General features: G+C 45.2%; 2 protein-coding genes across 11 annotated transcripts; one reads left to right on the forward strand and one right to left on the reverse strand.

The window, feature by feature from the left end:
• Window positions 1-12,225: 12,225 nt before the first annotated feature.
• Window positions 12,226-73,523, forward strand: RELL1 (RELT like 1). 3 transcript variants are annotated; one of them, XM_045573485.1, is made up of 7 exons: window positions 12,226-12,423; window positions 42,533-42,754; window positions 44,772-44,843; window positions 50,493-50,550; window positions 54,118-54,354; window positions 57,142-57,280; window positions 67,156-67,561. In XM_045573485.1, exons 1-6 carry the CDS (start codon window positions 12,336-12,338, stop codon window positions 57,275-57,277), a joined length of 813 nt encoding a protein of 270 aa, XP_045429441.1. In that variant the 5' UTR covers window positions 12,226-12,335; the 3' UTR covers window positions 57,278-57,280; window positions 67,156-67,561. The 3 variants fall into 3 exon arrangements, with proteins under 3 accessions (XP_045429441.1, XP_036274682.1, XP_036274675.1); XM_036418789.2 differs by having other exon boundaries at window positions 67,175-67,561; XM_036418782.2 differs by lacking the exon at window positions 67,156-67,561 and adding an exon at window positions 71,525-73,523 and having other exon boundaries at window positions 12,228-12,423.
• A 9,763-nt stretch (window positions 73,524-83,286) lies between these two features.
• Window positions 83,287-119,122, reverse strand: CUNH4orf19 (chromosome unknown C4orf19 homolog). 8 transcript variants are annotated; one of them, XM_045573460.1, is made up of 5 exons: window positions 113,852-114,011; window positions 95,408-95,457; window positions 91,299-91,567; window positions 85,956-86,009; window positions 83,287-84,435 (listed from the first exon to the last, which is right to left on the reverse strand). In XM_045573460.1, exons 4-5 carry the CDS (start codon window positions 85,985-85,987, stop codon window positions 83,499-83,501), a joined length of 969 nt encoding a protein of 322 aa, XP_045429416.1. In that variant the 5' UTR covers window positions 85,988-86,009; window positions 91,299-91,567; window positions 95,408-95,457; window positions 113,852-114,011; the 3' UTR covers window positions 83,287-83,498. The 8 variants fall into 8 exon arrangements, with proteins under 8 accessions (XP_045429416.1, XP_045429419.1, XP_045429399.1 ...); XM_045573463.1 differs by lacking the exon at window positions 113,852-114,011 and adding an exon at window positions 100,201-100,318; XM_045573443.1 differs by lacking the exons at window positions 91,299-91,567; window positions 113,852-114,011 and adding an exon at window positions 119,017-119,122 and having other exon boundaries at window positions 85,956-86,023.
• Between the last annotated feature and the right edge of the window lie 2,774 nt (window positions 119,123-121,896).

Consider the following 121,896-nt stretch of genomic DNA (forward strand, 5'->3'; position numbering starts at 1 on the left):
TGTGGGCACATCCCCAGTGGCGGGTGTGCAGGAGGCTGCTGATGGATGTTTCTCTCTCATTGATGTTTCTAACTCTCTATCCTCTCCCTTCCTCTCTGTAAAAAAAATCAAATATATATATATATATATATATATATATATATATATATATATATATATATATATATATATTTTATACACACACACATACACACACAGACACACACACAAATATTTAAGGTTTGGAGCAGGTAGTGAATAAAATCTAAAGCGCAAAACAAACTATGGATGAATTCCTATTTTTGTTTCAGTGAGTAATGGAAAGGTTGCTGACATTAAAAGCGTTTTGATAGCAATCTCCAGGTCTAGGATCTGTCTTCAGGCTGAGTTCATTCTTGTTACCCATCAGGGATCTAATAAGTGTGACTCAGATAACAAGTTTGTGAGCTGGCAGCACTGCAGAAGGTGATATTAAAGCAAATAGCAATGTGCCAGGCCATCTGTAGACCAGAAGAAGAAAATGGTTTCAAACAGAGAATTCAAAGTGTCACAGCATAAAAAGCAACTTAGTCCAAAAGCTCACCTTTATTGCACTAAAAATAATCAAGTCACTTAAAAAAATCATTTTCTTTACCTAACTTTGATGATTTCAAGATTTACATCTTAACTTTTTTTTTACAGGTAATTTTGATACAATCAGCTTTAGCAAGCCCTTTCTCAATGCACAGGCAGTTCTTAACTGCCTCTTCACAAATAATTCAGCCTTGTTGAAATCTTAGCAGCTTTATGATGGATCTCACACACTCTGCATTTTAGATATATTTATAACATACATACATACATATGTATATGATTTCTATAAAGACAAATGGGACATGTACAGTTTAAGTACTTTAATGTTTGTTATTATAAATCAAACTTTATATAATTTCATTCAACCTTTCCTTTTCAATGACTGTATCACATACATGGACATTTTGGAGTTACTTAGAGAATGTCAAAATGTAATCACTTGCAAACATTATTAATGAGATGAGTTGTTTAAAAGTTAAATTCCTAGTGAAAATAAGAATACCTATTGGGAGAACCAACAGTCAGCTATTGAATCCCCTTTCATCTGGCTCTGACCTTTTGAGTTAAGAGCGGGAAAAGGCATAATTTTAGGCTGGAGACACTTCTTGAGGACAGACAGCGGAATGATTAGAAGAGAGTGAATCAAGCAAATTGTGAAGAGAGTGAATCAAGCAATTTGTGAAGACCCTAAAAGCACATTTCCTCCATTTTGCAGTGTTCCTCCAAACCATGATGAGTGCAATTTCCTGCCCTGATGCTAAAAGTCATCTCACCTTGGCGCTGCATGTCTGCCTGCTGGGAGTATGGCATCATCCAGACAAAGGACCTCTCCCATCAATGCTGAGCCTGCCAAGTCATCTTCAGGTCATTGGATGGTCGAATAATTTAAAGTTCTCATTTTAATCTCATTGTGGAGATGTTGGTTCCATTTCACAACTAAACAACATTCCAATCCCCCCACTCACCTACCATCACCACCTCCACCTTAGATGCCAACTGCTTAAGAAGGAACAGACTTCTCCAGGCAGCATTTTGCTCCTTCGTGGCCATGACCAGATTGCTCCTCACTTCTTTTTTATTTATTTTTTATTTTTTAATTTATTTTATTATTATTTTTAAAATATATTTTATTGATTTTTTTTTGCCCATCTCCCTCCCATACATACCCTCCCTCCCCAGAGTTTTATGTCCATTGGTTGTACTTATATGCATGTATACAAGTCCTTCGGTTGATCTATTATCTCCCCCAAATCTCCCTCCCCTCCCTGTTGTAATTTGACAGTCTGCTTGTTGCTTTACTGTCTCTATATCTATCTTTTGGTTCTTCAGTTTATAATGTTCTTTATTATCCATACTGACAGTCCCCAACTCTAAGAGAAGGAATGAAAAAACAAGCTGCAAATTGATCGTACCTTCGCTACTGCATTTGCAAATGGCAATTTTGAGTATAAAGCTTTAATCAGTGGAATACAGGTGTTAGGAATATTAGACCTAATTTTTTTTTCTTTATGCTTCCAACTCAGAAATTATGATAAGAGTTAGCAGAGAAAAACATCATTATTCATCCCTTTGTGAGTTTCCTGAAACTTGGCTTAGGTTGTCAATTAAAGTCACGCGGCTTATCACGGATCTGCTGCATTTATTTACAAAGAAAGTCTGAGACACTATGGCAACACATTTTTATTGGGTGCACGGTGGGTTTATGGGGCTGTGCTCAATACCAGGACTGCAATGACAGATAAAACCTGCTTCGGCATTTGTAACCTGATGCTGTTTTTCTCATAATTTGGGTGACACAATATGGGGATCATCTTCTAATTTCTTGAGAGAGGGAATAGGGAAAAAAGAGCGTCTGGTCAGTGCATCTATATCTTTGTTTTGGTCCCTGCATCAGAATTGATGATGACTGGCCTCTTTGAAAGTTGTGGATCCTCTTCCAAGACTCTGTGAGCCCTTGGTGGTCTAGACCCCAGCACTATGTTGATTTTCAAAGGCAATAGCTTTCAATCCATGCTGACACACCCAGGCTTTCTTTTCAGAGTAAGACCCATGGAGCTGGGTTTAAGAAGTTTCCAGTCTTGTCTCTCTCCACTAACCCTCCAAGAACCATCGCAGAGGTTGAGTTACCTAGGTGTATTAGTTTCTTATTGCTGCTGTGACAAGTAAATTTAGCAACTTTCCTAGAACAAATTTAGTACCTTACAGTTTTGTAGGTTGGAAATAGGAAGTGGGTCTCCCAGGGGTAAATGGAAGCATGAACAAGGCTCCTTTCCTTCCTGGGGGCTCCAGGAGCTAAAGGGCTCCCTTGCCCTTTCTAGTGCATAGAGGCCTCCCACGTTCTTTGGCTCCTGGCCTTGTGCCCCTGTCTTCAAAGCCAGCAACATTGCACTTCTCTGTGTCTTCCTTCTCTCTGATTAGTCACATATATCTCTGATTACTGTTATTGTTTGGCTGGCCTCTTTCCCCTTCTGCCCTGGCCGGGTTGGCTCAGTTGGTTGGGCATGATCCTGTACACCAAAGTGTTGCCGGTTCGATTCCTCATCATAGCACATGCTGGGTTGCCAGCTTGATCCCTAGGGACAGCAGATTGATGTTTTGCTCTCACATCAACGTTTCTCTCTCTTTCTCGCTCCCTCTCTCTTTCTCTCTAAAAATCAATAAAAATGGTCTGGAGCCAGCTCCCTTTTGCTGAGGACAATTTCCAGAGAGCCCTGGGCTGAGGACCTTGAGGGCCATTCTTCCAGCAGCAAGGGGAAACTAGACAGGCCCCTGGGCGCCTCCTCACAGTGTCACTGCACTGATGACACCACCTTTCCAGGGCAGGCATCCTGTGTGCAGGGGCGGGAACAGGGGCGAGGGAGGAGTGTGTAATATTTCAGACAACTGGATTTCTAATTCATGCCTGAATTAGGGTGACAATCAGAAGATGATCCCCATATTGTGTCACCCAAATTATAAGAAAATTATTACCTTGAAGGTAGCAGGAAAATCTTGCTCTATTTTTCATCCATGGGCAAGGAAAGAAATACCCTCACAGAAGGAATGTACAAAAACGTGTATCTAGATAACTAGCTAGATAAGCTTGCCAACATCCCCCAAGCCTTGGTTATAACGGCAGCTGTTTCTAGAGAAGCAGCATCAGGGAAGATAATCTTTGCATAGGAACATTCCTGTGAGTGTGGTTATACAGAGGCAGGCCCTGGCGCAGTGCTTCCACATGTGTATATGTGTGTGTGTGTGTGTGTGTGTGTGTGTGTGTGTGTGTGCATGTGCCTATGTGCCCTTTGGCACCTTGGAAGCCTGCCTCGTTCTATGGAAGCTCTTCTCAGAGCCATATTTTCAAATACATAAAACAGAATACTGTTACAAGGAAAACCAACTTTAAAAAAAAATTGTGATATGGTGATACCATACTATATTAGTATAGTTTTGGTAATTTTATTATACTTAAAATTCTTTTATTCTTGAAATATTAATTGCATGTACTATTATTGTATATAAGATAATTTTTCTTGAATAATTGGTGTTTATTGCATGTAACATTATTATATTTAAAATTGTTTTTCTTGAGACATTAAAAAAATTGTGAGTCCTGACCGGTTTGGCTTGGTGGATGGAGCGTCCATCTATGGACTGAAGGGTCCCAGGTTTGATTCCGGTCAAGGTCATGTACCTTGGTTGGTTGCGGGCACATCCCCAGTGGGAGGTGTGCAGGAGGCTGCTGATCAATGTTTCTCTTTCATTGATGTTTCTAACTCTCTGTCCCTCTCCCTTCCTCTCTGTAGAAAAGCAATAAAATATATTTTTTAAAGAATTGTGATATGTATGCAGCATCACACATTAAATGACAAGATTTTCAGTAAAAATCTTGTCATTTAACATGTCATTTTAAGTTTCAAAATAATTTCAAAATAATAATGGGCATACATAATATCTAGAGTACCTGCATAACTATAATTAATATGAAAGTATCTTTGATCTTTATGGGTGTTGTTGGCATGGTGGTCTGTTGCCTACATTCATAGTTGAATGAAATGCTAAATTCCACTTCAAGATTACCGAAAATAGAGATGTAAGCACCTAAACCTGGATCCATCCCCTAAGCTGCCTTCTTCATTTCTGTCCCGGGGCTGCTCGGCACAGTTCAAGAGCACCGTTCCATTCCATCGTGCAGATTGGCCCATCAAAAATTCATGGCTCCAACCCCAGTTTACCCTCGTGATGCACAGCAGTGTACACACTGGGCAGCTCTCCAGTTCCCTTTGGTGGCCACTCTCAGAATCTCCGAGAATCAGCAGAAGTGCCCCTTCCTCCAGCTAGTTCGTTTTGATGTTATTGCACAATCTGGAGACCTCTGCCCTGAGAGTGAGGGAAACAGGATTGCCACAGTCCCAAGGGGAAGCATCCCTGGCTGCACACATATTTGTGCCCAAATTCTTTTGATCCATAACCCCCCCCCTCCCCTGACTTTGGGTCCCCACTGCACATTGTATGCGTCCTCTGTCCCCATCCCCAGGGAAAGAGAAGCAGGGGTGGAGTCTGGCCAGCATGAATCAGACTTGTGTGGCTCAGAGAAGAAATCTCAAGGGATACTCAGAGCGTGATGGACATAGGACACAGGCATATGTGTGCATGAGCAGCAGTGAGAGTGCACGTGTATATGCTTCTGACTGTGCATGGCCTTGTGTGCAGTGTGGGTTTTTATGCAGGTAGAGGCTCTCCCTCTGCTTTTCCAAGATTTAATCAAGAGGTTGGAATCTCTTGCCATCACATCCTGGGATAAATTAATAAATGACGCTCCTGTGCAGTACACAACCTGGACACCTGCATTGGTGACTCGGACCATGGTCTCTTCAACATCCTCGTGTCATTCCCATCCCTTCCACTGTCAGGGGATGGCTTGGCCTCTGTTAATGTGAACATCCTCAGCTTCCTCCTCTATCGCTCCCTGCAATGCTCATTCACAAGGGTCCTCCATAGCCTCCATGTTGCCTGATTTGCTGGGTAGCTTTTCAGTCCTTATTTTACGGGACTCCTCTGCTCATTTGACATTGTTTCTGCAGGAAGCTCTTGACTCTGTAGGCTTCCATGATACCTTTCCGCACAGAACCTAACAGCCCAACGACCCTGTCTGATGGGCAGCTCCATGTTTCAAGACACAGAAAACCTATGCACAGCCAATCTGTGGAGGTCATGCCAAGCAGGGCCTGGGTGGGAAGCTGCCATGGAGAGCCCTGGCCAAGACAAATAAGCAATAAATACACAGAAGATGGGAGAGAGAGAGAGAGGGGGGTGGGGAGGGAGAGAGGGAGAGAGGGAGAGGGAGAAGGAGAGAGAGAGAGAGAGAGGGAGAAAGGGAGAGCGAGAGGGAGAGAGAGAGAGAGAGAGAGAGAAAGAGAGAGAGAGAAAGAGAGAGAGAGAGAGAAATGGGGAGAGGGAGAGAGACACAGAGACAGAGAGAGATAGAGAGACAGGGAAACAGGCTCAGAGATAGACAGAGAAAGATGGAGATAGACAGAGAAGAAGTATGTTCTTGCTAATAGGTAGGAGTGGGAATAATGTGTCAGCCCACAGAGATGGATAGGGAAACCTCATTTTCTATATTTACTGATTACTGTTCCCAGTTCTGAATTGTTTGAGGACCTGAGGCCTGCCCCTTTTCATATCCATGAGAGTGCTTTACCCCTATAATAAACCTACTGTTTATTGAGCTAGTGTTTAGGTTCCTGTTAATTATAAATCCAAAGGAAGCTTGTCTAGGACAGACAAGTTGAACTTCATAATTTGTCCTCTTAAATGTACATTGTGGGTTTTATTGGGCCGGAACCACAAGATTCCACACTGTGATTCTCTTCTGCTCTTCCATGAGAACAACTGTATCAATGTGCAGACACCTGATTCTGAGGCCCTACCAGCAAATGCTCTGAGTTCCTTAAGCGAAATTTTCAGAAGAACATGTGCTCATGAAACAAAACCCAATGTGGTGGCCCAGGCAATGAGGCCGAGGTGATGGACACCATCACTAACCTAAGGATCAAATTTCTCGATGTCTACTGAATATGTCAGCAAAATTTGGACTGCTCTATGTATAGCTTCCTGATGTGTGAAGAAAAATAGCTAATTGAATAATGTACATTTTTTTTCTAACTATCCTTAAAACAATCTATGTTGGTGATAGAACCCTTTATTATACTCACGATAATTCATGAAGATGTGAAATACTCAGTTCTCCAAAACTATCACATTCATCTATGACCCACAGTCATTGCCGACCCATTCTCTCCTTTCCCTCATGCATAGTCATCACTGTGCAAATTCTTTCACTCTGTGCTCATACACTCCCTCACCTCTCCATTCATTCCTGTACTTTCTTCAGGCCCAGCTCAAATCTCACTTTCTCCACGAGGCCTTGCTCAGAGCCTCCAGTTACAATCCTTATAATCATCTTGGCATTCCTTTAGTCCAGCGGTATTCAATTGGAATCAATTTTGTCCCTCAGGGACATTTGGTAATGTCTGGAGATATTTTTGATTGTCACAACTGGAGGGGCAGTGCCACTGGCATTTAGTTGGTAGAGGCCAAGGATGTTGCTAAATTTCCTACAATCCACAGAAGAGCCACCCAACAATGCCAATAATGTTAAGAAGCCAACAGTCTAGCCTGACTTTGGCACCATCAACCTTATCCTTTGGTTACTCACTATGGTGTGAACTCTAAGGGTTGGATGGGAACTTTAAGAAACCAGCCAGTTGCCCCCCCTGAATTTTGTGGGTACGAAGACAGATGGAAGAGAAGCTGCTGAAAGGCACAGAGAGTACCATTGGCAGGGCTTTATTCAATGACCCCTGTGCCTTTGATTAGTTCCATTTCATTCTGCTGTTGTTTTCTTTCCCCAGGAAGATTGAAAAAACTTCTGTAAGCAAGGATAGGGTCTCTAATTGAATGTGCAGTGACCCTCCTCTCCAACCTCCTACCCTCAGCCTAGTACTAAGAACGCAGAACATACATGTTAGGTCAAAATAACCCGAGGTTTTATAAACTATCATTTTATTCCCCTGGAAATGTATTTTCTTAAAGAACTGCAAGCTTTTCTCCTGGGTATAACCTCTCAAAAATAAAGATGACTACATCTAAATCACAGGAAAAAGAAACTCTACAGAGACCTTCTGCGGAAGTGTTTTTCAACATTAGAGTAAATAGCAGCTGACTGAGTCTTACACATTTAAACGATGGTGATGAAAATTACCACCTTAGCAGCACAGAGCAAAACAGGAAAGGTTTTTACTAAGGGGAATAATTAAATAAATTCTTAGAGAGAACTGGAAAATCACCCCCTTAAAAAAAAATCAACAAAGTTCTGAACCTTATTCATCACCCATTCCCATAGCTACATTTTTCTCCGTGGAGATAAAAAATGTGTAAGTAATTATTGACAGAATTCACAAAGGCTAGGTTAAGCATGCAATGACAGAACAAGACTTTACATTGGAAAAGGAGGGCTGACTGACCAGTATTCTGCATTTTAGAGGCAGAACAGTAAAAGTAGATGAAGTGCAGGCCTGTAGCAAACTGATCCTGAACTGGAGTCTTGGCAGTGCTGCGAGCAGCTGTGTGACATAGGTTAAGTGCCTGAATCCCTCAAATCCTGGTCTCCATCCACAGCTTTGAAGTGAGGATCTATATCAATACTTCCCAAATTATGAACTTGTGAGGATGTGATGAAGGAACACAGGAAAGGTGCTCACCACAGGATCAGGCTAAATCCACACTGTCAGTAAAAGACAGCTACTACAATAGTATTGTTGCAATGATTTCTACCTACTATCCTTTAAACTTATTTCTGAAGTAATGGAAAGATCATTTAGTCTTGTGATGTCAATTTTTACTTCCTTAGAAGAAATAAGAGAACTCCTTCATAATATAGAAAATAACTTTCATGGAATAGGAATTGTTGGCCAATCTATACTAACAAAAGGGTAATATACAAATTGGTCATGATGCCCTCACAGTAACATCAGGCTGCATGGGGTGACCAGGCTGGCAGGGGGAGGTAGTGAGGGACAACCAAACTACTGACCAGCATGTTGTGTGGAGTGATCAGGATGGCAGAAGGGGTCAGTGAAGGGCAAGCAGGCCAGTAGAGGGGGTGGCCAGGCTGGCAGGGGGGACAGTTGGGGGCAATCAGGCTGGTGGTGGTGGCGGTGGGGGGGGCAGTTAGGATCCAGCAGTCCTGGATTGTGAGAGAGATGTCTGATTGATGATTTTGGCCCTATCCCTGGGATTGGGCAGAAACTGGCAGTTGGACATCCTCCCAAGGGTCCTGGATTGGAAAGGATGCAGGCTGGGCTGAGGGGACTACCCTTCCCTCCATGCACAAATTTTGTGCACCAGGCCTCTAGTTTAAAATCCTATATAATAAAAGGCTAATATGCAAATCAACTGAACGGGTGGAATGACCCATCACTATGATGCACATTGACCACCAGGGAGCAGACACTCAATATTGGAACTTTCCCCTGGTAGTCAGTGCACTCCCACACGGGGAACACCGCTCAGCCAGAAACTGGGCTCATGGCTGGTGAGTGTAGCAGTGGTGGCGGGAGCCTCTCCTACCTCCAGGGTAGCACTTAGGATGTCTGACTGATGGCTTAGGCCCTCTCCCTATAGCCATCAGTCAGACATCCCCGAGGACTCCTGGACTGTGAAAGGGCACAGGCCGGACTGAGGGGACACACACACACACACACCCTGAGTGCACAAATTTTGTTCACGGGGCCTCTATTAAATAGTAAGCAAAAGCTTTTAAATATGCATATTTGAGGCTTTTAAATTGTGTAAACAAGTCTGTAGTTGCAAGTACAGACTTAATTTAAGCTTCAGCTCCTTAATTAATTAATTAATTAATTAATATATTTATTTATCCTTCCTTCCTTTTTTCCTTCCTTCCTTCCTTCCTTCCTTCTTTCCTTCCTTCCTTCCTTCCTTCCTTCCTTCCTTCCTTCCTTCCTTCCTTCCTTTGTTCCTTTGTTCCTTCCTTCTTTCCTTTCCTTCCTCAGTCGTTCCTTTCTCCCTTTCTTTAGCAAGATGTGCAAATGCAAGTATTTGGGGTTGTGTGACAGTATAAGATAACTATAGAGTGTCAAGCATCAAGTGTTACGGAAAAGTCTGAGAAGCTAAATTTCAGCAACTTGGTTTCCAGCCCTGGCTCTTACTAGGTATGAGATGTCAGGCAAGCCACTTAACTATTCCTCAACTATAAAATAAGGGGCTTGGTAGATGATTACTGAGATTTCCTCCAGTTTTAGATACTGGGTTGCATTTTTATTTTTGGAAAGTCACAGCAGACATCCAATTCAAATATGTTGTTAACAATGATTTTGTCTTTAAAAATTTTTTTAAAAAAATTGATTCCAGAGAGAGGAAGTGAGAAGGAGAGAGAGATAGAAACATCAACGATGAAAGAGAATCATCAGTTGGCTGCCTTTTGCACACCTCCTACTGGGGATTGAGCCTGCAGCAATCTGGACATGTGCCCTGACTGGAATTAAACCTGGACCTCCTGGTTCATGGGTCCATGCTCAACCATTGAGCCCCACTGGCCAGGCTGATCTTCCCTTTTTAATTGAAAGTTCAGTCTCTGAGGAAAGAGTGAAACACCATTAGTTTTAAAATGATATTTTACATTTGGAATAGATCTTTTGGTCCAAGCATTTTGCATCTTTAGTTCCCAAGCCAGGGCTGGCTTTCTGGGTGCAGTTGCACAGGTCTCTACACTGAGAAGGGCTCCATAATTGATTTATGCTCCACTATTGCCGTCTTGAAATTTTTCATGTTTGAACAAAAGGCCCTGTGTTTTGGTTTTACACTGGGCTCTGCAAAGTTATATGTCTGGTTCTGGCTACCTCTTACAATTTACAGTGTAAATTCTAAGCACAGGGCTCTCTCCTTTTTTGGTGAGAAGCCTACACTGACCTCTTTCCTCTGCAGCCATTCTGTTTTTATGTTGGTTATAAAACTGCTTCACCAGCCAGGCTGCAGGATGTGAGGACAACTGTGCTCAGAACATACAGTGCCTGCCTTTGACTTCAAAGGGCAGAGGCTTCATCACTCAGCCCAGCCATCTGCAGGGGTAGAGCCTCTTGTCAGCAGCAATTCCCACATTAGTGCAAATGTTTGCAAGGGCCTAGTAGAAGGCATGGAGGACTCAGAGAGAAGATAAGAAGTCCTTTGAATATTAAAGGCTGTCCCTCAGGCCAAGGAAGTGCTCCATTCTGTAAACACCCCCAGTTCCCACTCCATGGCCTTATTCATGTTCTTAGTATTTTCTCAAGGCCTGGCCACCCTGCTTCAGAAGTCTCTACAGTGAAATAAGAAGTAACTACTCAGAGACAGGATCTAAGATCAGTGCTTGGGATGACAATTCAACTTGAAAAATAACTTCTGACCCCTTAGTGTATGCTATCAGTAATCCATCAGGAAGCAAACATAATGAAGATGAGCTAATTCCAATTTGTTCCTGTGGCCTGGCCATCATGGGTTTACTCCCAGCCTGTGAAATGGGGATACTATCATTGAGCTTTATTAAATTTATTATCTATAGATTATAAAAAAAAAAAAAAAACATAATATGCTAACTAGACCAGATAGCCAAACGACCCTTCTGGATGAATCTGCTGTAGCAAGGGCCGAGGCAGAGGCAGTTAGGGTGATCAGGCAGCAGGCAGGGGTGTTAGGGGTGATCAGGCAGGCAGAGGGGTTAGGAGCCAGAGGTACCAGATTGTGAGAGGAATGTCCAACTGCCGGTTTAGGCCTGATCCCACAGGGGTCCCTTTAGGATCGGGCTTAAACCAGCAGTTGGACATTCCCCAAGGGGTCCCCAATTACAAGAGGTTGCAGGTGGGGCTGAGGAGCTCCCCTTTCCCCCTTGCATGAATTTCGTACACCAGGCCTCTAGTAAGGATATGAAGAGATAATCACTGACTAAGCACTAGAAGAAATACTTTGTGGATGTATTTGCAAGGAGTAGAGTAGCAAACAATTTTTAAAAAAGGTGATTTATTCCTGGAGGTATGTACAGGTCACCCCCACCCCACCCCTGCAATAGGAGTAGCTTAAATGGAAGCAGAGATAGGAAGACATTTAAATGATTTGCCTTCTCTCAATTTTCAAACAGTGGAATCTGACATCCAGAGCAGCACCGAGGGGTAGGTATGCCAGCTGAATAGAGATGCCACCAGAGGAAAAAAAAGATCGTGCCCACGCCCATGCTGGCCATGTCTGCATCCAGAGCTTCCCGACCCTCTGTTTTCCTTTTCCCACGCCCGCCCGGTACCAGAGCCTGGGCGGGTAAGCTGACTCAGCCCCTGCCCTGGGCTCCCGCGCAATCCTCCTCGCAGTTGCGGTAAAACCCGGCTCAGAAAGGAAGCGGGGAGGCGAGAGGGGGCGTGACCTGAACCCAATGGGCGTGGCCTGGACGCTGTGGGCGGGGAATAGGGGGCGGGGCCTTTCCGAATCGGGCCGTTGAAGCTGTGACCATACAGAAAACTAGCAAGCGGGAGGCGGGGCCAGCGGCGGTGGGCGGGGCCACGTAGCTGGGTGCGGAGACGCAGGGCGGAGCCCCGGTGGGTGGGGCCGGAGGGGCGGGGCCCGGGCGGGGTCCGCCGCGCGCGCGGGGGCCGAGCTCCGCCAGTCCGCGCGCCCGCCCGCCGGCTCTGGAGCAGCCTGCGCGGTCCGCCAGGTCCCGGGACGCGGCGCCCCAGGGGAGAGGGCGAAGGGACGCGGCGATGGCCTCGCGGGGACTCCCGGATTTCGCCGTCCTCGCCGCTGCGGTCTTGGTGGCGGGCACCGTGAGCTCGCCGCTCGTGGCCCCGGGTGAGTTTCTCGCCGGGGTTGGGGCTCGCGGCGGAGGGGGGGAGGGAGCGAGAAGGCGAGGGATCCAGATCGCAACCCCCTCTGCGCCCCGCTGCGCCCCGCGCGCTCTAGTCCGGGCTCGGCCCCCGGTGCCGGCGCTGAACTTCGGGCGGTTCGGGCGGCCCGGGCGGATTCGATCCCTCCGTTTCCCGCCGGCGGGGCTCCCGCCTTCATTCCCCTCGCCGCCTCCTCTGAGGACCTGTTTCCCCCGTGTCTCCACCTCCGAGTTGTCCCCGGTGCAGGGACCCGGCCTGGCCTCGCCTTCCTCGGGGGCGCCTCCTCCAGGCAGGCTCCCCGGAGCCCCGCTTGTCCTCAAAGGCTCCGCGAGCGGAAGATCGTGACACCGGAGACCGACCAACCGGGTGCGCTATCGCCGCCATCCTTTCCCCCCCCCCCCTCCCGTCCTTTTATAGTTTAAAACCTTGGGCCGAGTTTCCATGTCTTCACTTTCCAAGTTTTCATTTATTTTTAGTGGTTGCATGCATTCTGGTAACAGGTTGGGGATTTCAGATATCTTCTCACATGTTCCTGTAGAAATCAGGCTTGGGGGGAAAAAAAGGGAAGACGCGTTCGTGGACTTGACAGTTTTTGTTTGCTTTCTCTCGAGAGGATCCCTGTCACCACAAAAGGAACCTTCTGCGGTCAGGGCAGGAAGCCCCCGCGGAGATGATAAAAGTGTCATCGCCCACGATGAGCCTATTAGAGCAGGAATGTTTCATGGAAACCTGAGAGGGATATGCAACTTGTCCTTGCCTCAAAACTCTTGTGTTTATGCAACTTGTAGGCACCAGGGAGTCCTCACCACCATCCATTCCCTTTCTTTTTAAAAATTTTATTATTTATTTATTTATTTATTTACTTTCATTTTTTTTATTAAGGTATTATATGTGTACATATCTTACCAATTCCCCCCCCTCCTGTGCATGCCCTCCCACCCCAGAGTTTTGTGTCCATTGGTTATGCTTATTATGCATGCATACAAGTCCTTCTTAATTGCTACCTCGTTGAGTGTTTTAAAAAAAATAATCATACACGAATACCTTCTGGGCCAATTGGGGTTACCACCATCTGGAACCTTACATTCAGGAGCTCCTCTAAGCTGGAGCAGCTCCTCTCCAGGTCCCCATAAATAAGCATCTGGAAGCCTTCCCACTGTGACCGTCTCCTCCATAAAAACACACACTGCTGTTCCTCACCCCGGAGAAGCTTCCAGTGACAGCTTTTAAACTGGCTTGTCACTCTGGCCTTGACTTTTTCATAGAAACCAGAACACGTGAGGCAGGAAGCAGCGTGGATAATCTGTCTCCCGAGTCTTTATGAGCAGACCTGTGTATTTCCTTCCGCCATCCTTTCCTCCCGGGGACTGCAGCTAGGGACATGCATTATATTGTAGATGGGCTGGGAGATTTCCGTGTATAGCCTGCGTTTCACTGCTGAGACAGGTAGGTGCGTTACCAGGTTCAAAGGAGACCCGAGGTGGTAGCCAGCCGTGAGAGATACAGAGCCAGCTGCTCCCGAATTTGAAGAGTTTAAAACTGGGAGTAAAATTCAGCACCTGATATGCATGTAATCCTCCATCCACACGAGAAATCCACCCCCCGGGAGGAAGATTGTGTTTCCATGGATCTCTGGTCTGCACCCAGGAACGTGAGAAAAGCTCATTGATTTTGCACAGTCACCTTTTTGATGAGAGAGAACACATCATAAGCATAAGGTATCTAAAAAGGAAAGGGAACCGAGTACAGGTTTGTCAGGATGCCCTGAGGCCTCACGAGTCAATAGCTGGCCACCCGTTGACATGTAAGACAGTGTTCGTGTTTGCTGGGCATGTTGGGAAGTCGGGAGAAAGCAAAGGGAAGTAATGTTGATTGCCTGCGACGTGCCAGGCTTCAAGTTGTGCACTTTATATGCATTTTTGCACTTATAGCTCATAACCCTGGGAAGCTGTAGTTTCCAGGGAGGCAACGGAGGCCCAGAGCAGTTACAGTTGAGCCAGCGTCACATAGCTAAGATACCAGTCAGCATTGAATCAGAGAAGCAGAATCCCTAGGAGGTGAGTGTTCCTCTCTATCTATGTATCTTTATCTTTGATCACCTAGCCAGCCTACTTCCAAAGTTCATTCATTCTCTTTCCTCTATACCCACTGGTCCCCAGAGAGAAAAATAGAGCAGGAATCTTGTTGAGATGGTAAGACAGGGAATTTGGGACATTTTAAAGTTGTAGGCATGGGCTTATCAGAAGGTGGGAAGCAGATGGAAGATCAGATAGCTACCTGGTGGGTTGTGGCAGTGTCTTTCACTTCCTGCCTCGTAGGTGAATCTCATTAAATGTCTGTCTTCTTAGTAGCAGCGTTTGAAACGAAATACCCCAAGCAGCAGAAGGGACGATTTTCCACACCTTGGCTTATTCATGTCCTTCAGTTCTCTGGTTACTCAGCCTTTGGGCTTATTCGTTTCTCTTCTGGCAGTGGGCACAGCCTCCTGGTAAGGAGAGAGCGGCGAAGGTCCAAGGGCTGGTGAATGAGAAGTGCCTCTTCCTGTGCTCTGAGGGCTGCCCTCCAGCCTCCTCACTCCTCATTGAGATGCTAAAGATAAACTTTATTAAATTCTGTTTCTCCTCTGGCCAGGTAGCTACCCAGATGTGCATACACATCAGTAGACAGAATATTTGAAAAAGCACCCCTTGGAATTTGGGCTTTCCAAGTCCAAATTTAATTTAAAGAGGAAATGAAAAATTTGAGAAGTGCTTGTTGTTCCCTCTCCTCTCCTGTTTTCACCCTGGCCCCCCAGATAAATCAATCAATCATCTATTTGGGAGTAATTGAATTTGAATGAGAGAGGTCAAAGCTCTAAGTCAGTGATTGGCAAACTCATTAGTCAACAGAGCCAAATAGCAACAGGACAACCATGGAAATTTCTTTGGAGAGCCAAATTTTTTAAACTTTAAACTCCTTCTAAGGCCACTTCTTCAAAATAGACTCGCCCAGTCCGCGGTATTTTGTGGAAGAGCCACACTCAAAGGGCCAAAGAGCCACATGTGGCTTGTGAGTTGAGGTTTGCAGACCACTGTTCTAGGTGATAGAAGCAAAAATTTTCATTGTTACTTCAAATGGGAAGTCCGCATTACTTCAAATTGTTTGGCTTGGATATTGAAGTTTAATTATATATTGAGAAGTTATTTAAAAAGTACAACAGTGATTTAAATTGTCATTGGTTAAAACTATTATGTGAGTGGTTTCTAATTATTTTAGGGCACTTTGGCAGTGGGTAAAGATTTGATAGGCTGCTGAAAGCAGGTGGAATAAGGCGTGTGGTGTGGCTACCAAAGACTAAAATTGGAGTGTGGGGTTAATTCACTGTGGGCACTCTTTAGAGGAAGGAATGGCATGTTTATTCTGTTTTATGACAGGTTCTTGTCTGTGTACTCAGGTTATTTAATTGTTACAACACCCTGTCCTATTCTAAATACTAGAATATTTTTTTAGATTTATTGATTTCAGAGAGAGAAACATCAGTTTGTTGTTTCACTTATTCATGCATTCATTGTTTGATCCTTTAAGTACTAGGATAATTTAAATATTCGTTTTTTTAATAGATGAAGAAATTTCATCTCTGACAAGTTAGCTTAAAAAAGTCACTTAATAAAGTATTTGACTGTCTAACCACTATTCTATACACCTGAAACTAATAGTCAATAATATTGAATGTAAACTGTACTTGAAAAGTAAAAAAAAGAAAAAAGAAAAAAAGAAAAGAAAAAAAACCACGAAAAGAAAAAGTCACTCAATTATCCTAAGTGAAATAAACCAGTTAGAGAAAGACAAATATCACATGATCTCACATATGTGGAATCTAATGAACAGAATAAACTAACAAACAAATAGACCCAGAGAAATTGAATCATGCAACAGACTGACATATTTCAGAGGTAAGGGGTCAGGGTGTGAAGAGATTAACCAAAGGGGGAGGGGAAAAAATATATATATATATATATCCATCCCACAGACACTGATAATAGTGTGTTGAAGGCCTGGAGAAAAGGTGGAGGGGGTCAATGGGGGAAAAAGGGGACATCTGTAATACTTTCAATAATAAAGATTTTTATAAAGAAAAGAAAAAGTCACTCAAATGTATGTTGGGTTTTGACCTTGGTCAGATCTACTCGATTCTGAAGCCTGTTCATATTATATTACAAAATCATTTTGTTTTTCTTTCAAGTGAGAAATTTACTTTTTTTCTAAGATATTTATAAAAGAACACTAAGGGTAATGGCAGGATACAGTGGAAAGAGCATCAGGCTCTAAGTCAGAGACCTGGACTTGAAGTGAAAAGTCAAGAGCCCCTACTGCTTTCCGCAGTGTGGCTCTCTGCCTCCATTTTCTCACCTGTGAAATGGACCTGTGCCAACTCCTATCTTTATCTGCCTTATTGGTCACCAGTAGGGATCAAATGCGCTATTGTCTCTGAAAAGTCTTAGCAAATGGCAAAGTGGCATATACCTTTTATCCTGTGTATCTTTTTTTCTGTATTTCTTCCACAAAGTGCCCATCAGGTTGGACTTATATTACAATGTCAATCAAACTAATAAATGTATACTACCCATACTGTAAGGATTTCATTCTTTAAGTGGTGATGCTTTTGCAATGATGGGTTCATTGGAAATATATAAAAGCCCAAAGTGATGCTTCAGATTCATGAGTTTGCTGCCACTGACTGGGAGCAAATCTTTTCCCACTTTCCCTCTGCTAAAATACAGTGCTCTGGGTATTTTGGGAAATCTCCACAAGATTTAAAGTTTGGGGGGAGGGTGAAAATTGGTACCTTGATTGTTTGAATTTGTATGTTCTCGATTACTAGTATATTGACTGTTTTTCTAGTATTTGAGCCATTTGCATGTGTCTGTAATCTTTTATGGACAATTCTGAAATCTGAAAATCTTTGAAAACCAAAAGGTGTTTTTTTTTAGGTTTTTTGCATACCCGGTTGGTGGTAAACCTTAATCTGAACCAGTGTGAGATTCTATAGTATATATTTATCCCACTCAGTGTGAATACTGCTAAGTTTTGCTGCAATTATGTTAGTGAGTTTGATTTCTGAGTGTTACATAATGTGTGCTAAATGCATTACAGTACTTTTTTGGAATCACGGTCAGACTTTCGAGGCATGTCTGACCCCCAGGTTTTCAGATAAGGGATCATGGTCCTGCAGTTTCCTCTTTGCGACTCATCTGTTCTTGTCTGTGGGCAGCCAACTGTAAAACTGCTCGAAACAGTAAAGTATCCTATGGAGAAAATAACTCCTCAAAGGAGTGGTATGTCGTGAAAAGAAGCATTATTTCAGTATTCTGGTGTGGAATCGAGTAAGATACAGATGTCTGGGGAAAGCAGGAGTTTTGTTGATTCTAGATGGCTTTAGGGATGGGTGCCCATTATCCTGGAGACAGATGGAGGAGTTAGGCCAATTTCTCCCCTGCCAGTCATTGACATACCTCTCTTCATGAGGGAGAAAAGGAATGGAATCCACCCAAGAAACTTTTGGGGGAAGGAGGGGTGGGTAGAGGGTGGCAGATACTCAGGCAAACAGTTCCTGTGCCCAGTCATCCCACCTTGAGGATCCTTTTGCCAAACTAGCTGAACTCGGGGAACTGGTTTTCTGTTCCCCCTTTGAGGTACCCCAAGGCCCCATCTTGTTGTTGCTCATGCCAGAGTCCAAACAGTCGTGCTCTTCCTGGCTCCCCTTCCATTTGGTTTGTACATCCCGGGGGTATGAGCACCAATAAAGTGCCTGTGGTGCAGAGGGGAGAAAGTCTTTGAACCATTTTTCTCCTCTGTAGCATGGAACAAACATGGCAGAGTTGCCTTGTGGATTGTTTTGAGATAAAACATGCATAGGTTACAGTCCTATCACCCTGAACACGCCTGATCTTGTCTGATCTCGGAGGCTAAGCAGGGTCGGGCCTAGTGAGTCCTTGGATGGGAGATAAAACATGTTTGGCATGAAGTGCTCAAAAAGTATATTATTGTTTTGTTCTTAACTAAATTCTAACCTGCCCAGTTATCAGAGGGCACAAAGTTCTGAACTGCCCCAGAGGTTTCTTTTCAGGTGCCCTCTCTCTTCCTGCTCTTGAGCCCTGGATGCTGAGGGTGGTGGGCAGTGGGCTACGGGGAGGGTGAGGAATAGGGTCTGGCAGGGAATTCTCTTGGGATGCAGGGGAAACATAGGACTGAGCCTATGTTTAGCTCCTAAAATTAGGCAAGGAAAGAGAGAAAGAAAAAAAAAAAAAAAGGAAAGAAACTGTTTCCTTATGTGACACATTTTGGGGGGGAGAATTTTGGAAGATTCACCAATTGGTTTATTTCTAGCCAGTCCAACAATAGGGATAGCCATAAAATTTTGATAGTTTCCCCCTAAGATTGGATGTAATTATTGGCATGATTTCTTATTATCCAGCTTTTGAACCTATGCTAATGAGTGACTTAGGGTGGTACAGCCTCCTGATGTAGGTCTAAGCAGTGCTGTAGATCTGAGACCTTTACCTGAGGGGTCTAATGCTGTCTCCCTGTAGACAGTGTCAGAACTAATTACTTGGTGGTGCTGGAAAAAACAGAAAAAATTAGAATGAGCAGAATCCTGTGGCCCTAGGGCTGGAAGGGACCTTGATAATCTCCCTAAAGCTGCTTATTTTTAAACTAGAGGCCCAGTGCATGCGATTCATGCATGGAGGGGGCGTGTCCCTCAGCCCAGCCTGCACCCTCTCTAATCTGGAACCCCTCAAGGGATGTCCGATGTCTCTCTCACAATCCAGGACCTCTGGCTCCCAACCACTCACCTGCCTGCCTGCCTGATTGCCCCTAACTGCTTCTGCCTGCCAGCCTGATCACCCCCTAACCACTCCCCTGCCAACCTGCCTTCCCCTGTCGGCCTGGTCACCCCTAACTGCCCTCCCCTGCGGGCTTGGTTGCCTGTAACTGCCCTCCATTGCAGGCCTGATCACCCACAACTGCCCTCCCTTTTAGGCCTGATTGCCCACAACTGCCCTCCCTTGCCTGTCATCTTGTGGCGGCTGTCTTGTGTCCACATGGGGGTGGCCATCTTGTGTATTGGAGTGATGGTAAATTTGCATATTATGCTTTTACTAGATGGGATTTTACTTATTAAATTGATCGGGGTGACATGGTCAACTTTCAGGTATGCGTTTCTGTGTTATAAAATCTGTATAATGTACTGTATGCCCACCACCCAAAGTCAAATCTCCTGTCACCTTATGTTCGGACCCCCTTCTCTCCCAGCCTGCTTCCCTCCAGCAACCACCACACTGCTGTTTGTGTTCACAAGGTTCAGTTTTATATCCCACATATGAGTGAAATCATAATGGTTCTTAGCTTTTTCTGAAAAACTTACTAGTATTTCACTCAGGGTAATGTTGCTATTTCATCCTCTCTCATGACCGAGTAGTGTTTAGTAGATGAGAAAGCTGAGTTAGCAAAGCCAGGACTCTTCCCTTGCGTCTCAGCCGGCCCTCCACTGAAGTGGCCCAGCAATGCTGCTCCTGGCAAAGCTCCTGGGCCTGCATTGGCCCTCGGTCCTCACACTCCAGGGCTTGGCGTCTCAGCTCTGGATCTGGGGTGAGTGGCCCTGAGGAGAGTAACTTTGGCTGCCTAACTTCTGAGACGAATTGTGTTGTTTTCAGTTGTGTAATTTTAGGGTCAGAGGGGACTTGGTGGCCATCTTGTAATGAATTCCTGTCTTTGCAGATAGAGAAACTGAGCCTGAGAGGTTCAGTGGCCTGTGGAAGGCAGTGAGGGCCGTGGTTTGCCAAGCAGCAGAGGAGCAGACATTAGGTTTGGTGAGGGAGGGCCTGTGTGTGTGTGAGTTTTGGTCACGGTCCAAGACTCAGATTCAAGCACAGGACCCAGAACAGAGCAGACATTTAAAGACTGGAAGGAAGGAAGGAAGAGAGGAAGGAGGGAAGCCATTGCTGGAATCCAGGTGTTTTTGCTGGCAGTGGCGAGAATGGCACCAGGTGCTAGGCCGGTGGGGTCAGACCGGGCCTTGGTTTAGCAACCTCGGTCCTGGCTAGGAAAGAATTCAGAGCTGAGACTCAAGCTATAAGATCAAGTTTAGTTAGAAGGTCAGACATGGAAGAAGTGAGTGGTAGAAGAATGGGCTTAGGAAACAAGTTACCGAGGTGAAAGAAGGGGCCTTTGTTGCTTAGGAGAAAGAAGGGTAAGGTAAGGCGGCAGCAGGAGAGCTGGGGAGGCAGGGGAGGGGAAAGGCATGGGTGTGCTTCTGAGAGGGAGCGCTGGCTGGGCCCTCCAGCCCAAGGGCTTTTAAGGGTGGGGATTTCAGGGGAGGTCCCAGGGGAGGATCTCAATAGAATATTCATCAGTTTTCCAGGTGTGTCTTTTCAGAGCCGTGGTCTCCACTGATTGATTGGTTAGTGTAAGGGCAGGGGGTTCTGAGTCAATGCAGCAGGTCCTGAGTCAGCCATGGCATTGCTTGTCTGGTTTTGCTGCTTTTCTAGGCCTGGCCCCGAAACACCATTGAGGCCTAGAAGTAATTTGAGGTGGGCCAGCACCTCACTGTCCTGGTGGCTTAATGCCCAAGGGCTGTTCTCTGGCTCCCTTGTTTGTACTCCCTCTAAAGGGGTCTGACCTTCATGACTAGCAACATGTCAGGGTAGGAAAGGTCAGGGGAGGGTCCAAACTGCATGAGCACTATGTGAAAGGTCAGGGGAGGGTCCACACCGCCAGACCAGAGAGAGATGCTAGGGGAGGAAAGGTCACCCTGGGGGTGAGAGCCTTGATTTTGAAGTTTTGCCCGCTGCTGGGCACCTGGAGCTTTCTGCCGTGATGACCTTCTGTACCTGGCCCATCGTCCTTGCTCTGCTCTTGTCTGTCTAATTGCCTACTACGTTCTGACTCTGTCAAGGCTTTTTCTTTATAATAAAGCAAACAGTTAGGCTTTCCCACAAATCTTGGCTTCCCAAATTGGTGGTCAGCCAGACTAGAGGCCATGGAGATAAAAAGAAAGGACAATAAAAAGGAAGCAGGTACTGCTTTTATCAGGTGAGCATGGTGAGACGTTGATAACGATTGGAGTCAGTACAAAGGTTTTCAAATTCATTCATGAAGCTCTTTTCAAAGACAAACTAAGTTCAGTTGTGTTTCTATAACCAGTATTTCAAATGTACTTATTAATTGAATATCTATCATATTTCATATTTTATACCTTCTCTTTATACCTTTGTTTCATGGGTTAAGTTTCTGATTTCTTTATTAATTCAGCAAATATCTGCCTAACTGTGTGTGTGTGTGTGTGTGTGTGTGTGTGTGTGTGTGTGTGTTTGTGTGCACACGTGGGGATGTGAATGAAATAGACTCAGACTATGCTTTTATGGAGTTTTAACAGGTTATCAGGGAAGACAATTAAACAGGCAATCATGATAAAGTGTCATTGGCACCTCCATAAGGAAACTGTGGCCCAGAGCCAGAGTATCTAACCTGTGGCTGGGGGTGGGGTGAGAGTCCAGTAAAGGCTGAGCAAGACTTTCTGGAGGAAATGAAGTTTAAACTTGTAAAAATGTCAATTGTAAGCCAGGTGAAGGTAACTAGAAGTCACGGAAGAGAGGTGGTGAGAGCAAGCAAAGCTATAGCAGTGGTTCCTAAACTTGAGCGTGTATCCGAATGTACCAGAGGGCTGTCAAAACCCAGGTGGCTGGGCTTCACCCCATTAGGTCTGGGAAGGGCCCAGAGAATTTTTCTAGCACATTCCCAAGTGATGCTGCCTAAGGATCACATGTGAGTGAGTGAGGGTGATCAGAGGTGGAAGAAATAGTGGGTTGTGTTTCTTTTAACCTGGAATCCCACCCCTCCATGTGGGCTATGCATATCCTGCCCTCTATCCATCCTGCAAACAGATCTGGGGTAACACATCCAGCCCTAGCCGGTTTGGCTCAGTGGAGATAGCACATCGGCCTGTGGACTGACGGGTCCCGGGTTTGATTCTGGCTAAGGACACATGCCTGGGTTGTGGGCTTGATCTCCAGTAGGGGGTGTGCAGGAGGCAACCGATCAGTGGTTCTCTCTCATCATTGATGTTTCTATCTCTCCTTCTCCCCTCCTCTCTGAAATAAAAATATATTTAAAAGAAAGAAAGAAAGAAAGGGTGACACTTCCAGGAAACCTTTCCTAGGTCGTCGCACTGATGTTATCTCCTTGGAATCCATGAATACATGTTGCATCCATTCCATGTTATTTAATAGAAAATTACATGCAGTTGTTACCACTGTGCTTGCTCTCACGAGAGCTCCTCGAGGCAGCGGCACATAGAAGACAAGACAAGCACAGATCAGATTTACGTCTTGCAACCTCAACAAGGACAGACTGCTGTATTCTCTGTGTTGTAGAGATGATGAAACCAAGCCCAGGTAGCCAAGATGAAGAGAAGTGAAATGTCTCCCTCAAGTCACAGATGAGGGGAAGCCAAAGCTAGATGTATGTTCATGTTCACAATTGTTCTGTGTGTGTTATGTGCAATTGCATGTGTTCCATGCTCAGCTCCTCTGGTAAAAAGAAGGTTTTCTACTTCTCTACTTGTTTTACTTTTTTATTGCAGGTCCATCTACTTAACAAGAGTACCAAGGCACCTTATAAATTGAATGTAGCTTTTGTTTTTAGTAAAAAATGGGCAGTTACCCAAGGAATTCTTCAAGAATTGTTTATTTGCGCTTAGAATAAATATTTGAAGGAAGTAAGTCAATGTACAGGTCATTAGGTTTATGAATGATTTTTATAGAATTTTGGCATGAGGTAGATATTAAGAGAAAAGCTATTTCAGTTTCCGGAAAAGACACAAATAAGGCTTCTTGACTGGCCAGATGAGGTTAGCCAAGTGGAGACTTATAAAGAAACTTGTATATGAAATGTTATGTAACAGATAAGGTTGAAAACAAACAAATTCTTTTCAGTATCCATAACATGCCCAGCCTTTCTTCCTCATGCTCATACACAAACAGAAAGTGATTTTCTGAGACTCCTGTCAGGGGTGGAGCTTTGAAGAATTCACTGGGCTTTCCGTCTCACAATATAACTCTAACAACAATTTCCAAATGCTCTAACAGCTCTTCATAGCTGGAAGTCTCCAGCACAATCATGTGAATTATTCACATTTTAAAAAACAGCAGCCGGAATTTCCTGGCATTGGCGAAGTGGCAGATGGCTATTGAACAGGCATTCCTTGGGTTTTCTTTGCTTGTTTGTGCTATACGCTTTGTGTGGCCTGAATGCTTCCGCGCCTTCCTTAATTCCTTCCATCATCCGCCCCCTCTATTAAAGGCAAAACACAAAGCCACCACTGATAGCAAAAAAAAGAGGCTGTGGACATTGCTCACAGCTAGGTGAGAGGGCCAAGAAGCTGGATGTGGAAGATAAAACTCATTTCCCATGCATGATTGCCAAAGTGATGTCCTAATAGTCTTTGCAGATAAAACTAATAGATATTTCTTACAGTGTGTCTGTGATTCATTTTCACATGAGGACCTCATTTGAGTCACTGTTGGGTGTTGTGTAAATATGAAAAATGAAGAACAAACTTGGGTTGAGAAGGGAAGATAAACTATGAATACATTGTGGAATGAGGGAGAATGCGTTTGGTGTAACCCGAGAACCACAGACAAGGTGCTGTGCGGGGTCACCGAAGAGACACTTTCCTTCTGATCAGAGGGATGGAGAAGCCTTATTTGACATTTTATTTTATTTTTTATTTTAAAAAATATATTTTATTGATTTTTTACTGAGAGGAAGGAAGAAGGATAGAGAGTTAGAAACATCAATGAGAGAGAAACATTGATCAGCTGCCTCCTGCACACTCCCCACTGGGGATGTGCTCGCAACCAAGGTACACGCCCTTGACTGGAATCAAACCTGGGACCTTTCAGTCCGCAGGCCGATGCTCTATCCACTGAGCCAAACCGGTTTTGGCTAAAACTTGGCATTTTAAATGGACCTGGAAGGGAGTGTAGGGAAGGGAATAGCCTGTGCAAAGGTGTGGAGGTAGGAAAGGGAACGTCAGTGCAGCCCTGGTACGGCTGCAGAGGGGAGGCGGAGGCCAGGCTGGGAAGCTCCTGAAACTACGCACTTCACTGTAGGGGCCTGGGGGCTGAGGATGGAGTGGGGTGGAGGGTGGGGGGCAGTAGAAGGTCGGGGTCCTCAGGCTTTGTGATGTGATGGAAAGAGCTCAGAATCTTTATGAATTTGTTTGAGCCATGGCCGCATAACTTCAGCAAGGCAGTTCCTATTTTTTTTTCCCTGGGGGAGGAGGAGGAAGAGAGGAGAGGAGATAAGATCTATTTTTTTTATACACTTCAGAGTTTGAAGGATCAAACACATAATATAACCCTTTGTAAATAATATAAATATGACCTGTATAAGTATATAGGTTTCATATAATACCTATAGTATGTTGATAGAAATAGTTTTTCAAAGTTAAAGAAGTGTTGAGAAACTGGAATCATGAAATAAGCATAGTTATAAACTTGGTGTGAAGGCCAAGAAGTGTTCATTAGTGGTAAAAGCAAGCTAATTGTGTATTTGTCTTACATCAGAGTAAACCCTCTGAGATTGTACAAATCACCTTGATTCCTGGATTCTGTGCTAAACATTTGTTTTTAGAAGGCTGTTGTGCATTTCCGTCAGCCTATTGCTGTTCAAGTCTTTTCTCTCCTGGCGAGGAGGATGTCAGTGTAAGAAGCATAGAGAATTTTTATGAGTTTATTTGAGCCAAACTGAGGACTATGCCAGGGAACAAGATCTCAAATGCTCCTGTGGAATAACAGTTTTGCAGTTTCTTTTTTGCTTTTGAAATCAAGGAGGGGACACGCGTCAATGTGGGAATTGGATTACAGGATATTTAACAAGATTATGTGCTCTTTTGAGGGTTAATGCCCCCTTCGAGGGATATTACTTCTGGTATTTCAAAGGCACATTAACCTAGATGCACAAGAATGATGGACAGGTCTGGCCAATGTTGCTCAGTGGTTGAGCATGGACCCATAACCCAGGAGGCCACAGTTCGATTGTAGACCAAAGGTTTCATAGCATTGTCTCTGCCTCTAGTCAGTGGGAATATCTTATATGTAAATTTTATGGATTTCACTTATAGGTAGTCTTCTTACTGAGGGGTTTCCGGTATTCTGGTTTACTCTACAGCATTAATTTTAGTGTTAGGTTGACCTGTAATTTATAATCTTACCACTCAGAGATAACTAGTGTGAACATTTTGGCATCTTTTCCAACAAAATAAATCAAACTACTGTTTCATATTTGTTTGTTCACTTTAACATTTTTCATTAACAAGCTAGATCGTTTTGGACAAAGTTAACTATATATGGCAAATCTGTTTCTTTTGTGCAAATTATTTCTGTTGTTGTAAGTCAAAGGGAAGTTTAGGGTTTCTGAGAAGAAATGAACAATTTCAACACTGTAAAATGTAAATTAGGAGGGTCTTTTGATTTTGCTTTTTATAAATGGTAGCAGGATTTTATTTTATTTTTTGAAATTTGTAGTTGATGCAAAAAGAAAATAGATAAATTGACTTGGAGAAAATATAACGTCAATACACCATCCTTTCCCAATAATTCACTCACTAGGATAAACCATTCTGTCATTCTAGATTTATTTACTGAATTTCTCCTCAAGACTCTAACTCAACTAGAGATGAGCTGTGGGTAAATCAATTTCATGGAACTTTAGTGAATATCAAAAGTGTTAGGGATAATAGAGCACAGAGTATGAGCTTTGCACCCTGGCTGCCTGGATTAAAATCTCACCTCTGCCACTTGCTAACTGTGGCCTGATGCAGGTTACTCATCTCTCTGTGCTTTAGTTTTCACATCTGTAAAATGGGCTGCAAATAATGGTGCCTACCCCATAGGGTTATTGTAAGGGTTAAATGAGTTCATACCTGTAAAGTACTTTGGATAGTAACTAACTGTACAATGTGTTCCAAACATGTGACGGTTGTTAATAGTATTTTTCTTGCTACTGGTGTTTTGAGAGTTCTTACTGAGTTTAATGCTGTCACTTTCACGTTTATTTCTTCCCCTTAAAATCAAATTTTCTATGTGCAGTGTTTTCCTAATTCTGTTTCATCTTTCCTTTGCTTTGCTTGCCTTTTCTGAAGTGATCTCTATTTTCTGTCCTAGTCCCTCTTCTGCTTTGCTCTTTCTCTGACAGCATTAGCGGAGACTTCACATCAGAGGACTTCTCGTGACAGAACATTTACTAATCTTTGTTTTTCTGCCCCCATATTCCCAGAAGGCAGGCCACATGCCTGGCTGCACCTGTGACTAACGGGAAAACCCTGTGTTTAGGAGTTCTGCCGTGTTCTGTTTAATCGGTGTCCACTTCCTGTTCCTGGAAGAAAAAGAAACTGCGGGGCTGGTGACAGTGTGGGAGCTGCATGAGTGACAGCTGCCCTCTCACCTCCGGGCTTGCGTAGTTATTCTGTCCCGACATTTACCTCTGCCTTCTCCAGTCTGGCTCACGTGGCTCCCCGTCCTTCCCTGCCTGTCGCTTGGGCATCAGCTGAGCTGTAAGCGTGGTGAGGATAGCCGTGTTTACCGTTATTAGCACTGATAGCAGTTGTCATGGCAACGGCAGCTAACTTTTATTGAGCACTGACCGTGCTAGGCACTCTGGCAAACCCAGGTTCATCTCTCTTAAGACTCAGGAACAATTCTGTTCTTATTTTCCTTTTAGAGATGAGGACACTGAGGCACAGGGTAGTTAACTGACCTGCCTGGGGTCACACAGCTAGCAACCAAGTAGAATGAACATAGTGCAGCCAAGAGACAGCTGGCTTCCGCTCTAGCCTCCTTGCTTCCTGGGCCGCAGCTTTAGCTCAGAGCTTGGGCCCTGATGGCAACAGACCTGGGTTCCAATGCTGGCCGCTCTCCAGAGGAGCCGCCTTGGTTTCAATACTCTGTTCTTTAATGTGTCCAGTAAAAAGCGCCAGGCACACAAATAAGCACTTGAGGTTTCAGTGCAAATTCGCTGCCATTAGCAGCTGGTGTTGGAGTAGTTCCATGTCCCAGAGGCCTTGGGTGTATCAGGGCAATCCCTTTCCGGCCAATGCTGGGCCATCTTCCTCTTCGAAGGCCTTGCTGAGCCCCCACCAGCTCGTCATCCCTGTTGTTGTCCCACGTGGTTGGCTGTGTTTCTTCCTGCCCTGTGGACATTAGTTGGCTGCCGTCTGGCCCTGCAGGGGCAGGTTGAACCCAGAAACCAGGGATCCAGCTCCCCGAGGCTGAGTCCTCTGCGCCAGCTCTTTCTCTGTGTGATGCTCCAGGGGAGTCACTAGGGGAACCTCCTAAATCTGGTCTTGTTGTCTCTGCCTGAAACAGGCCATCTGGGCCTGTTCTCTTCCCATTTGGTGGTTTTACTCTGGCACTTGCCGCTTAGCTTCCTCCCATAGTTTAAATAATTCCTAACCTACTCCCTGCTTGGCCTTGCCCGAGGAATGTGCATGAGGAGATCAGTTAAGGATCACGACCCCGTGGAAAGAAGGCAGAGCGTTTGGCCAGGGTGTGTCAGCTTGGCCCCTTCAGCCCCTCCGCGGTTTGGAATGTGACGGTGTTCCCCAAAAATCAGTTAGAGGGCCAATCCCCAAAGCTGGTCTTAGGAATGTGCAGCTATTTGCGGTCTTCTTATGAATCTTTGCTAAATGGATGAGCACAGGGCTTCCTGGTATAGTTAGATCTTTCGGAAAGGGCTTTATCTAACAAGGGTGTAAAGCTATGGGATGTATCAGTTCTGCTTTCAAAAGAGTTGTGTTTTTAAAAACTGTCGGCATTTGGGGGTATAAGTACATTGGACATTCTATCCCACCAAATAGTACCTTAAAACCGCTTACTAAGTGGGGGTGGGCACCTGATCAGTTACCAGGGGCCCTTCAGAAGGTTGGGGTTTGCTTGTACAGGGTCCATTAGCAGGTGTTTAAGATGCTCCCACTGTGTTCCAGGAACTGTGATAGGGATTAGAGGTACAAAGACACCTGTACCTGGGGAAGCAGGGGAGTTGGACATAAATGAGGATTTCCCTGTGGAATCAGTGTTGCCCATAGAATGCCGGAGTGATGTGTGTTGTAGTGAGATGGGTGGGGAAGATGTCAGCGGCTCTGAGTTTTGGTTCCGCCTGGCTTGTTTCTCTGTTTAGTGATGTCGTGTTAGGCCACTGATTTATTTGCAAAATAATATCTCATCCAGCCACTTGACTACTTCCTTGGGACTCGAGGTTTCAGACAAAAGAATGACTGTCAAAATATCAATGGCATTTGGGTGGGAACTTTCTGTCTTTTATTAGAGGCCCGGTGCACGGATTTGTGCACTGGTGGGGTCCCTCAGCCTGGTCTGCAGGAGTTGGGTCGAAACTGGCTTTCCGACATCCCTCAGGGGTCCCAGATTGTGAGGGTGTAGGCCAGGCTGAAGGACCCTACCCGTGCATGATAGGGCCTGGGAAGGGGCCATGCAGGGGCTCCAGGACATGTTTGGCCCATCTTGCCTAGTCCTGATCTGTCAGACCCCAGCAGCAAGCTAACTTACCAGACAGAGCATCTGCTCCCTGGTGGTCAGAGCATGGCATAGCGACTGGTCAAACAGTCAAACAGTTGGAGGGACAGTTAGCATATTAGGCTTTTATGTATATATTAGATGGTGTCTTTAGCTACTGAGTGTGATTGAAGATTTTCTTCCTTCTTTCTCTTCCTTTCCTTTTTCTCCCTTCTGAAAGATTTTCAGATATCACATAATTAACATGTTTAGTACAAATTATGTTTGTGGCAAGTATTGAATTGCTTCCAAGTATAATAGTTTGTGAATAATAATGTGCAAACACATATATGGACGGGGTGCTTTTTTCATAGATAGAAAATATCTTCCTTTACCTTCATAAAAGTTTTGGAAGGGTAAAATAGAGCTAGTCTTTAGAGTGAGTTTTTGCTTTATGCAGTTAATAATGGGAGATTTTATGCTGCTGAGATTTTTTTTTTTTAAATGAAGTCAATACAAAGTTTATCTTGCTTTAGCTGATTTTAATAATTTTTCATGCATTTGATTTTTACATTAAAAATGCATGAACATTACAATGTTTATCATACATAATAGGGTCATATGTATGATTGAGGCAGATGAAGAGAAGCAGATTTCTTGGGTTTAAAGATATTAGGCTGGGTGGGTGTGGACCTGGGCTCCAGCCCAGCCCAGTGGTTAGTTGGTGATGATTTAACCCACCTGTTTACTGTGAGGCACGTGTCACTCACTAGATAGAATTGAAGGCTGCCTCTGCTCTCACAGACACTGTGGCTGAGAGTGTGAGGCCTGGGGCCACGTTGCCTGGGTTAGATCCTGCCCCACCTCGCACATTGGGGCTTGTTATTGAACCTTCTATGCATCGTTTTCCTCATCTTTGGATGGGAGTAATTGCTGGAAGCCAATGCTAGCATGTTATAATTGCAAGAGTTTCATCGAAAGGTTAATGGAACTTGGGGACTAACAAGGGCCGAGTCACATGTGTTGTCACCTGTTGGGAATGGCTAGCAGCATTTCCCCAAACCTGAAAAGGATGCATTAAGATGATTGTTTGCTGCCAGACAGTTCAGGGCATTTTAATCTACATGTTATTGGCTGCTGTTGGCCAAACACCTGAACAGCTGAAGGCAATTCCCCAGTCTGACAATGCTTTTGTATGAAACCCTATCCTTTGATGTGTATATCTCCACCTTGCCTTAGGACAATTTGTGTTAATAAAAAGCAAGGGGTCCTGAGACAAGGAGAACTTGGTTTTCTTCAGCCAGGCTCCTCTGACCCCCAGTGCCTTTTAAAATTATCTTTAGTCTCTTGACTCTTATTTAGTCTACCCACAGCCTTTCTCCAGATTCCTGAACCCTTCTAGATGCCCGATCAAGACCACCAGCATTAAATGACACCCAACGTCTGACATTAGGTAGTGAGAAAACCTACCTTACCGATGTTGTAGAAATGAAATGAGATTGTAAAGAGGCATCTAGAACAGTGCCTGGTACACTGCAAATACCCAGTAAATGCTGTCTTATAATTGTTTTAACGTAGCAACTCATTCATTCTTCATAAGACACCACCTTTTGAAAAGAATCTGAAGTGAGCATTAGCTTTCTTACGTTCTTTTGCTTTATGGTCACTTCAAACAGATGACTTTTTATTTTATTTTAAAAATACATTTTTATTGATTTCAGAGAGTGAGAAAAAGTGTTAGAAACATCAGGGATGAGAGAGAATCATTGATGAGCTGCCTCCTGCATGCCCTCTACTGAAATCCTAGCATGAGCCCTTACTGGGAATTAGGTTGACGCTTAACCACACCAACCAGGCCAAATGACTTTTTAAAAAAAAACCCCTTTTTTTTTCTTGAATGGCCATCACTTAGACTCTTCAAGGTGCAGAAAGGTCTATCAAGTCTTTCTCCACTCTGTCCTCCAGCCACCCAGGCCCTCTGCTGGATACACAGTGCCATCAGTAAGTAAAGATTTTTAAAAAATGCTCCAAATGGACAACACAAAAATAACAAGAGGAGGAGGAAAGGCAAGGGAAGGGAAGGGAAAGGGTAGAAGGACAGGAAAAGCGGATGGGGGGATTCAGGGAGGTCCTGAGCTCTCCTGGTCCCTGCAGCCCCTGGCTGACACCCCTCTCTGAGGACCTCGTGATGGGTCTTCCTGTGTGGGATCTGCCTTCTCTGCCTTAGAGGCCGGGTTGGTGGCTTCCTGGCCTGTGTCCCAGGCAAATACTGGTGAGCTGACCGTGCTCTGGTCTGGGGTGAGGTCAGGTCAGATGAGCCTTCTGCTGTCTTCTAAATGGAAACCATTGTTTGAGGTGCTTTGGGAGGTTCAGGAAGAGCCCAGAAGTTGAGATCCTTGGCTTCTCACCACACGGGGATCCTAAAGTGAATCAGTCCCCTCCCAAGGAGCAGCTGTGGGGCTGTTAGTACGTAGATATCTGTGTGCAATCCTTTGGTGCCCTTAGGGGAATTGTGTTTGGTCAGGGAGTTTCGAGGTCTTAAGAAATCACTTCAGTCTCGCTGGTGTGGCTCAGTGGTTGTGTCAACCTATGAAGCAGGAGGTCACAGTGAGATTCCCAGTCAGGGCACATGCCCGGCTTTCGGGCTGGATTCGCAGCCCATAAATGATTCCATCCATTATCCTTTCTCCTCATGGATGTTTCTATCTCTCTCTTCCTCTCTCTTCCTCTCTGAAATCATTAAAAAATATAATCAATCATTCAATCAATCAATCATTTCAAAGGGTCGACCTGAGACAGTTGCAGAGAATGCTGGGAACTTTCTCCGAAGGCCAAGATGTTTCCCCCGCTCTGGTTTAAATGAAAACCTACAATGGTGACTTTTTGTAGTTTCCATCGTTATTTTTAAGTGGCTTTGTTTCCTTATGCTGACATCACCCTCCTCTCAGCCCTTTGTTCCGGTAGCTCTCTGGGGTTCAGGAGTGGTTCCAGTTGTTCTCCAATTTCCTGCCTGTCAAGAATGTTTCCTTTTTGTCCACCCAAATTCAGTTTTTCTTTTGAAATCTAAGCTGAAGTCCCTTTTCTGTCCTGGATCACACTATTTACTTCTTTTCTCAACTCCCACGAAACACAGAGAGAGAAACCACAGCTTAAGTATGGCTTGTGCTTCAAACACGCCTTATTGAGTAATTGGGTTGGAAATTAAAATGCATTTTCCCATTAAAAATGATTACGAGGCTCCCACAAAGGGTATTTAAAAAGAATGATAAAATAATATTTTGTGAACATTTATTACAGAAAAGTTGAAAGAATAGTAAAATGGGTACTTGTATACTAGCCACTTAGATTCAACATGTTGCCATATTTGAGTTCTCACCCTACTTGTCTGTCTGTCTACCTATCTACTTTTTTCTGCTAAACTAGTTGAAATCAAGTTGCAGCATTTCCCCTTCTAATGTGTACCTATCTCGTAGGATTGACTTCCTGTACATAACCTCAATACCATTATTATCCCTAAGAAAATAAATAGCTTTTAATACTGTCTAATCCAGTTTCCTCAATTGTCCTCAAAATATCCTTTGTAGCTATTTAAATTTTTTTTTTTTTTATTGTTTAAAAATTTCAGTCAGGCTCCAATCAAGGTTTACTTGATGGCATTTGGTTTTATTAGTTCTAACAAAAGCTATTTGAATGCACATTTAGCTACTAGGTACGGTTGGAGGGGGTGGGGGGGGCGGGGAGAGGAAGGAACTGTATTGGGCACAGGCATTATTTTGAAACTTCTGGCTTCTTACTCTATCCCTTACTCTTAATGCCTGTCTCCTTCCCCGAGCTCTCCATTTTGGCATCCCCAAGGGTGCAGCTGAGCTTACACAGATATTAGCAGAAACCTCAGACAGCTGCATTTTTCAAGGGGCGTCTTAGCCGAATGCATCTGTCAGTCATGAGTTCATGGCCAGGCATTATTGATGTAGAAGAGCTTTTCTGGGAAAGCTGTCTAGGCCTCCATCTGTTTCCAAAGTAGTCTTTCTACCCAGAATCAGAGTGCTGTGGCCTGGATTGTGGTAGCATTTCAAGGACTTTGACAAAATGAAGGTAACTGGCTGTGCACATTGGGAGGGGTTTTGTGTCATGGGTGGGTAAACTCTGAGCAGGCAGGTCCCGTCTGCATGTCCCCTCCCTGCCTTGTCACAGCTGCTGAGTGGGGGAGGGTGGGGCTGTAGCAGTTGCTTATCTGGGAGGTGTTTGGAAGTTTTGTTTCACAACGACATTTAGCACTTATTTATATACTGACTTTCATTGTTTTCCCATTTGTGCTCTCCACACATTTTTAGCTTTATGAATTTGTCTGGGAAAATGCTGTCTTAATAACTGGTGCCGAGGCGAATGATCTTAAAAGCTCTGTGACTTTGGTTATCTCTGCAGCCAAAAATAGGAATAATCTGGGGATAATTTTGTTTTGTAGAATTTGCTTTGCTTTCTCTTCTTTTGTTAGTGTAGCTAATTGATTTCTCCTCTTTTGTTAGTGTAGCTAATTGATTTAAACTGTGTTTAACCAGTTAACTTAATTAAGGAGCTTGTTTTGCAGGAGCTAGTTGATCTGGTTGTGAGCACCGTCCTGAAACATGATCTGCCTGAGGTTTCCACCAGGCTCTTACCAGCTGTGACCTTGGGCAAATGATTTACCCTCCTGAACGTCTGTTTCCTGTTCTCTAAAATAATAGTACCCACCTCATAGTTGTGACCATCTGAAACCATTGGGTCCATGGCCTAAACCCTGGGGAATCTAAGCAAATATATTAAATATTTATGCAGTAAACTCAGTGGAATAGAGGTTCTAAATAGTCTCACATTACATCAGGATAGGCTTTGCTACCAATGGGTTTGGCAGATTTGTTTTGTTACCAGTCCAAAAGCCATATATGCCTAATGCTTTGAAAATGCCAAAACTGAAAATGTCAGAGCCCGGAGTGGGAAAGGTTTATTGATAGAGAAGATGCCAAATGGAGAAGACAGGCACCTTAGTGGTTCCTCTAACCCACCTTAAGGAAGCACAGAGTTCAGGCTTCTTTTATGCCAAGGGAAGGGAAAATGGGAGGGGCTGGTTTTATAAAACTCTGACGCCCTCAGCAGAATTTCTCTAATGATTAATATGTTTAGAGTGGGAACCATTAGCCTGAAGGCCATGGGAAGAACGCAAGCCCACACAAGAAGGGGTCAGAGAGACTGAGCATTTCACTTTATTACAGTTTTATTAGGAAATGAGAATTTATTTTTAGATAGTTTTGGATCTTGGTTTGTGGACATGGCAGAGGTGGTCTTATGTTTTTCTCTCTGGTAGCATCAACCCAGAGTGAATTGTGGATGGGGCTGTAGACAGTGTGGGAAATTTTGGAATTTTGAGAACCACAGAGGACATCAGTACTAGCTCATTAATTGTTCAGCTAACCAAATCAAGGCCCAGAGAGATAAAGTATCTTGTTCATGGAGGTAGCAGGTGGCAAAACTGGATAAGGAAAAATACATTTAGAGAAATGCATATCTAATGATGTTAGTCAGTAATCCAGACCAAAAATAGATTGCTCTTGGGTACTGTGATTTGAATGTTTAACAAAGAAAAAACGTAGGAGTGTGTGTGTGTGTGTGTGTGTGTGTGTGTGTGTTTAAAAGTTCTTTTCCAACAAGCTTGGTGTGGGTTATCAACTTACTAACCAAGCCCCTTTCCCATCACAGAGTTGCTGGGTCACTCTGCTGGGAAACTCTAGCTTCTGGGAATGCAACCCCTTTCCTGATAAAGGGGAAAGAATAGCTATCAGAACCATCAAAATTCTCGTTTGACCTTGATTGGAACAGAGCTGCTTGGGAGAAGTCACAAGGTCTTCTTACCTGGAGTCCATGATTAGTACCTTCGTCTTCCCCATTATTATAGTAGCCCCCAAGTGATGCCCACTGGCTTTGAGGAATGCCATTTCTGCACCATTTCATCCCAGCACCTCTTGTTACTGGTCCATGTGCCCAGTGGTTCAAAAGGTCAATATTTAAAACATCAGTATTTGAATTAAGAAAAGATTTATTGATTGAGAAGGCTCCCAGTTGAGAAGATGGGGGATTTACGAGGTTCCTCGAATCTGTCTTTTGGGAGTGCAGAAGTCAGGCTTCCTTTATGTGAAGGGAAAGGAGAATGGGAGGGGCAAGAGGTAATTGAGGACCACAGACATGTGGGTACCAGTGGGTTCCAAGGAAGGGTGCACAATTTCTAAATCTCTTTGTTTCCGGCCCATTGACCCCTGATTATCTGAGTCTGGTCTTGAGGCTCCTGAAAATGTTTAATAAACAATCTTTTTTTTTTGTACATTTTCCCCCACCTCCTCAGGAGTGGTACCTTCTGGCAAGGGGTTGGCTATATTTCCAAAACCTCAAGCCTCAAGCAGAATTCCTCTAATGTTAGCATATTGATTAGCAGGAGTCATTTGCCTGAAAGCCACAGGAAAAATGCAGACTAGAATTACTGGGAAGACAGAATCAGAGAGACATAAGCATTTTTCACCCGTTACACTGCCAAGCATGTCAAACTCATTTATTTAAACAAGGCGTGCGGCCCGCCGGCCTTGAGTTTGACATGCTTGCAGTGCCATTGGAGTCAGTTGTAAATACAAATATTACTTGGAAACAAGCTAGAAAACGGCTTTTGGTTGAGGGTAGGAGGGAGATGACTCTTAGCCAGTCCTTACACTTTTTCCTCAGTTCCTTGCAGTCTTCAGTCTTTTTTATTTCACGTCTTCTTTTCTGACCTTCTCCACAGGATCTTGGCAAAACATGGTGACTCCTCAAAACACACTAAAGCTAGTGTAGGTAACTAAATACGCCGGTCTGGGCCAAGGAAAACCCCATGGGTTTTGATAAATGCTGTCTTTGTTGGACTTTTTTTCCCCTTGTAATGTTGTGGAAGGGAATCACACGCAGAGGTACTGGAGATGAGGTGGGGGCCTCTTTTTGGAGAGGCTAAAGGGACCTCTGGAGGGAGGTCAGAGATGGCGGACAAAGAGTAAAGTTTTGCAATTCATCTCATAAACTGCTTTGGAGTCTGGTGTTGGGCATTTTCAGAACATACTCTATTTCTTACTGTTCTAATTGGAACCCATTGTTTTGAAGTTTGGAGATCATTTAAGCCTTGAAGGGAAAAGGAGACTATGAGAGCAAATGAGTATTCAATATTTTAACAGAAAAGTAGGTAAATGTTGAAATACTATTGGGGGGAAAAATTGAAATATACCTTAAGCAGACATTTGTAGTTGGATGGTGCTCTGTTACAAGCCCTGCTTTCCATATTGTTAAACAAAAACCCTCCTGGCTGAAAGTTATTCTGAAAGAAAGGGTTGATTGAGCCAGAAAAACGACCAGGTCCTGGGACATACAGCACCAGCAGCTGGGCTCATGGAGGACAGACATGTCCACCATCTTGGGGTTGACGGGCCTCTTTGGGGGAAGAAAGATGCAGGTTGCTTTGAAAGAATTTACGTTAGCTATAGATTGGGGGTGAGAGGTAGTTGGGAGAGGTGAAGCAGAGAGAATTCTGGGATAGGTGACTAAGCTCCTAAGGAAGAAGTATTTGATGCTCCTGGATCAGTTGTGGGCAATACCTGGAAAGTTCATGCCTTAAGCAAGAGTGATGGCATCTGGTGGTGTGTGCGTTTTAGATAAGAGCTGAAATAGCTGCCTGAAGGTTGATTCAAAAGTTCAACATACATTCAGGAATGTGACCAATCTTTTGTTGGTTTCAGCCTATGGCTCTGTTGATTAACTTCTCTTGACTTCCTCCCACCCTCCTGCCATAATTTAATTGGGGACAGCTCAGAATTTTTCTCTTGCCACCATGCAGATAAGCAGGCTTTGAGAAGGAAGAGGAAGCAGGGTACCTCAGGCAGGACACAGGCTGCCTGGTTTGAATCCAGGCTCTGCTACCCAGTGTGTCCTTGGGAAGCTTGCTTTACCTTTCTGGGCCTCCTAGTCCATTGGTAACGTGGGAATCATACCACTATCTGTGTCATAAGTTAATGTGAAGATTCAGTGGTTTGCATTGTGCTGGCTCCTGAATGCTCCATACATGTGGTAGTTGTTGTTAATAGTAACAAGAGTAATAAACTCTGCACCAAACTTCTCTCCCTTATGGAACCCTCCCCCCAACAGACACCATCTCTTATATGTTAAGAGAAAATAGAGGGTATTGGGCACCTGCTCCCTCAACTTCCTTGTGCCCACCACACAGGACTCTAACTCATCACCCTGCTTCTGGAACCAGTGTCTTTTTTCCCCTATTCAAATGTTTAATCCGTCTCCTTCATGTGGAAATCATTCCTTCTGGCTTCTAGTTATCACTCTCTATTCCCTCTCACTCTCCCATTTGCTCTTTCTGCATATACACTGAGTGGCCTGATTATTAGGATTTTTGAACACATAATAATCTGGCCACTCAGAGTGTGTGTGTGTGTGTGTGTGTGTGTGTATACATGTGTGTGTATATATATATATATATATACACACATGTATACACACACACACACACACACGGACATACACACACATACACAAATATTAGAAGCCTGGTGCATGAATTTGTTCATGGGTGGGGTCCGTCCAGCTTGGCCAGGGGGAGGAGACATGGGCTGTTGGCTGGCCTGTCTGCTGATCGAACTCCTGGGTGAGGGGACAGTTTGCATATTAGCCTTTTATTATATAGGATATACTCCGAGTGGCCAGATTATTATGCATTCAGAGATCATAATAATCTGGCCACTCAGTGTAAATAGGTGGGTTCCGCCACTTAAAAACAACCATAACAACAAAGCTCCAAATCAAAATGCCTTCTCCCCCTCTATCACTCTCACTCATAATTGGCTCCTAGAAAGAGTGAACTGAGTCCAGTCTGTATTTGTCCTCCCAGGGAATCCCGCCTTACCTTAAGCCTGTTGAAAAACTGCCCCCTCCAAGGCCACAAGGATCTCCCTGTACTGTTTTTCTGTCCTACTTTATTTTCAAATGTATTTGTTCATTTTATGTATATATGTATGTATGTACGTACGTACTTATGTTAGGATTTTAAAGTGTATTTCAAAGAAATGACAAACAGGGAGTAAAACATAGCAAGGAGAAACTTAAAAAAAATTCTAAGTTGCTTCCTAAATTCGAAACTAAAGGTATCCCATGTATTCTTAGAAACAACTTCGTGGCCTCATTTGTCTTAGTTCTACATTATCTCTACAGATACTTCTTAGGTTCTTTTTCTTTTCGTTGTGGTGAGAACATTAACATGAGGTTTACCCTCTTCACAGACGGTCAGGCGTATACGCGGTGCTGTTACCTACAGACAGTGCTGACAGCAGGTCTCAAGAATGTACTCCTCTTGTGTAACTAATGCTTTATACCATGGGAGCAAAAACTGCCCCTGGCAGCCAGTGCTCTGTCCTCTGCTTCTGAAAGTTTAACTACTTTAGTATCTCGTGTAAGCGGAATCAGGCAGTGTGTGTTCTGTGACTGGTGTACTTCACTCCGCATACTGTTCTCCAGGTTCATCCTGTTGTCACTTGTGACAGACTTCCTTCTCTTTTAAGGCTGACTGGGATTCAATGGTAGGTGTACACCCCATTTTCTTGAACCATTTATTAACCGATGGGCATTTACGTTGTTTCCATAGTGTGGCTATTGTGCATAATGCTGCAATGAAGTACAGGTATCTCTTCAAGATCCTGATTTTAGTTCTTTTGGATAAATACCCAGACACGGGACTGTTAGATCATATGGTAGTTCTATTTTTAAGTTTTGAGGAACCTCCATACTGCTTTTCCATAGCAGCTACACCATTTTACATTTCCTTCTTATTTTAGTTCTCTCTTGCAGCATTTGACCTCACCAACTTCCCATTCCTTCTGGAAACTCCTTCCTTTGTGCCCCAGGGTGGCACCCTGGCTTCTCTTCCTCTGCTTCCTCATGGAGTAGATCTAATTGCTCAATAAATATTTCCATCTCAATGTCCCCGGTCTGCCTCTATCTCCACATGCTCAAAACTAAGCTCGTGACCGTGCCCTCTCCATGCCAAGTATATTAGTTTGCTAGAGCTGTAACAAAGTACCACAAAGTAGGTGGCTTAAAATAGAGAAATGTATTGTCTCCATTCTAGAGGCTAGAAATCCAAGATCAAGGTTGACAGAGTTGTTTTCTTCTGAGGGCTGTGAGGAGGGATCTGTCTCATGCCTCTCTCCTAGCTTCTGGTGGTCTGCTGGCAGTCTTTGGCTTATTTTGGCTTGTAGAAGAAGCATCACCCCAATTTCTGCCTTTTTTATTCACACGGTGTTTTTCCCGTGTGAATGTCTGTCTACACATTTCTCCAGTCATGTGGAATTAGGGTCCACTGTAATGACCTCATTTTAAGTTATCCTTGTAAAGATATCTCCTAATGAGGTCACATTCCAAGATGCTTGGGGTTAAGACTTCAACTTATGAATTGAGAGGGAGGTAAAATTCAACCCATAATACCAAGTGAACTTTTTTCTAGATTTTTCTAATCTCAATGAATTAAACCAATGTCCACCGTGTTGCTCGAGCAGAAATGTGAGCATCATCTGTGTCATGCCACTTGCTCGTGTGTGTATATACATATATATATATATATATATATATATATATATATATTTTTTTTTTTTTAATATATTTTATTGATTTTTCTTACAGAGAGGAAGGGAGAGGGATAGAGAGCTAGAAACGTCGATGAGAGAGAAACATTGACCAGCTGCCTCTTGCACACCCCCTACCGGGGATGTGCCCGCAACCAATGTACATGCCCTTGACCAGAATCGAACCTGGGACCTTTCAGTCCGCAGATCGATGCTCTACCGCTGAGCCAAACTGGTTTCAGCCACTTGCTCGTATATTAACTAGGGTTCAGAGCTCACAAAAATTGGAGGCAAAATTTTGGAATAGGAACTATGGCATCCAATAGGTTTACAAAGAGGTCTGGGACTCCCCAACTGGCTGACAACCTCTGCTCTCTATCTCTCTCTTTTTTAAAAAGCATTGACCACCTTGGTACAAAAGTAGTATGTATGTACAAATTTTGGAAAATTATAGAAAAGTATACAAATAAAATTTAAAATTATCCTATTATCCACGTACCCAGAATTATTTTTTTGTCTGTTTTATGCCTTTATGCATTTTTTTTTTTTTTTTTTTTACTAGTTGGGTCATACTGTATGTAAGATTTTTGAATCTAACATAAAATTCAACATTGGCTCATAAGTGTTTTCCCATAAATAGTTTTAAATGATGCATTTCATTACATTAAATGATAGATGCTTGACTTCAATGTTTTCTTACCATCCCATTGTCAAACATGTAGATGCTGCCAATTTTTGACTTTTATAAATATCTATAAACCCATGAAATATGTGCACGGGTGGGGTCCCTAGGCCTGGCCCACAATCAGGACCGATCAGAGCCTTCCTTCCTGTCAGCTGCCGGCTGCCAGCTGCCAGCTGCCAGCTGCCAGCCTGCCGGATTGGGGGAGAGGGACCGAGGGAGGTTGGCTGTTGGGGTGCACTGCCCACTAGGGGTCAGCTCCTGCATTGAGTGTCTGGCCTCTTGTGGTCAGTGCATATCATAGTGACTGGTTGTTCCCGCATTCCGGTCTCTTAGGCTTTTATGTATGGAGATGCTGCAACACCTTTGCTATTAATTTGGACTCAAATAATTTATTCATAATTCAAATACACTTCAGCTGGAGGTGAAGGAGAAAGGTAGACAGTGTCTTTAAGCAAATTATTAGTGTTAATTGAAGGAAAGTTAAACTTATCTATGTTTACAAATGATTTAGGCATTATCTGTGAATAGTTACTTAGGATTTAAAATTTACTCTTCATTGAATTGCTAAGGTGGATCATAATAGAATCTCCAGTCAACATTTTCTTTTTTAGTGATTCTTGGTAGTCTATTGAGCTGTCAAATGGAACTTTTGGAATGATGGAAATATTCTCTTTATTTGATCCATCCAATATACTAGCCAATTAGCCATATATGACTATTGAACACTTGAAATGTGGTAAGGGCAACCAAGGGACTGAATTTTTAATTATATCTAATTTTAATTGACTTAAGTTTAAATAGCTACCATGTTTCCTCGAAAATAAGACATCTTCCAAAAATAAGACCTAGTGCATGGAAAGATAAGACATCCCTTGAAAATAAGACCTAGTGCAACTTTGGGAGAAAAAATTAATATAAGACACTGTCTTATTTTCGGGGAAACAGGGTACTTGTGGCTGGTGGTAACCATATTGGATACTGTTGTTTCTGTCAAGACAATGACTAAACACTTCTATAGTGTTTTATCTTTTCTTAGACACTTTTACATGCTTTACCTATTAATATATTTAATCCTCATAATGACTCCATGAGGAAGTCTTCCATGAGGAAGCATATTTCTCCTTTTATCCAAAAGATGTTCCCTTCCCAGCTGCCTTATTGTTGAAGTCATAGAATAAGTACTCATTGTCATGTTTTTCTTCTGAAAATGGCATGTCTTCCATGGCATTTCTCCTAATCTGCCATGATCCGCCCATGTGTTGACTTGTTTGATGGCTGTTTCCGATGCTGCCCTGCAAGCTCTGAGGTGGCACTGGCTAAGCAACGTGGTTTATCACGTTCTATATCCGGCTCCCAGCAGAGAGCTTGTCACAGAAAGGGCATTCGTAAATGTTAATTCGGATCAGTGAACGAATAAACAGATGCATATGCTTTAAATTTTATCCTTGCACCCCCGGGCCAACATCTTAATGCCACCCTGGGTTCACTTCCTTTTCATACTGTACTAGTACATCTTTCAGTTGACTAAATCCTAGGAGGCTCCTTGAGACAGGGTTCTTTGTTCTGCTTGCCCAGCGATATGGCACAGGTGCCTCGAATGGTGGCATGTGGTGAGCATGTCCTATGCTGCAGAAGCGGTTCTAAATGTCCCACACGCATTAAATTTACTTCATCTTCATAACAAGCGTACGAGGGCGGTAGTTTCACAGTATGCCCGTTTCACAGTGAGGCCGAGGCATCGCTTTTGTCATCGGTCAGTGTCACACAGCTGCTAAGAGGTGGGCCTGTGCGTGAACCCGCGTCTCCTGAGTCCAAGCCAGTAACACCACCCAGTGAGCATGTGTGTGCTCTGGGCTGGGCACCTCACTCCCTGGGCTTTTATCCCATGCTGTGCAGGTGCTCTTACAGTGAAGAAGCAGAGGACGGCTTGGAGAGCTTTAGAAACGTTATCCATGGTGGGACCCAGTTTATGAGGGGCAGGGACAGGCTGGCACTGAGTCAGCCCAAACCGGGGCCCTCGCCTTTGTGCCTGGACTGCCAGACCCACCGGAGGCTGCATGGCCCATGGCTTTGGGCTCAGACTGGGGTTTAATGTGAACATTTCCCAAGGTCGTGGGGCTGTCCTTGCTCCCTGCAGACGTCTAACGCAGCCCTGCGTGTGTCTTCCCGCAGACAGTGGTGGCAGCCACTCACTGCACTCCAAAGCAGAGACGACCCCGTCGCCCACTGACAGTGCCGGGAGTGGGCACCCCGAATACATTGCCTATGCGCTTGTCCCCGTGTTCTTCATCATGGGGCTGTTTGGCGTCCTCATCTGCCACCTGCTGAAGAAGAAAGGCTACCGTTGTACCACAGAAGCCGAGCAAGATGAGGAGGAGAAGGTTGAAAAGATAGGTGAGTGCTCTGGATTCTCTCTCTCTCTCTTTCTCTCTTTCCCTCTCTCTCTCTCTCTCTCTTTCTCTCTCTCTCTCTCTCTCACACACACACACACACACACACACACCCTCCATCCCTGTGAGGCAAGCTGATGCATGCTAACTGCAGGTGGTGTGGTATCAGTGTAGATGTCACCATAATAATACCGACCGTTTTAAACCTGGCTTTCAACTATTAAATACTCACCAGGTAATGACTCTTACCTGCCTTGTGGTCTTGGGCAGGTTACATTTGCTTTGAAACTCTGCTATGTATAATTGAACTGAAATTTAATTAAAGTTTTATTTCATTTATATGAGTATAGTAAACTCTACCTCATAGGATTATTGTGAAAGATGATGTGTGACCCAGATGGCCACTCTTAAATATTAACACTCTCTACTATTATTGAATTAGATTCTAACTAAATTGATGGGAAAATTCATTAGATCTCACCATTTGGGGGTATTACTTTGGCTAGGTGAGCTCTGTGTTTAATCTATGAGATTGGAGGTTTTGTGTTTAAATTAATGATTGTGTGAATAGTGCAGCATAAGAATGGCACACCAGTGCCTTAGTTAACTTTAGGGCAACCCAAGGGCAACTCACCTTTCCTCTCAAGGAGTTCCCGGATGGTATTGAGAAACACCTAAGAGGTGTTTACTCCGTGGATGTTCTTTCTGGCTGTCCGTTAGGGACGCTTCCTAAGTTGAGTCGCGGGGAGTGGTAGGTAACTGTCCAGATGCCTGTCAGCTCCTCAAAGGGCCGTTTTTGCAGAAGGTGACATTTGCAGTAAGTAGGTCGCCCTTCAAGCCAGCCCAAGGGTGGAGTGGGGGGAGCTTCCTCATTCCTTGCCAGCTTGCCGGCCTGTTGGTTTTTCCCACCCCCACTGACCTTTGAGGCAGAGAAAGAACACGGCTGCAGGATGAGTCATGAGCAAGCTTATGAGCTGGGTGTTTGTCAACAGACAGCGGAGCCGCCCACGCTTCTTCTCCCTAGACACTCTGAGGTGGTCTTAGCAGTCAGCATTCACATGGCCAACCAGACACACATTCTCATGGAGGAAGCACTTCTCCAGGTTTGTGCTCTGAACTGCCACGGAGTGTTTCAACCCTCCTCTTCCTTCTTGTTTATTGAGACAAATTATACAGACCAATTTCAGAGTAAAGGTTTGATTCTCCCCCTCCTCCCCCCCAAAGACTAGCACATACACAGTCTCCCAGAGTAAACTGATTTTGTGGGCAGATAACCATGGCCAAAATCAAGGTCATCTGGAAGTGCATTTAAAAGAAAGGAGAGTCTTATGAACATGGATGAATATTTCTTTTTCTTTTTCTTTTTTTTAATATATTTTATTGATTTTGACAGAGAGGAATTGAGAGGGATAGAGAGTTAGAAATGTCGATGAGAGAGAAACAGCGACCAGCTGCCCCCCGCACATCTCCCACTGGGGATGTGCCAGCAACCAATGCACATGCCCTTGACCGGAATCGAACCCGGGACCCTTCGGTCCCCAGGCTGACGCTCTTCCACTGAGCCAAACCGGCTTCGGCATGAACATGGATGAATATTTCATTGCCCAATTAAAACAAACCCCCCACACATTAAAACCCTACAGTTCCACTGCAATTAAAATAACCCAAGAATAATTTTTTTTCCTTTCCTTTCAATTAGCTTTTTTCCATTTCCCCTAAGGGTTTAACAAAATCTTGAGAGAGAGATAATAGTGGTGTGGGCTGATATCAACGCATGAAGCGGTCGCCTTGGAGAGTGAGTGGGTGTTTGGACTTGAGACTGAGGGACAACTGCGACTCGCCACTCGGGGGCTGCCCCAGGCAGCCGGGCTGCAGGGAGGGAGCCTGGGCGCTCGGCACCTGGGTGACCAGCTGAGCTTCCGAAGACTGCTCAGTGAGGCCTCCAGCTCCAAGACGGAATGTCTCCTCCACTTGGTGCAGGCGACCAATGGTAACATCGTCCCCTCCCCTTTCTCTTTCAGAGCTGAATGACAGTATGAATGAAAATAGTGATACTGTGGGGCGAATCGTCCACTACATCATGAAGAATGAAGGTATGTTTTAGTGCTCCGGAGCCAATCAGTATCCCATGTTTTATTAAGAACCTGCTCGGAAGAGTGGGGATTTGTGTGGACTTTCCTCTCGATTTTCTGACGTTATCTGCAGCTTTTACCTAAGCTCAGCTTCCGGCATTATCCAACCATGAACGGTTCAAATAAGTGAGCTTTCTAAGAGCCAGTTGGCCTGAGGGCTGTGGAGTCAGGCCTGGAGGTGGCAGCTTACCTTGTCATCCTGGCCTCACCTCTCAATTACCTCAGTTCCCCTCTGTAATAACAACACTTTTCTGGTAGCACTGTTGTGACATACCGCACATTAAGTATGAAGTATAATAAACACTCAAATATTATCTACTCCTTCTTGTGCTTTATGTGAAATACACACAATGCGAAATTTACCATCATAGCCATGTTAACGTGCCTAATCTATTGGCATTAGGTACATTCACAGCGTTGTACAACCATCACCACTCTCTAGTTCTAGAACGTCTTCACCTCAGACTGAAGCTCTGTGCCCATTCAGCAGTTACCCCTCTCCCCCAAGCTTTAGCCCCTTCCCCTTCCACCCGCTGGCCACCATTACTCTGCTTTCTGTTTCTATGCAGTTGGTCTGTTCTGTGATCCATTCTTAAATATACAAACTTTTATTTATTTATTTATTTATTTATTTATTAATATATTTTATTGATTTTGTACAGAGAGGAAGGGACAAAGATAGAGAGTTAGAAACATTGATGAGAGAGAGGCATCGATCAGCTGCCTCTTGCACACCCCCTACTGGGGATATGCCTGCAACCAAGGTACATGCCCTTGACTGGAATCGAACCCGGGTCCCTTCAGTCCCCAAGCCGACACTCTATCCATTGAGCCAAACTGGTTTCGGCTTAAACGTACAAACTTTTAAAATGTTTAACCTTTATGGATTTAAGCATTCCCCCTCTCCTCTGAAATGTATTCTAAACCACCACCTTCTTTCATGGAGGGTTAATTTAATGGGATCAGATACGTTGGGGTCATCACCATGGGATGGTTCCGTGCCCTCGGCGACTTTGGAGGTTTGTGCCGCTCCTTGCCCAATAGCTGCAGATCCCACACTTCACATTCCCACGAGGACTGAAAAGAAAACGTTCTCCGTGGGCACTGTATTTGCCTCTCGGTGCTGACTCACACGGTGTGCACTGATGCCGCTGAGCCATTTGTCCGGGAGTGAAATGCCTCCGTCTGGCCCAGTGAATGCCTGCTCTTCGGCCCCAGCCTTTCCCTGGGAACTCCACCTCCACATCTTCCCTGTCAGCAGGAGCTGCTGCCTGGCCCAGGCTGTTGGTCAACGCTTTTGACTTAGAGGAACAGCCATTCCGTAGGACTCGGCATAATTTTCATTATTCTTTACAAGTGTGCTTCATGCATTTGATGTAGATCTTGGTGCTTTATGTGTATGATTTCATTTACCGTATTTTTCGGACCATAAGACGCACCGGACCATAAGACGCACCAGTTTTTAGAGAAGGGAAATGAAGAAAAAAAGATTCTGAAACAAATAGTGTCCTAAAATATTTTATGTGCATTAAAACCCAACATCACAGTCATAAACACATGTAATCAACCCTGTAAAGTAAACAGCAGCATTTAGAACCATTTTAGAGCCGGGCAAGCACACAGAGACCACACAGAGCCGGGCAAGTAAAAAAACTTTTTTTTTAAAGTATATGTGTAGGCTATATTTGGACCCTAAGACGCAGGGACTTTTTCCCCCCACTTCTGGGGGGAAAAAAGTGCGTCTTATGGTCCGAAAAATACGGTATTCCTCAAAAGGTCTCTAAAGTTAGCATCTTAGAAGGCTCCAGGTAGTTGAGTTCACGTGGTGAGTGAGCAGCCTAGTTCTACCTGGGTCTCTCTCAATGTTTCTTTCAGTTTCTGTAAAACCAGATAACCAGACTTAGTAGAATGGCTTTTACAAGAACAAAAAAGACCAGAACACTTGGATTTTGAGCTGTCTTCCAGAGATCTTTCTTCAGGGAACAGTATTTGGCGATGCTATTCTTGACATTCCATGGTGCATGTTTTCCTTCACATAGAAAAGTGGTTTATAATTTGCACAAGAAATACACAGATATGTTCTCGGCGTCACAGAAGTGCCCAGTGGGGTGTGGACAGCCCTTCATTGCTCCCATGCCTATGGCTTTGAGAGCTGGGAGGCCTCTGGGCCTGCGCTTCTGAGAGCGAAAGCAGCTCCTAAACTAGTGAGGACGGACGAGGCGCTGAGTCAATTGAAGTCAGTCACCTGTGGAAACTCTTCCAGGGGCTGAAGTTCTTATATATGACTTCACAGTGCGCCCTGAATGTTGGCTCTGTGCCAGGCCTGTTCCTAGGGCTTTTCAGGGACTAGTAACTCCGTGATTCAGGTACTTTATTGCCATTTTACAGGTGAGAGACTGAGGCTCCTAGTGCTTAACTAACTTGCTGGAAAGTGGCAGAACTGGGGTTGGAACTCTGGCTTCTGACTTCAGAGTCTATACTTAACTGCTCGCTGTTGCTGCCTCCTTCGTGGTTGCAGTAACAGCAAGTGGTTTACATAGCGGTGGTAAACCTTCTTTCAAAGGGGTAGCTGGTAAAACTCTAGAAACATGAAAGCATTGACTTCTCAGAACGACCCAATGAGGTAGGCCCATTTTGCAGATGAGGTAGCTGAGAGTCAGAGGGTAAGGAACTTGCCCAAGAGCCCACAGCCAGGGTGGCAGGATGGTGCCTGCAGGGGCCCTTCTTTTGAGTCCAGCAGCCAGGAGCACCTGGGCCCCTGGGGCAGGCGCCCTGTGTCATTTCCTTACCTCCCACACGCAAGGGCAAATTGGTCTGTCCTTTTGGTTTTTAATTATGTCCTGTCCTTTTGGAGAATAGCCTTTTTGTTTCAGCTCTGCTAATTCCCAGTAGGTATGTCAGATAATACCCAAGCCTCTGATTTCCATCTGATTCTTTTTAAAAAAAATATATCTTCATTGATTTGTTTTTTTTAAGAGAGAGAGAAGAAGGGATAAGGATAGAGAGATGGAAACATAGAACATCATCAATCGGCTGCCTCCTGCACATCTCCTACTGGGGATCAAGCCCAAAACCCGGGCATGTGCCCTGATTTGGAATCAAACTGGCGACCTCATGGTTCTTGGGTCAACACTCAACCATTGAGCCACACTGGCCTGACTCTATCTGATTCTTTTTTATTTTTTTATTTTTTATTTTGTTGATTTTTTTACAGAGAAGAAGAGAGAGGGATAGAGAGTTAGAAACATCGATGAGAGAGAATCATCGAACTGCCTCTTGCACACCCCCTACTGAGGATGTGCCCGCAACCAAGGTATATGCCCTTGACCGGAATCGAACCCGGAACCTTTCAATCCGCAGGCTGACGCTCTATCCACTGACCCAAACAAGTTTCAGCAATTTATCTGATTCTTTACCCTCCTCCCTTGTCACTGCCTTCATCTGTCTGTCTGTTGTGTGGTTAGTGACATTACCTGTGAGAATGGGTGCGGATTCTGGTCCTCCTTGGCCACAAGGAAACATCTGATCTCCCAGGACATCCCTCTCCTGCCATGGCCCCTCCAGCTTCCAGCCTGTGCCCAAACCACAGCTGGGTGGTTGGTTACATACCTGGTCTCTTACCACTTATAAGCTGGCTTTTTTCCAGTTTGCCTTTGAGACTTAAATCCTCTATTGAACACGTTTATTTTTATTTTCCTTTGTCTCTGTCATTAAGAGGTTCTGAACTTCCTATCAGTTTACACCTCTCTGTTGGTGTTACATTTATAATTCTTTTTCATTGTAAGCACACCATAGCATAACCTTTAACATTGGGGGGGGAAAAAGGGAGGGGGGAGTAAATTAATTGCAATTCATCCAGTACCATCTCCCACATTTATTTAGGTTTACTTTGCCTATGTTTAAATATTTTAAGCCATTTGCAATCCTGATGTATATGATGAGTCTTTTGCTTTGCATTTTTAATTTGGCTAACGGGGTAGGATTTCCCCTGTGCTCATGGTGACAGTCTTGTTTATGGCTTACACATATCATGGCTTGAATGTTGCAATTCAGGTTACTCTAGATAAGTATCTCTTGAAGGATGCCTTTCTCAGCTGACCTGAGCACTGATTATTTTCCTCCTAATCTCAAGTCTTGGATTAGCTGGCGTGTTACCTTTAAGTTTTCTTTCAAGTGAGGCTGAATGGAGGAGTGTTTGCGAGGTCATCGGGGTGCTTTTCATTATGGAGTTTGGAAAGTACCTGCCGCTCCATAGCTGAGCTCCTCTTGCAAGCCTTTCACGGTCTGACGGAGTAACAATGAGGAGTACTGTGACTGTTCTCCAAGCGCCCCTGGTGAAATTCTTACCGCAATTTATATTATGGCCCAAAGGACTCCTTTACAAACTCTTGAAGGTCTCTGCAACTTGCTGTAGTGGTTATGCAAACCTGTTGACTATTGAACTATTAATCATTGGGGTAGAGACCTGGACGAGTAGGAAGACCATCAGGTGAAACAGAGTCAGGTAGACCAGTGTGTGCCCGGGCCTGTTGCTGTGCCCGTGTGACTCTGGCTGTTCAGTTATAGGCTCTAGGCCTCAGTCTCTATTTGTAAAATGGGGTGGCAGTTCTGTCTATTGTTAGGGTTGTCGGGAGAGTCCAGCATGGTGAGGTCTGTAAAGCTTTTGGCCAGGGACTGGCGCATACCAGTACTCTCATTTTGCTGATGGCAATAGTAATTCTTACTTGGGAAATTTTCCTTGCTTGTAAGGGAAAAAGCTGAAGAGAGTAGTGGTGGGAGAGGAAATTACCTTTCTTTCCTCCTTCCTTCTTTCCTCTCTACCTTCCTTCTTTCTTTCTTCCCTCCTCCCTCCCTTCCTCCCTTCCACTCTCGCTCCCTCCCTTCCGTCCGTCCTTCCTTTCTTCTCACCTGAGGATAATATTTTTTCTCTCTCTCTCTCTGTCTCCCACCTCCCCCCATCCTCTCTCCCTTCTATTTTCTGAAAAGCAATGGAAAAAAATAACATTAGGAGTGTAATGTAACTTAGTCCATGCTAGGTAACTTGTATGTGTGACCAACATGAAGTTTTAAGCCGTCTGTCCTGTGTGGTTAAGGATGCAGAGGCAAGCCAAACGGCACACGTGGAAATCCTATTACGCGTGGGGTTTACATGGGATAGACTTGGAACGACATGGCACCCAGGGTTGGGAGGTTATTATTTGGGCACATAGAAGTCATTAGCACACAGCCTCCTGAGACATACGTGATCTTACACACTCGGCAGAGAGCTGGGTGCGGGGAGCATGCCGCGCTCCCTCCGGTGAGAGGAGACGCGGTGTCTTCCGTGTCACACTGGGGCGATGTGTAGGGGACAGCTCTCTGTTGGAGCTGCTTCCTCCGTGTGATTCCCCGTCACTCATCCTAAGTTCCCGCCTGGTGAAAGCCATTGGCAGTGGTGCCCGGTCCTGGGGCTCCTTTGGGAAAGTCCCTCCCTTCTCCGGGGCCCCGGGGCCTCCTCTGTGACCTGAATGAGCTCAGTCAGGTGCCATTCCAGCAGCTTTTCTGATGTGACAATTCTGTGATTCCCCTCCTTCTCCTGCTGTCCTAATTCTGCACATTTATTCCCCTCAGCAAACGCTGACGTGTTGAAGGCCATGGTAGCAGACAGCACCATCTGTGACCCTGAGAGGTGAGTGCTCCGTCCAGGTCTGGGCCGTTTCCTGCAGGGTGTGCCGAGCAGGTTTCCCAGCCTCGCGCTGTGACACTGGCCAGAGAGTTACTTGCTGTGAGGAAGGCCCTGTGGTTTTGGGTGTTGGACAGCATTCTTGGCCTCCGATCCCTGGATGCCAGTGCCCCCCTCCCTCCAGAATGTCTGACACATTGTCTGTGTCCCCAGGAGGCAGAGGCCCCAGGGCGAACCGCTGTGGGAGAGAATGGGGGGGGGGGTAGTGGCAGCCTTGGGTGGGGGCCTGGGTAGGGTCTCACCTCCAGAACTTACTGAGCATCTTCTTGGGGAAGTTACTGACCACTCCGAGGACAAGTTTCAGCTCCTGTAAGATGGAGATGACCACTGCACCCACTTCACTGGGTTATTGTAAGGAATAGGAAATACCTCAGGCCCCGAGAGACTTCACAGGACTGTATTTCTGTACAATTTCTGTATAATCTGTCATTGTCCAATAAGGAGCATTCATGGAGTGCCGGCTGTGTGCTGGGTACTGTGCTGGAGCTGGGCACTCAGCTCTTTGCCCCGGAGGACTGGATCTCGTGGGGACTGGAGATGTGTGAGCCCCGTGGTGGGTGCTGTAGAAGTAAGGGCCCAGGGTGCCAGGGGTGCCGTGGGGCCTGCCGGAGGCCAGGGAAGGTCCAGAGAAGTGCCATCTGAGTCAGGCATGCAGCAAGCAGAGGGAAGAGGCAGGGGCTGCGTGTAGAAAGTCCAGGAGAAAAGGCCCTGGAGCACGAACGTGTGGGACGCAGCTGGGAAGGTCCAGTCGGGTGGCCAGAGAACGTGCTGCGGACAGTAGCGAGAAGGGCCAGGAGGCCAGTTGGGACTGTTTAGACTTTCCTCCTTATTTACCCTGTGGGTTGTGCACCCAGCATATTTTATTTTTTATTTTATTTTATGTGCATTTACATATATATGCATCTCTCTCTTTCTATGTGTATATATATATATATAAAATTGATTTTTAGAGAGAGAGGAAGTGGGGGAGAGAGAGAGAGAGAGAGAGAGAGAGAGAAGATTGAAACATTGATCGGCTGCCTTCTGCACACCCCCTCCCTGGGGATTGAAGCTGTTGATACAACCCGGGCTTGTGCCCTGACGGGGAATCTTACCAGCAACCTTTGGTGCATGGGGGAAAACACCCAACCAACTGAACCACACTGGCCAGGGCGTATCCTGCATATTTTAAAGATTTCATACGTGCTTGTCAAACTGGCCATGTTAGCTTTGCACTTTTGCGAGATAACTGGGTGCCAGGAAGGCCAGCTTAGGAAGCTCTGGTGGTGTCATCCACAGAGACATGAGCTGTGATTTCTTCCGAGTTCCTGCTCTGAGCACAGATGCCTGGTGGTAGGACCCGGTTAGCATGTGGGATCTTTGCCTCCGTTATCTGTGTGCATCACACGGGCTTTATATACAGCGGGTACTTGATAAATGTTGGTTGAATGAATGTTGTTAAACTTTTGAATTCAGCCTTCTACTATTTGGTGTTAATTTAACATTGTTTTGCCCCAGAAAGCTGCTGCTGCTGCTTATGCTGTGTGTGGGTGTGTGTGTGTTTAATTTTATTGATTTTCCACAGAGAGAAAGGGAGAGGAATAGAGAGCTAGAAATGTCGATGAGAGAGAAACATCAACCAGCTACCTCTTGCACACCCCCCACTGGGGATGTGCCTGCAACCAATGTATATGCCCTTGACCAGAATCGAACCTGGGACCTTTCAGTCCACAGACCGACGCTCTGTCCACTGAGCCAAACAGGTTTCGGTTGTGTGTGTTTTTTTAACCACATAAGGAGCATCCCTGAAGAGCACCAGGAAGCTACTGGTTGTCTGTGACATTTGAGAGTATCTTTTCAACCCAGGGCCACGCTTCTAAATGTGCACGCTGGCTGTTCCAGCATAAAGGCTGGGCTGTGCAGCCGCAGACTTCCTGGTGCCCTGGGGCTCTGACGCAGCCTTAGGTGTCAGGCTCTGAGGGGACGGATCACCTCACCTGCATCCACTTACACCGGATCAGAGGCTGATTCCCTGTCAGGCTGGCCTGGCCTGTTTCATTCCTCCTTTTCTGGTGGACCAGAGCCCTGCCATGTGCCTTTTGAGAGGAGCCAATCCCCAGCCTGCATACTTCTGCTTTTTTTTGATCTTAGAGAGGAAGGGAGAGGGGGAGAGAGAGAAACATCAATGATGAGAGAGAATCATTGATCACAACCCAGGCATGTGCCCTTGACCGGAATCGAAACCGGGACCCTTCAGTCTACAGGCCTACGCTCTATCCACTGAGCCAAACCAGCTAGAGCGTTACCTCTGCTTTTTAATATTTTGGGTGATCTCCCTGCTTCTGAAGCACTATGGGATGATTAAGATCATGGTTTCTAGAATTAGACTTCCTAGATTTGGACCTCAGATTATTACTTATAGCTGTGTGATCTTTGGTAATTTATTAAGCTTTCCTGAGCCTCCAAGTTTTTTAACGAAGAAATTGATACCTACTTCATAAGGTCTGATGAGTTAAATGAACATATATCAAACGCTTAGGTTACTATGTTAGCTATTTTTATTGCTATTATCAACTCCAGCATTTCTTTGGAGCATCACCTTTGATATCTCAACCTAAAAGCTTTCTTTTTCTTCTCTCAAGGATTCTATTTTTTTTTTTTTCTTAGAGAGGATAAGGGAGGGAGAGAAAGAAACATCTATGTGATAGAAAAATTGATTGCCTCTCTCCTATGTGTCCCAACCAGGGACCGAAGCCACAACCTAGTTATATGTCCCAACTGGGAATTGAACCCGCGACCCTTCGGTGTATGGGATGATGCTTCCATCAACTAAAACACAGTAGCCAGGGATACGTTTATTTTTTTAATGCAGTAGTCAATTGGGTCAAATATTCTATCGTAAGTCATTAGGTAGTTTGATTGGAATTTAAGTTTCTCAATCCTCCAGGGCAGGCGTCTTCAAACTACGGCCCTCGGGCCGCATGCAGCCCGCAGAGGAGTCTAATCCGGCCAGCCAGGTTTTTTGGGCAGTGAGCGCAGCCGAGGTGTTACAGTAGGAATTAGTAGTTCATATAGTCCGGCCCTCCAGCTCTCTGAGGGACCGTGATCTGGCCCCCACTTTAAAAAGTTTGAGGACCCCTGCTCCAGGGTATGCATCTCTTTGCTTAGAAATCTGGGCAGGCACTTTGCTCTGTGTGAGAAATTAGTGTGATCACATGAGAATGGAGATCAGCTGTTTAGAATGAAATCTAATACCTCAAAGACAAACAGTGCATCATCGTTGGAAGCAGTGTTTAATTCCATTCGTGAAGTGGTAAATCACGTTATTGCTATTTAAAACGAGCTGTCATTGCATAGTCCTAAGAGAAATTTGCTGCCTAAGACTAGTACTCAAAGCTCATTTGTTTAATAGGAAGAGGCATTATTTTCTTTTGATTCAAACCTGCTTCTTATGTAGCAGGGGGAAAGATTGCCTTAGCTGGTGTTCCCTTTAAGTAACCATTTCTACCTTTTTTTTTTTCCTTCCCATCTTAGCCCCAGGACCCCCAGCACCCCCGGAAGCCCACCCGTGAGCCCCGGGCCCTTGTCCCCAGGTGGCACGCCAGGGAAGCACGTCTGCGGTCACCATCTGCACACAGTGGGCGGCGCTGTCGAGAGAGATGTGTGTAATCGGTGTAGACACAAGAGATGGCACTTCATAAAACCGACCAGCAAGTCCAAAGAAGGCCGCCCGAAGCGCCAGGGGGAGGTCACCGTTCTGTCTGTGGGCAGGTGAGATTCCTGTGGACGCTCTGGGTGTGTGTGACGTGGTTGCTGTGCTGTGCGGGTCCGTCCTGAACTGTTCTCCTTAGCCTGGATCAAGTCACCTCTCTGGACTTTTTTAGGAGTTTTCAGGTCTGAGTTCTATATTTTCCCAACAGCAGAGGAATCTAAGAGGCGGCTATTGCTAGATCAGGTGTCAGCTGTATTAATTGAGGTAAAAAAAAAAATTACTTACTTGCTGTATTAGGGTTCTTCAGAGAAGCAAAACCAATAAGATAGCTATAAATAGAAATAAGTGGAGATTTATTATAGGAATTGGCTCATGTGATTATAGAGGTCAAGAAGTCCCTTGATCTGCTGGCTGGGACCTGGAGACCCAGGGAAGCTGGAGGTGTAGTTTGGTTCAGTCCAAAGGCCCGAGGCCCAGGGGAGCCGATGGAGTAAGGCCCGATCCCAGCCTGAAGGCCTGGGGACCAGTAGGCTGATGTCAGGGCAGGAGAGACGCCTGGCCCAGCTCCAGCAGGAAGCAAACAGCCTCCCGCTGCCTTCCTGTTGTACTCAAGCCCTCCGGGGATCGGTCGGTGCCCACCCACACGGGGGAGGGTGATCCTTCCTCAGACTGCAGGTGCCACTGCTAATCTGATCCGAAACTGCCTCCCAGACACACCCGAAATAACGGTTTCCCCCGGTCAAGGTGTCACATAAAGTTAACGCACACTTACAATAATGAAGAAGAGAAAACCCATGGGCATGGAGAACAGTGTGGTGATTGCAGGGTGGAGAGGGAAGAGGGTGAGAGGCGATAAATGGTGACGGGGGAAGGGGGAAAAAGCCCAGTCCGAACTACTTGCAAAATAGGAGTTTGGATTTCCTATGTGGAGATGGAAAGGTCGGTAGGTGGCTCTTCAAGCAGTCACCCAGAGCCCCCGCTTCTCCATTGGCACTCTGCCAGGCTTGCCGGCAGAAGGAGGAAGTGCCGGAGGACCGCTCCTAAGAGGTGTTGGTGAGATGGGCCGGGAGATGGCACATTTTCTTCCACTCACATGCCACTGCCTAGAGCTCAGCTCCTGGGCCACACCTCACGGCCAGGCCAGGAGTCCGCACCTCAGCTCCGTGTGCGTTCCTGAGACTGTTTCCTTTGAGCTCACCTCACCCGGGCCCTGGTACGATTTACTGTGACTCACGTGATGCGGAGATCTTGCAGTTCAAGTAACGAATGACTATGGGTAGAGCATTTTCGCAGTGTCTGCAGTTTTGGTTTTGAGTCTCATGCAGGAACTGCGCTGCTGCCACCGCATCAGTTAAGAGCGTGCGTGCTGGACCAGGCCCTGCAGCACCAAGCAGAGCTGTCGTTTGGGCATACAGGATCCTCCTTTCCCTGCTGACAGACTGGGAAGAGGAGCCTGGACGCATTGAGTCTTGGCACCAGCACTTAAAAACTCGCTTCTCTCTGTGCCTCATTCCCCCTTAGTAATTGGGAGTGACAGTACCACTCACCTCATTGGGTTGCTGTGAGACCAAACAGGATGATTCATGTAAAAGTTTAGGCCAGTTTTTGGCACTTACAACGCACTCAAGCAATGTTGGCTGTCATTCCTGTTTGTTTAATTCGATTGAATTTCATCATGTGTTGCACCAGCAACGAGGGGAAAACGGCCAGGCTGTCTGCCGCTTCCAGCAAAACAGTGCGGCCCATGGCCGCACTGCTTACTAAGAGGCAGAGGCATGGGAACTTATGACTGTGGGATCCGACGAGGACTTGTAGCTTGTTTGGACAAAGTGAACGTTGTTTGCTTTAAAGGAAAATCGGCTGAAATTTTAACTCCGGTTCAATTAAATGCCCCCAGTGCAACTCTCCTTCTGCAGAATGCTAGGAGTGTCAGCGTGGGTTACTTAGCGTGTTACAGTGCGACAGAACAGAGTTCTGGTGACACCAACCCCCTACCCCACCACCCCACCCCAGTCCTCACTGCCTCAGCCTCCTCCTCCTGATGGTGGGTGATCTCATTTTGGACAAAGAAGAGTTTATTTGAGATACTTTTAAGGGAACTTAAAGCCAGAAATAGAAATTATGAGATAGACCTTAGGGATTTCATGATGATAGACTAGAAATGGAAAAACAGTCAAATTGAGTAAATTTCTTTACCTTCTCTCTTAATCTTAATGAAAAATATCTTCTTTAATTTTCTTAAAATTTCCCATAATCCTTAGCGAAAATTAATCCAAATTGCTTTAAACACACACACACACACACAAAAAAAAAAACAAACAAACAAAAAAAACAAAAAACTAGGCACAAAAACCCTGCTTCCGATACTGATAAAATACATAGTTGGAGCTTCCATGGTTTTGTGTGTGTGTGTGTGTGTGTGTGGAGAGAGAGAAAGCTGACCCTCTGACAAATGTGTCTTTGACTCAGGCAGTTTCTGAGTAAACATTTTGGTTATGTCATTACATTAGTCTAATTTACAAACCAGTTATGTTTTTCTCCAGCCAGATGTTAAAGCCCATGTCATTGTTAGAAGCAGCAACTCAGAGGCTGTGTAATATTTGGGTACCGTATCTGTAATGCATTTTCCACGCTCTGGAATGCATTTTCAGCATCGTCTGTGATGTGCTGACTGAAATGAACCGGGAAGTTGGGCAGGGACAGGGGGATTTACTGTTGACTAAGGTGTCTTCTGTTGCTGTGCTAACTTTCTGCTGAGTTCATTTGGAATCCTCTAGGTGGGTGGTTTTTGATTCACTCACCATTCTGTTTCCTGGAAGAGCAAACATATCCTCTTTGCCCCTCAGGTTTAGAGTTACGAAGGTGGAACACAAATCCAATCACAAGGAGCGGAGAAGTTTGATGTCCGTCAGTGGGGCTGAGAGTGTCAATGGGGAGTTGCCTGTGACCCCTCAGAAGAGAGAACGGAGAGGCACAGAGTAGCAGGTGAGTTGTAGTTGTGTGTGTATGTTTGTACTGATATAAATAATCCTATCTAATAAAAGAGTAATATGCAAATTAACTGTCACTCTAACACACAAGATGGCCACCCCCATGTGGACACAAGATGGCCACCACAAGATGGCTAGCAGGAGAGGGCAGTTGGGGGCGACCAGGATGGCAAGAGAGGGCAGTTAGGGGTGACTGGGCCAGCAGGGGAGGGCAGTTGGGAGGGACAAGGCCTGCAGGGGAGGGCAGTTGGGAGGGACAAGGCCTGCAGGGGAGGGCAGTTGGGAGGGACAAGGCCTGCAGGGGAGGACAGTTGGGGGCGACCAGGTTAGCAAGGGAGGGCAGTTAGGGGTGACCAGGCTGGCAGAGAAGGGCAGTTAGGGGCAATTGTGCCAGGAGGGGGGCAGCTAGACATCAATCAGCCTGGCAGGGGAATGGTTAAGTGGTATTCAGGCTGTTAGGCAGAAGCGGTGAGGGGCAATCAGGCAGGCAGGCAGGCTAGTGGTTGGGAGCCAGCAGTCCTGGATTGTAAGAGGGATCCGATTGCCCGTTAGGCCCGATCCCACTGGGCAGTTGGACATCCCTCAAGGAGTCCCAGATTGGAGAAGGTGCAGGCTGGGCTGAGGGATAACCCCCCTCCCATGCATGAATTTCTAGTATAATAAATAAGTAAATAGAAGAGACAAATTTTCCTTACAGAATTCCAATAGTATATTTAGATACTCTTCTCTATAGAAGGTGAAGCGTAATTCCCTAGGGGATGGCTAGGTTCAGTGATATGCTTTCTGAAAATTGAACAGGGAAAGGGAAAAATATTAACTTTATTATTTTATTTGCTAATTTCACTATATTTTCATTTATACTGATACAAAAACGTACAGGTAGAGATGGAGAGTGATCATTTGGTAGTCATGGAGATGAGGACATTTTATTTACAAATCTTCCCCCATCTCAACCATCTCACTGATGGCCCATCAGGGTTGCCATTGCTGTCTGGTTCTAGATAGAATGTTGGGATGTCACTGGTCTCTTGTTCCGGAGGCTCCATGGTGACCGGGCAGTCCCTGAGTGGCTGGTCCATGGAGGGGCTGAGGTCCTCTGTAGAGCTGGGCTCTGGGCCATCTTTGGGAAGCTGGGTGAGGAGGTGGTGGAGCTTCTGCCCAATGGCCAGTGTCCATGCCTCCCTCTGTCTGTCCTCCCATGGGAGGTGGGAGTGTGTCCACCTGTAGGTGAGTGCAGTTTTGGTGGCATTGGGGCTGGGGCGGAGCTTGGTGGGGATGGGGTTCTGGGAGCCTCCCCGAGGTGTGCGAGAGATTAGGAATGACTTGGCAGGAAATGAGAATGCTTTCCTGCAACTGGTCGGACTGGAGAGGACTGAATGTGATTACTCATGTGGCCTGAGCTTCCCATAATGAGGCCACAAACGTGGGTGCCTCCTGGAGCTTGGCCTACATGCTAAAGAGGCAATGTGGAGTGGTGGGGATTGTGGCAAACCAGAAATCACATAAGCCATTTATCGGTTTGCATTACTAGAAGCCACTTAATGTTGCTAGATCTTATGCAAAAAAATAAAAAATAAAATAAATTAAGTATAGGCTTTTTAATTGTGAAATCACCACAGGTTTTAATTTTTTTATTTTTTATTTTTAAATTAAAATATATTTTATTGATTTTGTACAGAGAGGAAGGGAGAGAGATAGAGAGTTAGAAACATCTATGAGAGAGAGTCATCGATCAGCTGCCTCTTGCACACTCCCTACTGGGGATGTGCCTGAAACCAAGGTACATGCCCTTGACCGGAATCGAACCTGGGACCCTTCAGTCCCCAAGCCGACGCTCTTTCCATTGAGCCAAACCGGTTTCGGCTCACCACAGGTTTTTAAACATTAGCAGCATTTTAAGATTTCTTTTGAAAAACCATGCAGGCCAAATGAAATGTAACCTTGTCATTATGTCTAGGTGAACCATGATTTGTTAAAGGCTAGAGCAAGCTTCTTCCAACTATTTAAAAAAAAGAAGCCCATGATAATTTGGTATTGGTTTAGCTTTAATCTTACCCCTTTCTTTCTATTCTGGCTTGAATAGCATTCATCCTTTTCATGTTTCTTATACGTAAAAGGGACTCCGGAGCGATCTCGGCCCAGAGCTCTGATGTGAGCCTGGACATGAAGGCAAAGGGAGGGGAGGGCAGCCGTGAGGCGGTGGGCTGCTGGGGTCTCTGAAGGCCCCGGCAAATAGCAAGGTGGGGCCTGAGCCCCCGGCCAGGCGGCCAGGCTCAAATCCCAGTTTGCCACTCACCTGCACCAGGACCTGGGCAAGGTGCTTTGGCTTTAAAGAATGGTTTATTGACTGATTGATTTTAGAGAGAGAGAAAGAGAGGCATCGATTTATTGTTCCACTTGTTCATGGAGTCACTGGTTGTCTCTTGTATATATGTCCTGAGCGGGTGTCGAACCCTCGACCTTGGCACACTGGGGCGGCGTTCTAACCGGCTGGGCTACCCTGCCAGGGTTTGGTTCTTTGGCTTTTCACGCCTCACTTTCTTCACCAGAAAAGGGAGATGGTGTTACCTGCTCCGAGAGTGGCAGTGAGATTTCCGTGAAATAACTTGAGGCCCAGGGCCCGGCGTATGGAAATCTCAGTCATTGGTGCCGGTCAGTGTTTGTTCCTGCACTTCTGGTCGGTGTGCCTGAGTTCGGGGAAGAAGTGGCTTTTGATAATCTCCCAGGTCCGAGGGGTTGGGCGTGGCCTGGGAATGAATACTCTGGGAGAATGCACTCCTGAATTCTGTAGGCATAGGCTTTCTGGTGCTAGAAATTAAAAGTTTCTCCCTCACATCAATGTTTCTCTCTCTCTCCTTCCACCTTCTTCTCTCTCTCAAATCAATAAAAACATTTTTGGGGAAAAACTAGGGTGTGCTCTATTGGGCAGTGCAGACAGAACATGCCCATCGCTGCAGACAGCTTTACGGGACAGACAGCAGACGGTAGCTGGTTCCTAAGATGTGGGGATTGGAATCCTAAGTGACTCCGGGGAATGAGAGAAGCATTCTGAGTAGGCGTGGGGGCCATCTGGCCGCAACGAGAAGCCTCTGGCCATGCAAGTCTAGGTGAGGAAGGCCCAGCCAGCTTAGCTGTAAAGTGAGCTTGGCTTTAGCGCGTCTGCAAGTCACAGCGTGTGGGGAGATGGATCAGACCATGCGGGAGAAGGCACTGCTCACCTTGAGGCAGGAAGTGCGAGGCTCAGCCTGATGAGAGCCGAGTCAGGGTGCCCTGGCCCGCTGCCTGGAGAGAGGGCCTGGAGCTTTAGGGAGATTAAAAGGATGAGGATTGTTCAGCTGGTGTTCTTAGTCCAGCTATAGGAATTGGACTATACCTGACTATAGGAATGTGATCTAAGCATCTGCCATCCTGGCCACATTATACTGGTTTCAATGTGACGTTCCCTGCAAAGCACATAACCATCCACCGGGATTTTGTGAGAGAGCGTTGAGTCTGGTCAGAAGAAAGATGCTCACATCCTCACTTCTGCACTAGGAACCTGTACTTGTCTGCCCTGTCCCCCGCCCCCTTGATGTGAATAGAACATTTACTGATTAAGGCAGGTGCCAGGAGAGCGTCTGGCCTGCGGTTGGCTCTCAGCAGACCATAGTCGTACTGTGCTGCACCGTCCAGATCAGCACAGGAACGATTCAAGAAGGGAATGCGATACGCTCTCCTAGCTCTCAACTGGTATTCATTTTGAAATTAAAGTTAAAAACTCGTTACGGAAGTTTTCACACAAACTCAGAAGTAGAGAGAATACTGTGGATGCTCTTGTTTCATGGAACCAGAGTTCCCAGCAAGCATGTGGGGAGTTTAGAATCCAACCCAGGCAGCCTGGCCCGGAGCCTGCACTTCCCGGCTCCGCTGGGTCCGGGGCAGCAGGTCCCGTGGGAGGGTCTGCTGGGGCTGGGACCCGGTGAGTGACCTTGTCTGAGGACCCAGCAGAGAGTGGACTCTGAACAAGGAGGGAGGGGAATATTCACTGACCTTTAGAAAAACGTATGTGTTCATTCAAAGTTTTCTTGCTGGTTTTTATATTTCTCATCCCCAGAGTGTTTGACATATTTAACGACTTTATTTTCCAAGAGGCCACATCCTGGGCCCGAGTCTCTGGCTCTGGACTGAATTGAAGATTTGCCCTAAACTATGACTGCAACAGCAGGGCAGGAGTATCACGTGTTTTTTGTGCGGTCTAATACGGTGTTTAGAGTTTTTCTTTTCCCTGAAAAATATTTTTGTTTACATTTGGATTTTTGGCCAAATCATTTTACTGTTGTGCCTGGTTTACTGTAGAATTGATTCAGATATTCAAAATATGTCTATTCATTGGTTAGGCTTCTTTTTTTCTTTTTTTCTTTCTTTTTTCTTTTTTTTTTTTTTTTTAAATAGGTGTCTGGTTCTAGAAACCAGACTTATTCTAAACAGAACGTTATCAAGACTGGGGCAGAATTTCTCTCTCTTTCCTTCTCTTTTTTAAAAACAAAATCAGTTGATTCTTTCCGCCGGTCTCTTTGGCCTGTGCAGCAGAGATCTGCCTTGCCCCTGCCTGGTTTATTTTGGCAGCACAGTTACTGTGGTTTCTTTTTTCCACAGAAAATGTGTTTGGATTTCTTCTTAGAAGAATACACTTTTGTTCTTCAAAGCTGCATAAATCGAATTGCTTTCAGGCTGCAGACGCCACTGCCTTGCCTTCGTTATCACCAGTTTCCACTTCTTAACGGTGACACGGTCGTGCCCTGGCCGGGTGGCTCAATGGTTGAGTGTTGTCCCGTGGCACCAAAGCGTCGCAGGTTTGATTCTCCGTCAGGGCACATACCTACGTTGCCTGTTCGAACCCAATAAGGGCGAGTACAGTAGGCAACTAGTTGATGTTTCTCTCTCTCTCTTTATCTTCCTTCCTTTCTTAAAATAATAAAAGTAAAAACATATCCTTGGGTGAGGATTTAAAAAACAACAACATTTAGACATATAAGCATATGCTGAAATGGACTATAGGAAAAAAAATGATACTATTGTAAGCATTCTGTATTGCACATTTCTGAAGTGTATACTCTTTTTCCCACGTTGCACATGAGGAATGCGCTCAGAGGGATTTACTGTTCCCAGATCCCAGGCCAGGCAGTGAGAGGGCCTGGAGGGGGAGAAATCCATACTTTGGAGCTAACATGCTCAAGGACTCTGAAGTTCAGGGAAGTAAGTGGGGAAGCTCCTTGTTCCGCTTAGCCCAGTTGATTACGTTAGTGACCGTTTTGGCAGTGTCATCCGTCACCAGGCAGGGCCTCCTTTGGGCTCCTGTGGGACCTTCTGATGTTGTTTGGCTGTTCAAGCTGTGCCTGGACCAGGTCCAGTTGTGCACGGTTCTCTCTTCTTACAGGTAGACTAAGCTCGCAGACATGAGATCTCAAAGGAGCTACGACTGCTAGTTCAGGGCAATCCAGGCATAATTATACCTATTAAACGTATTTATTGAGGCCCTACTATGTGCCAGGCACTGTGCCTGGCCTTAGGGATGCGCATTGTGGGAGACAGACAGACAGGGGCCGTGTTCTCATGGAGTTTCTGTTTGGTGTTAATAGTAGAATTTTCTCCCTATTCCTTGGCTCCCTCGTTTTAGAGTAGGGAGGCCCTAGGAAGTTATGTATGTTGTTCAAGGTCATGCTGATCATTCATTCCAGAGCCTGGACTGGGCCTTCCCGATGGGTTAGTCCCTTCACTGCCTCCCAAGTGTTGGATGTTGAACATGCACACAGTAATTGAAAGTCTTAAAAAATGTAAGTCTTCACCCATTCTCCACCCCATTCCCTTAGCACACATCATCTCCCAGGAGAGGCCCGCAGATGCCGGCGTCCTCGGTACCTTCCAGGGCTACTCTGAGCACAGGCACATGCTAGTACAGCACGCATGTGTGGATGCACTTCCCCTTCGGTTGGGGCTGATGACAGTTGAGTGTGTGCTCTCCCGCGTTGCTTCAGTTATGAAGTGGGAATGCTGGATGCATTTGGGAAGCTCTGTGCCCTGTTTGCTCCTTGTTGTCGGGAATAGCTCCAAAACACTGAATGCAGTTTTGGGTGGACCTAAAAACATGCTTCTCCGTCATCGCTCTGATATTCTAAGTTATTCTTCCACAGCCTTGTTCTGTGTACAGAAGAGACTAAAACATTTGTCAGCATTCCCAGGACTGAGACAACATGGGAACCAGAGCCTTTGTTTTGTTTTGAATTGCCACCAACGCCAGCCATCTTCCCTCCACACACACCTCCCCACAGCGGCCGCTGCAGGCCGGGCCCTCCCTGTTGTTGACCAGAGGCTGACCCCCTGGTCCCTGAGGGAAAAGGGAGCTTTTCTCGTCTCCCTCGGGGGCCCTGCCATTTGACCAGAACTTAAGAAAGAGGGGCCGTGGCCTCTGCCCTCTGCACCGTAGGAACGGCAGAGCTGGACGCTCACGGAGACTTTGTGGGACCGAGGGGCGGACCTGAGGGACACAGGGAGGCAGAGGATGGAATGCTCTCAGGGACGGTTTTGCCCAGGGAATTAATAGCTGTAAACAGGGTCTTTATTTTTATTAATTTGTAATTTGAGGCTTTGATCTTTACTCACATTTGGTAGTTTAACTAAAGAGCAGCACCTGCTTTCTCCAGTTTGACATGCTTGCTGTAGTGCCTCCAGGGGACAGGCTCTCTGTGTGTCAGGCAGGTACTGGACAATAACTTAGCCTCTCGCACCTCAGCTTCTCCATCTGAAAAGTGGGATGATGATAGTATCTTCGGGGTGCGTGCCTTGGCACTCAGTGCTAAGTAGGCAAATGCTAGATTTTACCACTGCATTATATCAAGCCCTACTTATACTTAGCAAATAACCGTATAAAATTCTTAAAAAAATATTTCTTAATTTTTCTGCGACTCAGAGAGGCCCTGTTGGACATAACCTATGAAGTGTAGGCTGTTCATTTGATGCTCACATGGAGGCTCTGATGTCCGGTCAGGGGAACTCAAGCTCACAAGATCTAACTTGTTTGCGTTCCTCAGTAGCAAGACCTGGCACTATTCAGATTAATAAGTTTTTCTAGCTGTAACTACGTAGAGAGAGACACATCGATTAATTTACTGGGGCCTGGGATTGAACCTGCAACCCAGGTATGTGTCCTTGACCGGGAATGAAGGGCATTGAGTCCTAGTTGTGTTGAGACTAATCCCGCAGAACTGCATTTAGATATTTCCTAGGCGAATCCTTGTTTTTCCAGATACAGAACCATTTTTTCATGTCAGTTACGTTTTGGAATAAAGTGCTCGGACTCTCACTGTCACAGGGCTGGTAAATCACAGTGTTCACTTACTGTCACTTGGGCAACCCATTTTTGCTAAATATGTGAACACATTTAAGTTGCTGTGAGGATCTGACTCAGTAAAGAGCAACCTTCAGGCTTCCTGGTGAGTTCCAAATCCAACGTCGGAGACTCAAAGCTACCGGAGGGCAGCATCTCACTGGCATTACTCAGTGAAGAAGGCACTATAGTTTGCAGGAATATACGTTTTATCCCTATGCTACTTGCCTTTTTTTCTTCTTAATCCTCTCCCAAAGATGCATTTTTACTGATTTTAGAGAGGAAGGGAGAGGGTAGGGGAAACGTTGGCCCGTTAACTCCCATATGCACCCCGCCGGGGATAGATTCCACAGTCGTGACTGTGTGCCCTGACTGGGAATGGAACCTGCGACCTTTCAGTGCACACACACGGAACCACATGGCCGGGCATCCCTGTACTACTTTACAAAGCTTTTTCCAGGTAGGATGGAAAGGGATTCCTATAAACATTTTAATTTTTCCTGGATTGACTCACGTATATAAAAAGGTGCTAACTATTGATACTTAATAAAACTCAAGCTTTAATTGTTAAGCTCCTTGCTGAGGTGGGGCTGTGATGTGGCAGTCTGTGATGTGATTTATAATAAGAGTGAGTATGTGTTTGGTCTTCATACCCAGTTTCGGCTCAGAGCTAAGGAAAGCCTTGGCATTTCTAAGAGATGAAGGCCAGAGCAGTCTTTTGTTGTGTTACTGAGGTCACTTCGTAAAGCCCCTAGGGAACCATGTGGCTGGAGGGTTGGAATTTTCCTGTGTGTCCCCCCTCCTCCCCTAGTCTGTCTGTCTGTCTGTCTCTGTCTGTCTCTGTCTCTCTCTCTCTCTCTCTCAAACACACACACACACACACACACACACACATACACACACTCTGCAATTAAGTGCAGAAACCTTAAAATACACAGAAGATGCAGTGTTCATTAACCATGAAAAATGCCCAACCTTATTAATAATGAAATAAATACAAACTGAAATGAGATCACCATTGGCTTTTCTGTTGGGGAAGATTAGCGTTAATGCTAGCATTGTGCTATAACTGATTCTGCAACCTGAAGCATCTGCAGTTTTTAATGTCTGAGTCGGTTCTATAGTATGTGCTACCGATCACTCTGAGAGCGCGGATGAGCTGAGGTGAGCATGGATCCGTTGTGCTTTCTAAATAAACTTGGAGGCTGGCCGGTGTGGTTCAGTGGCTGAGCAACAACCTATGAACCAGGCGGTCAAACTACACAGGTATGAATATACATTTATAAAATTTACCACAGAGTTTGGAGCAGAGCAAGACTGAAAGCACTGTGGACACCCACTAAGGGCCTTCTGGTGTCTCCTGTTGACCCACGCCCGGCAAAGTGACAGTCCGACGGCTGGGCGATCCCCTGTCATGTGGTTAGTGCTTTACATGCGGACGGCACACGTAACCGGAGTTTGATCTGGAAGGTTACCAGTTACCGGTGAGAGATCACATACCTGTAGCTCTAGGACTTGAGCGTGACTATTACTGCTGCAATTTTAGCTGTTTCTATACATAACCTCCCCATTTATTTTATTTAAAAGTGTTCTAGGAACTTCCTCAGCCTGCTAAGTGGTTCTGTAGGCTTGCATCTCTTCTCTGCCATAAGGGTGCCCGTCTGAGAGGGGCGCCTGGCAGGGTGGTGCAGCGTTCCAGCATCATCTTCCTGTCGCTGTGGAGCCGCGGTGACTCCCAGGGAGGGCCCTGCTGGTGGTTCGGGTCCCTCGTTTCCTTTCTGTCGCCCCAGAGGTGGGAGGGGAGAGGTGAGGGCACCCGCAGGTCTCAGGGCACCGTGGGTGTTGTGGTGCCCGGTGTGGCCATCTGGTGTGGGGTGGCTGCACCATGAGTGTTGCGTGGCCTCAGTCATGCTGTGAACGAACCCGTGGGCCTCAGTTTCCCCCTGGGAGAAAGGCAGCATCGTTGAGTCCAGCAGTCACTGTGCAGATGGCCCCTGAGTCCCGGGGCTCAGCCCAGAGAGCAGCTGCGATGCCAGCTCCCTGCTCACTGACCAGGTGGTCCCGTCCTTCCTTCTCACCTGCCCTGCGAGGGCTCCGTGCTTACGTTTCTAGCACTTACGTTTGTCCTTTTTAAAGGGGCCAGATCCTTTTTTCTAGAGAATCCTTTTTTTTTCTTTTTTTTTAATAAAGAATTTTTAAAAATATATATATTTTATTGATTTTGTACAGAGAGGAAGGGGGAGAGATAGAGAGTTAGAAACATCGATGAGAGCGAGTCATCGATCAGTTGCCTCCTGCACACCCCCTACTGGGGATGTGCCCGCAACCAAGGTACATGCCCTTGACCGGAATCGAACCCGGGGACCCTTCAGTCCCCAAGCCGACGCTCTATCCACTGAGCCAAACCGGTTTCGGCTAGAGAATCCTTTTTAACCAGGGAAATTTATGTCTTAATAAAAAAAGACACAGACATTCCCTCCCCATTATCTGAAGTTTTATTTTTAAAGTGAGAGTCTGTCTGATTGGCATGATGAAATCTCCTGCCGACCTGCTCCGTTCTGCCCCCGGACGCGAATGACCCCTCTGCCCGGCGTATACCGCTCCCGCCCGTTAGTCACTCGGCAGCCACCTCCCTGCCAGAGGGACTGTCACGGTATGGCAGAGCCTGAGTTCAGGTAAACCTCACTCCTCTTTCTGTGCCTAATCTCCAGGTGGAACTTTATTATGGAGATGTGCGTAGGGGAAAAACATAGATATATTTAGGACTCAGGACTCTCTGTGGTTTCAGGCACCCACTGAGGGTCCTGGAACGTATTGCTTTGTTCCAGGGGCAACTACTATATATTTGGCTTTGGTGGAATCATGGCTTTATCTTTATCTTTACACTTGGGTAGCAAGCAATCAACTTTAAAGTAAAAATGTGACCTTTTTATTCTTTCCAGATCAGTCTAAATTTTTTTAAAGAAAAAAAAAATACATATATTTTATTGATTTCAGAGAGAGAGGGAGAGAAAGATAGAAACATCAATGATGAGAGAGAACCATTGAGTGGCTGCCTCCTGCATGCCCCCTACTGGGGATCGGGCCTGCAGCCCGGGCATGTATATGCCCTGACTGGAATCAACCCTGACCTGGTTCATAAGTGGTCGCTCAACCACTGAGCCACACCTTCTGGGCCAGATCATTCTTTGAGGTTCTACACTTCTGCCCAGCAGTCTTCATGGGGGAAATGGCCACACCTGGGGTTTATGCATTGTCTTTTCAATATAAGGCAGTTGTGCTGAGTTGCTTCCGGCTTGAGCATTCACTCAGAGGAGACTGTTATCACCAAAAGAAAGAGAGGTCGGCTTGTGAAATATGGGAGAGTGTGTATCATGGGAAATGTATCATGGCGGGTGGAGGGATCATCCTCTGTCCTGTACATGGCTGCTGGCCTCCCTGCGTGTACGTCCGCCTCGCCGTGGCTCCTGACTGCCCTGTGACCCTGCAGAAGGCACCTCTGACCATGGGTGTGCTGTGGGAAAGAAATAAAGCCTGTGTTTGTGTATTAGTATGGATATACTCACACTTGTAGAGTGAAACAGGAGGAATTGAACAATGTGGACCTGGTGTGACCCAGCTGGGAAATAAGGCCCCGCTGGAACTGTATAAGCCATGGAGCGCGCAGTGTCTTCTTTCCCCGGGGTCATCCTGGTCAGACGGGGGTTTAGTTGGACAGTGAGAGCTGCTGTGCTGGTCATGTGCTGCCTAATAATAATACGTGTGTGTTTGCAGAGAGGGCTCAGCGCTGAGGGGCTTGTCATAGCGCTTTTAAAACGGTTAACTGCCCCTCCCTTGTTTTCGGCTTTGTTCCTGGTGTGAGGAGTGAGGACGTGGAGCAGCAATTCGTAGTTTTCCCGTCTTATCTCAGGGACACTGTGCGCAGTGCAATGTTAACCTGGCACAGAAGGCAGCGAGATGATGGCCATGATCCAGAGAGCTCGCCCTTGGGCGTGTGCGGCCTGCCTGGCTCTGTGTTAAGCATCATACATTTGTCATCTGTGTCAGACCCACTGCTCCAGCGCCACAGCTACTCACGGGGTCCGGCTTGCTCACCCAGCCCCTTAAAGCTGGTCACATCTGTGCCAAGAACTAGGAATGGGAAGTTCCACTTTGGAATGAAAACTCTTACTGTGATGAAACATTACATTCTAGGCCTCACATCCCTCACCCTTGACCTTGTTTTCCTTGATGCAAAAAAAGTCTAGGTCTAAGAGAGCAGACGATGAAAGGAGACATAAAAATAGTTGACTACCAGTGGCCTAGTTTTTGAAGTTTTACTGGGGAAATTCTCTCCCTTTTTTTTCTTTTAGGATCATTTTTCTATTTTCCCACCTCTGGCCATTCTATCAATACCTTTTTCCTTGCTAGCCTCTTCCGCATTAATCAACTCGCAATTGAAAGTATGCCCAGACTTGACTGGGTTCAGTTTTAAGGTTCAGATCTGTAGTGTAGCTGTGCTAGGTTGCAGCAGTGCAGGGCAGGGAATGACTTATTTCATTTATAATTAATAACTCAGCTCGTGTCTATTTCCTTTTTAGCTAAGGGGATAAAGGGTCTTTTATCCAACCTACTTAGCTTAAAATCAGTATCTTTGTCTTTCTCTCTCTCTCTCTCTCTCTCTCTCTCGCTCTCGCTCTCGCTCTCGCTCTCGCTCTCTCGCTCTCTCTCTTTCTCTCTCTCCTTTCCTCCCTCCTTTTTACTCCCCTCCTTCTCTCATAACCACTATGATTATTATTAATTACAGAGTGACAGAAAAGGATAATATGGATAATAATAGACTATATTTTGGAGGGTGAATTAGAAAATATGTATAAAGTAACACTTAAGACTTCTCTATCAACATTTTGGGTTTTCTCCTGTTAACGTAAAAAAAAACATTGAAACCTATAGAGTTTTTGTGAGTTTATTTGAGCCAAACTGTGGACATATGCCAGGAAGCAGAACCTCAATGAATGGAGATAATGCTCCGGAGACTGGCAGGTTACATCTATATTTATACATTGCAATCAAAGGAGGGACATAGATGGGTTACATGAAATTCATTGATGATGGATTAAGGAGACGGAAGAAAGCAAAGCAAAGCAATTCGGTGGGAAACCCCTGGGACTGGATAAAAAGTAGAATGACGGACATACTTAGTGTGTGCTGGAACAATTAACATGATAATGAAGGAATTTGAGGCATCTGTCCTGGCACCCACCAGCCCACCACCTCAGGTTGTGCCCCAGGGGCTCCAGAAAAGGGAAGTTACAAGTTACCCAGACATCTCACAGATGTGTTATCTTAGAGGCCAAAAGGCAAATGGGCTCAGGAAAAATCTAAGTTTATCTTTCTCAGGGAAAATACTGGCCTAGGATATGACTGCCCACTATAACCTGTTTGTAGTTAAATTAAAAAAATATATATATATATATTTTATTGATTTTTTTTACAGAGAGGAAGAGAGAGGGATAGAGAGTTAGAAACATCGATGAGAGAGAATCATTGATCAGCTGCCTCTTGCACACCCCCTACTGGGGATGTGCCCACAACCAGTGTACATGCCCTTGACCGGAATCAAACCTGGGACCTTTCAGTCCGCAGGCCGACGCTCTATCCTAGGGGTGTCGAACTCAATCAGAGAAGTGGCCAAAATCTAAAATCCAGCCTAAATCACGGGCCGAATGGTTTACTGAACAGTCATAAACTGTCATTGTGATGGAAACGCAGCGGAGTGCAGTGATGACAGCGCGGTGCGGGCCACATTGCAAGGCCTGGCGGGACGGATTTGGCCCGCGGGCCTTGTGTTTGACACATGTGCTCTATCCACTGAGCCAAACCGGTTGTGGCTGTAGTTAAATATTTAATTTTCAGACCATCCTTTGTGGTTACTTTAGGTCTCTGAGTTTGCAAGACTGCCACACAGGCTTCCCCTGAGCTTGTCAGGTCAGCATGTGGCTCCTTTCGTCCTCACTCCATACATTTATAGGTTGGTTTCATCTCTGTTTTTGTTTGACATTTATCAGGCAGACAGACATACTTTTGGCCTCAAGAGAATGTTTTGTTCCTTAACCTGGTGTAGGGTGGCCTGAGGGTGTGTGTGTTCCAACGCACACAGGTGGCTCTAGAATTAGTCCTGTGCTGGGCCATCCTGTCTTCAACACAGGAAAGTCAAAGGTGCACAAATGCCTGTTAGATGAGACACTTGTAAGAAAAAAACGAAACAACGTTGGAGAACGGGAAACTGTTTTACCCGTTTACTAGGCACTGCATTTGTAATGTAAATGTAGACGCACATGGACCCGTTGTCAGAAGGACTTACTACAATGCAGAGCCCTCGAGGTGCAGGGCGGACCTCGGTGGAGCGGTTCATCTTTGTGTTCTTTCTCGCCACCATCCCAGCCGAGCTGCCTGGGTGCTCAGGAGGGACTCCGAGGTAACTGTGAGGAGGCCTGGCAAAGACACCTCGCCTCACATCCAGGGCTCCCTGCGCTGAGCACGATCCCATGACGGACGTGGCCCAGGAGTCACAGAGCCGGGCCCCAGGAGCGGCACCTGGCTCAGGGAGAAGGCTCGCCTTAGAACTCACACTAGGCCAGACGGATACCCTTCGTCCGCTGTGGCTCTCAAGTTCCGCTCTCTCTCCATTAGGAACCCTTACAGTGAGGTCCCTTCGGACTGGCGCGCGCGCCTTTCTCAGACGGAACGCTCGGAGAAACGTGTGGTCGGGAGGAATGCCGTGGGAAGGGGCGAGGGGGGTTACAGTTTCTCTCTGAGCTTAACCTTCAGGCAGGTTCATCTGTGAGACTGCGCTTACCTTCCACAAAACCTCACCTTTCTCGATTTCTCTTCCAGGAATGACTCTGTTTGAAGAAAGAATGCCAAGAGACCGAACACTTACGCGATATGGAGTTGTGCCCAAGGAATGTCTCATCTTTTGTGCGGTTTCTGTCGTGGAGTCAGCAGGCATACGGAAGAGAGCCAAAAAGGGAATAGTGTTGCTCTGCTGAGGACGGGATCCAGCTGGCTTTGAAACAAGTCTCATGAGAAAATTATCATATTTCCAGGGAAGAAAAGAGCTCATTTTTTATCTCCCCAACTGCCTCCAGCCACCACCCCGTAGTGTGCACACCACAGGTTTTTCCAGGATGATCACTGTGCACGTGGAAGAATGCGTGTGCAGCCTGAGCTGATGCTGTGTGTGTGTGTGTGTGTGTGTGTGCGCGCTCATTGTGTGTGTGCGCACACGTACTTCTGTTCCCCCAACCCTTCACTTCCTATTTTACTACTGGTTGTAAGAAGATTCTCTTACAGTTTAACTGTTACGGCAGATAAAGATGACTCTGGGAGTGAGAGGTCCCCGAAGATAACCTAGTTTGGCCCCGAGAAGCAGAGCCCCAAGAGGCCCTGGCTTCGGATGGGGACTGGACGGCGGACTCTGGATGCTGAGACCGGGAATTCAGCGTTGATCCTGCTTCGTCATGCCACTCTCTTAGGTCACTTACAAAATATTGGGAAGTTGTGTGTTTGTTTTCATTTTAACTTGAGCTAAACAGTTCTTATTTAGGTTATTCAATAAAGGGGAAAGTGGTTTAAAGTCACAAAAACAAAAATAAAAAAATTCTTGTTTTGACAACCCAAGTCAAAATAAAACGAAAAATCTCTGCTTCTCATGCCAGATGGGGGGCCACCTTCCCCTGGTCCGATTTATGTAGTGTGTCGCTGTTTTCTATCTTGTAGCTGATGCTCGTTATTTCAGAGAGTCTGGGTGGTTTTTTCCCCCTCGGGCTTGGACACCCTGCCTTTGTCTTTGCTGTGGGGTTTATGAGACACCTGGGGGAGCTCAGAGGGCATGGCAGTAACTTTGCGGTGGGTCTGGGCCAAAGGCGGGGAGGGCCCACGACGTCCAGAGCCCGTGGTGCCTGCTCTGTGTCAGAGGGAGAAGCACATTTCGCACTTGACTCCCCAGAGGCGATTTCCGTGTATTTAAAGTATTTACTGTAAATATGCTCATTCTATTCTGCTTCTGGCATCAGACTAAAGTTTCTAACCTGTTAAATGAATGGTAGGCTCAATTCCATGTGAGTCTTTACTGACAACTAATTAAAAGGCATTTGTGCGTACATACATCGACACAGTGGACGAGAGGAAGCCAGTGTGGAGTGAATTTCACGGAGGTCCAACAAGTAGCAATATAGGAATTGGGGGATGTGCATTAGTGTAAATGATACATGTGCGATCTAGACCAATAGTTTTAGCTTTAGGAGAAGAAAAGCATCATTTTTTGTTTGTTTAAAGAATACGCTCTCAGAATGGGGAGGGATAAATATGTAAGATATTCTTAAGCTTTAATTATTTTTTTAACTTTATTCAGGTCGGAGCACTTTTTGTAATAGCAATACAACAGGCAAGAGAATACTCAAAAATATTTAAGATGATTGTATTTCTACCAACAGTACATTTTAAATATTTTCTAATACTTGAGCAGTTTTTGTCTGTCTGCAGAATATGCCAAAAGTTAAGCATTCAATATTTTCGACACATAAGCTTTTTACTGGTTTCTATGATCTCATACAAACTCATACGTGTTCCCAAAGCGACCGATGTTTACAGGCCTGTGCTCCGCTCCGCCCTCGAGGGACGGGGCCGCGCAGACTGACCACGCACAACACTACGGACGGAGGGCGGGCGGACGGCCGGGGAACGAGCGGGCGGGCTGCCACCTCAGTGTAAAAATTTGTAAAGAAAGACTTTCACCCTTTTGAGTGTCAAGTGTATTTTTAACTGTCTGGTTTGTACTTTTACGACTTTTGTACTACCAAAGCAGAGTTAAAAATAAAAATGTTAAATCCAGTGTGCTGTTTTGGAGTGATCTGGTTGTTGGTGCCTTGAGTATAATGGGGGCGTGTACTTTATGGAGCTTACTATGACACTGCCTCATTTCTTACATCTCATTCGGCTGGCTTTCCCCACTGGATTGACCCCTCTAGGGTAACACCATTCCTCACCCCCGCCATAATGGTTTTCTAAATTTGGAGATCGCCCTGGCCGGTGAGTGGTGGTTAAAGCGTTGACCCGCTCACTGAAGGGCTGAGGGTTCAATTCCCGGTCAAGGTCACGTACCTGGGATGCAGGTTTGATCCCAGGCCCCAGATGGAGCATGTGCTGGAGGCAACCAATCGATTGTGTCTGTCTCACATAGATGTTCCTCCCTCTCTCCCCTCTTCTCCTCTCTTCCTTTCCACTCTCTGAGAAGGAATGGAAAAAATGTCCTCAGGTGAGGAGGAATCAAAAGGGGTCACTTGGGGTGACAAGTTTCACTCAGCCTTTTGACACTTCCAGGAGCAGGAGGCGGGGGATGGTCACTGAGCCCTGAGTGCAGCTCGCCTGACAGGACAGGGCAGGCCCTGGGTGAATTTGCCAGGGCGACTGCCCGCGGCTGGGAATGCGCCTGCACTTCCTTCCTCAAGTCCACGGTGATATGGAGGCTTCCTCTACCCTAACAGCCCTAACCTGGAGGAACCTCCTTCCCCTCCCACTGAGGGCAGGAATGTCAGGGCCAGGAAGTGGGATCCCAGGATCCAGCTCTGGTTGCCTAGGGCTCAGCTGTGGTCAAAGGGGTCTGTCTGTCTGTGTTTTGCGCCCGAGGTCATTGCCAATTCCTGGATGCTCTTCACCCTTTTGTCTGTGGGGCAGGTTGGTTCCACCCAGGGCTTCCTTTGATCATTCATCTTCCCAGGACTGTTCTCAGATCCCCCTGGGTGTTCCCTCCTTGTAGCTCCAAACAGTTGCAAAGACACCTGGGACTTATTTGTGTCCTGCCCTGTGGTGGCCCAGCTGGGGTCGATCGCTGTCCACTCCACCAGATTCTGATGGTGTCAGCCTTGCGTAGTTGGCGCGCCCTCTGCTGGCCAAATGCAAGAACTGCATGGCTTCTTGGCCATTTGCTGTGTCTTTAGCAGCAGCTCAGAAAATACTCATGGTTATTTGCTGAGTAAATAAAAATCTATCTTTAAAAATGAAAGACTATCCTTAACTTTTATGGAAGTAAAAAGCCAATGTTTTTTTTTTAATAAATAAAAATTCAAGGTTGAGTTTTTCCTCACTCATTTTCTGACCCTGGCCTTTTGTCTCAGTCTTTCTCATCAGAAGCCCGTTTCTCTCCTGGGAGTTGTGTCCCTGCAGGGGTTCCTGGGGACACCGGTGGAAATGATTGAGCTCCGTTTTGGAGGAAACCCGTGCCCGGAAGCCTGCGGTGGAAGTGCTGTGGCTGTGGGCAGCAGTATGATTTTCAAGAAGTAGCCCGGCCTTTGCTTTTGAGTTTGCACAGTGGCTCTGTCACTGCTGTGTGATATTGGGAACATTACCTATCGGAGCCGGACTTCCCTCATCTGTAAGATGACCTGCCTCCCAGGGTTTTTAAGGATCAGAAAAAGGCGTGCACAGCGACGGTGCCTGCGGTGATCTGTGTGGCACTCAGAGGAGGTCTGTGTGCGTCTGCCCCACCGCGGGGAGCCAGTGGCCTGGGCAGTGGCCCCGCACACACAGCTTTATCCGAGGGTGGAGCTGGGTCCGCAGCTTCTTGCTCTGAAGCTGAGCCCTGAGGTTCACGGAAGTTCCACGGAGTAGGGGAGGCTCCATGTTTTGAGGGGTGAAAGGACATCTTGGAAAGCACAGCATAGGAATATAGTTAATAATACTGCCATCCCTGTGGATGGTGCCAGATGGGCTCTGGGAATATCAGCGGGAACACTTTGTAAAGCATTTGGTTGTCTAACCCAGTGGTCGGCAAACACATTAGTCAGCAGAGCCAAATATCAACAGGACAAGGATTGAAATTTCTTTTGAGAGCCAAATATTTTTAAAAATATATTTTATCGATTTCTTACAGAGAGGAAGGGAGAGGAACAGAGAGCTAGAAACATCGATCAGCTGCCTCTTGCACACCCCCTCCAGGGATGTGCTCGCAACCGATATACATGCCCTTGACTGGAATCGAACCTGGGACCTTTCAGTCCGCAGACCGGTGCTCTATCCACTGATCCAAATCGGTTTTGGCGAGAGCCAACTTTTTTTTAACTTGAACTTCTTCTCAGGCCACTTCTTCAAAATAGACTCGCCCTGGCCGTGGTATTTTGTGCAAGAGCCACACTCAAGGGGTCAAAGAGCCGCAAGTGGCTCTGTAGCCGCAGTTTGCCGACCACTGGTCTAATCACTATGCTGTACGCCTGAAACTCATACAAAATAACACGGACTGTAAACTGTAATTGAAAAACATAAAAAAGAAAGGATGAAGAGGCAGTGCTTGCAGGGGCAGCTGACAGACCACCAGCCCGGCACCTCTCCTTTCTGCAAATGCCGCCTGCGTCCTATGGAGAACCCTTCCTCCCTCCAGCACCCAGCCATGGGCCTTTCTTCCTGACGGCAACCGACGGGACCGACGTGGCCACATGACCCGCCGGTGACCTGCCCGGTGGAGCCCCTGCTTGAGATGTTTGCCAACTGCAGCTGGAAAAAGTGTTTTCTTTCTCCGGTGGCCAGAGCTCCAGGCTCAGAGGCTGGTGGAGGCCACGGTTCCTGCCATGTGGTCCGCAGCTGGTCTGAAGACAGGAGGAGCATGCAGAGGGAGTGAGCCGGTCTGCTTGCTTTCAGGCCTCAGGCTCAGCGGCCCTTCTTCGGCCCTTCGGAGTGTCCTGTGTTCCAGGGACATTCCTCTTTTGCTTGAACTGGTTTGCGTTGAGTTTCTATCACTTGCAACAAAAACCCATGACTCATGCAGTGACTCAGAGGCATCACAGGGCCACCCGGGGGGGTGCAGCCTGACACAGCCCTACAGCTCAGGTCTCTCAGGGCTGCCCCGGACCTGTATGTAGCCAGGCGCCTGGCCGTGGGGTGGCTTCTGCTCTGAAATGCTCATGCATACCCCGTCTTTCCCTCCATTGCTCTGTCCTTCCTTGGTTTGCCAGGGGCCTCGTGATTCTCGCTCCTGTACTTGCACAGCTTTGGACATCCAGATGCTGCTGGCCACCCGTGACCCTAAAATCTTGGGACCTTAATCTTCTAACTATAAGGGGAAGGTGATCTGTACCTTTTAGAGAGGCTGTGACAGGTATGAGCTTGGGTGAGGGATGTACTTAAGCCCAGGGCTGGGGACACCAGCGCTCAGTCAGTGAGCTGCCTCAGAGCAGCCAAGGTCAGACCCTCTTTAGCAAAAGAAATGATAGAATGATGGGAGTTTGGCATCTAGAGCCCGGTGCTTGACGTTTCTGCCACGTTCACATTGCTTAATGTTTGAGGATGGACCTGGGGTTGGGGGATGGGCCCCTGCGAACGTAGGAGGAAGCAAGTAGGAGCGGGAACTGGAATCTCCTGGGCCTGGGATTCCCCTGGCGCTTGCTCACGTACCTTCAGTGAGAAAATGACCTCATTGTCCGGATGTGGAATGGACCCGAATGGACCAGGGAAGGAGCAGGTTTCTGTTTGTTCTGGCTGTCGTTTATCTTATCCTTATCACTCTGGTGGACTTAGTATAGCCATCTCAGTGGGTTTAAAGGAACTTCATTACTTTTTATCTGCAAATTAATCTAGCTCAGAAACTTGGGTAAAATGCTCTTGGAATTGTAAGGTGATACCCAATGGCAACACGTATGGGTTTGCTTATTCTGGGTGAATATCTTATTGTGGATCAACATACACAAACATCAAACAGAACCACCCCTCTGAAATGAGCCAGCCACGTCCAAAGTTCTGCCTCACATTAGAAATGCATTTTGCTTTATAAAAGCTCCTCTGGGGCCAGGAAGGATAAAGGAAGTAGAGTGTGCAAATATTCATTTCCAGCCAAAACCGGTTTGGCTCAGTGGATAGAGCATCGGCCCGCGGACTGAAAGGTCCCGGGTTCGATTCTGGTCAAGGGCATGTACCTTGGTTGTGGGCACATCCCCAGTAGGGGGTGTGCAAGAGGCAGCTGATCGATGATTCTCTCATTGATATTTCTAACACTCTATCCTTCTCTCTTCCTCTCTGTAAAATATCAATAAAACATGTTTTTTTTTAAAAAATATTCATTTCCAACACAGTCTGCCTTAAAACTGGGACATCAATAACTATTGTCCTAAAACGGTTATGTCATAAAAATAATGAAAAGAAATAACGAGAATTTTCAAATGTGTTAAGTTTGAAGTGCCCCCAAGATTTTTGTCTTGAGATGATGATTAATAATGTAGGCAGGAAAGTATTTATCTAGTTTTAGGAATTAATGTTATTAGAAGTGGTTCAGAGAGCTTTGGTGGTCACAGCACTAAAAATTTAGTTGCTAAAGTAAGTGTCAGGCCCTGGCCGGATGGCTCAGTCGGTCAGAGCATTGTCCCAATACACCTCTCTCTCTCTTTAAAAATCAATCAACCAATAAAAAATGTTAGAACCGAATACACAATCAGTTTTAAAGTGATGATTGCTACTCATAAAAAGGGGTTCGATGTCAAATAGTTTTTACTGGGCAATAAAATGACACCCAACATTCATTAATGACCTTGTGCTGGGTATGGACTGATCGCTTTATACTCTGTATCCATGTGTCTCCTTACAGCCCGGAGGGAGGCATAGCCATCACTTCTGCTTTACAGGTGACAAGACCCAGGAAAGGAATCTCAAGCGACGTCCTACTGTCTGTTCACGCAGGGAACATGTATGGCCCCTGGGCCCACCTCATGCTCTGTAGGTCAGAAACCCATGGTCCCATGATCACTGCAAAAACTCAACTATCATCATTGGTACTAGTAGTCTCAGAGATCTTACAGACAAGTTCTGGACTATAACTGTTAAATTCCTTATTACATTCCTCCTCAGAACCAGAAAAAACACCACCTTCTTTCCCAGTTGATAATGCACGTAACTTCACTTTTCCAAAATGGAATTGTCCTTCTCGCCATCGTTTTGTTTTCGGGTTCCCTCATCTGTCAGCTCTCAGAATTCATTTTATGGCGATGGCTGCAGTTCCCTGAAATAACGGAGAACACAGGCTCTCTCTTCTTGGACATTTCACGTTTTGATTCAGCTCTTCTTGTCTACGGACGATGTGGCTGCCTCCACACAGGGAGGCTGTGTGATGTATTCCTTCCAAGGACCAGCTTGTTATTCACGCTGGGTTCAGTGGAGGTCCTGACACTGGCTGGCTGTGTGACCGTAAATGAGCTCACTCTGGAGCCTCCATTGACCCACCTGAGAAGTGGGGTAATCCCACCGTAACTCACAGGGTCACGGCGGACCTATGTGAGATGGCGCATTGAACTCCATGCTTCACAAAGCCACGCTGGCTTAAAAAAAAAAAAAAAAAAAAAAGGTTAAGCTACATTTGCACTCTTAAAAGCCAAAAAACTGTAACATGGTGACTCCCAGAAATTATTGCCGAGTAAGATTTCTATATCGCTAATTGTATTATTTTGAAATGTTGTCCTTGCCGATGCTTTTCTTGTAATAACTTCTCTCTCTTACAAACTTTTATTTATTATTTTGTAACAGTCCTTGGTTTGCCTCCGGGCTCATGGTTGATGTCATGAAAATCTGAGAGCCTTTGATCATATGGCTTCATAAATGGGCCACTTTTTTTTTTCTCTAAGCACCAACATTTAAGACATTTAAGACAGAGAATGTTAATAAGACGGTTGACTCATGAAACCTTCCTTGTTTATCTAAGTACCAAGGCTTACTCACACCATTCTCCATAGCCTTAGGACTAGTTGAAGAATGAAAAAGGAGGAAAATATTTGTCATTCTGGAAATGCAATTATTTTTGTGGGATTTTTTTTTAAGTTGGTAACTAATGTCATAAGACAATGTTATGGTTTTGCCTATAAAAAAGCAAGATCCAGACTAAAGAAATATTCCAATCAGCCTGTCCACCAACTGTCTCCACATCTGTTAGTGTGGACTGTGTAGTTTTGATAAGGTAGGTGAGTGAAATTCTTTGTCTACCTTCCAATCTCTTAGTCATATTTTATCCTTGCTTTATATAAACTATTCCAAAAAATGCTTAAAAGCAGAAAATACAGAAGCCTCCTAAACATCAGACTCAAAAGGCGAGGTGAGGGTGCCCCGGATCAGAGGCATGCTGAGGCGGAGAGAGGGAAAGATGAATGGCCAGCACTACCAGCCCAGACACAGGGGTGACTCCGAGAAGCCTCAAGTTCCCTTCCTTCTACTGGGGATCTGATTAGACAGAACAATGTGCCACTGTCTGTCTGCCTTGGAGAAAGGATTTGCTTTCCTATTGTTATAATAGTCCAGCTTCCTCCAGTACAAAGAGAAATACCACTTCCTCACTCAAGAAGCCTGTATGTTTGATCTTCATTCAAAATCAAGCCTTAAGTTACGCATGTGTGCATATAGGTCTTTGGCTGATATGCATAACCCATGGACACGGACAAGAGGGTGCTGAAGACCTGGGCAGGCTGGAGGGGGTCAAAGGGGTGCAAAAGGGGACGTACGTAATACTTTCAACAATAGAGAATTATTATTATTTTTTTAAAAATCAAGCGTTAGCATGGTAAATACCCATGAGTGCAGAGATCATGAACTGTTGTGTGGTGTCCACTCCTCACCTTGGCCGGGGCCTGACATCCAGAGCGAGTCTGAACTTTCACGTGGTCCCGAGCGTGTTGGACAGGCTCACGCCTGTGGGCATACTTTCTGATCAGCCGTGGCACCTGCTCCAGAAGGAAGACACGGCACAGAGCAGGACGCCCAGGCAGTAGACCACCCGGCGGATAAAGCTAAGTCTGCAGTGTTTTTCCAGCCTAAAGGTCTTGACTTGCTCTGACATATCTGGTGGAGTCTAGAGACCGGGGCAAAGACCAAAGGGGCCAGATTGCTTAAAAAAAAACACCACCAAAATACTTGAAACTCTTGGTCATCCGTTAACCTTTTCAAGCAATTATTTTGCAGAAAAAGAATACTTAACACTTAGCAGTGTTGTTAGTTGTGGCGAAATATTGACAACAGTCCTAAAATGGAAAATCAGATATATATGCAGAAGTGGGTTTCTGTGCAAGGGGAAGAGGCTGTCTGACTAACACCCCCCCCCGCCAATCTGAATTTCCTTCCTTTTGCCTTCTGATAGAGATGCCAGGGGGGAAGTGAGATAGCTGTAGCTGCCCAGTCCTCCTTTCCCTGGACCAAAGGCGTAAACCCCTTCTGTGTTAAATTAAGTGCCAATACAGTTTTAACCCCTTGCTAACTAGCTCTATCCCAGGCTCCTGTGCTTTGAAGTCCTGATGTGCCAAGACTGAAGGCTGACCACCTCAAAACTCAATGTCATTCCCCCCCTCAGTGACTGGATCCTGAATGTTTTAGGAAAAGCCATGCACACAAACTATGTTTTCTTAGCCTTTCTTGCAACTAGGTGTGGCCATGTGACTGATGAATAAGTAGGAAGGCTGGATTATCCTTCTAGGGGGTCCCTAATAGAGAGGGGGTGAACCATGTCAGAATGGCTGTCCTTATTCTTTTTTCCTACATGGAAAGCAACCAGCAGCCATTACGGACCAAACAGTGATCTTGAGAAGGAAGCCAAGACGATAGAAGGAGCATGAGTCACTGATACCGTGGAATGCCCTACCAGCACTAAACGCTACCCCCAGACTTGTGACATAAGAGGTAAACAAAGCTCTATCTTTAGAAGCCATTTCTCACATGCAGCTGGACCTCGTCCCAGCAGATGCACGTGGGAAACTGTTGAAGGAAACTCTCTGAAATATTAAGCATTTGGTGTACTAAACACAATAGCAAACACATGCATTAATGATGCCAACAGTTTACCTTTTAGAGGTTCTGACTAACCTTGTGTGTAGAGGTGGCTTGTCACCATACAAACACAGGGTAATGGATGTCTTTATTTCTTAGGGTACCATCCTTAAAGATGCCAGAAGGCTCAGAAATCATGTTTTATGTTCAATAACGACCAAAATGCATGTTGACATTGTATATACTTCACAGAATTAACATTTTCAGTTGTGAGGGTGTAAAAATTTGTTTAAAGGGGGTTTTTAACTAAGAAGACTTGTTTTACTGAGTGCCCTTAGCACAGGCATTGTGTTAAGCATTGCATAACTTGTATCTTTACAGATAGATACATACTATTCTCACTTAACAGAGAGGCAAATAGAAGAGATACATTACTTGCCCGAGGTCACATGGCAAAGTCAGAAATCAAACCAAGGTCAGTCAGATTTCAGAACCTGTTACGAAATACCAAACTAAAGCATCTTCCATGTTTATATTTTTCTAGTCTTGACCATCCTATAAATTCCCCATCGAGCCTTGTCAGAGTGGCAGTCCTTGTTTTTGTAAATTAGAAGGTGAAAACCCCGAGAGGACTCATTTATCCTTAAGGCACAGGTAGTCATGTTGTCAAGAATTGGAACGAACCCCAAGGACAGAGAGAGCCAGAGCCACTCTCAGCAAAGTACCCTGGTCTCCTCCACAAGTGTGATTTAGAAGCCTGGCTCTTTAAAAAAAACAAACGCACAAACAATCACCATCAAAGGTCACTGACACTCCACCTGGGGATATTAGAAACGCCATTGAATTAATACAGGCAACCACATAGGTTGTTATATTTTAATCAAAATCAGGCATTAAATGGCATAAAATACTCTATATATCTCTTCACTGTTCCAAATCTCATACACTTCAGACCCAAACATGACAGAAGAAGTTCCAACCATTATTTTGACCAGCCTCCCCAATCCCAAAGGAGATTCAAAAGTAATATAAAAAAAGTTAAGGTCAAGGTGCCTTAATGTAAAAGCCAACGACTAACCACTGTTTAGCTCCTCCCTCAATGCTGCTGAGCTTACCTCCTGTTAAACAAGTGGCTAGTCACGAGTTCCCTGGGTGCTTGTCCCTGAATGCAGGCCACGCTCTGGCCACACAGTAGGCACTTTAAGTGGGGGTAGTTCCCTCTTCCAGGTTGGGGCCAACGTTTGGCTCTCGAACGCAAGAGGAAAGAATTGCCAGTCCAGCCCTGGCTGGGTGGCTCTGGCTGGCGGCATGAAAGGTTCACAGGTTCTATTCCCTGTCAAGGGCATGTACCTGGGATGCAGGTTGGATCCTGGCCTGCGGGGGGGCCATGTGTCTCACATGGATGTTTCTCTCCCTCCCCCTTTCACTCTCTTTAAAAGTCAATGAAAAAATAGATCTCCAGGTGAGGATTCACAACAACAAAAACAACGGGACAGTCCCACAGACTATCCCGGGAGTCTGCACTCTGGGCTGAAGCGCTGGGATTGAGAGGATGCTCCAGCACAGCTGCACCAGATGTTGTGGGGCCTGGGGGGTGGGGGGGAGGGGAAGGGTTGCCAAAGTGGGGTAGCGGCACCATGGCCCGCTCTGCTTTTTTCTTTTTTAAATATATATTTTATTGATTTTTTACGAGGAAGAGAGAAGGATAGAGAGCTAGAAACATCAATGAGGGAGAATCATCGATCAGCTGCCTCTTGCACATCCCCTACTGGGGATATGCCCGAAACCAAGGTACATGCCCTTGACGGGAATTGAACCCTGGACCCTTGAGTCCACAGGCCGACACTCTATCCACTGAGCCAAACCAGTTTCGGCCCGCTCTGCTTTCTGTCCCAGTGTCCTGAGTGATGGGCCGTCCGCACAGGGGCGCGCTCAGTGTGGATGTAGCGGTGCACGGGCGGGCTCTGCACCATCAGCACGAGGCTGGCCGTAAACAGCAGGCAGGGCTGCAGATCCAGCTCGGCTCTGCGGAGCCATCACCCCCCGAAGACGCCCCTGGTGACACCAGCTCCAGTGCAAACCCGCTCCCCTAATCCGCGTCGTCCACATCCTCCCCCGCAGTGGCCGCGGCCAGAGCCGCCAGGGCCTCGGCCACCTCCGCGTCCTCTTCCTCCTCCTCCTCGGCCTCCCCGCCTCCGGGGGCGCTGCTGTGGGCGTCCTCCCGCCCGCTCCTCCCATCGGCCACGGCTGGGGCGGGGTCCCCTTCTTCCAGGTGGACGCTCAGGGCCTCTGCAGCCACGGCCCCGTTTACCGAACCCCAGCTCCTCTTCCCTGAACCCCAGCTCCTCTTCCCCGGGAAGGAGAGGGGCAGGTCCGGCCCCTGCTCCCCCGCGCCCGGGCGCGCTTCCTCCGGGCGCTCCTCCTGCTCCTCCTCCTCGGGGTGGCCCTGGAGGACCCCCTCTTTCCCCCCGTGATCCACGTGGTCTCCAGCCGGGCCCTGGTGTGGAGGGTAGTCCGGGGCCGGTATCCGGGGGACAGGGTCCGGCACGTCCCCGGTGGGACACTCAGCCTTGGGAGAAACCCTGGAGTCTCCGTCCCAGACGACGCGGGTGTCCCCCAGCGCAGGGTCCGTCTCCCCGGCGCCCCCTCTTTCCGGGAAGGGGTGATCTGGGGGCACGCTGTTGGCGGTACTGGCCCAGGAGCCCGTGCCATCCTGGGAGGGCCCAGGGTCCCCGGCGGGCCCGATGCCATTGATGGTACCACCAGTCTTGTCCGCACAGGGGCCGCCTCCCGTGTCCCCCGGAGGGGGCGGCTCCTGGGGAGGCCAGCAGGGCTCCTGCGGCCCAGCCCTCCTGCCTCTGCTCCCCGTCCTCCTCAAGCCCTCCCGCTGGAGGTCATTTCTGTGCACCGGGACCTCGCCGCTCTGTTTGCCTTTCAGTTTCACGGTGTCCTCCTCGTCCAGCTTGCAGCTGCTCACTTCGTTGACGTAGCCCGGGGAGGGCACTTGAACTGGGTCGAAGAGATAGCTGGGGGCGAGAACAATGAAGACCAGTCAGATTATCTTTTATTTGTTCACCACTTTATGAATCACCAACTTCCATGATGGGTAATTTCTGCGACAGGCTCTGCTGCTTCTCTTCCTGTGAATGTCTGTGTTTAGTTAATGTAGGTAAGGCTGTATATGCGCCTAAATCAAATAGATAGAGTTGGCATAAAATGTTCGGTCACTGGATATAGATCTTGAAAAGATTCAAAAGAAGATGGGACGAAGGTACAGAACAAAGTTCATGGAATTTGAAAACAAGCAAAAAAAAAAAAGTAAGTAGAAAGAAAAGAAATGTGCAGAATCAGGGAACTAACTGGTTAAGTACGGATGGTCCTCAATGGGATATTATACAGTCATTAAAAGGATAAATAGGAAGTCTGGACTATCATGAAAGATACTTCTTTTTAAAAAAATATATTTTATTGATTTTTTTACAGAGAGGAAGGGAGAGGAGATAGAGAGCTAGAAACATCAATGAGAGAGAGACATTGACCAGCTGCCTCCTGCACACTCCCCACTGGGGATGTGCCCGCAACCAATGTACATGCCTTGACTGGAATCAAACCTGAGACCTTTCAGTCCGCAGACCAACGATGCTCTACCACTGAGCCAAACCGGTTTCGGCACATGAAAGATACTTCTAATAAATATTGTTTGTAAAGTGTAACATCACATGATTACGGGGGAGTAACATTTACACATGTATGTGTTGTGTATATACTTACAAATGGAAAATAATATGTACATGTAGATAGATATGGAATAGAACTATAATAACACATACATTTGTTTAAGGAAGCAAAATCATTAGTTAATTCCCTCCCGCCTTTATTTTATAGAGAATTCGGTTCCTATTACCCACATTTTGGGACAGAATCTGGAAAGAATTAAAAGCATATATGTGCTAAAACCGGCTTGGCTCAGTGGATAGAGCGTCAGCCTGCGGACTGAAAGGTCCCAGGTTCGATTCCGGTCAAGGGCATGTACCTTGGTTGCAGGCATATCTCCAGTGGGGGGTGTGCAAGAGGCAGCTGATCGATGATTCTCTCTCTTCGATGTTTCTAACTCTCTCTCTTTCTTCCTCTCTGTAAAAAGTCAATAAAATATATTAAAAAATAAAATAAAATAAAAGCACATATGTGACCAGGGCGATGTATTGTCAGCATGCCATTTCAGGCTCCCACCCAAACCGAAGCTTTGCTTTGCATTACTCCCTGGAGAGATGTAAATTCAGCCCAAACCAAATTCAGTCTCAGAGACTGATGGAGTTCCCGACATCTCTGAGAAGGGAACAGCAACAACAACAAAGGGGGTTTAATATCTAGGCCACAGATCCTCCTACATGACATCAGAGCAGTGACAAATCCTTAATGTCTTGGCCATGCTGCTCACGCCCCAACGAGATAAATGCAGAATCAGCGCAGGGTCTGTAAGAGGGAGGTTCCCTCCGCGGGAACCCCGACTCCTCCATTCGAATGAGGCATTTCCCCCCAACGTTACCTGTGTATCATTTTGCAGCACCTGCACCCCATCTGGATTATTTTTCGTTATCATCTGGGAAAGAAAACCTAAAAGGGAGAAAACACAGTGAGTAACATTTTAATATCAATGAGGCTTGCTTTTTCTTTCCTGGCTACTCATATGTTAGTGGAGCCGCAGTTTTTGGCAGGAAGATAACACGTGGGCCAGGGAGGCCCTGCTGTATCGGCAATCACCGGTTCCGAGCTCTCAGACATTCACTGATACTTGTCTGTGTGCCAGACCCTTTCCCCAGCGCTGGGAGTTTCGTATGCCATTTGCATTTTGCAAATGAGGAAACACTGGTTGAAAACAGTGGGGAGGGAAAGGAGGGATTGTGCTTTTTCCTATTCCACTGCCTTCTTTGGGGGACATGGGGGCCTAACCAGGGGGCAGCAGGAGGTGTAAGAGGGAGGGGAGGTGTCCGTGCCAGGGATGAGCTGCTCCAGTCTTCAAGGACTTCAGGACGAGGCAGCTGACACACATGTTCCACGTCAGAGACCTGAGGAGTTGAGAGCCGGGCTGTCATCACAAGCTTCAGCCCGACGCACCTGCGCCTGCTCTGCCCTTCCCGTCGCCGGGCGGATGCTGGCCACGATTCGTGGCCTCCACTCCCGCAGTCCAAGTGGGCTTCCTGGTGGCAGGTGGCCTTGGGTCTGTGCTTCTTCCATTTCTCACCTGCCCCGTCTCCCGCCTTTTCCCAACGTGGCATTTCCCCCCTGCAAACTGCCCTCTGAATAAAACCTTCTCTGCACGGGAAACCGACGACATTGTTCTGATCTTTCCTTTGAGTCATTCTCCAATTTGAATATTTGCGACCTTCTCGAAGACGAGCCATAGCCCCCGTCCCTCTGCGTCCACAGGATGCGGGCTCTTGAAACAGAGAGAGATCCCTCGCTGTTGATGGGGTTACTGCCTCCAGTCACGAAAGGATTTCCCAGGATGCTGCCTCACAAGCCTTTAACCGCAAAGAAAACACCCGGCGTTTTCTCAATAGTACAGACCGGCCAGTTGGTTACAAGGGACTAGGTTAGCGGTCGGCAACTCGTCAGTCAACAGAGCCAAGTATCAACAGGACAACGATTGACATTTCTTTTGAGAGCAAGACTTTTTAAGCTTAAACTTCTTCTAACGCCACTTCTTCAACATAGACTCGCCCAGGCCGTGGTATTTTGTGGAAGAGCCACACTCAAGGGGCCAAAGAGCCGCATGTGGCTCTATAGCCGCAGTTTGCCGACCACTAGACTAGGTTGACACTGATAAATCCAATCCACAAATAACCTCCTATGGAGGCTAAAGATGCCTCACCCCCCAAAATGGACACATCCTAACCTCTGCAACTTGTGAATGCTGCCTCCTAGGACCAAAACCAACCAAACACACCTTGGCGGATGTGATCACAGATGGGAGATGGGGAGAGCGGCCTGGCTCACCTGGTTCAGAGCCTAGCTCTGCCTCTGACTGGCTGTGTGATCTCTGACTGGCTGTGTGACTCAGGGCCGCAGCTATTTTTTTTTATTATTATTAAATATATTTTATTGACTTTTAACAGAGAGGAAGGGAGAGAGATAGAGAGCCAGAAACGTCGATGAGAGAGAAACATCGACCAGCCGCCTCCTGCACATTCCCCCACCGGGGATGTGCCCGCAGCCAACGTATATGCCCTTGACTGGAATCGAACCCGGGACCCTTCAGTCCGCAGACTGATGCTCTACCACTGAGCCAAACCGGTTTTGGCAGGGCTGCAGCTATTTCATTGGTACTAAGTAAATGGGGATAATAATATACCAGTGCATGGTGTTGCCGGGGATTATACAAGTTAATATTCATACTAAGCATCTGCTTATTATTCAGCTCTGTTAGGATACAGCATGCTTAAATAAATAAATAAATAAATAAAAATTTAAAAAAATTGAGGCCTTGTCCCTAAGGAAGATTAGTCTAGGAGCCATGACGTACACAGACACACCGAGGAAGGCTTGCTTCTGGCACATGAGCCAAATGATATATTTCTACCAACGTGGCACTGATGGAAAGACCAAATCCCCAGGGCAACAGAGGATGGACAGGCAGAGACACCACTGGGGGCTTGGCCCGGGAATATGTGTGTGCAAGCTTGTCCTCCTTCAAGGCACTCTCAGGTAAATGACCCCCGGGCTTTGTTTCCAGTCTCTGCTTCCTCTGCATGCCCATTTCCTACGAATGTTACGTATATTAGCTGGACAGATGGCATGAAAAGTGCCACATGCACCTCCTGTCCTCCACCAACCTCTGTCCTCCCCTCTCCCCTTTCGGTCCACACCCTGCTCTGAAATCCTACCCATCCGTGCTAGCACTACCTTTGTTTACCTTGGTCTCTAGTTAAAAAAAAAAAATCAGCCAGGAAAGGTCCCCCCCTTCTCCAACCCCCCCCCCCCCCACCCTCCCACTCCAAAAAAAGTTTTTAAGTGTTTGAGAGAGGGCAGACCGTGGGTGAGAATAACGTGATTGAAGCAACTGTGAAATATCAAGCACTGAACACTATCAGGGCGGTCAACTTTAGGACGGTGAGTTCAGGAGTTGCTCAGGGGGAGGTTTCCTTCTGAGAGGGAGGAAGGCAGGAAGGCAGGCATGTCTTGAGTGACACCCTGTGTTCCTAGCGACGGAGAGACTGACTCGGGTCCACCTCGGGCAGCCCTGGCCAGGCTGGGTGACGCACCCTCTGCTGCGGAGGCTGTGGCCGTGGCCACATAAGCAACATGATGCAATGACTGCTGAGATTTAATAGCCCGATGAGAGAGCCAGCACCTCCTGTTTCTTACAGAATTCACACGTCACCGTCTGTGGCTGTTAAGAACCGCCGCCCCCCCCCCCCCCCCCCCCCCGCCGAAAACCACAGGATCTATATTTTTCTTCAAAACCAAAAATTGTGAGGGATGTTTCGATGACTGTCCCCTTTCGGGATCAACTTTCCAGTCTGGCTTCTCCTCCCACTGCCCCTCTAAGGCACACCGCCTGGGCTTCCTACAGACCTGGTCCCCAGCCCGAGGGCCATGCTCCCGGCCTCTCCCAAGCTCAATGAGACCGCTCTGGCCTCCAAGGCTGTGGGAGGGCTGATGAAAAGGGGGGTGGGGAAGGGGGGGGGACAAAGGTATTTACAGCCGAGTCCGGCCTGACCCTATCTCCAATGATTCATCCTTGTTTGATGATTCCTAATTGCAAATACAACTTATTTCTCTTTTCATGTCACCCCCACTTCAATACCTTGCTTTTAGGAAGGCGTCCTCCATTGCTGGGTGCAAAAAGGAAACACCATTCATTACCTGCGTGATCCGTGGATGCAAATGGGAAAAACACTCCCAACGAGTAAGTCTGAGCTAAGAGTGGGCAGACTGTCTGCTCTCTCTGCCCCGCTTTGGCGACAGCTAACTCGCAGGTGAGAAGCCAGCTGTCCGGTGCCCTTTGTGACTTAGCAGCGTGGAAATGTACTTTCTCTTTGGAGTAGGAAAAAGCAACAGAGAAGCAAAGGGCAGATCCTTCCTGTTTACACAGGGGAAAGCAAACACCATGAGGGGGGCGTGCCCAGCGGCGCTGGCACCTGCCCACTCCGGAGTCCGCGCTGGGAGCTGACTCTGTCCTGGGTTTGGTGTGGACGTTACACAGACCGGTGTTTGAAGATGGACATGGCAACATCCCATCCGTTCCTAGCAAGTCTCCTTGCTGGAGAATCCCGTTCCCTAAGGCGGAGCGGGTGGAGGTGGGAAGAAGGGAAAAGAGGGGAGAGCCACCAGTCTGCTGAGCAGACAGAAATCGACTGGAAAGTCACCAGGAAGTGAAGGGAATATAGGAAAAGGCTCCCCCAGCGGGAAAGGACTGCCTGTATAGACTAACAAACAGTATTAAATCAATGCTCCCTTCCTGATTTGGATCATTGTACTGGGGGCTATATAAGACAATGGCCCTGTTCTTAGAAAATACACAGTAAAATAAAGTATTTAGGAGTAAAGAGCATGGGATCTGTAACTTGTTAAAATAATTCAGGAAAATAATGTGTATGTGTGTGTGTGTGTGTGTGTGTGTGTGTGTGTGGAAAAGAGAATATATTCAATGTGGAAAATGCCAACATTTGGGGACTCTGGTTACAGGTTATGTGGAGATTCTTTTATTTTTTAATTTAAATGATTTTATCGTGAAATTTTGTATAAAACAAAATTCAGAAGAACTAAGACAGTAGTTAAGCTTACTGAAGTCCCATAGACCTTTCTGAATGTAGCTGTCATTCTAAGTCACATGTGTCAAACACAAGGCCCGCGGGCCAAATCCGTCCCGCCAGGCCTTGCAATGTGGCCCGCACCGCGCTGTCATCACTGCACTCCGCTGCGTTTCCATCACAATGACAGTTTATGACTGTTCAGTAAACCATTCGGCCCGCGATTTAGGCTGGGTTTTAGATTTTGGCCCCTTCTCTGATTGAGTTCGACACCCCTATTCTAAGTATTTAACAGGTAGTCCCAGGCCTGCACCTCAAAGGCCCAGGCCCAGCTCCTGCCCTCTGGCTGCCTCGTGTAAAGAGGGAATCAGCCAGAGGGCAGGAACTAGTGTCTAGTGCTGGGGTTTTGCCAGCTGTCTGCTGCCCTACTAAGCACAGGCTCCTCACAGACAATGCCTCACCCTCCCCAAGGCCAGCTCACACTAAGGAGCACCTCATCTTGGTATTCAAACAAAGCAATGACTGGCAAGTGCCATGTGCCAATGAGTGAGTGAGCTACATGGAATATTATAAGTTATTATTCCTGTAGAGAGTCTACTCTTCCTATGATCAAATCTCACTGTACTGAACGGTGGCCCAAAAGGAGAAGCCGAGTGCAAGAGCTGAGAGAGATGCGAGGAATCCTGGTCCCCGCCCCCCCCCCACCCCCCGACACAGCCAAACCTCCCATGTGTGACCCCAAGGTCAAGGATGTTCCGCTTCAGGGGTCCCGTTCAGCGAGCTCTCAGGGCAGCTGCTGGGAAGTGGTTCGAGTTTGTCGGAGCCGAAGTGCTTGGAAGAGAGACAGAGTAAAACCAAACGTGGCAAGTACAGCTCCGTGTTGAAAACCCAACTCGCCAGTGTTTATAGAAAATAGTTGGGATCGCACGTAACCTGGTCTGCAGGTGAAGTCTAACCTGGTCAGCAGGTGAAGTCAGCAAATATTTAGGGAGCCGATTCTGGGTACTGAGCTCTCAGACTCAGAGGGGAATGAATGAAAGTAACTACCAGGTGCTCATAAAGCAGAGGAAAGACTGCCTGCCCCCTCCACAGATCATGCTGAATCTCCGGTTGGCAAAGGAAGATGCATTCTTGACTATCTGTCTCCTCGGCAGAGCCAGTTCCTCCTTTCCCGGCAGGCTTTGCAAACTCTCCCACCACATTTTCCTGCTGTGCTTCCCTTTCTACTAAAGAACCTGAGCTTCATTGATTGTGAGAAACCTCCAGACTCTGTGGAGCCCTTATCACCTTCAAAGGGTCCATATTTGCACTCGCAGCAGCCGATGTCTACGATACAGGTGTTGGCATCCCCTAGAACTGGCTCTGATGGGCCATCTGTGTGCAGGGATGTGTTTGTGGGTCTCCCCTAAAGAAGGGGTTCCTTGGTCAAGCAGGTTTGGGCACAGGAGAGAATAAAGATGAACACATTCAGCCAAAACCAGTTTGGCTCAGTGGATAGAGTGTCGGCCTGCGGACTGAAAGGTCCCAGATTTGATTCCGGTCAAGGGCACATACCTTGATTGCAGGCACATCCTCAGTGGGAGGTGTGCAGGAGGCAGCTGGTCGATGTCTCTCTCTCATTGATGTTTCTAGCTCTCTATCCCTCTCCCTTCCTCTCTGTAAAAAAAAATCAATAAAATATATTTTTAAAAAAGATGAACACATTCATAGTTACAAAAAGGAACGATTTCATTCTGCCTAACCTAGTACTTCCCCAAATTATTTGAGCCCAGAACTTTTCTTGTTCCATAAAATACAATTAACAACCAACACAACCTGTGTTTTGTGGAACATGCTGGGGAAAACAGCTGTCAGGATGACAGTCCTAATCATCTGGTGGAGTCTGTGCTCTAAGGGCATGTGTAATGTGGTAATTGGGTGAAAACAGCCCCTAAAGTCTGAGCCGGGTGTAGGACATGCGGGGCCTGGCACCAGCTCTGTCACCAGCCCCAGAGACGTGAGGAAGCTGGGAGATCTCTGGATCCCTTTTCTTTATCTGCAGGAGGAGTGATTCTTCGGCACCAGGCTTTCCTCCGCATCGAACCTAATGATCTCCACAGTGACCCGGGAAGAAGGGAACTCAGCCTGGAGCACAGTTACCTCATTGAGTCCTGACAACGCCACTGCTGGCAAGCACCAACGTGACCCTTCGCAGGTGGGAACCCCGCTCCACGGTGTGCCAACACCCCATGCGCTGCCAGTGAGGTGTGTTGGGTCCCAAGTCCACACTCACCCGACCCATGATCCTGACTGACAGCAGAAAGCTCCCTTCCACCTCCCTTTCCCTGGCCCATCTCCTCTGGAACTGTGTCCCACACCCTGGAGCCCCGAGATGGGGAGAGAGTGGGTGTCACGGCGAGGTTCCTGGGAGAGATGAGGACCCAGATGAGGACACCCTCTGGGGTGGAGGTAGATGTGTAGGGTGGGAGATCCATCACACCACACAGGCAGTTCAGCAGAGTGGTTAAATGAACAATTTAGAGGTGTGGGTTCCAATTCTGCCTCCTCCCCTTATCAGGTTGGTGAGCCTTGGATAAATTTCTTAGCCTCCACGAGCATCAGTTGTCTAATCTGCAAAATGGGATGGATAACAGTTCCTGTTTGTCAGGATCACTTGGAACATTAAATGAGAGGAAATTATCTAAGGCATTTACTGTAAATGTCTGGCACACTGCCAGGGCTTAGTACTAACTATAGTAAGTAGTTAAAATCTGAGTATTGACTGTGCATCAAGTACTGTTTTAAGAACTTTCATGTATTCGTTCACTTTAACTTAATCCTGTTAGGTGAAAACCAGAATTTTATCGTTAAGTAAATAGATATCAAAGTTACAAAGTGGTACAGTGTGGTTATTATTAGCACTGTTGCTACTAATTGTCAATATTTTCTGATTATATAATATGTAATTACATCTATTATATAATATTTCCTATTGTATTACTATAACCTGTCTTGGTAGGTTCTGTTTTCTGAGTCCACTAGATTATGCAATAAAAAGCAGATAGGTGTGTTTTTATCTATTCACCACCAGATGGCAGTATATAGCGGTTACAATATTTAATTTATGGCAAGGATGTCAAACTCAAAGGCTAACATGGGGCCAAATAAACAAGGTGTAAAGCTATGTGGGCCACAAAAACAAAACAAAACAAAACAAAACAAAACAAAACAAAACAAAACAAAAAAACCCAAAAAACAAAAGCTCCGATTTTCCTAGAAATGTAGGTTAATTTAGAAAAGTATAGTATATATATATAAAAAGATCATGAGCTATGATAAACTTAAGTTTTCTTCCTGACACTTGGCATCTCTTCTCTGCTACTATCTTTCCTACTTTGGGGGAAATCTTGTTCGCAGTGATTACTTTCAAAACTGACCCAAGGTGAATGTCAGTCATTCTGGACCTGACAGGGGACTTATTTCCTTTCATAATTGTAAATAACTGCTCATACTGTTATATTGGCTGGGCTGCAAAAATATCCATTGTGAGTTTGACATGCTTGACCTATGGTAATTTCAAGAAAGGGACTTGATATGGGGAAGGTCTCAGAAACACGAGAATTGGGACACACATAGTGTAGGTGTTCTGCCATGTAGCAAAGCTAGGGAGGGAGTGATGTGGTAAATATTTGAGACAATTAGTGTCCCCTGTAAGTTGGCCATGAGGTTTATTCAGTCGTCTGGCCAGACTATTGTGGGCTCCTGCAATTCTATTTAGACTTCTTTTGATGCAATGACTGTTCATCAACCCCCAAATGGGGGATCTGGGTTTCTCTCTCCCACCTGTATGTGTGGACAATAATTCTGCGGGAGAGGCTGGGAGAGGAAGGAGCATATGGGGTGTGCAAAGGCCCAGCTCCTCCCCCTGGACCCCACAGCATCACCCAATCACCTTCTTTATAAATGTGGACTCGGGCCTGGAAGGGTAAAATAGAGGACAAGAGAACACAGACTGTCCCGTATCTGTAGAGGACCCTCGGTGTGCAGAATTGGGATCCTAAAGTTTTTTTTTTTTAATTCAAGTAAAAATAGATTTTGCATTTGAGAAGACTGAGTAAAGTTCCTACTGGAGACTAGACTCTCTACCAGTTACTAGGATACAAAAAGGCAGAAGACCTCCCTGTCTGTTAAAGGCCCGTCACCCATCCATGCAACAAACATGTCCTGAGCATCTATGTGGTGTGCCAAGTACTGGACTTGATTCCAGGGATCTGGAAGGAGTGTACAGTCCAGGAAAGGAGACAGTTATATAAAGACATGCCTCATAACGTGTTGTATTGAAATGCTATACCATATGTGACATAAGGTGGGGAGTGCCTGAGTAACCTTGGGAAGATTGGAAGAGGCTTGTGGGCGAAGGTGAGCAGATAATGGTGCAGATGGGGTCCAGGGGGCACCCCAGGTAGAATACAGTGCCAGCTCAGGATCGCGAGGAGGTGGGAATGCCACCTCTTACACCCTCTCTCTTAAATGTACCCTCTAATGAGGCAAGATAAAGGTAGATAAGGTTTTACATCAAGGAGGCAGCTTGACCAGCCAGAATTTGCAGGGGCAAACAAGGTCAATGCACACACTACTTTCATGACCCCATGAGGGAGAACAGGCTGGTTCCACTGGAGTAAGCTGGACAACAGATCCCATCCTCATGTCGGGCTGAAGATGGAAATGGTAAGGGAGTTGGGGGAAAAGACCCAGAGAGAAATAAAAGAAGGGAAGGTCTGCAATCCTAGGGCCTGGCTTCTAACCTTGAGTGCACCAGAATATCCTCACCCCTAGACTTCTGACTGAGCAGGCCTGGGGAGGGGCCCGAGAATCTGCATTTCTAACAAGTTCCAAGCGAGGCTGATGATGTTGGTCCTGGGAACACACTTTAAGAATCACTATTTGGGAGGGATGGTCTTTATTGGGGAAATCCCATGTTGCCTGGGGAGACAGAATAACTGAAAATCTTTCAGGGTGAAGATCTAGTTGGATCTCACGGGTTTGAGAACTGTAGCCCCAAACAACAGAAATAAAAAAGGAAACTGAGTTCTACTCAAAGCTGAATGGGCCAGAAAGATACAGACTTTGGGGTTTACTCTGCCTGCTGGTTTTAATGTTTTAGGTACTAAAAACTGTAGTGAAAGACCAAGTAACCGAAAATTTAATGGGTAGTAGAAAGAATAGACTTCCCCTCACACAGCATTAAAATAAGAAAACAGCTTACCTGTTGTGAAGATTGTCCATCAGGTTTCTCTAGAAGTTTAACTTCTCTTCCTATAACAACAAAAAAGTTGAAAATTGAGGTCTGCAAGGTGCCTCCATGAAACAGCCAAGTTGCATCAACCAAGTGACAGAGGCGAGGGTTTCCTCAGAGGGGCCAGGCCATGATAGGGGGGATGGAGTTCCTGATCTGGAGCAGTCAGCCAGGCGGACAAGCTCTAAAGTCACCAGGCCCAGCTCCTGACACTCACCCTTCAATGAACAATTTACCCAAACTCCAGTATTTCTTCTATGAAATAAGACTGCAGCGTGATTTAAATGGCACAGCATGTGAGCTATTTAGCCCATGCTGGAATTGTTCAATAACCCAAAGCTATTGCTCTTGATTACTGTTGACAAACATTACTTGACAACACGTCTCTTCTCTGATGGGTAAGGTTTCAATTGAGCAGAAAGAAATTCAAGGCATTTGCCGAAACCGGTTTGGCTCAGTGGATAGAGCGTCGACCTGTAGACTGAAGGGTCCCAGGTTCAATTCCGGGCAAGGGCATGTACCTTGGTTGCGGGCACATTCCTGGAAGGGGGTGTGCAAGAGGCAGCTGATCGATGTTTCTCTCTCATCGATGTTTCTAACTATCCCTCTCTCTTCCTCTCTGTAAAAAATCAATAAAATATTAAAAAAAAGAAAAGAAAAGAAGACATATTTGCTTCTTGGAGACATATCCATAAAGTTTTAATGAACACATGTAAAATATTTTGTTAAAATACATAGTTTAGAAAATAGCTTTGCTTATAATGAAAATGATGTCTAGAATTTGAAAGTAAAACAAATGTGTAAACTTTTACCAATTTATCAATTATTAGAATAATTCACTATCTATAGACTCAATTTTTTAAAAAATGCTCTTATCCTACAAGCCATTCCCCTGTTAAGGAGCCTTAAGAAGCATTGCCTACCAGTCTTTAGTGAACTCAGCTAAGCATCTCTTTCTTTCACCATTGGCTTTCCAGCGTTATCTTTGAAACTCCTTAAGCCACACCTATCTGGATTTTTCACTATTTTCTAAACATGCCCATATTGTTCTGTTTCGATGCCTTTGCACATGTGCTTTCCCCTGGTTAGCTTGCCTCCATGCCCATCAATATTTTGCAAAATTCTACTGATCCTTCAAAACTTATTTCACACACCACTTCCTCCATGAAGATTTAAAAAAAATCCAAATAAAGGTAACTACTCTATTCTTTTACTTTCTATAGGACCTTCAATCTGTTGGATGGGTCTGCTCGTTGTATGCCTTGTATGATAGTAACTCATTTATATAACATTCCCTCCATTAGACTGTAAACTCTGAGGAAGAAAGGGCCCTGGCTTCATTATTTAACTAGATGTTGTATTTCTTCATACGCTGACTTACATTGCATGTCTTTTAAAAAAAGTTGACATAGGATGTTAAAAACAGGGTCTCTACCTTGAGTACAATTATACTCAAGAGATGTGTAAGATATGGTCCATTTACCCAAGAACCTCCTAAGATGAAAATGAACACTATCCAGAGACAGAGTAAGAATTTTACAAGCTCTAAGCATAGTAAAGATCATGATATCAAAATAAAAACAACTATAAAAAAAAGACACTTCAAAGAAATCCTATTTTTTTCCTAGGATGATTTTTTGAAATAATAAATTCTTTTAAAAGAAACTATTCTTGGCACACTTGCTTTGCCCGTGCCTTAGGTGCATGACTAATTTGTTGGACAAGCTAGCATTAACATTACATTGGGTTGTATGTGTTGAGGACCCAATGACTGGTACAGCTAATCAGTGCTAAGCATCACGGGAGCATGGGAGAAAAAGAAAGCCCAGTGGGACTGGGCTGCCAAGAAAGAGTTTAAGGTAAGGTGACCAGATTTTAACATTGGTAAAGCGGGACACCATTGACTGGGGGGTTGGGGTGGTTCTTGATTAAAAATTTGCTCTATATGGAGCAACAAAAATTTTCATAGAACACAAAAATAGTATTGTAATATATTTTTTAAAATTTCAACGTAAGTACAATTTACAAATATAATAAATAAATAAATTATGTATAGTATTATTGTATTCTTTGCCTATTTCTCATTTGAGTGAATTTTTTTTTTTAGTAGATTGCTGTCGTTGTTTAAAAGATCATGAAATTTTTCACAAGAATTTGTTAAATTATATTTCACACATAAAATGGCTTTCAAAGTCTCAACACTTAATTGTGCTTTTTCTAATGTCCACACTTTATTTACTGTAGAAAAAACGCGTTTAGTCGCAGCATTAGTTCTTGGTAAGGACAGTGCGTATTTCACAATTCTAACAACTGATCAACAATGCAAACTTTGATAAGCAGTTATCGATAATCAGTTCTCAACAATTATTTGTTATTATTAAGGTTTAACATTATAAAATTAACAAAAACAATATAAAATTCATATCCTGGCTAAATAGCCACATGGCCGCCGAAAACAGTATATTCCCTCCCCGTCCTCCCGCCGTTCCCTAGCTTGTCCTGCATTCTTTCCAAAAACCGGGATTTTTTAAAATGCTGCAGGATGCAGGACAAATTGTTAAAAATTGGGACTCTCCCGCCAAAAGAGGGATATCTGGTTATCTTAGTTTATAGAGAAATGGGGCCATGAGAAATTAGTTAGGCAAAGAGGGAAGTTTTAGTAAAAGCAAAAGGATAGTGCTCTGGCTGGTGTGGCTCAGTTGGTTGAGCACCATCCTGTGCACTAAAAGGTCACTGATTTGATTCCCTTTCAGGGCACATACTCAGATTTTGGGTTCCATCCTCAGGTCAGCAGCATATAGGAGGCCAACTGATCAATGTTTTATCTCACATTGATGTTTCTCTTTCTCTCTTTCTCCCTTTCCCTTCCCCCTCTCTAAAAATCAATAAAAAATAAATTTAAAGAATAAATTGAAAAAAGCAAAAGGGTAGCAAAGAATATGACTTGTGTAAAAAGACAATGGAGGGGACTCATGTTGCGGATATGGGGGATGGATTTGGCATACATGACCAGCTTACTGAGGCTCTTGAAAACAGGCCAGAAGACCAAACATGACATGATTGGTAAAGAGAGTAGGTTGTTGAGCAGTGAATGACAGCATGATGGCAATATATTTGAAAGCCTCACCTGCTAGTAGTCATCAGGGAACATGAAAAGGGTGAGGTACAGAGAGACTGGCTAAGGTTAACACTTTGAACTAAGTGAAGAAATGAAAGATCCTGTGTGTGGTCCCATCTAAGGGAATCCAGAGGAGAAAACCAAATTTGGAAATCTACTTTTTCAAGCTTTCATTGATTTTCAAGTTAAACATTACTTTCTACTGTCCCTGGTTTCTCTTAGCACATTGATTTATGAATGTATTATATACAAGGCCCTGAAAAAATTTGGTTGCCTCAGACCTGTTTCCTTATGTGCAAAATGACAATTAAAAGTACCTTTATCAGAGAGTAGTTAGGATTAAGTGAAAGAACAGTAGAGGATCTAGCACAGTGGTTGGCACAAACTATAATTTCTACAAGGTTAGCTAAGATTTTTTTTGTTATCTTCATCATCAACATTATCATCATTATCATAGTCCTCATCATCTCTTAGTAATTTCTACCTCCTTCCCCCTTACACTACACTGAAAGTTCCTTGATTCCAATGATTGCATCTCATTATCTTTGTTTCTTCAAAAAGGAATACAAAGTAGGATTTTTGCTATGTACTGAATTGTAAGAGGAAAAATGCCAGAAATCCATGAAAGCAGGGATCTGTGTTACAAAAGAAGGAATATTAAAATATTCTTATTTTTGGAGGTAGACAGACAGGAAGAATGGTGGTTTCATAAACAGGAGAGCTGGAAGGAGAACCACGTGCAGGATTTGAGAGATCCTGAATTCAGTATTTAGCTTACTGAATTGACGTGATGGATGGGGAGAAGAATGGCAGAGAGAACAAATGTATCCAGCCACCTTCCATTAAAAGAAAAAATGGGCATAAACTTATACAGAGAGCAAAAGAAGAGATAAAACAGAAAGTTCATGAATGTGCCCTCGCCAGTGGATAGAGTGTTGGCTTGTTGTCTAAATGGCCCTGGGGGTTTGATTCTGGTCAAAGGCACATGCCCAGTTTCAGGCTTGATCCCCAGTAGGGGGGTGCAGGAAGCAGCCAATCAATGATTCTCATCATTGATGTTTCTATCTCTCTCTCCCTCTCCCTTCCTCTGTGAAATCAATAAACAATACACACACATATATATATAAAAGGCCCATGAATGTGATGTAACTGACCTAGTAAATCAGCAATGTAGATAACCAAGGACTAGCTGAATATAGACTGTAGAACCTTTAAAGGCACTATGAATGTGGGAATGAAGAGGGAAGGTCTAAAACCAGGACAGTTTAGAAGGTGTTTAAGAAGCAGTTGGGTCCTAATTGGTTTGGTTCAGTGGATAGAACATCAGACTGTAGACTGAAGGTCCCAGGTTTGATTCTGGTCAAGGGCACAGGCTCGATTCCCATGCAGGAGGCAGCTGATTAAGGGTTCTCTCTCATCATTGATTTTTCTATGTCTCTCTTCATCTCCCTTCCTCTCTGAAATCAATAAAAATATATTTAAAAAAGCAAGAAAAAAAAAAAAAAAAACAGTTGGTTCCTAAATCCTTTTCTATACTCGGATTTTAGGACCTGAAACACATTAGGGAACACACAGCAAAGGGCAGGGGTACTGAACTCCAAACCAAGTAGTTAAGTGTGCAAATATGAAATGCTGAGACCCCCACCTGCTCCCTACCCCTTCACTCTGAGATTGCTGGCAGCCGCCCTCTCACCCTCTCCAGACATCTGAGGAAAGTCTCTCACAGGAGAGACGGAGATTGAAACCAACCAATCAATCAACAAGAAAACCTCTGGAAACAAAGAGAAGGGAGAAGAAACCGAAACAATTGACAATAATAATTTTCATCATGTCACTTGCATCCACAAAGAAAAAAAAACCCCATTGAATAGTCTATTGAGAGCTTCCCCTTGGGGCCTCCCCTAAAATCTCCACCCTTAAAACCCTTAGTACAGAGGAACCAGTGTGCTCTCCCTCCCAGGCACGTTACCGTTAGCTTCCTCACTCCCAAGCTCTACAGGCCTTTCCTGTATCTCGATAACTTGTTTCCTAAGCCCATTTCTTTTAGGAATTACTTTTTATACTCTATCATTTACCAAATAAACGTTCTCTTACAAAAACAAAACAAAACAAAACAAAAAAACAGAGAACAGCAACAAAAAAGCTCTTGGAAATTAAAATAAAACAGCAAAAATGAACTTTTAAATACAGAATACAGAAGAAAGAGGTGAAGAAATCTCACATAAAGTAGCAAAAAAAATAAAGACATAGAAAAGATGAAAACATTAAAGGACCATCCAGGAGGTCCAATATCCATATAATTGGAGGTCTCTAAAGAGAGAACAAAGGGTGAGGAAAACTTTGTCAACAAAACATCCTCATAACTGAAGGACACGAGTTTCTAGATGAAAGCACTTACCAACTGACCAACAAAGTGGATTAAAATAGATTCAAGCGGTGATACAACATTGTGATATTTCAGTTGTTAAGTATACAGAACACTGAAAAGATGGAAAAAAAAAAAAGGGCCATTTGTTATTCCCAGAGAAAAGTAAAGATCTTACAGGTTTCCAGAAAAAAAACAAATCAAACCAAAACAAAAAAACTCCTCAAAACCCAGATCATATAAGAACACAGAACTGGAGATCAGTATGGTTTCAAACTTATTAAACACAACACAACACAACACACACACACACACACACACACACACACACACCTCAATCTAAACCTGGCCAAACTACCAATTAAGTGAAATGGCAGGTTAAATATATTTTCAGATATATAAAACATCTATCCATATATCTTCCCTCCTGGGAAGGAGGCTATTGGACAATGTAACAAGCAAATGAAGAGAGAATTCAGGAGGAGAGGGCAAGAAATAGGAAATTGAGCATTAAACACAGGAGAGAGACCAAAGTGTCCCCAGGATGATGCTGACAGAGCTCTCAGAATGCCAGTAGTGTGCACAGGGTGAGGGCAGCTCGTTCAGTTGGAGAAGATAAGAAGGTACTGGGCAGTTCTACCCCCTGCACCACCATTCATTCAGAGCAACAATTCTCAACCAGTGCGCTGCAAGAACTTTTGGGACATGCAATAGTTGACTATTTAATAGATGGTACTGACCTCGCTTCCCTTAGGTTGCCAAATTAAAAACGACAACAGCCAACACAACAGCCTTCTGGTGTGGATGAATAAAAATTATACGTTTTTGGGGGGAGAGGGGAAGGTCAGATCAGCAAAAAAATACATTTTTTTGGTGTGCCACAGAATTTTAGTAATTAGTTTATGTGTGCCATGAGATGAAAAAGGTTGGAAATTGCTGACTTAGAGAATTAATATTTAGAGGCAAATAACCAACATAATCAGTTAGAAAAGTGATTTCCTTTGAGGAAAGTGATCAGTCGGAGCTTCATATGAAGATTTGGGAATCAAGCCAGTCATAACAGCAATGCCCTGAACTAGATGATAGAAAGCCAGGACAATAATGCTGGTGAAAATGCCAACTCACATCCCTTTAACCTACATTAATTATTCAACTTGCAGCACTGAGGGCCGGGCCAGATGCTCATAAATGATCATAGCGGGATGAGTAAGACACAAAGTTTACAACCCAGTGAGGTAGCCAAAACATAAAACAAACAATTATGATCCAGGGATATAAGTGAGTACATAGGCAAAATATTATAAAAATGTGGGCACCTGCAATCCACCTTCCAGAGTCCTCTAAGGCTGTGCAGTCCAATATGTGAACTACCAGCCAACAAACCACGTGGCTCTTTTAATTTAAATTACTTAAAAGTAAATACAGTAAAAGTTCAGCTCCTTGGACATACCAGCCAGCTGTATTTCAAATGCCCCAAAGCCACATGTGGCTACCATAGTGGACAGTGTAGACCGGTGGTTCCCAATCTTTTTTTTTTAATACATTTTATTGATTTTTCACAGAGGTGAAGAGAGAGGAATAGAAAGTTAGAAACATCGATGAGAGAGAATCATTGATCAGCTGCCTCTTGCACCCCCCCCCCCCCACTGGGGATGTGCCCGCAACCAAGGCACATGCCCTTGCCAGGAATCAAATCCGGGACCTCTCAGTCCGCATGCCTACGCTCTATCCACTGAGCCAAACCGGTCCCGGCTTTTTTTTTTTTTTTTTTTTTTTTTTGCCATGCCCCATCTAGCATCTCTAAAATCCCGATCCCCCTGTGACATATAAAATTCTTATTATTCAAAAAGTGAACTCCTATTCATGTGGAGTAAACCCTAAAGGCCATGAACTTGGTCTAAACAAGCTCCCAACGAACATGACATCCATGAAAGAGAAACATTAAAGAACAAAAGGACAGCTGAGTACTGAGGAAGAAGTCATTAAGAAATTGTTAAAAAAATAACATGAAGTGATATGAAAAAATAACAAATAGTCTTAAAACATTTAATAGAGAACTGAAATGCATAAGTATGTCACAATGCATGTTTATATATTGCATGTGAGGTCCCTAGAACAACAACAAATGCAAAAAAAAAATTCACTGTTAATAACTCATTATCAAATTCCCCCCCTTAAAAACCAAATTGCCCCCCTGTGTATATTTTCTTATACAAAAATTCTATTGGATGGTGCTGGTCTAGAGGTTCTTTGAAAAAAAAATTTAATTTTAATTTTTCAATTACAGTTTACATTCAATATCATTGTGTGCTAGTTTCAGGTGTACAGCAATCATATATTTTACAAAGTCTCCCCAATATTTCAAGTACTCCGTGGCACAGTACATAGTTCTTACAATATTATTGATTATGCTCCCTAGACTGCACTTGACATCCCCATGACTGTTCTGTGACTGCCAATTAATGCTTCATAATCCCTTCCCCTTTTCCACCCAGCCCCCCAGTCGAGGTTCTGAAAGGGGATATAGTTTTTTTTTTTTGCAGGATATTCAAGTATAGTAAAGACCCGAAGGAGTCACATTCCATGGATCTATTAGTAAACAGAGACTTGCAGAGCTTGCTATTTATCCAGCTAAGTTATCTGCACAAGGAATGGAATTTTCACTCTGCTAGAAATCTAGTTTTCAAGTGGGCCATCTGGAGCTAGGAAGGGGATTTCTCACATCTCCTGAGGCTGTGGCCACCCACAGATGCTGATGGCAAATGCTGCTGGTGACCAGAAGTCTGGGAGTCTGGGAAAGCAGCTTTGCATAGTAGAAAGGGGTTGGGGTAGGGGGGTGGGGGGAGTAAGTCCTGGAGAACTCGGAAGTACCTGAGTTTGAATGTTAGCACCACTACTTACTGGCTGTGTGGCCATGAGCAAATCTCTCAACCTCTCTGGGCCTTAGTATTTTTTAGATATGAGGTGCACAAATAATGCATGGATCAGGAAAAGCAGCTGCCAGAAGCACTGTTCTTCATCTCCAACTTTCAAGACATAGTGTGACTGGCCCTGACTGGTTTAGCTCAGTGGATAGAGCATCAGCCTGTGAACTGAAGGGTCCCTACATGCCCATGGTTCGATTCCAGTCAAGGGCATGTACCTTGGTTGTGGGCACATCCCCAGTAGGAGGCAGCTGATTGATGTTTCTAACTCTATCCCTCTCCTTTCCTCTCTGTAAAAAAAAAAAAAAAAAAAAAAAAATTAATAAAAATATATTAAAAAGAAAGAAAGAGTGTGGCTGGTTGCCCAGCAGTGTGGCTCAAGTTGAGTGTTGACCTATGAACCAGGAAGTCACAGTTTGATTGTCCTGTTGCAGGCTGGATTCCCAGTGGGGAGTGTGCAGGAGGCAGCAGATATATGATTCCCTCTCATCATAGATGTTTCTATCTCTCTCTCTCTTTCTCTCCCTCTCTCTGAAATTAAAAAATAAATAAATAAATAAAAAAGAAATAGGCTGGTGAAGAGGGGCCCCTCAATGGTGAGAGCTGACTCTCCTCGCCTCTCACTCATCACACCTCTGTTTTCTTAAAGGAGCTCACAGGGACCAGGAACGTAAGGATCTATCACAGGAAGGGGAATTTCTGTGCAAAGAAGGGAAAAGGATGAAGGGGGAGGAACCGTGGCATTTACTGGATGGTCAAGGGCATGCCATACCCACCAGCAGGTAAGGGATGTCGTTCTAGACATCCTCCCAGTGTCTAAGGGGGAGTCAAAGGATGCGGGCAAGGCCATGGAGGGGAGGGTTTGTGGGGGGTGGGGAAGAAGGCAGGGTGGGACATAAACCATGGGGATGGGCTGGGTTACAGGGGGAGGGGCCATGCATGCCAAGCAACGAGCCCCAAGCCCCACGCGATGAGGTTCCTAGTTCATAATCATAACTGGTGGCACATGTCACAATAAGAAATGCAAAAAAAAATTCACTGTTAATAACTCATTATCAAATTGCCCTGGGGGAGGAGTAGCAGCCCAGGGGACTTGAAGCCCGCCCTCAAGCCCTGGCTTGTCCTCAGACAGGGCTTTGCTGGGTGTGTTTACCACACAGTGGCCAGTCCCATCTCTGTCCCCGTCTTTAACTTCCCTGGGAAGAAAAACAAACTTTCCTTCCAAGGAGTTAAGTTCTAAATATGATAAGCCCGACTTGGCACCAAACCTGCTTGCAAGCATTAACTTTCCCTTGTAATTTGTAAATGTATTCAGGCTTGTTTTCGGGGGTTTTCTTTTATGGGTCCCCTCCCGCCCTCCCGCCCCAGGCAGGGAGGGCCAGGCTCTGAATAGAAAGAAAAGGTCCCCAGCTGGGCTCCTTTCTCCCAACCAGCTCTGCAAGCCTCCAACATCTTCCCTGGATACGGTTCAGCTGGGGGCCTCCCCTCGCCCCAGGAGGAATTCCTGCGGCTCGCACAGGGGCCGCTTTGTTGTCGGAGGTTGTGAGAAGCTAGCCACTACTTCGCGCACGAGGAAATATCTTTTCCTCGTGTGAAGGCATGATCAAAGAGGAATGTCACTTAAACCGAGGAAAACAAAGCCGTGATTTAGATCTAGAATCGCCAGCAGAGAAAAAGAAAGACCCTTGTTCCCGCAGTAAAGCACAGGAATCTGCAGGGTGGAGGGTAACATCCACTTGTCTTCGGATGGACTTGAACGTGTAGTCCTTGGTGGATGCCTAAGTTTTTAGTCTTCTTTTAAAATATAAAACCTCTCTCTCTCCTGCATCTGCCCTGCTCACAAATATCTCCAGTTTTCCCAGTGTTTAGCGTGAAACCTTTTCTCGTTAAAGATAACATGTGTATTTGTGTGCATATATTTACGGTATATAGAATATACATGTAAAAACCACATGTAATCACACACACATATGCACATAAACATATAAGCACACGAAGTGTGGGGGAAGGGGAGAAAGGTCAGCCCTAACCATAGCAACCTGACCTCGTGCAAGGGGTTCAAGTTTTTCCCAGGATTTGTTTCAGCGTGTCCATCCACTCACCAGTTTCACACACTATAGGCACAACTTCACATCCTGCCTCTCTCCGCTTGACACAGAGGTCGGCAAACTCATTAGTCAACAGAGCCACGTCCAACAGTACAACGATTGACATTTCTTTTCAGAGCCACGTTTTTTAAACTTCAACTTCTTCTAACGCCACTTCTTCAAAATAGACTCACCCAGGCCATGGTATTTTGTGGAAGAGCCACACTCAAGGGGCCAAAGAGCCGCATGTGGCTCGCGAGCCGCAGTTTGCCGACCACAGGCCTAACAGTACGTCTCCAGCTTTTCCCACGACAGTACAAAGCATCCGAAATGACTGTCTTAAGCGACAACAAATTATTCCCGGGGTGACCCTCTGCCAGGAACACCCCCCACCCCCATAGCTTCCTGTGTTTAGTACAGTCACCCTCCTTGCACCTTCCAAGTTCAAAGTCTACGCTGCTGACGGTAAACATCACGTGACTGTAATGTGTGTGATGATTTCCCTTTTCACATGAAGAGCAGGTGACCTGTGAGGCCTGCAGTTAGAGAGCAGCCAGGAGGCTGTTCCTTCATCACAAACCAGGAAATGCGGGATCCGCAGAGCATCACCGCTGTCCCACCTCACAACTCCAGGGAAGAGAGCCAGGAAAGCCGGTGCTGCAGAAGCCCTCCTTCCCGCAGTTAGACACCCGGCACCCGGGACCACAAGGAATCACACTCAAACACTCAACTCCTAGTGCGGCCAGCTCTCAGCCAGGCGGTCTCTCCCGGCGGCAGGGCCCGGGAACCACGGCTGACCACCATCCAGTCAGGTGGACGGTAGGTGCTCCATTGCCCTTTGGGTGTTGCCCGTCCTTTTAGGAAGTCCCCATTCTGTCAGGTGTTCTCAAGTGTGCAGCCTGAGAGATTCCGCTCAGGGGTGCAAACTATCTTCATTCCCAAGGGCGGTGGGGATGGGGTGGGGGGTAGAGGTTGCACAGGAGACCTCATTGAGGTGAACTGGGCCCAGGTCGGCAGTGGAGTTAGTTACACTCAACAGATTTTCAAAACCAGAACTTGGGGCTCTAGCTCTGATGCATGAGTGTGAGTGTGAGTGTGAGTGTGAGTGTGTGTGTGTGAGCGTGAGTGTGTGTGTCTGTGTTGGTGGTTATGGTATATGACACTTGAATATCCACAATAGGATGATATTTTACACTCACTATTTCCTAACGTCTCACAACTATGTGAAATAAGCACGATCAGCTCCATTTCATGAATGGCAAACCTAACTACCTCAGGTGAGGCTATATACAACGAGTAAAAGGGGGAACAAGGATTTGGAGTTCAAGCTTTCTCGTGTACACCATGAAGTCTTCCACCTGACAGGCTTTATGTCACTCTCCGTTGGGGCAGGCAGGGAATTCGAGAACACGGGCGACAGGAGGTCACTTAGCTCGGGCTTCCCCTTCACTGAGGGCCTCAAATGTAGATTCTTGACGACCATCTCCAGAGTTATACTGACAGGATTGAAAAAGGCACCGTTCACCACACAGACCTTTGAACTTCAGCCCCATTTTTCCCCGCCATAATAAATCACTCACGTTTCCTGTGAACCAACACTTCATCTCAAAAACAGGAACATTCTGTCACCCTCATGCTCGGGTGCAACATTGCAATGTGCACGTGGAAGCATTTAAAATATTCTTCCATTTTGATAGCTCTGTTGTGTCATTATTTTAGTACTTTAACATACTGAGAGCCTCAGGAAAAACACACAAAAAGGTAATGCAAGCACCTGTCAACCTCTGAGAGACCTCGATCTCACACTGCGGTTGCATGTTCACAAGTATCACGCAGAAGGAAACATTAGGGACGGACTTCTGTGCAGTTAGTTTGAGGGAAATTCTTGATGGGGTCTGCTCTCACATGCCCTTTGCAGAGACTCCATTACTTGTGATTCTTTATGTAAGTATGTCTTAATAACCCTCAGAGCTGATATCTCATGGATTCCATACTTTGTATAGGCATGTAAGTAATCAGTCACCGCAGCTCTGTCTCGATGCCACCGGTCCTCCAGCTCTGGGCCTGCCCTTTGTCATGCAGGCGGGCAAGGTCCCAGCCACGAGGGACTGAGACCACGAGTGACACTGAGACCACATGTGACTGAGACCACATGCATTAACAGGAAGTACTGGAGCACCTCAACTACATTGTAACCTGGCTAAATTATTCTCAGTCAATAGTGAGGTTTGTAAGGTGTTTTGACACCCTGGTTAATTTATCAGTTTAGGAGAGAAAGGAGAACAAGAGAGAGAGAGCGAGAGAGCGAGAGAGCGAGAGAGCGAGAGAGAGAAGAAACAAATAAACGGCTATTAAACTGCTATGAATGAAGACACAGCATTTGTGGTGCAGGAAGGCCCTAACAACACATTAGACAGTCCTCAGGTTACATAGGACTCGACCGACGTCATTTCGTGGTTACATCGCCATCTCCCATTTATTTCTTTAAAAAAAAGTTCCATCATTTGACGTATGTACATATGTGCTTTTGTTTTTTATTATTGATTTACCACAAGTAAAGGTCAGGAGTTGTTATCTTTCTTTTAAATTTTTCTTACTGTTTCACATCATTACTGCTGTGAAGGTACTCCATGTGAGGGACACAGGTGCTCATGGAGGTGGGTTCCGAAAATCACGTTATGTCACACACACCGTGGGAACAGGTCTCCGGCATAACCCAAGGACCCACATCGCTCCCCTCTAAGCAACAACAAAATCCAAAGAGACCAAAAACTTCATCAGGGTTTCCTTTCAGATCATTTCTGAAAAACTAGGTAAAAACAGACATCTCAAGAAAGCAGAGAACCTGACACACGCTTAATATCAAACCAGGGGAAAAAAAAGTTCTGCCTCATCACCAGGCACATGCGTATTGTGATTCCCACCATTCCTTGGCAATCTGTCTGCTTTCCTGAGGGAGCCAAGATCTCTGCAGATATGATCTGTCTCCATCAGATGACTGTTCAAACCTGAGTCAAAAATAACTTGCTTAGTTGTTATTTTCATCCCTTCCACTCAACCATCCCTAATTCTACATCAGCGCTTTTCCAGAAAATATCGGAAAGGTCTCTAGTTGTTTTTCTTTCATTCATTCACTCATTCACACCACACCTGCCCCCCCCCCCCATTAATAAATATTAAATAACCATTGGAGCATGATGGAAAGGAGGACAGTTCTCAATATTTTGTGTATTAAAGTTTGCTCAGAGAAAGTAAAAAATTTGGTCACAGAAAGTTTGCTAATTCTTAAGCTAAAATCAACAAAACAGCCCCACCTTCCACAGTGTGGAATGTAAAGTGAAAACACAGTGTTGTACAAACAGTCCGAAACCAACTAAGGAAGAAGTAAGTAACTAAGCATATCAAAACATGCGTGACAATCCACGGATCACAGTGTTTCCAGAGAGTGGTACAGGTTAGAAGTAAAACAAAAGCAGAAATTGATATGCTCTTACTCTACATTTAATTCACTCAACTAAGTAAATACAAGACGGGTTTGAATTCCCAAATTGTCAATCCTGTTTTCTTACCTTGACATACTAACACATAAAATGTATTAACTTACTATTTTGGGGAGAGGGACAGGGGGATCCTACTGCTTAAGCCAGAAATAACTGGAAATGGAGCCTATAATCTTCTTTAGCAAAAAAGGTACATGAACATATAGCAACAAAATGCATGGCATTTCAGGAGAAACTTATCTGTAACCTGCTTCTGGGTAGTTTGAAGACTTCCTGGCAGTATTCAATCTTGCTGGAGGACTAATGCAGAAAATTCAACACCAGAAGTTGACATGCTTTTTAGCTCTTCTTTCTTTTTCTTTTCTTTCTTTCTTTCTTTTTTTTTAATTGTGGGATAAATAATTATGCTCTGATTTCAACTATATTAAAGGGTGCTAATGTTTTGGAGAAGGCATGAATTTGACTCTGCGGTTCTGGCCCGTGAAAAGTTTGCAGACCAAACCTCACAGGCAGTGGTATGGTAACAAGTGTTTACCAACTGGTTCTACCGAAACAAAAATGTTTATTATTATAAATAAGGGGTGTGTAATACGGTTCACAAATAAAGATTAGACAATGCTTTCTTTTTATTTGGACAAATTAGTTTCCACTGGATGCTTTGAGTGTTTCTGTACTCCTCTGTTCATAGTCAACCTATGGCTGCAACGGACAAAACAAGTGTAGCTCTGACATGAATGTTAGTTGATAGCTCATTTACAATACATTAACTAGTTGGATGGAAGTGGAACAATGAGCACCAAAGTTGGAATTTCTCTTGTTTGTTAATGACAGGAGCACATTCTTTGCTGAAACAGATACTTTTTTAATATAAATTTTTAAAAATTTTAACTTTTTTTTAATGGAAGAAAGATTTCCTCAGGAATTTTTTGTGTGTTATTCTCATGTAACAGCTAAAGACAGGCAACTTTTATGTTTAATTTGCATTAATGTTTCCTTTATCACATTCTTAAGCATAGTCAAGTGACAAAACATTAAGTTGAACCTGATTTATAGTCGATTTCCTTGGTATAAATACTCCTGCTGTGGCTGATTTCAAGTGAGTAACATTTAGTCAATAAACACAAAGTTAAAAAGAGGTGTATAGCCAGCTGGTATGGCTCAGTGTTGAGTGGCAACCTATGAACCAGGAGGTCATGGTTTAATTCCAGGTCAGGGCACATTCCTGGGTCTCAGGCTTGATCCCCATTAAAGGGTATGCAGGAGGCTGATCAATGATTATCTCTCAACATTGATGTTTCTCTCTCTCTCTCTCTCTCCCTCTTTTTTCCTCTCTAAAGTCAATAAAAATATATTTAGAAAAAAAACAAAAGAGGTGTATAGTTGCACACCATTATACAATATTTCTACCACACAGGTACCATAGACGTAAAAAACACAGGAAACTAAACTAATTAGTAAATGATGAGTTTTGAGTATTTATTAACTTCATTGCTAATATAATTTGTTTGCCTATATTTTCACAGAATTTAACTTTTTAATACCACCTCACAAAATTTCTGAAGTTCCCCAGCCAGTTCAGGCTCTAGCACAAGGTTTCAGGGTTCTGAGCCTGAAGGATAAATTTGTTTCCCAGACAATTTTCCCTCAGCCACACACCTAACCTCCAATAACAGTGACCCTAAGCCAGCTTCTCCTGCTATGAGTTAATCAATCTCAAGGGGTGGATGTCTGGCATCGAGTTCCCAGTGGAGCATTAACACTCAGTGAGAGAGAAAAATGACTTCAGCATAGTCATGTGACTTTGAGGCAGGACTCATCGCCTCACCCATGGAATGGGGACAGTACTTTCCTTAGGGCTAGTGTAAGGATTAGAGAAAATGCAGCTACGCTCCTGGAATAATTCCTCAAATACAGCAGGCGTGGAATAACTAAGTGCTTATCATTAACATGATGGCAGAATCGCTGTACAAGATTCCTTTTGTGGATACATTATGGGTCAGTCAGATGAACTGCAGCAGAGACACGATTTCCTTTTTCTTTTTAAAATATATTTTTATTGACTTCAGAGAGGAAGGGAGAGGGAGAGATAGTAACATCAAGGATGAGAGAGAATCATTGATTGGCTGCCTCCTGCACACCCTACACTGAGGATCGAGCCTACAACCCGAGCATATGCCCGGACCAGGAACTGAACTGTGATCTCCCGGTTCACAGTTGACACTGAACCACTGAGCCACGCCAGCGGGGCCAGAGAAACAATTTTCAAACTCCACTGACTAAAGAGCGGGTTTGGGAGCAAGCCCAGTCACAATCGGATTTCTTGGGTCTATGAAAGATTGTTACCTGCCTCCCACGGATCACTGTTTCCATTTTTTTCCCTCAGGATAAGTGGATGAATGAATAATGTAAATTTGTAACTGGAGTGTTTTAGCACAGACCCAAAAGGTAACTTCCAACAGTCAATATTTTATGTCAGAATCATGAGCTGGAATTTAGGAAAACTCATTTGCCACATGTGAAATCGACGCAGACAACAAGCCATTTGGGGAGCATCTTGTCAAGATGACAAAATCTTTTAGTGTTTTTGATATTTTCAATTATATGCTGCCCTAAAATCTTTATCATAACTTTTTGGAATTCTAGGCCTCTGTAAGATCATTTCTCCACCCCATCCCCCCTTTTTTGTGTGTGTTAAAGGACACATTAGGCGTGACTGGTGTGGCTCAGTGGTTCGATTCCCAGTCATGGCACATGCCCCGGTTGCAGGCTAGATTAGCAGTAGGGGGCGTGTAAGAGGCAGCCGATTAATGTTTCTCATCGATGTTTCTATCTCTCTATCCCTCTTCTTTCCTCTCTCTCTCTCTCTCTCAAATCAATAAAAACATGTTTAAAGAAAAAAAATAAAAGGATACATTAATAATAATTAAAAAAAAAAACACAATGCAAAACAACACAAACACAAAAAGGCTTATTTTTTTAGAATGTGGAATAGGGGAAATCATGCCTATATCACAGGCTTACTGTCTCAAATGAACTAAAGAATCCAGCCCATGGAATGTGTCCAGAGCTGGTAGCTGCTGCATGTAGCACACTGCATTCTCCCTTCCTTTCAAACCAACTCAAGGTTAGCGAGGGCAGGGGAGCACGGACCAAACACCGAGCAGAGGCTGGCTTCTCGTCTGCTCAACGATCGGGTAAACAGGCCGAATTGATCTGTTTTTCCTCCCTGGAGGAGATAGTATTTTCTTCTAAAAATAAAAGCAACAGCAGCCCTCTTGTGTTAGTTATTAACCAGATCAAATAGCAAGGAAGACAGAGATTCTAAGACCTCGCTTGTCCTTTTATTTTATATACATTTACAAACCTTATCATTTATTCTGGATTTCAGGAAAACCAAGGATTCATTGTCAGGCCATGGGCAATTTCAGCAAATATTAAATGCTTCAAGCACAGAAGGTATGACAGAGCCACCAGGAGTCAGCCTAGCTTTAAGTTATAATTACAGCACTTGATAAACACACAATATATGGATGATGCCTGGTAGAATTGTATATTTGAAACCTATGTAATTTTTAACAACCAATGTCACCCCAATAAAGACAATAAAAATAATCTATAATCATATGGTTGGGGAGAAAATACAAGGGAAGAAATACATATGAGTCTTAAAGCTAGAAATATTAAAATAATTAACGGCTGTCTTCTAAAATACCTAGATTATCATAAATATATTCATATAGCACATTATGGAAGACAATCTGATATGTTTCTGGGGAAACCACAGAAGTTAGCCTAGAAACATATGAAAATATATTAAATTTAGCATCATTCAAATTCTGAGATTTGAGCTCTAGTTGCAATTCATCATGTGTCATAAAAACTGAAGCTAGATTCCTGGGCAGGAAATGTTCTAAATTGAAAAAATATATGATCAACCAAATATGACCAGTTGTCAGAATTGAAATCTCAAACGACAAATTGTGAACCAGATTACCTAAATTGAAGTGTTAAGAGTAACGATAAATTGAGCATGTGTGTGTGTGTGTGTGTGTGTGTGTGTGTGTGTGTATATACATGCCTATGTGCAAACTTAAGCTGAAAAAAAGAAGTTTTTCTCTCCTGGGGGACTTTAAATAATAATGTACACCAGGGCTTGAGTTCCTTACACTATAGTGCTTTTAAATTTGAATACACTTTGCTATGTAGTTCTATGTGAATTTGAAAAGAATGCAAAGTAAATTTCTAGTATCATCAGTCTTTCTGATTCAGTCGCAATCCCTCTCTTTCCCGGCTACGGTGAGCAAATTTCCTGCCGAGGAAAACGCTGAGGTGAGTCCACAGCCCTTCTTCCTCGCTCTGGGCAGTGGCAGGAGGAATTAAGTTTTTTGTTCGTATTTTCTTCCTGAAAGCATTTTCTTACCTCTCCAGGCTTGTGACGTCATCAGTCATCAAACCTACATTGGAGCTGTTCTGTCGATCTTTCTCCTTTGTTTTTCCCCAAAGAGGTGCTCCAAAAGCTTGTAGTATTCCAAGACTGAAATCCTAGCAGGTTCCCCGAACGTGACACAGGTGTGCAATGGTTAAAAACCAAACCGAAAGCCGAGCCTGGGCCCTCCTGGCTGGGGTGTGGCTGCAGGTTGGCTGTGTGCTGAGGGCTATTGCTTAACAAAACCAAACACTCGGCACTAACCGCTGCCCAGGTACAGCGATTACATACTGAGTAGAAGGAGCGGTACACCTTTCCTCGCTGAAGACGTGAACGAAGACAGGAAATCCCTTTGGTCAAAGCTCCGCAGGGTTCCATACTGCAGTGCTTTTTCAACCCTTAGGATTGATTCAAGCACTGCTCGGAGTAAGAGCCCACAGCTTACTTTCTAAAGCTGATGCTTGACATAATTAAAATCGGTGGAAATGGGAAGACTCAATTTTAAAAATTCTGAAATGAAGCCAAATATCATCATGGGTATTGGTATACTATGGTTCATACTTTACACTTGACAAAGTGTAATATAATACAAGTTGGGAGCAAGGCTGAATTCACACACAAACACACACACACACACACACACAGAAGAAACCCCCAACTATACAGAATGTATACCATTTTCACACTCATGGTAAATTGCACTGAATCATTCTAAGTGAGCTAGGCGGTTCTGTAATGTCACAAGTCCGTTGAGGCACTTTAGAAGTTCAAAGCAAATACAGAGCCCTCAGATCCAAATATTTTGTAAGATATTGCTACAAATTTTATTAATCAAAAAGTATTTATTGTGCTTCTACTAGGATATGTATCTACTAGTATATGTATCTAGCATTGTGCTAGTCATTGTGGAAAAATTAAAAAAATATATGACTCATTCTCTTCAAGAATTTTCATCACCTAATTAAGAAGTCAAAGCTGGCCTGGTCAGGTGGCTCTGTTAGTTGGAGCCTTGTCTTGTACATCAAAAGGTTACAGGCTTAATCTCTGATTAGGGGAGGGTCTGAGAGGCAACTAGTCCATGTTTCTCTCTCATATCAATGTTTCTTTCTCTCTCCCATCCTCTCTCTTTCAAAATCAGTTTTAAAAATGTACTCAAGTAAAGCTTAAAAAACACACACATAAATAAAAGAGTAACAGAAACCTATATATAAAATATTGTCAGGTCTGACTTAAGTATCTTTTCTGAGGGTGGTGGTAGGAAAACCTAGAAGAACAGAGGATTGGGATTCCAAGTTTACAGAACATATTGATGTCCTGCTTTGTGCCTATTACTAATAAATGTGGTTTAAAAGTACCTACAGAGAAAGCTAAGAATTATATGATTTAACTCGTATGTGGAATATAAAACTGAAACTTATGGACACAAACAGCAGTGTGGTGGTTGCCAGAGGGAGGGGAATATGAGGTGACAGGAGAAGATTTGACTTTGGGTGGTGGGCACAAGGTCCTACATACAGATTTTGTAAATTAGTAATCCACACATGAAACCTGTATGTTCATGTTGACTAATGCCAATAAAATTTAAAATAATTAAGAGAAAAAGTATATGTGTTGGTCTGAGATTTACTTTCATTGTGTCCTGGCAGGGATGATGCTGAGAGGGGCTAATTCTCACCCACTTCAAGCTTTCCTGTGGCTACCTTTATTGACCCTTGGTCCCATTTAGTTGGGTTTTTTAGATGCTGAAAAGACCCATTTTAAAGTTAAGGCCCTTACCCACTGATTATGTGGTTGACCATAAATCCGCTAGGTTCAAATAGTCCCATGAAATGAGGATAACAACACTTACCTCCTAGGCTTAGTGAAATTAAAAACAATTCCACGCACAGCCCAGCTATAGCTGCTCATTCATTACTAGTTCCCTCCCCTGACTCCTGTCCTGTTGTTATACTTTTCCTAACCCAGAGGAAATGTACAAATGTTAGCAGAATTGAAAAGTATAACTTCTTTCCCTCTATTTTCCATTTTAATTTCTTGGAACTGAACAGATGTTGGAATGTAAAGTTGGCGCCTCTGTTACCTCATCTTAAATCTGGATGCCGAGAATCATCAGAGGCTGGGATCCTTTCCCTTCCCTTTCCCTTTCTGGTACCAGAGTCCTTCCTCACCTTCTTCTGGAATCCCTGTGCCCATTCACACTCCGAGGACTATCCATGGGCAATTATGGCTTTGGTCATAATATTCTGGCCACTCAGTGTCTATATACACACACATATATCCATATACATCTATATCTTTTCAATAAGAGAAGTGGGAGAAATGACAACAACAGAATTGTGGAAGCTAGAAGGTGGGGGATGGTGGTCCCTCACTCAGTGGACCCAAGAAAGCTGAACAAGAAGCTGGAGGAGAACAGATGAGCACCAGCTTTGACATGCAGGGTCCTCAGAAGGCTCCCAGCAGCAGATGTCTGGGGCAGAGGGATGGGAGAAGGGGGTGAACGGTGTTTAAGAAGCAGGTGACTCCCCTCTCCTTTCCCTTCCTGTCAACATCTGCGTGCCTGCACCTCCCACCTCAGCAGCAGCCAGAAAGGGCATTCTGTGGTGAGAGCAAGCCCAGACATCTATGAATTAGGGGACACGCCACACGATGCTGAGGGTGAAGTGCTATAGAGAGATAAGAGATTAAGTAATATGGACAAAATATACTGAGATTCCTCTTTTCTACTCCTCACCCTCATCTCCCAGATACTGGCCGCTGGGCCCTCACCCTCCTGGCAAGAGTTGGGGGGGAGTTTTCCTAGGGGACCTGACCACCCCATGAGGAAGGCCTGCAAGAGCCTGACATTAAAGTTCCCTAACAACTGGCTCAGCCAGGTCATTGCAGCAGATGTCACCAGTGTCCCCTCCCACAAGCGTGTGTTCAGAATTTCACTTTTTAGTCCCCACACTTGTATGTGAGCAGAGCATCAATGCTACCACAGAACCGAGAAAAACCAGACAATCAGGAGAGATCCATAATTATGAAGGAAAAGAAAATTTCCAAAAGTATTACTAAAAACGTATAGAGATAAGAGAAATACAAGGTATCTTGAATCAAGAAAACGGTGCTGCTAGGAAAAAGGGTGTTCAGAGAACAGAGAAAACAAAACCTCTTTGAAATTAAAAACACGACAGCATAAATACAAACCTCAGCTGAAAGCATCAACACTAAAATTGAAGACATTGGAACGAAGAGAAAAAGAAGACAGATAATGGCAAAAAAAAAAAAAAAAGCAGATAGATAATCCAGGAATTCCAAGGAAATCTAGAAAACAAAACAGCTGCAGGAGAAGAAATCATTAACAAAGTAATTCCAGAAAATTCCCCCAAACTGGAGGGAGGGTAGATTTTCTAGATTTAAAGGGCCGGCCCACTGAGTGCCCAGCACAGTGGATTTTAAAAGTCCCACTCTGAGGCACCTCACTGTGAAATTTCACAACACTAAGATAACAACATATCTTTAGCCAACTTCCAGAGAAGAAGTAAAGTTAGACATAAAGAACGGGAAACTAGAATAATGGAACACTTTTCAACAATCACACCGCAGATAAAAAGACACTGAAGCAATGTCTCCAAAATTCTGGAGAAAGAACAAAGAACAAAAAATGCTGAGTGAAAATGAATTCCGACAGAGAACTTTGTATCATCATTCTAACAATCAGGTGGGGAGATGGGATACAGACAGTTTTAGGCAAACACACACACACACACACACACACACACACACACTTTTTTCTTTCTTGAGCTTTTTCTTAAAAAGCCCCTGGAGGATGAGGTCCATGAAAATGAGGGAATAAAAACAAGGCAAAGGGAGACATAAGGTCTAGGAAATGGGAGGGAAGTGAGGTGCTCTCCCAGGAGGTGATGGCAGGAGACACCAGTGTCCAGGCAGGGAGGGCGACGAGACTAGGGAGCAGGCCAGGGGTTTGTGAGAAAGAGTTCTGCAAAAGCATGATGCGGATACAATGGACAGAACACCTGATTGGAAACTGGCAGAATCATGGAACATGGTGAGAGACTATTTAGACAACTGGCAAATATTTAAATACTGAAAGAACGGTTAGTACATAAAACATACGCACACACACAAGAAAAACAAACAGATAAAAATAGGCAAGTAAAAAGAAAACTATTAACTCCAGGAGTAAGTGATGCTGGTATGAAACAAATAGTTTAACATAAGTCCCCTTTCTGAATAGCATATATAGTCCTGATAATGTAAACTTTGCATATATTTTTAATAAAAACTGAGATACAGTGTGTGCATGGGAAGTGACGGTGGGAGGTGTGAATGAAGAAAACAAAGAGCTAAGATTCTCCTCCCACAGGGGAAAGCCAATGTCCAACGAATGCCCCAAACGACAAATGCAGGAGGTGGCAATGCCTTCTCGCCATTCAGGTCCATGGAGGTCAAGATCAGGCAAAGATTTGAATGCATTTTTTTTTTTTGTGCAAGAGGAAATGAGAAGCTGGAGAGCTGAAACCTGTTCTTTATCTTAAGAAACCTTGTAGAGTGAGCACCCTACTGTAGAACATTCATGAAAAATTATAAAATACTTGAAAGAGTAATTGTGTGTGGAGAGCTAACATGTGACCGGGTTTCAAAATAACATCTACGAGATTTTGATAAGTCATATTTTGGCTGCTCACTATCTTCTCTATACATTGAGAGGTTAGGACTAAATGATTTCCTTTTTTTAAAAAAATATATTTTATTGATTTTTTATACAGAGAGAAAGGGAGAGAGATAGAGAGTTAGAAACATCAATGAGAGAGAAAGTCATCGATCAGCTGCCTCTTGCACATCCCCTACTGGGGACATGCCCGCAACCAAGGTACATGCCCTTGACTGGAATTGAACCCGGGACCCTTCAGTCCCCAAGCTGACGCTCTATCCATTGAGCCAAACCGGTCCCGGCAGGACTAAATGATTTCTAAGGTCCCCTAACCTCGCTCTACAGACGTGTTTATTGTTTATATTTCTTTGTCCGAGTCTGGGCTTGTGAACACAGACACACGGAGGCCTGATAATCAACAACGGGACTCCCCTGATGATTTTGATCACTAGAAATTAATATGCATTATCCACAGCTCTACAAAGACACAGTCTGATCCTACCGAGAGAAGGCGGCACAACCGTCTACGGATTTGCAGAGAAACACGGGCGGCTGCAACTCTGTCTTCCTCCGGCCATGTGAGAGGAGGCACAGGAGCAGACTAAAGTTCCCTGATGTTTAGACTATGGCCTGTGACGCACGGTTATGCTGACCTTAAAGTTAATATTTAGCCATCCCAGCGGGTTAAGCTGGCTTGAGGACTTGGTGGGGGGGAGGAAAGGAAGGAAACAGCTCTGGTAGAGATTTGTACTAAAGTCAATGTTAATCTTGGTAGCGCAGCAAGCCACTTGTGCCCTCTTTAGCACATGCCAAGGAAGAACATAGATAGTCCTTTAACAATGCCAACACTATAATGGGGAGGGCAGGCATAGTGCTTTGAATTAAAGGGGAAAATTAAGATTGTCCAGTTCAGACCTCTCAATTCTTCCCAGCTTTGTGACGACAGGTAAAGCACAAATACCCTGAATTCTCTCTCCATAAAGTGAGAATAATATAGCTGTCAAACACTGAAAATGATGTCTTGATATGCCATCTCTAAAAACAGATGCAAAGCACATAACTGATTTGCAGGGGCTTTGGATTCAGACCTCTCTCTCCTTCTCTTTCTCCTTCCTCTCTCTTTCTCTCTCTCCCTCCTTCCTTCTCTCCCTCTCCTTCTCCTTTTCTTCTTCCCCTCTCTCTCTTTCTCTGATATGTAACCTGGCCTTTAGAATAATAGAGGCTTTAAGAGGAGAGATTTTCCCATGACAAATTTGGTCAAGTCAATCTCAAAAAGTCAAGGAACTTATTGCTCTTTGGCCATAGCAATCCTATTCAGTAAAATCTCAGGTTACAGTCATTTGTACTACCATTTCGGATCTGACACTGACACTCTCTTTGGAATTTGGCACTCCAGATGTATTTTAGCAAACACTGCTAGTGCCAAATCAAGGAGTCCAAAACTGATTTAGGGACGCTCTTTCATTTATTTTGTTATCCTAGGTTCTCAACAGTATCTGGCACAGAGAAAGTGTTCAATAAATAAATTTTAAAAATAAAAATAAAAAAATAAAAAAATAAAAATAAAGACAGCGGTGAATTTCTCTCTGTGGAGATAACGTGCAAAGAAATTAGTGCAGCGCCTGGAACAGCCCCAGTGATCCAAAAGTGGTGGCCGAGATAGTAATAATCGACAGTCATTACATTGTTTGCGTGCACATCCCCGGTAGGGGGTGTGCAAGAGGCAGCTGGTCGATGTTTCTCTCTCATCAACGTTTCTAGCTCTCTATCTTTCTCCCTTCCTCTTGGTAAAATATCAATAAAATATATTATAAATAAATAAATAAATAAATAAATAAATAAAAATAAATAAAAGCCAAGACTTATTTTTTAAAATATATTTTATTGATTTTCCACAGAGAGGAATTGAGAGGGACAGAGAGTTAGAAACGTCGATGAGAGAGAAACATCGACCAGCCGCCTCTTGCACAACCCCCACAGGGGATGTGCCCGCAACCAAGGTACATGCCCTTGACCAAAATCGAACCCGGGACCTTTCAGTCCACAGGCCGACGCTCTATCCACTGAGCCAAACCAATCCCGGCCACCGCCGTCTTTATTGTTGAACAAAACGCTTTAGGCCAAGTCCCATCTTCAGAACTTCCAGCCAGGAGCGGGAACAAACAGATGCCCACGAGGAAGACAATGTCAGCGATGCTGGGTATTTTTAGCAGGATGCATTATTTAGATGGGTTAGGAAGGTATGGGACAGCGTGTGGGTGCAGTATGTATAGGGGTTGTCAGCTGACTTGGGGAAAGGAAAATGTATTGAGAAAGAAGATACATACGCTAAGCCTGAAAGAAAGGTAACTTTAATCCAGTTTCTATAGAGGGAGAAACCTGGTTCCTGTTCTCTTTTTCCTTGAGCTCACATCCAGTGCCATATGATAGCGTCACCTGGCAAAGGGGTGTGACAGAGGCTGCCTGGATTTGGCACCTCCTGCGCTCTTGTGGCTTTCCTTTCTCAATAAACCTTTCACAAAGGTCAGGCTTTGAAAGGCTGGCCTTTTCCTTGTTTGGTCTAAGTGCTTCTTTGCTTGGAAGAATGACTGAATGTCCTCGAGTGTCAACAAATAAGTGGTTTCAGTGAAGCTTTAGGGAATCCATTCCACTCAAGGCTACTCGGTGGCGTGCCTGGGATTGGACTGGTTTTGTGTGAAACTAGTAAACAAACATGTAATTACCGGGCTGCCTGGGCCTCCACTCCTGATACCTGCAGGGCCACACAGGTGACGAGAGAGCAGGTAAACTGTCTTCACCTAAAACCAGAGTCGGAGGCTCGGAACTGCACCTTCAAAATTGCCAAGGCGCTGGTGTGACGGACAAAATTGCCAAGGCGCTGGTGTGATGGACAAAATTGCTAAGGCGCTGGTGTGGCAGAAGCCGGATTTGGAGGAAGGAGATCTCGGGAGCACTGGGGCAGCTGTGGCTGAGCTAGGAAGGACACATGAGCTTGGACGGCAAACTGTGGCTCAAGAGCCACATCGGCTCTTTGGCCCCTTGAGTGTGGCTCTTCCACAAAATACCACAGCCCGGGCAAGTCTATGTTGAAGAAGTGGCGTTAGAAGAAGTTTAAGCTTAAAAAATTTGGCTCTCAAAAGAAATTTCAGTCGTTGTACTGTTGACACTTGGCTCTGTTGACTAATGAGTTTGCCGACCACTGAGCTAGGTAAATATCTCCTGGGAAAAAGAAAAGGCAGGCCAGCCCCGAACAAAGACGAAGGGTCTCAGATGCACTTTATTCTGGAGTGAATGGTATGAATACAGGCCATAATCCGAACCTAATTCATGAAACAGCGCCTGACAGTCCTGGCTATGTCCAGGGAAATGTAACAGCATGATT

Source organism: Pipistrellus kuhlii, unplaced genomic scaffold (assembly GCF_014108245.1).
Source record: "Pipistrellus kuhlii isolate mPipKuh1 unplaced genomic scaffold, mPipKuh1.p scaffold_m20_p_1, whole genome shotgun sequence".
NCBI classification, from domain to species: Eukaryota; Metazoa; Chordata; class Mammalia; order Chiroptera; family Vespertilionidae; genus Pipistrellus; species Pipistrellus kuhlii.

Excerpts from the sequence above, each read along its gene's own strand:
- CUNH4orf19 (XM_045573443.1), bottom strand. The coding sequence starts at position 85,987 with ATGGGGTGCAGGTGCTGCAAAATGATACACAG. Across the intron at positions 84,436-85,955 it reads TGCTGCAAAATGATACACAG|CTATCTCTTCGACCCAGTTC; the intron begins GTAACGTTGGGG and ends TCTCGCCCCCAG.
- RELL1 (XM_045573485.1), top strand. The coding sequence starts at position 12,336 with ATGGCCTCGCGGGGACTCCCGGATTTCGCCGTCCTCGCCGCTGCGGTC. Across the intron at positions 12,424-42,532 it reads CTCGCCGCTCGTGGCCCCGG|ACAGTGGTGGCAGCCACTCA; the intron begins GTGAGTTTCTCG and ends GTCTTCCCGCAG. Across the intron at positions 44,844-50,492 it reads CTACATCATGAAGAATGAAG|CAAACGCTGACGTGTTGAAG; the intron begins GTATGTTTTAGT and ends TATTCCCCTCAG.